General features: G+C 47.7%; 3 protein-coding genes and 1 long non-coding RNA gene across 5 annotated transcripts in view; 3 read left to right on the plus strand and 1 right to left on the minus strand.

The window, feature by feature from the left end:
- The first annotated feature begins 3,079 nt into the window (after nt 1–3,079).
- LOC310752391 lies at nt 3,080–7,958 on the plus strand. Its single transcript, XR_014542934.1, has 2 exons — nt 3,080–4,595; nt 6,569–7,958. It is a non-coding gene; the product is annotated as an uncharacterized lncRNA (long non-coding RNA).
- Nucleotides 7,419–47,109, minus strand: BCAP31 (B cell receptor associated protein 31). Its single transcript, XM_083592487.1, has 8 exons — nt 46,758–47,109; nt 43,859–44,019; nt 39,544–39,644; nt 34,138–34,285; nt 26,870–27,005; nt 17,313–17,439; nt 13,484–13,584; nt 7,419–8,124 (listed from the first exon to the last, which is right to left on the minus strand). Exons 2-8 carry the CDS (start codon nt 43,948–43,950, stop codon nt 8,086–8,088), a joined length of 744 nt encoding a protein of 247 aa, XP_083448613.1. The 5' UTR covers nt 43,951–44,019; nt 46,758–47,109; the 3' UTR covers nt 7,419–8,085.
- Nucleotides 47,110–53,887: 6,778 nt separating this feature from the next.
- Nucleotides 53,888–80,194, plus strand: ABCD1 (ATP binding cassette subfamily D member 1). Its single transcript, XM_083594249.1, has 10 exons — nt 53,888–55,051; nt 60,408–60,588; nt 63,099–63,241; nt 66,410–66,578; nt 70,523–70,617; nt 72,335–72,480; nt 73,040–73,185; nt 73,446–73,530; nt 74,047–74,172; nt 75,740–80,194. The coding sequence occupies exons 1-10, from the start codon at nt 54,113–54,115 to the stop codon at nt 75,942–75,944; spliced, it is 2,235 nt and encodes a 744-aa protein (XP_083450375.1). The 5' UTR covers nt 53,888–54,112; the 3' UTR covers nt 75,945–80,194.
- Nucleotides 80,195–90,566: 10,372 nt separating this feature from the next.
- Nucleotides 90,567–141,882, plus strand: part of PLXNB3 (plexin B3) — a 55,884-nt gene continuing 4,568 nt past the window's right edge. The window contains exons 1-31 of one of the 2 annotated variants that reach the window (XM_083592488.1): nt 90,567–90,794; nt 96,511–96,580; nt 99,672–100,769; nt 100,888–101,067; nt 110,660–110,785; nt 111,561–111,661; nt 111,759–111,891; nt 112,346–112,502; nt 114,494–114,602; nt 115,142–115,256; nt 115,621–115,749; nt 116,567–116,777; nt 117,402–117,574; nt 118,579–118,730; nt 122,755–122,860; nt 123,722–123,852; nt 123,967–124,143; nt 125,282–125,480; nt 125,572–125,811; nt 128,096–128,257; nt 130,186–130,334; nt 130,465–130,565; nt 131,350–131,567; nt 132,467–132,645; nt 133,350–133,416; nt 134,390–134,711; nt 134,877–134,980; nt 135,305–135,392; nt 136,494–136,663; nt 138,442–138,602; nt 138,775–138,922. In XM_083592488.1, the coding sequence (XP_083448614.1) occupies nt 96,545–96,580; nt 99,672–100,769; nt 100,888–101,067; nt 110,660–110,785; nt 111,561–111,661; nt 111,759–111,891; nt 112,346–112,502; nt 114,494–114,602; nt 115,142–115,256; nt 115,621–115,749; nt 116,567–116,777; nt 117,402–117,574; nt 118,579–118,730; nt 122,755–122,860; nt 123,722–123,852; nt 123,967–124,143; nt 125,282–125,480; nt 125,572–125,811; nt 128,096–128,257; nt 130,186–130,334; nt 130,465–130,565; nt 131,350–131,567; nt 132,467–132,645; nt 133,350–133,416; nt 134,390–134,711; nt 134,877–134,980; nt 135,305–135,392; nt 136,494–136,663; nt 138,442–138,602; nt 138,775–138,922 (5,442 nt within the window). In that variant the 5' untranslated portion in view covers nt 90,567–90,794; nt 96,511–96,544. Of the gene's footprint in view, nt 90,795–93,791; nt 94,048–96,510; nt 96,581–99,671; nt 100,770–100,887; nt 101,068–110,659; nt 110,786–111,560; nt 111,662–111,758; nt 111,892–112,345; nt 112,503–114,493; nt 114,603–115,141; nt 115,257–115,620; nt 115,750–116,566; nt 116,778–117,401; nt 117,575–118,578; nt 118,731–122,754; nt 122,861–123,721; nt 123,853–123,966; nt 124,144–125,281; nt 125,481–125,571; nt 125,812–128,095; nt 128,258–130,185; nt 130,335–130,464; nt 130,566–131,349; nt 131,568–132,466; nt 132,646–133,349; nt 133,417–134,389; nt 134,712–134,876; nt 134,981–135,304; nt 135,393–136,493; nt 136,664–138,441; nt 138,603–138,774; nt 138,923–141,882 lie in introns of those variants that run through there. The other variant, XM_083592489.1, reaches the window with a different exon arrangement.

Raw genomic sequence — 141,882 nt, forward strand, 5'->3', positions numbered from 1 at the left:
ATTCTGAATACCAGTTGCTGGAAACCACAGGAAGCGGGAGCGTTCTTGTACTTGGATTCTGCTAGAATTTCCCAGAGGCCTCTGGTTGGCCCCCTGGGAGAACAGGATGCTGCACTAGATGGGCTGTTGACCTAGCAGGTCTCTTCTTATGTTCTTATGACACCAGAGCCCTAGCCAAAGACATGTTTTTACTACCATCTAATCTGACAAAATGGTATAGATCACCAAAGCCAACACTGGACCAGCATAGCAGGCTCCCAACCGGTATTAAGTATAGATGAATAGTGGTTTTTGTTCTTTCAGGTTCCGATTGATTTATTGTCTTTACTGCCCCAGTACTGTTGCTGCATGGGCAGCATTCCATAGGGTTGTGTCCTGGGCCCATCATTGTTAGATGTATTTATAAACAACTTGGACAAAGAAATGGGAGGATGCTCATCAAATTCACAATGACACCAAACTAGGAGGGGTACCTAAGGCCGAAGATGACAGAATTGGGATTCAAAATGACCTTAACAAGTTGAAGAACTGGGCCAAAAGCAACAAAATGAATTTCAATAGCAATAAAGGCAAAGTTCTGCACCTAGGCAAGAAGAACCAGATGCACAAATATAAGATGGGAGACACCTAGCTTACTAGCAGTACATGTGAAAAAGATTTAGGGGTCTTGGTGGACCACAAGCCAAACATGAATCAGTGTAATGCAGCAGAAAAAAGAAATAAAAGCTAATGAAGTTCTAGGTTGCATCAACTGAAGCATGGTGTCCAGATCAAGGGAAGTAATAGTATCACTCTATTCTGCCTTGGTCAGAACACATCTGGAATACTGTGTCCAATTCTGGGTGCTTCAATTGAAGGATATTGACAAGGTGGAACATGCACAGACAAGGGTGACCAAGCCTTATGAGGAATGGTTGAGGGGGTATTTTTAGCCTGGAAAAGAGTAGACTGAGAGGAGATATGATGGCCATCTTCAAATATCTCAAGGCCTGTCACATGAAAGATGGAGCAAACTTGTTTTCTCCTGCTCTGGTGGGTAGAACTCGAACCAATGGCTTCAAATTACAAGAAAGGAGATTCTGACTAAACACCAGAAAGAACTTCCTGACAGTAAGAGCTGTTTTGACAGTGGAATGGTCTCCCTTTGAAGGTGGTGGACTCTCTTTGCTTGGAGGTTTTTAAGCAGAAGTTGGTTGGCCATCTGTCATGGATGCTTTAGTTGAGAGTCCTGCATTGCATAGGGTTGGACTAGATGGCCCTCAGGATCCCTTCCAACTCTATTACTATGATACATTCACTCATTTGTGCAAAGTGGAAGCCAAGCAAACGTAGATGTTGGCATCCCTAGCTCCTCTACCAAACATTTATTCATTCACACCTTTGTTGGATATTCTGAAACCAAGCTATATTGTTGCTTTAAGGCAGGATGGCAAACCAGCAGTACAGAACAGGCTGGCAGTCCCCATTTTCCTCCACATCACAGTGTTAAGAGGAGAGGTTTAAAACTTCTCTTCCCAGCGCAGAGCTCCAATGGGATGATTTCTGTCATTGTGCTGAGGTGTAACTTAATGATTCAGGCATTCAGGTGGGAACTGTACATCCTGTACTCTATTAGTTTCGATCATTATCTTCGGACAACGGGAGGTTACAGCAAATCAGGCCAGCCAAGGTATTTCGTTCCCTGGGGTAGAACAGTAAATGTCACCCAACTCTGAGCAGACAGCACCTATGATATTTTGGTATCCAAGTCAGAAAACTCCACAAGCACCAGACTGAGAAACATTTACTCTTCTTTTGTGGCATTCAAACATCTACCTGGGCTTCACTCTTCCTCATGGTAAGATCAGCCTTTCGTGGCAAAAATTCCATTGCAACCAAGAATTCAACATTTGCTTCAAAACTGACACCTGACACTATTATCAGAAACTGCCACTTGCCCTTGACATTGTTTTTATTCTTCTCTAGCTTACCTGCAACTTAACTTAATTTGCCCTCACTATCGGGACTATTCATCTAACCTTTTAAAACACAGCCTGCCGTACACATTATACCTTTAAAGCACATTCGAGCACATCCTTTCCCTCAAATAAATGTGGACATTGTAGTTTTCCCCTCACAGAGTTACAATTCCCAGCAACAAAGTACAGTTTGCAAAAGTCTTTGAAAGAATGTGCTTTAAAGGTATGGCATGGGCACTGCCACGGCCATTTTTTCTCTAAACTCTTCAGCTTTTTGTTGAAGAAATTAAGTTATCAGTATGCAGAAATCAGGAAGGAGAATGTTACAGGGGCTGATAAAAATTTTGGAGAGAACAAACATGTGATGGAAATGTTCCTTCTCCACCTCCTCACACTACCAGAACTCAGAAAGACCCTGTGAAGTTTATGGCATCAGGCCTAGGACCAACAAAGGCAATATTTATCCATTCCGACATATGAAACCTCACAATGTGGCAATAGGCACAAGCCCAGATTTCTTAAAAGGAAAATAAATGGTTTGGGGCAAATTCATAAAGGATAGGTGTGTCAAAGCTATTTAGTAGGGAGGGTAGTTAAATGGCGGGTCCTTAACACTGGTCTCAGTGGGACTCTTGTCTTAGCCAGCCCTGCAATTCTGATCATCTTACTTTAACATTTGATGAGGAAAGACTGTGCCAAAGGAATCCTGGTAAGGGATCATTGCAAGCGTCCTTTGCTTCTTGGAATTTTCACAGCCTGAGAAGTTCATAATGTGAACTGGACATTTCTGGTTGTTTTGGAGAGGTGGGGTGGGGAGAATAAGCACTGCTTGCCATTCAAAAAATAAATATTGTCGAAATTCCACATCAGCACACCTCTGCCTTTGCCCTCACTCTGGGCTTATTTGCACTTTTTGCCCTGCTCTCTCCAGGCACAGGTTCACGCTTCAAAGCTTCGTGTCTATTTCTGCAGTAAAGGGAGGGTTTTCATCGGGCAAAGTGCAGGGCGAAAAAAGTGTGCTCAGACACGCAGCTTTAAAGCTCAGACCTGAGCCTGGAAAGAGGCGGGGTGGGGGGGAATGGCTATGAAAGTGCCTGGAAAGCGTGGAGGAAAAGTAGGTATAGATAAGCCCTCTGACAGCCAAACTAGACATGAGGAAACCAATGGCTATGGCTGCCACCACTAGCTTTTTCAAAACTTTAAATGCACACGCCTTTTTCCTAATCCCATTATTCCAAACGGCTACCATGAACCGTTTTCTGCCTTTCCTTTCTCCAGCTTCTCCAATAGTTTCTGGGGAAACAGGGTTTCCACATAAAGACAAGACGTACTGGAGTGACAACCCACTATTTTATTTCAATACATTTATATCCCATCTTTCTTCCATCATGGAACTCACAAGTGGCCTCCGTGTGGTTCCCAGCAGGTCGCCCAATGCAGACACAGGCCAGGCCCAGGCCTGCTTAGAATTACATGCTGCCAAACCAGGCCCTGAGACTACCTTCCCGCCACCATCTCCTCTGTCTCAAAGCTATAAAACATAATAATAATAATAATAATAATAATAATAATAATAATAATAATATGAAGTAAAAGAACCCAGGATTGTAGCACAGCTGTGATTAGGCAGCAGTGCAGCCGCTCATAAACAAGAGGTAGCAGCAAAGAGAGGAATTCACGCTTTGACTCAGGTTCTGTTTCACCTCAAGAATGCAGTTTGTTTTGTACCCATTTGAAAATTGCCTTGCTAAAACCGCCGTAATTTTTCCCATGGGCTGCTGCTGAAAGAACCTCACAACAGTCCTGCAATACAGTCCACTTGTAGTACTTCAGGCTAGAGCTGAGGCCAAGGTTGGTGGGATTTCCAGTCCAAAGCCCTCAGCTTGAAACAAAGGTCAGCTCTGCTTAAAATGCCACCCTGAAATCTTGGTTGCAGTACTCAATTGTGTGCTGGCACATGTGGTCCACTGAATGACATGCAACTGCACTGTGCTTTTAAATGTTTAAATAAATATTTTAAAAAAACATTTTCCCCTGCAGAAGAGGCCCACTGAAAAACTGTGAACTCCCATCTTTACTGTCCCATTGTTAAATACAATAAAGCCCCAGATTTCCCCATTTGTTTCCACAGAAGCCCATTACTGCAGGGATAACCGGGGGCGGGGGGGAATGCCATTTGGCATTTAATATCAGCTCAGAAGCTGGACAGTGTTAAATTGCCACACCACTCCAAGTATGTTTTTCATCCTTAAGGGAGTGCAGTGTACCAGTTAAGACAGTCAGACGAAGACCTGAGAGGGAGATGTTTTAAATGTCCCCTCGGCCATGCAGCTCACTGTGAGGAGTCTCTCAGCCTGACTTACTTCACAGGATTGCTGTGAGGATAAAATGAGGGAGGGAGAAACATGTATGTTCTTCCACTCCATCTCCTTTCAGCTCTAACCAGTACGGCCATTGTCCAGATATGACAGGAGTTGTAGTCCAACATCTAGAGGACACCTTTGTTGCCCACCCTTGGCGTAGAGAAGTGGGGAGGGGGCAAAGATGTTCAGGAAGCTGAATCTTGCATCTACTATATTGGCCTTCATTCCCAGTTCAGGCAGGACTATCAGGAGACACACAGACAACAGCCTGCAGGTAGAGCAGGCCTAACTGAGGTGGGCAATAAGACCTAGGGCAAACATTTGTGCATCATGAGCAACACACCACACAAAATTCAGGTGGCGCATACATGCACACCAGGGGCGGATGTCAATAAGGGACCACATGCCACCAGGCCTTGAGCCTGCTCAAACTGGGCAACTGAAGGCCAAGGGAGCTGCCAGCACTGAGAAGTGTGATGCAGCGAACATGAGATGGGATAGAAACCTGCCCCCTTGGTGTGTTTCGGCTCCCTACACCCACCCACACCCCCAAGAACAAGCTGTTGCAAGAGGTAGGCGGGCAAATGACCCTTCTCTCAACCAGCACAATGAGGCAAGATTCAAGTAGGGGAATTTAAAATGTAGCCTGGAGGTTCAGCTTCTGGGAGCTGTGTGTGTTGTCATTCAACTACACTCCCATTTCTAGGAAAAGGGATAGGGGAGGAGAAGGAACTGAGCCAGCTGGAAGAGAAGGGCTCAAGGCTTGCTTCCTCCCTGGGATTGTCATTATGTGCTGGGCAGCAAACCACACTGAGCCTCCTTGTCAGGGGCAGCCATCAAAGAATTTGGGGGAGCTGTTGAGGCAGCTCCAAAACAGAGTTGTTCAGGGTCTGAATGTGAGAAATCAACAGAGACAAGTTGGGTTTGGGGAGGCTGGAAGCCAGCGCTCAAAACCAACTTTTTTGGGCTGGGGGTGGAGGGAAGAGTGTTTAAAAAAACCCCACTCCCCACTGTCCACAATAAATGTGTTCTTTAAAAACACACATTTTGTCAGAGAGAGGGAGGAAAAACACATCCTGCCGTTAAAAAAAGCAGGGGGACCCCTCCCTCCTGCCAAGGCTCCTGGCCAGAATCACCCTCAACAGGGAGAGAAAGAACAGGCCCTCGATTGAGAGCTCCTCTCAACTGCCCTGCCAGGAAGGCTGCCCAAGGAGCGTTTTAAAGGTTACTCCTGGCTAGGATCCGGCTTTCGCCATGATAAATCACCTGGCAGGGCCTGGGAAAACAGATCCACCAGTGCACAAACACCAACCCAAGACTAGGGGCAGGGAGGGGGATGGAGAGAAAGAGAACAAAAACTTTCCACTTTGGCTGTGTGCTTTGGAAGACTGGGCAGCTACCTGTAGCGCCGTCCACATGGCCTTTGGGCTGCTTCCCTCGTGCAAAAATGAAGTTTAACACGGTGGCCACACTGGTTTTTCAGGAGGATGTGACAGGGCAGTTTTTTGGATGATAGTTATGAGAAAAACAGGGCAAGAACAGGAGTAATGAATACATCCAAGATGCCTGACAGAAGTGATCAAAGGGAGACACACAGAAACTTTGTTCAGCACCAGCTTCATGAGACAAACTGTGTGTGTGTGTGTTTTTTGAGGGGAAGCAGTGGCATGCAGTCAGTGGACTATGGAGACTAGGCTAGTCCCCTGAATGTTCCTGGTAAATTAGAGCACAGTATAGTCATACCTCACGTTACGTTTGCTTCATGTTACGTTCTTTCATGTCACGTCCCGCAGCGACTGGGAAGTACCGGAAAGGGTTACTTCCAGGTTTTGCTGCTCACACCTGCGCAGAAGCGCTAAATCTGCACCTGCGTAGATACAGCGCTTCAGGCTGCGCTCTTTTCATGTTGCAAACGGGCCTCCGTTCGCAACCAGAGGTACCACTGTATTTAAGTATTGAAAGTCTGACGCCTCCTTCCCAAAGCCCGGGAAACTTCTGCCCGGCTTAGAGAGGTGTGATGTTCATGCAGGTGACATTTCCGCCATCACCCTCACAAGCCGGAGCCTCTGGTCCCAACTGTTTCCCTACAAGAAATTTCACCGCATGCCACCAGGGTGGGGGGAGGGAGAGGTTCCTTTCATGTCCAGCTTCTGGCTTTCCAGGAGGACCTGGCCAGCCACAGGCTCTTGATCCAGCAGGGCTTTTCGTGTTCTCTTTACACACACCCCTTCTTCACTTGTCCTACAGCACTGAAGAGGAAAGCGTCAGTCTGCAAGCCATCAAGAAAATCAAGGAGGCACACGCTCTCCCCTGCAAAAACACCTAGTGCTAGCGAGGGGTTAAGCAGGACCTCTCCTCTGACCCATTGGGGGGGGGGGAGGCCTTTAGCTTTATTGCATCTGCCTCAAGGATGACTGAGCCATCCTGCTCCTTGCATGTTTGAGGCACAAGCGCTCTGAGTCTCTTTCTGTCCCTCATCCTGAAGACCCTTGTCATCTGTGTGGCAACTCCTGACCATGCAGCTTTCTTCTCTTTCTTTCAGAACCCTTCTACTTCCTCAGCTTAATTCTTCAAACTATTCCTTTCTTCCGGGGGGGGGGGGGGACGCTTTCCCTAGCACTCCTTTATTCCATCTCCACTCGCTCCTCCCTCAAATCCTGCTCCCTCTTCACTTTTTTCCTTTTTTTTAAGTGCATTGTTCTCTTTGCCCAGGAAAACCACTTACAGACACAAGCTGCGTTCCTTCTGTGGCCATGGTTTTGGCACCAAGTGAGGCACTGGACACAGTAGCAGCTTGTTGCTCAAGTCCTTGGCAGACCTTAGGAGGCGGAAGTTGAGTGCAAAAGGACAAAGACCAGAACCTTGACCGTAACCAGGGTGGGACTCTGGAGCCAGCAGACCAGAAGGCAGGCATTTTTTGGCCACAGAAACAAGTCAACGGGGGTGGGGCTTTCGGTTTAGCCCATCAGAAGAACCCAAACATCCCCCGCTCTTCATTAATCCAGAACACAGAATTCAGGACTACAAGATCAATTTCCCCTTGCTCTGTTTTTTTTAATCCATTACCCCCATTTCACTCAGAGGCCACACTGAAAGCTTTGTTCTACCAGAGTTTTAATGAGAAGCTTTGTACAGACACCTTGTCCTTAATATATATTATAAAAAAAATACAGAGATTACGGACACGGGGAGATCTTCCCCATCACAGCCAGATGGTATCAACAGGAGCACATAAGCACCACACATAATGCTCCACTCATGCTCCCTTCAGGCTTTGGATGGAGTAAGTGAAACTACCCAGAGTCTGGGGGAGCAAGTGCAGCTAAAAGACAGCAGGACAGCCTTAGAGCACATGCTGAAATAGACCCAGCCAACCCTCGCCACCATGAAAGGCTTCTGGCCCTGGTAGCCCAGGCCCAACTGCCTCCCCAGAGAGACAGACTTTGTCTTCCTCCTCTCCTCCACCTGTGAGAAACAGTCAAGCAGCAGTATTGTTCTGGTAAGTTCACATCCAGTCTCTTTATTGGGGGGGGGGCAGGGGCACAAGGATAAAGAGAGTTAGCAGTCCACTCAAAAGCTATATCACTGAAGGGGGGTGCAGGATGGGGAAGGAGCAAATAATGGTGGATGAACAGATCACCCAAACCTATGCCCAGAAAGTGAGGGGAGGGGGCTCAGCTAGGCTGCCCCCAGCCCCATGAAAAACATGAGTGTACAGCAACCAGGTGGAGACTGGCCAGAACCACCAATATGCAGCAGGGGAATCATTCTTCTTTCTTGTCTCTTGGTCCATCGCAGGCCTCCTGGGAGAAACAAGGAGGGTGGGGGAACAACATGGCGTTATATAAGAGGAGAATTGTTTCATTCAACTGTATTTTTAAGCCACGTTTTGGACAAGCCAGTGCAAAGTGGCTTACCACAGTTAACTTCTCCATTTTACACGCTTTAGGGACAGTTGTCTTGCTTCCCCATGCTTCCCCCCCCCGCCCCGTCCCCTTTTCAGAAGCTGCAGCCGAGTAAATAACACTGAATTCTGCAAGTGGTTTGTTTTTGTGCTGGTTATGGGGAGGAGCCAGAAGTTATGCAGTGCACTAAGGGCCCCACAGCTCAAGCCACAGAACTCTCATTCCGTCATCGCCTTTGGCTTCTGAGAGGACAGCAAACACACACTTCCAGGCATGTGTTGCTGCCATTATGGCCTGGAAATCAGCTTTAAGTGAATATTCCCAGGAAACAAAATCCCTTATTGTCCTTTGCCACATGCTGCGCTTGTTACTTTTGCAGGATAAGGCAGACACATAGTTTTGGATTTGGAGTTTCACAGAACTCTGCAGACAGCAGAGCAAGGTAGCAAGTGGACACTTTGCAGCAGAAAGCGAACTACAAGTCCATTGTCATTTCAGGCAGATTGCTTATTGCAAGTCACAAGGCCTTGCATGCCCAAATGTACACAACAGATTTGACTCCCTGCTGGCCGATGACGCAATATCTCCATTCAAGCCATTGTCCTTTGTATTCTGCAAGGTCATAAGCTGCTCATTCTTAGGCACATCATTCAAGGCTGCTGCATTTGCTTTGCTTCTGTGCTGTACATGCCTAACGCTGGTCAGTGTGTGCACCAGCCACATGAAAGGCAGCTTCTGTGAATGTATTTCCACAGCAGCCAGTGGCGATTCCCTACCCTGACCAGTTAAGGATGCTCAAAAATCAAGGCTGTTTGCATGTTGAGAGAGAGGCTGCCTTGTGAATTTATGGCTCAGGTGACTTCCCCATTCATAGCTCAGTCTTAGCCCCAGGCATCTTGAGACACATACATGTCCACAAATTCCACCAGACTGAGCCACATGGCTGAAAGGATATCATCTTAGGTATAGCCCTCTTCTGCTACTCCATGCAGTAATGGCAACTTGAGGGGCAAATAGGCATTCTCAACAGTCCTTCTGAAAATACAGTTTTGCCTTAGCAGAATTGCTGCCCCCCCCCCTGCCTCCACAGATGGCCAGGGACTTCAATGCAATTCTATCCTGTGCCCAAGTGCAGAGCTCAATTGTCTAGGAGGGACAGCAGCTGCAGTAGCAACATTCTGCCTCTCTGCCAACTAGTCAGCCCTTAGCACTGCAATCCTACCCAAGGGGAGGGATCTGCTTACACAGCCCAAGGACGGGGAAGACCACCCAGCTCCCTACACGAATGCAACCTGGAGAAAGCTGCCCAGAATGGCCACGAAGGCAAATAGCTGCATGAGCAAAACAAACTAACAGTAGCTACGACCCACAACACTCCTACCAAGCTAAGCAGATGCCAGAAATCGCCAGCTAACACAGGTTCAGATACCGTCCTGGATTCTGCTGCCCATTCAGAATCCAGTCTTCCTCCTCCTCACCCTCCACCCTGCAAATTCTCCCTTTGAAGGGCTGCGGTAGTGCTCAACTTAAGTAGAGCAGAAAGGCCAATGCACCCCTAATTTTGATGTCTGGGCAAGATGCAGAGCAGTCTATCAGCACCCTGTACAGGGGACCATCATCCCTGACCTTTGGTGATGCTGGCTGGGGCTGAAGCTCAACAGTATATAGAGTGAACCATGCCAGCCCACAGTACAGGGTGCTTTGGGGTATGATGGTAGCAAAGACAAAGAGCTGTGCGTGAAATATTAGCTCAGCAGGATACCTCACTGCAGAGAGGAGTTCCCACGCACTGTTTAGCATTTGCCGCCACTTAGTTCTCCCCTCCCTTCGAAAACATGCTTCGAACAGAGTTCCCAAGACACCAGCCGAGAATGCTGCTGTTTGCACCCACACCTCCTCAACATGGCCTTCCCCATCCTGGTGCCTTCTAGAAGGCTGTGCTGGGGCTCATGGGAGGGCACCAGGTTGGGGAAGGCAGCCTTAAGGAAAGGCCAACATGAGAGCCTCCAATCACCACCCAGGAACAATGCTCAAGGGCATGTGAGTAGCTGGAAAGGTCCCTATCCTCCTCCTCCTCCTCCTCGCAGGGCAAGGACATCTCTGCTTGCCTAGGTACCCAAAGGCACACTGGCGCTTTAGAAGCAGGAGGGTGCCATTCCTCAGCAGTGCCACCCTGCAGAGCCATCAGAATAGCAGCAACACCGAGGTCCTATTTTTAAGCGGCTGGCAAGGCACACGGTTACTGAGTCTTGGCAGCCGGATCCCACCAGCTCTGGGGAGGGGAGGGGGAAAGCAGGTGGTTGCAGCACACAGGCGAAGCCAAGACAGAGCTCAGTAAGGGCTTGTGGGCTGAAGGGAGCATGGGGATGAGAAGGGATTGGAATGAGGATATTCAGAGCAACGCCCATTGCAATCCAGAAAGATGCTGCGTGGGGGGTAATGAAGCCCTGGAGGCAGCAGGCTTACTCAGCATGGGTTACAACAGAACCTTGAAACTTTCTTTTTTTTTATCATCCTAAGACTAAGAAAGAAGAGGCGGTTGCTGTCCCTGTCCAACCCACCCAAGCTCCACCATGGAGCAGAGAGCAAGCAAAACGCAGAAGACGCGGCTCATACGAACTGTCTGGAGCCCAGTCAAGCCTTCCAGAACCACCCTCCCCAACTGCAGACTTCTAGAGCGAAAGGGGCAAGCCCTCGGTCACAAGCTATGGGAGAACTGTGCAAGCGATCAGGTGCATTCCCCAAGGGAGGCTTCCTGGAATGCCCAGTGGGGACTATGGCTGTGGACACACCATACAAAGAAAGCACAGAGATCCCCTCAAAGAATCCTGGGAGCTGTAGTTTACTCCTCACAGAATTACGATTCCCAGTGCCGATGACAACCCACAGTCCCCAGGATGCTTTGGGGGAAGCCATGTGCTTTAAACGCAAGGTGTGTACGCAGCCTTGGATAACAAGAGGGGCTGGTTAAGCATGGGATTTGGGAAGGGGGCCATCACAAGATTGTGACTGAAGGGGGGGGGGATATTTTCCGAACTCCAAAGAATTGCCAGTAAGCTTCTGGAGAGGACGGTGACACACAGAGAAACCTCCTCCTAATATCTACTAGAAAATATCATTTGGTCCCAAACAATAGTTGGGAGGCAGTTCCTGAGGTTTCCCACCTCTGATAAACAGACCATAGCTGTCAACTTTCCCTATTTTTGCGGGAAATTCCCTTATTCCAGCGCCATTTCCTGCTGCTTCCCAGATTGTTAGATATCCCGTAGACTGTCCCTAGGACAGGTGAGGCTGCTGATCCCTTATTTTCAAATCTGAAAGTTGACAGCTATGAACCAGACATCACTATCCCAGTCCCAAACTGCTGTTAATGAACTTGTATATAGTCCTTCACTCCTGAGTTTAAGTCCAGCCTGGGGAAAAGAAAAGCAGCCTCCACATCTTTGCAGGCAGTGCTGCCTCAAGTCTTGTTTTAAAACCCGAGCAGTGAGGGGCCCAGCCCCTTCCGCACTTCCTTGAGTTGGTGCCAGGCCCAGCATTGTTCCTCCCCGCCCACCTGTTATTAGCTCCCAGGTGAGGCAGCGTCTTGTGACCTGCTGCTTACGTGCAGAGAGAAACGTGGAGGGTTGTTTACCGGGCAGGATTCCCAGGCGCTGCCAGGATCCTCCCCCTGGCTGGTACTCCGCGAATGGGAGAGGCTGGAGTAAAAAACCCGCAACCAAGGCTGGGCAGCTTCTCTCAGCCACTGTGTGCAGATTAGGTTACCCTGGCAACGAAAGCTGGATTATTTTTATACGTGTGTGTGTATGCTGTGTTTGTTGTGGGCTGGCCATTTAAACCTAGCCAACCAGTGACACAGGGTAGGAGAGAAGGCGGGTCTGCGGCAGAAGACAGCTGTAATCCAACAGATTCAAAGCCCTCCCTTAAGAATGCAGAAAGAACCTCCATTAATGTACCAAAGCAACTCATCAACATAATCACACACACGCACACCCAAAAAATAAAAGACCGACTACTCCTTTCTTCCTGCTACAGGGGTAGCGACTTTCGGGGGACCCTGAGAAGGGGGAGGTTCAGAAGCACCCACTGCATGCACAAATGTGAAACCGCCAGCAACACATTCAAGGACTGGAAGGATGTATGTTCTTGAAGGTAGAGACTGCCAGCAACAAGATTCCAGAACTTGTGGAAGGCTCTTGCTAACTTTTAAGGATATCTGATGCACAGTCAAAAGGTTTGGGGTGCAAGGGGTGGGGGTGGGGGAAGAGAGCACACCCCTGAGGAGGTAATCATGGGTTGTAGGACTATAAGCAGCAGGGACACAGCTCCTGCTTTCCCTGAAAGCTTGAACAACGGCAAGACACACATTTATTTTCAGTTACAGCCGAAACTTCAGAAGACTCCCCAGCTGCCCTCATCTGGAGGAAGATTTGTTCACAAAACTGGCTTTGCCCAGCAGTAGTGAGCCTGCTGGACTCACCGCCACCCACACAGCTTAAATCCAACAAGGAACAAAGCACAGGGCAAGAAAAAATGAGGTTCTACTTGGGGTGCCTCCCTCTCAACCATTGTAAGGGCCGACCGCAGCCGAAACCTTACTTCTCGAGAGTCACCCCATTCTTCCCTTATTTATGCATTCTGGTAACTGGGAAGCCACCTCTCTTTCAAGGAAGAATGTCCACAGGACACTCAAGTGAAGGCTGGAATGAGGAGCCCCCCCCCCCCCAAGCTGGGGAAAAGAGGAAGACCAAGAAGCTTCCTTCTCTTAAAACCAAGCAGATGGGCCTTCTGCAACCAGGTGTCCTCCAGATCTTCTTGGGGTCCCACCAGCCCAAACCAGCCTGGCCAATGGTTAGGGATGATGGGGACTGTAGACCAACAATATCTGAAGGACACCAGGCTGGGGAAGGCTGGCATCGACGACCCTCACATTCCCAGAGCAGCCACAGTACTCATGGGACAAACACTCTCTCTCTTTTTCTTTTTTTAAAGGATTTTTGAGCCCCAAACCCCTCATCACGCCACCACCACTGCCTTCTTCTTGCCCTGCCCTAGAACACAAACACCACTGCTCTTCCTGGAGCAAAACACCAACTCAAGCTGGAACCTGTAGAAGCCAGGGAGAGGACCGGTTTTTAGAGTTTTGGAATAGTCCAGCCAGACACAACAGCTGCCTCATGCAGGTGCCAGCCAGGCCCCTCTTGACTCCCTCCCACCTCAGAACAGATATTTGCAACCCCACTTCCCTCCCCGGCACCTGGAGCTTGGTGTGTTCATGCATCAGTCTGTCATACTCCTTGGTGAGTCCTTCAGCCTGTTTGCGCATAGCCAGGGCCTCGTTCTCTGCCTTTTCCAGGGCTGGGGGGTAAAGGGGGAAGAAAAGCACAGGTTAGAGCAATCTCCACACATCCCAACTGACCCAGATAATCAGGCAACAGCAAGCCAAGTCACATGCATGTGTCTGTGTGTAAAAAATGGATCACTGCAGATCCTGGTTTTCCATGAATAGAAAACCACAGACTTTTGGATCAGAGGAGGAGCTGTGATCTTCCACCAAGTTCATTCCTCTGACTTCCAACTCCATGAAAGGACTGAGGTGAGTAGCTTGATTTCTAGCACTTACTTAATAAAAATTGTATGCCTGCCTTGATCCAAAGATCATAGGACAGTTTACAAAATAACTTAAGGTGGCTGCAGCCATGTTCCCATCAGCTGTGGCTATCAAATGAGGATGCTATAAAGCTTAGCCACTTATTTCCCTCTTGGTCTTCAAAGTTGAGATCACTGGACAATAAGCTAGGCTGCTTCTCAATTGCCACTTTGCCCACTGCAGGGTTTGTGCTTGACCACCAGCATAGACAGAATTTTAAAAAGTAATGCTCAAAGATGGTGGTTCTAGAGTGTAATTAGTACTAGGCAAGCCTGAAATAACCGATTGGATCATGTCACTACAAGCACATTTCAACTATTCTCAATAAGCTCTTATCCAAATTTTTGTTCTGAATTAGGACTGTGCTCCCTGGTCCAAATCACCTCTAACATTCACCAGTGTTTTATTGCGGGAGCGGAGAACCAGAACCCTAACCCAAACAATTCCCTGAGTCACTTCCAGTTCTGCTTCTTAAGATTCCTACAACCTATCATGGGAGGGGAACCTCCAGCCCACATAATAAATCAGAGCCACCAGAGGCCCTAATTGGGCAGTTTCTGCCACACCTGAAGTCACCTATGACTTCAGGTGTGGTGCAGGTAAAGCCATATCTGCAAAGGAACAATTGGGAGCCTAAAGGTGAACTCTCAGTTGCTCCTTGGCAAGAGGAGCTTGCATTCAGGGCATTTTGCATGTTGGCCATCAACGGCATAGCAGAGTTTTCCAAGCAGAGCCAATCCCTGCCGAAAGTAGAGCTCGTGGTCGTGAATTTAAATTTAGTGTGCCAAGTGCAAGCCCCTCTGGGACTGGATCCATTCTGAAGCTTGCATTTGGCGCCAAATGCAAGCTGCACTTCCTGCACTTCAAGGCTCCGGATGCAGACAGTCAGAGAGCAACTGGCGCACATCCCATGATAGCATTAACATCACTGGAAGAGAGGGTCACCTAAGGCTGGTTTCTATCAGATGCAGACCTGAAAGGCTTTGAGGCTCCTTAAGGAGGACTCAGAGAAAATTTGGAAGATGCTCCTTCCTTCACTTTCCTCACTGGCTTCAAATAGCACATAGTTAAGCTATTGAATTATTTCCCCTGAGAAGTAGTGATGGCTACAATCTTGGACAGCTTTAAGAGAGGATGAGACAAGTTTGTGGAGGATCAGGCTATCAATGACCGCTAGCCATCATGGCCATTTCACTTCCATTGCCAGTTGCTGGAAATCACAATAGGGGAGAGGGCTGCTGTTGCACTCAGGCATCCCACAGGCATCTGGTTGGCCACTGAGAGAACAGGATGCTGAAATAAATGGGCCATTGGCCTGATCCAGCACATGGGACACTTCCCTTGCGGAGGACCACTGTGCTAAAGAAACAAAGGGCTTCTGGGCCAGAAGAACAAGTTGTGCCAAATTTGGCAGCTTTTCTGTGGCTTAACAATAAGACCATTTGGGTGTTAGACTGGAGAGAAGGAACAAAACGCAGCACCCCTTACAACAGCAATAAAAAAGAGGGCACATTGGAAGAAGAGACAAGAGATCAGTTCAGCCCAGGCATGCCCAGCCAAACACCCCCTGCACCCCCCAAAGAAAGAAATCTGAGCCACAAAATAATAATTCAAGAACCTTAAATAATCCAACAAACAAAGGTATATTGAGCACTTCTTGTGTGGCTGGTGTTGCACAGTACACAACCAGTTACAGTCCTGCCTGGCCACTGTGCCATTCACATGGGGAAGGGGGAGTCAAAGAGAAGCTGGGAATGTTACACAAGCCCACCAAGAACTGAGAAGGTCGGAAGGGCAATTGACACCCAAAACTTCCCAGCTCCAGGATTCCTCCAGCACTGATGTCAACCCCTCTAGTTTGCCAGCTCTGGAAATGAGCCCTGGAGAAGCTGCTCAGACTGGTTGATACTGCAACTGAGAACTGTAGCCCCCCCTCCCCGAGTGTGTGTGTGTGTTTTCAAACACATGCAGCATGAGGGGAGAGAGTATCCCATTATGTCATTGCAAGGTTTTAGAGTAATGTGCAAAGACCCTGCCCTGCTACCCTAAAAAAGCTTGCAACATTTATTTGGAGTTGGAGTTGTATTGGAGTTGGAGTTCTTTTCACAAACAGAATTGGTTTTAAATTGTTTGCGTATCTACTATACAAACAATTATAGTAGACATACAAACAATTTTCTTGGAGGACACCTGGAAAATCGTTTGTCTGCTTCCTATGCATCTGGACACTGTGAAGATGCCGTAATCCAATTTTGCATTATGGTTCTTGAGGTCAAGTAACGGGTTTTTCATCTATTGGATGCCAATCTGAATCAAGATGGCAGGCTGAATCTTACAAAACAGTGTGGATTTTAACCACTGATTTCAAAATTGCACTCAATTTGATGACGTTTCTTAGCATTCCCAATCATTGTTGGGTATGAGCTTGCCAGTATAAAATAGTTTACATACAGAATTGTTTGATTGTCTTTACTGCGAAATCAGATCAAGATATTTTATGGGAAGCAATTCATCAATTGAATCAAAGAAATAAATACATTTGACTGTGGAGGAGACACAAGGACAGGAGGGAAGGGTTTAGCAGTGGTGAAGCATGGTGCCGACAGCACCAAACAGCAGCATTCCCTTCCCACCAAGTGACTGTGCTCTCACACATCTCCCACCCATTACAGTGGGGCTTATGCAGGAGAACTTTCCACTTGACTGTGCGCCACAGCTCAGAGCAGCATCACCTACACTGCTGCCAGAATCAACCACTTCGCAGAAGGCTACCTAGGACCAATGTGAGCAAGTGGCGCTACATCAGCCTATGCTGCATGTCAACTGGGACAGGAGAGAGAGGAATGGAGAATTTGTGGTTCTGCTGGACTCCCACCATGCCTGGGCACTGGTCATCAGGCTGGGACTGCCAGTGTGTGCAGTGCCCAAACATTCAGATTTGAAGAACTGAGTGCACCAATTAGTGGTCCCCATCATCATTTCTCTTTTCAATAACTAAAGAGACCAATTCCAGAGTTGGACATTGCTTTGTAGAGCAAGGAAAAGAGCATCCTCACAACTATAGAGAACCAAAGTGTTTACAAACAAACTCTTCAGGGCTCAGTCCATCTATTCCCAAAGTCTGGTGCCAAGTGAAGTATTTTTAAGCAGGAGAGAGGAGGGGGGGACAGAATTCTGAGATTGTACATGAGGAAGGCGCATGGCTGTACAGTTCTAGAAGTATAAATAGATGGTGTATCACCCTTTCGTCGGCATCTAGCCCGGATGATCCAGCTGTACACAACTGGGATGTGGGGGGAGAGGGATAGTCCAGGGTCTCTAATAGGTCATGCCCTTTCCCTATAAGTTACTGGGCAGTGGCATCTACCACACAGGGTCATTTTACAGCCAGGACTGGAGGGGGCATGCGCTAAACATACTCCACCAAGTCTCTCACCTTTCTTTGTGGAGGCCAGCTCATCCTTCAGTTTTTTCACTTCACCCTGCAGTGCTTTACTCTCTTCTTCACCTCCAGCGCCTTTGGTGTCCAGATCTGTTATTTTCACCCCTGCTTGCTGCAGTTGCTGAATGAGAAGAAGGAGAGAAGGTTAGAGGACACAGGAGAAATCAATCCATCAATGAGAAATAGCTTGACACAAGACTTAATGTGTGTGTACAGACAAACCCCTGTCCTGTACGTGGTCAGCTGGCTTTTCTCCTGACCCTTTTCTCTAACCTACCTTGCAAAACTTCAGTGTCAACCCATTTCTAGGACAGTTGACACAGCCAAAAATACTAGATAGGCAAACCACTATTGCAGAATCCAAAGAAGCAATTTTGGGATTCCTCTTTAGCTCGGAGACCAGGGGCGGCAGCAGCGGCTCCCTGGAGGACTCCCAAGGAGAGGGAGAGGAGAGGAGGCTGAGGGAACACTCCACAAGGGAGGGTGTTTGAAAAAGGCTGAGAAACTGCCAGCACTGCAGACAAGGAGTGACATAACTGGGCTCCTGAGCCCCACAGGTGTGCCACAGAAAGAATGCAGTTGTTTAAGGGAGCCACAGGCTCAGAAAGGTTGAAAACTTCTGCTCTAAAGGGATGGTCAGCATGACATTCAGAGGTCTACAATTTCCCTTGGCATGGCAAACACACATCTGCTGAGCATGACAAGTCTCCATGTTTCCTTCCAACCTGAGAGCTAGAAACCTCGCAGAAACTGGTACCCATTTGATGCTGGGCTTCCCAAGAGGAGAAGAACTATAGTGACGATGCCCCTACCCCTCTCCTACTCTGAGGCTGAACCTTGGGCAAGGGGCAAAATCCCTGTCCTCGTGCTTTGAAGGTCAAGGACTGGGCCCTTCCTGCTGCAGTAATGCATGGCTTAGCAACCAAGTCATCAAGTATGCAGAGCCATCAAATTTGCAAACACAGATGCAGTGGTTTAGCATTGGGGGGGTCCACAAGGGCAGACACCCCGGGCACAAAATTTCAACACCAGGTGCTGCCTCATTACAGCTGCATGCTTCCATCACTGGGCTCCATTGAAAACGGCTTTTCCATGCAACTCAGGAAGTGACCTCTCCAGATAATGGAATGACTCTACATCTCTCTGTGATCTCCTGGGTGGCACGATGCCGTTAGGCAGTTGAATGCACATGCATCCGTTTCCCTCCTTCCCACCCACCCCTGTGCGTGGCCCCAGGCACTGGCAACCCCTGCTACACCACTGCACAAACAATCCTCATATGAGAATGGGGAAGCTTAAGAGTGAGGCTTGCCCAAGACCAACCAGGAATCTCATGGATGAAGCAAGATTTGATCTGGGGTCTACCTATCGGAGGACCCTGGGCAATTTCATTTTCACACAACAAATGCCCCATTTGAAATACAGTGGTACCTCAGGTTACATACGCTTCAGGTTACAGACTCCGCTAACCCAGAAATAGTGCTTCAGGTTAAGAACTTTACTTCAGGATGAGAACAGAAATCATGCTCTGGTGGCAGCAGGAGGCCCCATTGGCTAAAGTGGTGCTTCAGGTTAAGAACAGTTTCAGGTTAAGAATGGACCTCCGGAACGAATTAAGTACTTAACCCGAGGTACCACTGTACCTATATCTTGCTTTATAGCCCGGAGGTGCTCTCAAGAAGTGGCTTACGAAAGTTTTTCAACTGGGATGATTTAGGCTCTCGCCCTTTCCTATTGCCAGGCAGCAGCTCCCACCAAAATCCTTTTGCCTCCAAGGAGCAGGGAGACAGCTGCCTCTCGCGCGCAGCCTGTGGTTGGATTAGCTGAGAGACTCGCCTGCCATGTTCCACAAACTTCCCAGCCACCTCATTTCCATCCTATCACTTTCTCCCTTTTTTGATGCATATGAAAAGCCACCCTGAATCCTGTCGTTCTCCTAACATTTCTTACTTTGGAAAAAATCCCTGAAGGAAAGTATCCCATAATAACCAGTCAAACAATAGGCATACTGCCTACACACCCCTGGAAATGCCAACCGCGAGTGTATAAAACAACAGACGTTGCTTCTGGCCAGCTCAAAGGGAGCTGGATAAGCCCAGGACAGAAAAGGGGACATTTTACTAGGCAAAGAGAAACCTGAGATTTTGGAAGAGAGAAATGGCTGCTGAAGAGACAAGGCATGGGGGGTGTGAGGAGGAGAATCTTTCATCCTCAAACTGAGCCTCCGGGGGGGGGGGGCGGTTTGCATAAGCTTTCTCCAATCATGGTTCGTCTTATATGAGAAGAAGCAGTTGTGATTGCAGGCACTGGCATGACAGGCACAAAAGCGACAGCCTGACATTAGCAATGCTATGTATAGAAAAAATGTTATACAAGACCTTCAGAGCAGAGATGCCCAAGCCTGTGGCGCACGACACGATAGCAACTGAAGCTGGGTGGAAAATCAGCACAGACCAGAATGAAGCGCTTCTTCACACAGAACAGTTAAAACTGTGGAATCCGCTACCACAAGGTGCATTGACAGCCACCAACCTGGGTGGTTTTAAAAGACAAGTTCATGGAGAATGGAGCCTATCAAAGCCACAATGTCTACATTCTACCTCCACCAACAGAGGCAGTGAGCCAGGCGTCCAGAGAGACTGCTGCTGTGCTCAGGTCCTGCTTTTGGACTTCCAAAAAGCATCTGGTTGTGAGATCATCATCATTTTATTTGTATGCCACCTTTCCACAGTTAAAAACAATGCCCAGGGCGGCTTACAACATGACAAGATTTACATAATTACAAAAGTCATAAACAATAAATACAGTGGTACCTCGGGTTAAGTACTTAATTCCTTCCCAAGGTCTGTTCTTAACCTGAAACTGTTCTTAACCTAAAGCACCACTTAAGTTAATGGGGCCTCCTGCTGCTGCCACATTGTCGGAGCACGATTTCTGTTCTCATCCTGAAGCAAAGTTCTTAACCTGAAGCACTATTTCTGGGTTAGCGGAGTCTGTAACCTGAAGCATATGTAACCTGAAGCGTATGTAACCCAAGGTACCACTGTAAACCACATCAAAAATACACAACCAAATGGAAAACAATTTCCACATAAATCAAAATCTAAAACTAAGATTACAGCATTAATATCAGTTTGAAATGACATAGGTAAAAAAAACAGCAATTAAAAAAAGAAAAACGGAGCCCTCTCTGCCCAGCAGCAGCGCCAGCAGTCCTTTACGGAGCCCGTCAAGCCCCGCCGTAGGCCAGTTGGTGAGTGGCAGGACTGGGGCCCTCAGGCGCTGAGCAGGGGAGTCCTCCTGGGTAGCCGGATCCAGCAAGGCTATTCTTAATGCCCTCAAGCGTGTTTATATCCTGCGCCCTCCATTTCTGGAAACCCCTTGCTTCTCTCCACTGCTCAAGTAAAAGGGACCAAACCTTTAGTGGCGCAGGCGCTGCCCTGTGGAACTCCCTGCCAGTAGATGTTTCGCAGGAACTAGCCCAGAGGTCTTTTGAAAACCATACCATTCTAAGCCAGATCTTTGTAATATGAATTCTCTTTTTTAACAAATCAGGGTTTACTGGTGTTTTATCTGTGTTTATGCTTTCATGGACATTTTGTTGATTTTATTCTCATGTTGTATACCACATCTCTCTCTCTCTCTCTCTATATATATATATATATATATATACACAGAGAGAAACGAGATTCAAAATACACAAATATTCAACTGTGTCGCACATACAACTGCTCCATTGCCACTTCAAGGGCCACTGAATCTCCTTTCACAGAAGTTACAACATGCATGGATTCTTAAATTTAAACTGCTTTCAAAATGGCAACCTAAAAATATCCTCCCTCGTGTTCTGCAGCCGTTATATGGAGATGTAGAAAGTGTGCATCTGCTCATGCCTGTGTTTTGCAGGATGACACTATTCCGTCAACCAACTTCAAAGGCTGTGTAATTGCTTCCCACCAGCTACAACACATTATTCCAGCTCTCCTGTGACAATCTGAAAAGGTAGAAATCCTTCAATGGTAGATCACTGCACATCTGCGGTAGATCACTGGCTCCCCCCCCCAAAAAAAGAAGTTCAAAAAGTTTTGCTCCTCTAAAAAAAGCTCGACATTTTTTGCAGCCCCCCCCAAACAGGGCCCCCCTCTCTCCTCCCTTCCTATAAAAAGCTCAACAACTTTGACCTGCACCCCCCAAAAAATGGGGGTAGTCTTTAACACTATGAGTAGATCGCAGTCTCTTGGGAGTTGGCCACCCCTGCTATAGGCAATGTCCAACCTCAATCATGCTCAGAGTAACCCACTGAAATCAATGAAAGCTTATGTCATTGAATTTGTTGGCATCAGCCTTTGAGTTCACACATCAATGTGAGAGCCAGTGTGGTGCAGTGGTTAAGAGCAGTGGACTCGTAATCTGGGGAACCGGGTTCGCGTCTCCACTCCTCCACCTGCATCTGCTGGGTGAACTTGGGCCAGTCACACTTCTCTGAAGTCTCTCAGCCCCACTCACCTCACAGAGTGTTTGCTGTGGGGGAGGAAGGGAAAGGAGAATGTTAGCCGCTTTGAGACTCCTGAAGGGGAGTGATAAAGTGGGATATCAAATCCAAACTCTTCTTTTTCTACCAAGTAATTGGTGGCCAAAATGAAGGACACAGAATCTTTTGTTAAAACTCCCCTGCCTGGTTACCTTGAAGAGACTGACCTGCCACACCCAAGAAGGGGCTGTTTATAAAACTGCCTTAATCAAACAAGAATAGAAGTTCGACCAGTTCCCTTTGTCTTTAGAATACACAGTTCCCTACAACTTGGCTGGCCTTAAGCAGCCAGGAAGATGGGCCGAGTACACACTACACATTGAAAGCACATGACGTCCCCCAGAGTCCTGGGAACTGTAGCATACCCCCTCACAGAGCTACAATTCCCAACACCCGGCACCTACAGTTCCCAGTATTCTTTTTTGGGGGGGGGAATCTTCTGCATTCACTTGATCCTCTTTGCACTCCCCTCCCAAGGCATACTGCAACAGGGCCAGCATTCAAGAAAGTGATCTGCCCACCTCCCTCTAGGTTAGGGTGGGTTCCTTGTGGCCACTTCACATGCTGTTAAGCTAGTCCAAATGAAGCCTGTAAGGGATTCCCACCAGCCCCAGTCAGCACATCTAATGGCCAGGGGTGAAAGGAAAGCAAAACAAAGATGAAAAAAGAAAAAGAAAAATCACACCTACAAAGAAAACTGTATCGTCATACTAATCATTACTATTGACTTCCTTCCTTTGTTCTGAGACCTCATAGTTTTTAATCATTCTGTATTGTTGTGTCTAGTGCAGATTACCACTATCTTTATACCTCTTGCACCATTTTTCAATTTCTTTAACCCTGCAAAGCTTCATTCATTACATCCCGATATACTTACTCCAGAACAATGTTTTTTCATATATTCTTTAACACAATCCCATTCTTTTACTAATTTTTGGTCCGATTGTCCCCTTAAAAATGCTGTGAATCTTGCCAAATATATTCACAAAATTTCATTTGCCATTCTTTTATTGGTGGTATTTTTTCCCCTTTCCAATTATTTTGAAATGAGCATCCTGGCTCATTGCAGGATGCTCCAACTCTACAATTCTAAGGTTCTATGAAAATGAGTGAGAAAAGGGGAAATTTCCTCCCAAACCAGAGTGCCACATCCCTCACAAGAGATAAGTTTTAACTGGAATAGAAAAGTTCATTCCAAGCCAATCTCTAGCTGTGCCAGTCTGTAGTGCCAGAGAACAGGGGAGAGAAGAGCTCTCCAAAAACAGCTGCAAGGGACTGGGGCACTATCAAAAGCCCAAGTCATAATCACCGCCCTTGAGCAAGGTTTGCATTTTTATCTTTGCATCCTGTTTATGGTTACAGATTGAAGACACACCAAAGCCGATACGTTCAACCACCACCCTACTATCCAGAGGGTCAAGGCTGTCTTGCTAATGCACAGTCCTTATTTATTTGACTCCATAAAAATTATTGCCATATTTAAGGCAGTGCCCTCATGTCAACCCAGCGTGATGGGGCTTGCCTGCCCCATATGGCGGGTGGTGGTTTAAAACACGTAAGGTTTGAAGGCTCTTTGGTACACAGGCAAATGTGAGGCCTCTCACCCCGCTGCAAATGGAAATTCCATGAATTTCCATGCTTAGTTTTATTGGTTAGGGAAGACAGAAAGTAGGGCTGGGCCTCAGAGGAGAAAAGCTGGCAAAGGAAAGAAAGCGCATGAAAGGGAGCGGCCCCCAGGCTGGAGCCCCACCTTCCAAAGCTGAAACTTGAGAATGCAGGGGCACTTTCACCTGTTTTGTCCATCATGCAGTGGAAGGAAGTCTGCTCTTTTTTTATTTTCTTTTTAAAGTAAATCTGTATTCTGCATTAGAAGCTGCAGCTGCCGTGAATTCCCAGAAACTCCAACACGCTTGCCATGCGACAGAGCTTGCCTTTCACAGCCGCACTCTCCACGTGAGGAGGGGGTGGGGAAGACCTGGGATCTAGTTCAGGATTCTTATGAAGCAAAGCCGAGGTTCTCAGAAGTTTCAAGGCTTTGTAGCTGTAAAGATTGTGGGACTATTTAGCAAGCCTATGTTTAGGGAACTTAAAAGCTCCCAGGTACCTTTTCCTTTTGCAAGGGAGAGGGGGAAGCAGATGGAAACAAAATATTTCAGGTGTCAGGGTTTTACAGGCTTTTCAGACATTACAGTGGTACCTCTGGTTGTGAACGGGATCCGTTCCGGAGCCACGTTCGCAACCTGAAAGGAACGCAACCCGCGTCTGCGCACATGCGGGTCGTGATTCACCATTTCTGCGCATGACGTCATTTTGCATGTCTGCACATGCGGTGAAACCCGGAAGTAACACTTTCTGGTACTTCCGGGTCGCAACCTGAAAAGACATAACCCGCAGCATTCGCAACCCAAGGTATGACTGTATTTGTTCCCTCAGGGTGAGCCAGGTGTGAACAGGCCTCGGGCACCCGTGCTCGAGTAGAAGGGTGCAAAATTACTAGTGCAGACTGGTTATTACCGCTTTCATCATTTAAGTGCAAGACTACACAGCGCCCTGCTTCATCGGGGTGCCTTTTCGTTGCTGCCAGCAAATAAAAAATAAATGCACAGTGAACTCTACAATTCAAAAGCTTGCAAAAACACACACTGAAAAACACCCAGCCACCCTAAAGCAACGGTTTCTGGTCTCAATGAAAGTTTGCCATTGAGAGGTGCAGCGACTGGCCAACCAAACTACACTTTCCTCCTGTGTTACGTCTGAGTAGACATGTGCACAATTGTACTGCAGTGAATTCTTATCTCCCACACAGAAAGAGAGCTGGCGCAGCCTGTTGCAAAGTTCTAACCTTTGCCTTCGGTGGGGAGGAGGGATTCCATAGCATGCACCCACACTCACTGTGTAGTATTATTTGCAGAAAATGATTCCTAGGGACTACCCTGATCTCATAAAAACTGATCACAGGAAAAATGCATCCTGGTTGCTGGGGAAAAGGAATGGAAACTACAGGAATTCCAAGGACCTGGAAAGAAGTCTGAAGCAGAAAAAGAACACAGAAGAGGAAGGGGAAACAGCAACTCTTTAGACCACAGGAATAACTGGTGTCCAAACAACTCATTGGCTAAAATGGTTGGAGCAGTCAGTCCAGCTTGTTTCACAGAAATTTCTTAGATGGGGTACCTGCATATTTTGCTTCCTATTTCTCTGTCTAGAAGGGCAAGAGACTTGCCTCTTTAGAAAAAGGAAAGCTCAGAGTCCGGACCCCCTGCCCAAAGGCACCAATGAAAGCCTCTCCAGGTGCCACCTTGCTTGTGGGTGCTGAGTTGGTGACCCCCACCATGTAATATTTCTCCTGGCAGAGCACAATGTCCTATACCAGGGATGGAGAACCTGCCACCCTCCAGATATTTCTGGGGGGAAACTCCCATCAGCCTCAGCTAGCATGGCCCGCAGTCAAGCATGGTGGGGGCTGTAGTTCAACACCAGTTCAGAGGGCCGCAGTTATAGTTTCCCTTTGCAAGATTGTCACAAGCACCATGCATGATGCTGAAAGGTTTGGGAGTTTGTTTTTAAAAGAACCAAGCAAGAAGATTTCCAGTGGTGAGAAGGTAAGGCTTCAGGGGAGCTTAGCTCCTTCATTAGATCATCCCAGTGTTCTCAAGGCAAAAAATCAGCAAAGCTATTTGCCATCCAGGAGATGGGGCGGGTCAAGGCCCTGGCACACAATCTTGGAGGGGAGCAAACCAGCATCTCTGTCGCGCCCTGCCTGGCTCCGGCAGTGAGGACTGGGTGAGTGCCAAGGGCAAAGAGCACCCTCTATGCCCCTACCCTGCCCGGCGCATGAGCACCTGCCTGGCAGCGTTCAGCAGCAAGAGCTGGGCGAATGCGCTCCACTCCCACTGGTGAGCATTTGCGCCACCCCTGGTTCTGGCAAATGGCACTATACCCCTGCCCAGAAGAGTTTGGCCTACAACACCTCTGCGCTCTCGCTGGAGGGAGGCAATTCCAGGAAATGCAGAAGAAGCGTTTTGGATTTGATATCCCACCTTTCACTCCCCTTCAGGAGTCTCAAAGCGGCTAACATTCTCCTTTACCTTCCTCGCCCACAACAAACACTCTGTGAGGTAAGTGGGGCTGAGAGACTTCAAAGAAGTGTGACTGGCCCAAGGTCACCCAGCAGCTGCATGTGGAGGAACGGAGACGCGAACCTGGTTCCCCAGATTACGAGTCTACCGCTCTTAACCACTACACCACACTGGCTTGGAGGGGTCACCTGCTCTGCATGCAGAAGGTCCCAGGTCCAATTCCAGATGTCTCCTGGTGCCAAGAAAGGGCCCCCAAGCCCCAGGAGACACCTGCTGGTCACAGGTAGGCCACAGTGGGCTACATCTTCCTCCCCACACCTTCACTGAAGAAAAATGTGGTGGACGGAACAAAGCCTGCCTCACATGTAAATTCAGAAAGTGTGCCTTGGCTACTGGAGGGTTAGCCAACACCATCTTGAACCCATTTTGAGGTATACTCCATATTTAGGTGCCAGCAAGCCTCTCACCAACACCAGGCTATCGAGGGAGCGGGTTGCAATGCCAGCTGCTTCGAATGCTTGGCATTTGCTAGTGCAGCAATCTTGTAGGTCAAAGTCACCCACCAAGTATTCCTGAAAAAACAAGGCACCAGTGGGCGATTAACCCCTTGGGTAAGGTTACTGCCATAAAAGGGGACTGGGTATATAGCGTGACAGACAGTCCCAGAGCCTTATAGGATTACAGACACCAACCAATACACCCATAAATCAGACCTCTGAAGTCTGAGGATGCATGGAAGTGTGCAAACTACTGCCCAGAGGGGCCACTGCACCTGTGTTTCCTCAAGAGCAGAGGGACTAGAATCCAGCAGGGCCATCCGCTGCTAAAACTGAGGGGAGCCTCAAAACTCATGTTTGTAACAACACTGCAGCAATCTGCCAAAGTCAAAACTGCCCCACGGCAGCTTTCCCTGTGCCTCTGGCCCAGGCAGGAGCCCATACCTTCTTTAGCTTGTCGTTCTCCTCCATGTACTTCTTGGCCGCATCGCTAGCTCCTTCTGCCTGCTTCTTGAAGGCTTCGTTCGAAGCCAGGACGGTGGCGTGCTGGGAGATGAGGGTGACCAGGCGTCTCAGCAGGCTGCAAGGACAGAGGTAGAAGGTGGCTCAAAAGAGGGCATCGCAAACCAAGTCAACAAGAGAGTTAAGACACACACAGAGAGGTCTTTAGATCTGGGTCTGCTGTAAAGGGCACTGGAGTGACCTAGTTGATAAAGCACCGGGTTCAATTTCCAGGTCAGTCACAGGCTTCCCAACTGGCCTTGGAAATGAGGATTTTGTACTGGAAACTGGGAGTGACAGTAGCTTTCTTACCCACCAAAGCTGTCTCTGAATACTGGGGAAAGCAAGCAAGGAACACAACTTGGCCTTGCCCAAGGCTAACCAGGTGGGACTTGAATCTGAACCCAGTAGTGCTTTATCAGCTGGATCACTGAAGCCCCCACCTCCAGTCATAAAACGACTGAGCCATACATACCCGTTGGGGAAAACAGAACAGCGAGGCCTAACAATGTCTCTGACCAGAGAAGACTGGTAAGAAAATGGAAGGCCGGTCTTGCCATCAACAGGATCATGGGTTTAACTGCAGTAGAGAAGACTGTGCTTCACCTCAAAAGTTCAAGGATGGGGACCTGTGCCTTTCTGGATATTGCTGGACCACCATCTCCCACCATCCGTGGCCACAGGCCGTGCTGGCTGGGGCTGACACAACCTGGAGTCCAACATTATCCATAGAGCTACTTGAGATCCCCAATCCTGCTTCATGTCAAGGTTCCGCAAACCTTTGATAAAAGAAGCTGCCTTATACGAGTCAGGACATTGGTCCATCAAGCCCACTATCATCTGTACCCTGACCAGCAGAGATTCTGCAGCACAGCAGTTCTCTCCCCACACCAAGACAGAGGAGAGCAAAAGGCAGAAGGATCCGTGGAGCGCTTGGCCAAAGCCTTTGCTGCCTCCCAAGTCAGGAAGTGGTTGTGGCCCCTGCCAATGCAGGCACAGCTCCACACTGAGAACCCATTCTGCCAGCCCTTCTGCAATTGTTTATATCAAAATATGGCCTCTCTTACGAGGTTGTTGCTCACCAGGGCTCTCAGCTTAGAGACAGCTTCTTCTCCACCCTCCACCTGCTATCACCACTGCTTCCCTCCATCTTAGCCTTATCACTTCTTGCCCCATCCCCACCAGAGGAGCAAGAACAATGAGGCAACGCTTCCAGGACTTGAAAGAAGCCACTGCACATTGCCCTTTCAAGGAGCAGCTCCTTTTCAGCTTAGAAGAAGAGAAGAGGAGTTTGGAATTGATATCCCGCTTTATCACTACCCTAAGGAGTCTCAAAGCGACTAACATTCTCCGTTTCCCCTCTTCCCCCACAACAAACACTCTGTGAGGCTGAGAGACTTCAGAGAAGGGTGACTAGCCCAAGGTCACCCAGCAGCTGCGTGTGGAGGAGCAGGGAAGCGAATGCGGTTCACCAGATTACGAGACTACCACTCTTAACCACTACACCACACTGGCACCACAGGAGGCAGACTAACGTATAGGGAACCATGCAGAGCCAGCCCCCAGAGCCGCACAAGTCAGGCGCTACATTGCAAGGCTTAGGCAAGCCCTTCCGGCAGCTTGGATTGGCCCAGGAGAAGGAAGGCTGCCCCATCCAGGAGCCACCAAGCAGATCAACCGTGACAAGGGAGTGCCAGGACACAGGCCAAGAGTGCCACCCACAAAGCTCAGCCTTGGCCAGATGTCAAACAGGCTTTTGCCACCCCCAGATGACCACTGTCTGTTAGAAGCCACAGACCGAAATGCTGGTCAGAGAAGGGAGTGAGGTGGCAATAAACCCAGCGCAAGGCAGAGATGGCCCTCAGCACAGATTCCTCTGGCTGCAAGAGCTGCCATGCAAGGCCACAAAGCGGAACGAGAGAACGCTGGCAGTCCCTTCGAGTGCTTCAATGCCAACTGAAGCCCAGCGCAGGGTGGCTTGCAGCTCTCGCCTGGAGAAAATGCTCCATCCCGTTTTTAGAAAAGCTTCTCTCGATAGCGAGGACACAAGAGAGGGAAGGGCAGGCTTTTTACCTTTCTGAATAACCGCCTTGCAAGTCAACGTGCTTTGAAGGGCAAGGGAAGGGCAAAGCCACCTTGGACAAGCGTTAGGGGAGTGAGATCTGGCCCAGGACTCCCAGTTCCCTCTGTATAGCCATTCTGAGCACGGACAACAAACGCATTTTGCAACAATGAAAGGGAAAGTGAGCTGAGAAGCTGCAGCCCGAAGGCCAAGGGCTGAGCTCACAAGACCAGAACATCCTGCCTCCTGGCCAGACACTCACACACAGCAAAGATATGGAAGCCGACAGCTGCCCCCCCCATCCCTACTTCCAGCCCCAGCTGCACAGTCAAGCACATTCCCTTTGTATGCAACTCTGCACCCAGGCTGCTGATTTATGGCCCACAGGCATTGTTCACACCCTTCGCCAGCTGTCTTGTGCGGCCAAAAGCGGCTGCTCATCAAACCAGAGAGCTGGCTGGACAGGCACCGTAATGGACACAACAGAGACCCTGCAGCCTGCTCAGTGCCAGGAAGGACATGAGCCCTGGTTCAGCCGGCCTCTGTGAGCAGCTGCTGCCAACAGCAAGGACCACAGGCAACGGGGGAGGGGTGGAGCAGGAGGCCCCAGGTTCAATCTCCAAGTGGCATCTCCAGGTAGGGCTAGAAATGCCCCCTGCCCACCTGAACCCCTGGAGGCCGTGGCTGCCAATCAGCGTGGCAAAATCTAGATCAGCCTTTCTCAACCTGTGGGTCCCCAGATGTTGTTGAACTACAACTCCCATCACCCCTAGCTAGCAAGGGCCAAGCTCAGGGATGATGGGAGTTGTAGTCCAACAACATCTGGGGACCCACAGGTTGAGAACCGCTGATCTAGATGGACAGCTGCTCTAACTCAGCATGAGGCCATCTTCCTCCACTGGGGGAAGGGCCACATCTCGGTGGTAGAGCGTCTGCTCTGCATGCAGATGGTCCCAGGGTCAGTCCTCAGCACCTCCAGGTAAGGCTAGGAACACCCTCTGGCTGAACCCTGTACAGCCTCTGCCAGCCTGTGCAGACAATGCTGGGCTAGATGGAAGAATGGTCTGACTCTCAACAGGTTGCAAAATGAATAGCAAACATAAAAACCCATTATGTGGGCAGGAGAAGAGAGAATAACTTTAGGAATCGGAATTTCACCTCTTTTAGGCTTCTTACTGTTAATCTCAGAAGCTTCTAAAGAAAAAGTTGGCACGAAGGGCCAAGGGCTGCCTGGCCCTCACTACAGTCCAAGTGCCCAGAAGTGGTGGTTCTGTCCAGAGAAAGCATTCAGCATGTGCTCATTAGGGCATCACTTTGTGGCTTAATCCCCAACTCTAAGAGTCTACTCTACTGGCTTGTAGACTCAGCTGCTGTCCTCATCCTCAGGAATTTTCAGTAAGAAGTAAGAAATTATGCACCCCTGCCACCTTGTGGCCAAAGAGAGCACAGCAGGCTGCTTCAGCCTCTACAACTACAGTGGTACCTCGGGTTAAGTACTTCATTAATTCCAGAGGTCCGTTCTTAACCTGAAACTGTTCTTAACTTGAAGCACCACTTTAGCTAATGGGGCCTCCTGCTGCTGCCGTGCCACTGGAGCACGATTTCTGTTCTTATCCTGAAGCAAAGTTCTTAACCCGAGGTACTATTTCTGGGTTAGCGGAGTCTGTAACCTGAAGCATCTGTAACCCGAGGTACCACTGTACTTGACTCTAGTCTAAACAGCAGCAAACAGACTACACTGGTACTCGGGTTACATATGCGTCAGGTTACATACACTTCAGGTTACAGACTCCACTAACATAGCAATAGTACCTCGGGTTAAGAACTTTGCTTCAGGATGAGAACAGAAATTGTGCGGTGGCAGCAGCAGCAGCAGGAGGCCCCATTAGCTAAAGTGGTACCTCAGGTTAAGAACAGTTTCAAGTTAAGAATGGACCTCTGGAACAAATTACCGTAAGTTCTTATCCAGAGGTACCACTGTATGCAACAGGGGTTAGAAACAGGATGTCTTTGGTCAACTACCACCTGGTCCTCACAGTCAGGTGGAGGCAAGAGGGAGCAAGCAGTGCATGCCCAGCTACTGCATAGTCCCATTATTTATTATTATTTGTATACTGCCCTTCATCTGAAGATCTCAAGGCAGTTCACAGCATAAAATTACGTAATAAAAACACAAAATACATAATAAAAAGAACTATCTGTGGAGTCCAACAGCATCCAGACGGAATCTTAGGAATCTCTTAGGAATCTTAGCAAGTCTTGGATAGTAAGCGGGAATACAGAAGGCACTGGGAATAAGGCACTGAGATGAGCAGTTGCATCAGTCGCAGCCAGATTGCATCACCCTTAGCACCCACTGCTTGCCAGTAAGGCCAAATTGTCAGTAAGGCCCTTGACATAGTTCTTGCAGATCGTGTTGCTGTATAGAAATTTTGACACCCTGCCTCCTCCAAGAGGCCTTCCAAAAGAGCTAGGCTGCTGTGCCAGACTGATGCTGAAAACAGGAGTCCTGCTCTGAAGATTAACAGGTTTTTTACAGCATAAGCTTTTGATGGGATGAAAGTCACCCAGACAGACGAGAGAAAAGAAGCAGAGAGATAGCACCCAATGAGACTCTAAACAGCCTAGGACCCTCGTACCTCTGGGACCACCTCTCCCGGTATGCCCCACGGAGAGCCTCAAGGTCCATAAATAGGAACACCCTAGTGGTCCTGGGCCCCAAGGAAGTCAGATTAGCCTCAACCAGAGCCAGGGCCTTTTCAACACTGGCTCCGGCCTGGTGGAACGCTCTGCCTCATGAGACCAGGGCCCTGCAGGATCTGATTTCTTTCCGCAGGGCCTGTAAGACAGAGTTGTTCCGCCTGGCCTTTGGCTTGGGATCAACTTGATCCCCTCCCCCTCTTTAATTTTTATTTTCCTTTCTCCTCCTGCGATGAGGCTACATTTTAATATTTTAATGTTTCAATATTTTAATGTTGTATTTTAATCTTGTTTTTAAGTTGTATTCATTCAACTTGTTTTTATTATTGCTTGTTAGCCGCCCTGAGCCCGGCCTTGGCTGGGGAGGGTGGGGTATAAATAAAAATTATTATTATTATTATTATTATTATTATTATTATTATTATTATTATAAACCAGGAACAGGAAACCAGTGTGGCCCTCTTGATCAGGCATCCCCAAACTCGGTCCTCCAGCTGTTTTGGGACTACAACTCCCATCATCCCTAGCTAACACGACCAGTGGTCAGGGATGATGGGAGTTGTAGTCCCAAAACAGCTGGAGGGCAGAGTTTGGGGATGCCAGCTCTAGATGCTGTTCTCCAGCCCTGACCTAAACAGAGCAACGCAAATGAAAGCAGGGAGAAGAGGTAAGCCCCTCTGCAGCTCACATCACGCTCGTTGTCAAAGCTTCCAGAAGGGAGAGCAGGGAAATGTGATGAAAACCGTGCCTCTTTTTGTACAGCAGTGGTTTTCAAATCTATCTTCAGGGAGTAATTTTTAGTACTGCTTTGTCTGCCAATCTGCATATCTCACAGTTGTTGAGACAGCCTGGGCATGCACCGTGCGAACAACACTGCAGAAGGTTAACTGCATTGCTTATGCAAGGGTGGGGAGACTTTTTCGTCCACCATGTGGGCCAACCTTGACAGGTGAGTGGTGCAATCCATCCCAGAGGCGAAACAAGGCTTTATTTAACTTGGGTCAGAGACCCTTTTGGGTACCCAATCCCCCAATGCACATTTGCACATATACACACACACAGCCTGGGAGCCTCAATGGTGCCCCTCTGGAGCAAAAACCCTGACTAGCCCCCACCTCCTATAGCTACAGCTCTGAAGCAGACAACACCAGAGGATTGGCAAGTGGGTTGTCCCACCCACCCCTCCAAATTCATTGTGCAGGGTTCCCAAACTTGGCACCACAGCGCAGGAGGCATTGCCAGCCCTGTGCTTTCCATGTTCTGTAGGTTGAAAGGAGAAGCACAGGCAGCTTCAAAGAGCAGTTGTAAAAAGGGAGAAGCAGCTTCTACTGAATAGAAACCACATGCCCACCTCAAGCAAGGTGCGTTCCTAGTGCCCATCATTTGATGCCATGACTGGGAGCATACCTTGCTCCAGCAAAAGAACAGTCAGGAATCCACTTTAAGCTCCTGGTTGTTCCTTTGAAACCCCACCCTTACCTGTCCCACACCTGCTATCATGTATGTGGGGCGGTGGGCCTTGATTCACAAAAAAGCCTTGTAGGCCAAGTGGGCAGGCCTGGCTAGCCATGTTTGGCCCGTGGGCCAGAGGCTCCCCACCTCTAGCTTTGCCATCCTCTCGGGTGGCGCTGTGGGTTAAACCACAGAGCCTAGGACTTGCCGATCAGAAGGTCGGCGGTTCGAATCCCCGCAACAGGGTGAGCTCCTGTTGCTCAGTCCCTGCTCCTGCCAACCTAGCAGTTCGAAAGCACATCAAAGTGCAAGTAGATAAATAGGTACCACTCCAGCGGGAAGGTAAACGGTGTTTCCGTGCGCTGCTCTGGTTCGCCAGGGTCCTGCTGGCCACATGACCCGGAAGCTGTGCGCCAGCTCCCTCGGCCAATAAAGCGAGATGAGCGCCGCAACCCCAGAGTCGGCCACGACTGGACCTAATGGTCAGGGGTCCCGTTACCTTTTATGCAGCTCTGCAGCCAACACCTACGGTGCAAGAGAACCAGGCAAAGCGTCATTAAGGGGAGATGTCAAAGCCTGCCTAGAAGCTTTTCTCTGCAAAGGAGAATATATGGAGGCCACCCTTGAAAGGGGGAGAGGGATGCTCCCAAGAGAACTCTTTGCTACTATGTGCAAGAACTATGTCAGGGGCCACAAATTTGGTTCTTACTGGCAAGAAGTGGGTGCTAAGGGTGATGCAATCTGGCTGCAGCTGATGCTCCCCTCAATGCCTTATTTCCATTGCCTCCTGAATTCAAACCTAGTATCCAAGCCTTACCCAGATTCCCAAGCATCTGGCCCAGGGATTGGGAAATGGTGGCCCTCTAGATGCTGTTAAGACTCCAGTTTCCATCAGGCTCCAGGCAGCATGGCTAATAGTCAGGGGTGATGAGTCTGGCCGGCCACACAGCTTGCCCGCCACCTGATCTGGCCTCAGCAGTGCCCCTGAGGTACTCACAAGGACATCAGCAGCGAGAAGCCAGCAATGTAGAGGTTCCGCTGGGCTCGAAAGAGCTTCATGTGGTAATGCTCCACAGCCCCAGGGTTGGTCTGCAGGTTCACTTTCTCGGTCACATCGTCATATTTCCGGATCTCACGAATGGCATCTGAAAGTCACAAATTTATACACGAGTCAGAGCTCCACAGACTGACTTGCTTGAACTTAAGCTCTGGTTGGTTTCTGGAGATTTCGTCCCAGGCCCAGCCCATTGCCATGAATCCAGCTGCAGTCTTTGACAAGACTCCACCCAAAGCCATCATGCCACAACAGCATGTGTTCCAGACAGAAGTATAAAATGGAGGTAGGTTTTGGTCATGCCAACTTGAGAATGCTTGTCCCACTGACCAACGGTAGGGTCCCCAAAGCAGGTCTTAGACTGATGGGAACATAAACAAGCTTTTCAGCTGCCCCCACACAATGCAACACAATGCTACCCTCCTACCATGAGGAGCCTCTGGGTAATTTCCACTGGTCCAGAATATAGTACCATAATTTCTATCTAGAACTAACCTCCAGGAGCGTATCTCACCTTTCAGAGCAGGGCTGGGGACCTGTGGCTCTCTAGCTATTTATGGATTCCAGCTTCCATCAGCCCCAGCCAACATGGCCAATGATTGGAGATGATAAGAGCGGTAGTTCAACAACTACTTGGGGGGGGGGGTCACACGCTCCCCAGCCCAGTCTCTGAGGAGAGCGCCATTAGCTGCCAGCTTGTTTTCAGGCCCAGTTTAGGATGTTGGCTTCCAATCTTTAAAGCCCTCAGTGGCCTTGATCTAGGAAGCCACTTAATGAGCTTTCTCCTATACTTGCCACCCACCACATTAATTAAGATTGACACATGAGACATTACTTCATGCAATCACGATCATCTGAGGCAAGATCAGCTGTCACCAGGAATAGGATATATTCAGCATGGTGCCCAAGTTTAATTCTCTCCTGAGAGAAATCTGTCACTTCCACTCCATTGTCATATATTTCAGGGCTTTTTTTTTTGGTTAAAAGAATAATGATAATGAGGTGCCGGTTCTAGGATCTGTACCAAAGTGCTGTGGGTGCCAGCACAAAATGGCTGCCATGAGCATCAAAGAAACAGAGGTCCTATTAGAAGGGGGCGGAAGCGCCCTGCTTCTCATGCTTGAGAATTAAGCCAATGTTAGCTGAAAGGTCTGTGTAGATGCAAGACAATGTCACCCCTCCTTCATTCCGTTCCAGTCTGAGACAGTACGAATGCTCTTTGGGTATTAACATTACAAGCCATTTTGACAGCCTAAGTCATGGCAATACATGATTGCAAAATAAAGTTTTGACTCCTCACTGACTGTGCTAAAGGTGAAACATATTCAGCCGCGCCAAGTATTCTAAAAGCAGCGGACTTCCAGTACCAGGCGATACGTTGGTCACATGATTGTGCTGCCCAGGCTTCTTTTTCTTTTAGCAACAGAAATTGCTGGGGTGCAATTCAGATGGGGATCACAGTGCATGGACCGGTGTGTGTGTGGTGGTGACCTACTCCACAGCCTTTTTCTCACTAGAAATCCACTCTTCTGCTTATTGCCCCTAAAGGTGTGATTTGCCACAAGCAGCTTGGGAGGCAATTTTGAGGGGGGAAATGTGTGGAGAGAAGGGACAATTCTCTCACCCCACAAATCCTACCCAAAGTCAAACCCCCACAGCTGATATTTCCAGAAGGAAAATCAAGCTCAAGTCACATGGCAAACATATCATCCAGTCTGGGTCAAATATGATAGTCAGGTTTCAAGAATATATGGGGTTAGCAGGATAAAGGTAACTAAAGTTTGAAGTGACTGAGAACTAAAGCACTGAATGTCTTCTCCTCCTAGGCCAGGTAGGGGATCCCGAGGCCCAGAGGCCAGGTGCACACCCATCTACCCCCAAGACCTCTCTATCTGGCCCACATGACTCTCTCCAGGACACACCCCACACTAGCACCTGCCCCACTTTCTCCTTGAGGGCTTTTGCCTGACTGAACTGAGAATAGAGAAGTCTGCATAGGAATCTCTGGATTTTACATGACTTGAATGGAGCCTGCTATATGAAAGCAAGTCATGTCTGGGGTTCTACCCATTTTTTTGCCTCTGGCCGTGCCCATTTTGTGGCCCCCAGGAGGAAAAAGCGCCCTTTCCCTGCCCTGTGCAACAACTTCTTCTGCTAGCACAATGGGGCTTGCCCCTCCAGTTGGCTCTGGGGGTCAGGAGAACCACTGGGACAGCAGGCAGGTGGAGGAGAAGGCAGCTCATTTCATCAGGAAAGCAGAAAGGAGTGAGCCGACAGAGCGATCTGCTTGGCTCTATGTTGAATACATTCCCTAAAACAGGACGGCTGACTGATGACCCACGGGCTGGACTTGCCTTCTTGTGGTGCCATGTGAACATGGCTCATTTTGGTTCTATAATAAGTGTCTGCATTTGTGTGGACACAAGTCCATCAGCTCCATCCCTAGGGAGCCCCGACAGCCAGACGGCACAAACTGATGGGATGGTGCTCTACTCATTCATAAGACAAATGCTTCAGTGGAGATTCCCGCATTGCAGTGGGTTGGGCTAGATGACCCTCAGGGTTTCCTTCCAACTCTACAATGCTGAGTCCATGAAAGGGGTTTGTACGGAAAAGTGCACTTCTCACCCTCACTGTCCCACTGAAAACTCCAGGGGGCAGCAGAAGCCAACTTCTTGCATATGTTGCAAGCTCCATCTCTGTATGAACTGCAGCTTGCCTGTGCCATTTTAACACTCTTGCTCTGCAGAGTCTCTCTTGCCAAAGGAGCCAGAAGCAGAGAAACCTGCTGAAGAACAGCCAGGAATGTTTCACAGGGAAGACCCTACCTGTCACTTGGCATGTGCTGCTGGCTGGAACTCTGGATTTTGGGCCATCACCGCAGGTGACTTTAGAGGCAGTGACGAAGAACATGGTGCCCTCCAGATGCTGGCGTACTGCAACTCCTCAGCCAGCATGACCAATGGTCAGGGTTGATGGGAGTTGTAGTTCAGGGGCAGCTGAAGGGCGCCATGTTGACCATCCTTGCTTTAGGGGAAATTGAGCATCTCTAAGACAACAGCCCAGCCACGGCATCTATCTTAACGGAGGGGGAGGTAAGAATGTGCCCAACTTCGGATCCAATTTATTTCTAAGCCGTTTCTCCATCTCAAAGGCCTTCAAAGTGCCGGCAACCTTATATTTTAAAAATATAGAATTCTGCACCATAAAACTGGATCAGGAGCAACACGCACACAATCCAGGGGAGAGCTTGTCCACAAAGGCACTACATAAAGGCTGGGCCAAGTGTCGAAATGCTAGCATGGAGAGGGGGCCAAGTGAGCCCTTCAGGGCATGGAGTTCCATAATCTGGGAGAAACAACCCAAAAGGCTCTGCCCCATGTAGAGGGTAGACTGCATCTCTAACAGTGGCAGAGCAGGGAATCTGCTGAGGACCTCAAAAGGCAGACAAGTATCACATGAAGGAGGCTGTTTCCTGAAATGCCCTGATGCAAGGGGCTTAAAACAAATTGGCTTGCTTTATGTGGAACTGGTGTAGTGGAGGTAGGGGTCAAAAGAGCAGCCTCATTTCACAAGGCTTCCAGGGTGTCTCCCCCACCCCCCATCTGAATAGAATACATTGCCATAACCCACACAAAAGATATTTGGCATCCTAGCCCAACTGCTGATGATATTTTTTATTATTATTATTATTATTATTATTATTATTATTATTATTATTATTATTATTTTATTTGTACCCTGCCCATCTGGCTGGGTTTCCCCAGCCACTCTGGGCAGCTTCCAACAAAGATTAAAAATACATCAAAATGGATGCAAAGCAGTTGTCTACTCAACTGTCCTGAGCAGTTAAGTGCAATGGTGAAGTAGAAAGAAGGTACCGTATTTTTCGCACCATAACACTCACTTTTTTCCTCCTAGAAAGTAAGGGGAAATGTCTGTGCGTGTTATGGAGCGAATGCCTACGGATGGTGGGGGGATCTGCTGCAGTCGTGAGCAGAGGATCCATGGTTCCCCTTCCTTCCCTCCTCTGTGGCTTGCTTTGAAACAGCAAAGCGGGAGAAGAGCCGCTGAGTGAGGAGGAGGAGAGAGACAGAGAGCCTGCTTGCTTTAAAGGAGCAAAGCGGGAGAGGAGAGGAGCCGCTTACATGAGTGTAAGCGGCTCCTGTCCGGTTGGCTCCTCAATAAATATCTTTTTAAAAATAAATAAATAAATAAATAAAGCAAGCAGGCTCTCTGTCTCTCTCTCCTCCCCACTCGCTAAATAGCAGCAACGTTTTTTCAAGCAGGCTTTCTGTCTCTCTCTCTCCTCCCCACTCCTCTTATAAGAGCCTTCTCCTTTTATACCCCTCTTCTGCATTATTAACAGCATCCTTCTCCACCCACCCCACGCGTGTTCCCTGTCCCTTGAGTGCTTTTCCTTCCCTCCCCACTTAAAACATGGTTACAAAGCACAGATCCACACGGATCCTCAGGATTTTTGCACTGGGTCACCCCAAATTCACAATCAGATCACATAGCATGTCCATGGCTACAGCTTGCACCAAAAAAATCACGCACCCACTGTTGCCTGGGGCCGCAGTGGTGCAAAAACGTGGTTACAAAGCACAGATCCACATGGATCCTCAGGATTTTTGCATTGGGCTACCCCAAACTCACCGTCAGATCACATGTCTGTGGCCACAGCATGAACCACAAAAATCATACATCCACTGTTTCGTTTAGAATATTTTTTTTCTTGTTTTCTTCCTCTAAAAACTATGTGCGTGTTATGGTTGGGAGCGTGTTATAGAGCGAAAAATACGGGTACCTATAAAGCAGAGGTCTGTCATCTCCACCACTTTTGCACCCGCAACCCCCAATATTTTGACACCAGCTTTCCCCCTCTGATTTATCTTCAACTCTTACTCTTCTAGTATTTTCCAGAGCACAGAAATGCTTCTGGTTGCCTTTTAGATTTCACAGCCACCCTGTGAGGAAGACCCCAAGAAAATTCATGGCTGGGCAGGATTTGAACCTCAATCCTTCACAGCCAAACCCAGCACAGCACTCTGGGCAAAGCCCTACCCCAGCTACATGGAGGGAGATGAAAGGGTGGTTCTCCTGAATCACTGGCCAAAATAAAGTTGAGTGGGTGTGGAGAAAGGCCCTGAACCACAGCCACGTTCCTGTCCCGTTTTTGTCACAGTGCCGGGCTATGAGCAGCTCAGCGAGCACAGGAGGAAGAAGTGGCCCAAGGCCCTGGGGACCTGGCCAGCACCTGGCAGGCACAGGCAGAGAAGCAAACGCTCCCCTGAGCGGGTGAGGCGAGAACACCCACCCCAAGCACACTGGCTTCCTTCCACTCACCAAGAAACAACAAGACCAGGATGACTATGAGCACAACAAAGAAGGTATTCCCATAGGCCAACATTATCTTCACCAAGCGGGACTTGAAGATTTTCTGCCATCTGTGGAAGAAGGTTGGAGGTTAGGATCAATGCTTTGCAGGAAACATACACAAACACACTTGACCGCAACACAGGCAGCAGCTTGTTCTGCTATGGGTGGGGAAGCAAAATGGAGACAGGACCCAGTTTTTCCTCTCTTGGGCTATTTAGGAGGCATTGGACAAGCGACGACCAAGACCGGGATGGTAAACCTCCAGACGCAATTGGCCTATAACATTCCCATCATCCCAGAGTATTAGTCATGCTGGCTGGGCTGATGGGAGTCTCAGCAACATCTGGAAGGCTCTAGGTTCCCCCTTCCCCACCTCCAGGGATTTCCCACCTCCCCGGTTACCTCTGCCTAACCTGACGCCATGGAGGCACTTTCAGGCAAAAGGCATTTTGGGGCTACATCAATGCCTTGGAGGGAATGTAACTCCTGGAAGAAATCAGGAGACAACTCGGTAATTGCCAAGCAACATCCCCAGACAACCTTCCGTCTGGGTTAAACAGCAGCAGAAGAGGACTTCCGGAGGCGGCGCGACCGGTAATGGCTGCCTTCTCCGAGTAAGGAGAAGGGAGCTCCGCTGTAAACGGGTCGTCCGCTACGGCGAAGCGGAGACCCATTCAGAAAAACCACAGGTGGCAGAAGCCTGTGGTCTCGGGACCCGGCGGGCGCCAGAAGCAGCCCCCAAAACGTTGAAGGGACCCCGTAAGGGGCTCCGGATCGCGGAGGGGGTAGCGGCGCTGTGGGTCGTTGCGCAAACAGCGAAGTGAAGCCGCATTGCTGTTGCCGGTCAGCGCTGTCCTTTCTTCCTGCAACTTTTCTGAACTTTGGAAACTACAACCCGTGAGTAAATTTGGACATTGAAAACTTTCTGAAACTTTTGTCAACTTTCTGAAACTTTTTGAGAACTTTATGAAACTTTTAAAACTTTTTTAAAAAAGTTGAAATCTGGCTGAAAACGGAGTGAGGATAAGCAGGAAGCCCATCTCCCGCTACACTGAACCTTAAGCAAAGAGCAGGAGGAGTGGAGACAAAAAGTTATGCGTTAACTAAATGCTGGCACCCTGTTAAAGCAGTTTTCTGAGTGAAAGACTTTGAGCTATTGACTTTTGCTGGTCATATTCGGGGTGCACTGATATCCTTCTTCTGTGGTACCAGTGGATTATAAAATAAATAAGAATCTCTGGTGCTGGAGCTGCCTGGATGAGCACCAGTTTGCAACTTTGGATACATTGAATTCAGGTTTTGAAAAATTCTGAGTTGGAACTGGATACTTTGACACTATGCTCAGATTAAAGAAGTGTTTAAAAATGACAAAAAGCTAGGATTCCAAGTGGAAAAGTCAAAGTTAGAAACTGAACTGTTAGAACCTAAGACTAAGGTACTTTCAAGAATGTATAACTTGCTGCTGAAATGGAACACACATGACGAAATGGTAAAATCAACAATGATAAAATGGGCGCAGGATATTGGGTATAATATTATGTTTGAAGATTGGGAAAGGTTGTGGACCTCTGGGCTGAACTTCACTGCATGTAATGCGTTGAAGGAAAATGTGATGAAAATGATGTATAGATGGTACATGACCCCTGTTAAACTGGCTAAAATATACCATTCGTCTGATAGCAAATGTTGGAAATGTAAGGAAAATGAAGGAACATTTTTTCACCTCTGGTGGACCTGCCCTAGAGTGAAGGCCTTTTGGGAGAAGATATATAATGAATTAAAAAAGGTGTTTAAATACACCTTTACTAAGAAATCAGAGGCCTTTCTCCTGGGTATTGTCGGCCAGAGTGTGTTAAAAGAGGACAGAACATTCTTTTTGTACGCAACAACAGCAGCAAGAATATTAATTGCCAAGAATTGGAAAACTCAGGAGTTACCCACTGTGGAAGAATGGCAGATGCAACTGATGGACTATATGCAATTAGCCGAGATGACCGGCAGAATTCGAGACCAGGGAGAAGAAAGGATGGAAGAAGACTGGAGGAAATTTAAGATTTATTTACAAAAATATTGTAATTTGGCTGAGTGCTGAATTGGATGCCAGTGCAGACAATTGTCTACCATTAAATTAGATTTAAGGCTGAATTATATGTCAAACCAAATTAAGATTATTAATTAAGATGAGTTAAATGATAATTTGTTTGAAATTAATTTAATAATGATGTAAGTGTATGCGGGAGGTGTGGGGGAGTCCCATGTAACAATTGAGAGATGTTAAATGGACAATGATAAGTGCTTATCTAATATATGCTTTATTTGAAAACTTTAATAAATATATTATAAAAAAAAAAAATAAACAGCAGCAGAAGAGATGCCAGAAGGAGATGGGAGGAAGGAATGGGTGAAGGGGGGATGTGTATGCCATGATTCTAAAGAAGTGCAGGTTGGGAAGAGAATTCAGCTTCCTGAGAGTCTTGCATATATGTATTTTTTTAAAGAAAACTAAGGTTCTAGGCCTCATAGCTGGGAAGGCATGTTTGTAAGGTGAGCAGTGCCTGCGAAAGACTCAAAAGCCAGAGCAGCAGCCAAGGAAGGCTTCCAGGAGCTAGAAACAGAAATGAAGTGTCCCAGGCAGCTCTTTGCTTCTCCCAAAAAGTTAAAACTGGAACGTGTCCAGAGGAGGGCAACCAAAATGGTCAAAGGCCTGGAAACGATGCCTTATGAGGAACGGCTAAGGGAGCTGGGCATGTTTAGCCTGGAGAAGAGGAGGTTAAGGGGTGATATGATAGCCATGTTCAAATATATAAAAGGATGTCACATAGAGGAGGGAGAAAGGTTGTTTTCTGCTGCTCCAGAGAAGCGGACACGGAGCAATGGATCCAAACTACAAGAAAGAAGATTCCACCTAAACATTAGGAAGAACTTCCTGACAGTAAGAGCTGTTCGACAGTGGAATTTGCTGCCAAGGAGTGTGGTGGAGTCTCCTTCTTTGGAGGTCTTTAAGCAGAGGCTTGACAACCATATGTCAGGAGTGCTCTGATGGTGTTTCCTGCTTGGCAGGGGGTTGGACTCGATGGCCCTTGTGGTCTCTTCCAACTCTATGATTCTATGATTCTATGAAATTAGCAGAACTATGCAGGGTTTAAGTAGGTCATTTTAAGGATTGTGACACATGGCACCAAACACAAAAATATTTTTTAAGCAATTGCCTCTCATTTTCCAATCATCTCACACAAAAGATTCCATCAACAATCGGATTTCATTAACTGAATTATGCAAACTAAGTTTACGAGCAGTGTTAGAAACTCAGATATAGATCGCCAAATGGCACCTTAAACCAAGGCTGCGGTCACCCCAATGGCACCATTCCCCTCCCACCCCCATGGGATGATGACAATTATTATTATTTCTGTTTCTATACTGCTTTATATTTTAAAGAACAAATCTCTGTGTTTTACAACACATTAAAACATCAAATAAAACAATTCAGAATAAATCTAATTCAGGCTTCAAGGAAAGTATTTCAGATTCTTCTCGAAGTGGCATTTTGTTTTCCTCAATCGCCAGCCTGGCATCCAGAGATCTCCATGTGGTCACAACTGGACCCGCACCAGTCGCAACTGGCTAATTCCAAACACCGTTTACAAGTTTATGTAGCAAAACATGGCTTTTCTTGCTGCAGAATCTGCAAAATTTGGACTTAGCAGGTTACAGAATTTTATTTCTTAGTGCATCAGAATACAAACAGCCCTGACAGTGAGCTTTACTATCAACCTTTGTAATAGTAATAAAAAATTACTTAGCCGCCCTTCTATAAAGTCCCAGGGTTGCAGCACTTTTTAATAGGTATTTCAATCAGCTTAAAATAAATTAGTGTCGTAGAATAGGGTGGTTCCTAAGAACACTGTCCAAGAACTATGTCCTACATAAGGGCTGTTGCACCATTTCCTAACCACAACCCCCCTCTGAGCTACTTAGCAGATGTTTAACAATAAGGGACTTGGCTAAATAAATGGGAGTGACTTTTCATCCACCTCCTTGTCTCCTCTCACAGATTCCAGTGAGAACCAGATATTAAAAATAATTTCCCATCGGTCTGCAAGAGCTAATCACTCTCACCCAGCTCAACCCACTGTTTCGTTGACAGGCATCCGCCTCCTGCAACATCCTAGAAACCAAGGCCGAGAGAGGGTGTGATTGCGTCCTTAATTGTGTTACACAATAGCTGTGGCCTGGAAAGGCTCCTAGGTTCACCCGCAATCCCATCCCCACCTCTGCTCACCTTGTTGCTGAGATAAAGGGTATGCACAGGAGGAAAACGAGGAGGACTTCTGCATACAGGAAGGTGGCCACAGCCGCCCACTGGAGACTCATTGTGAGAAGCTTGGAAGGGACTCTACGTTGGAGAGACTGAAGACTTCACGGCTAGGATGCAATTCTTAGCTGGGAGAGAGAAGACACTTGAATATGAAATTTGCTTGGCAAAATCCCCTATGTTGTACCCTCGCAGCAACAACCGCTCAACTCCAAAGCTAAGGTTTAACCTGTATGGCACACTGAAGGAGGGAGAAGCCACAGCTATTGGTTCCCCCTTATCTATTTAGGCAGCGCTGGGTAACTTATGGCCCTCCAGATGGCAATGGACTCCAAATCCCATCACCTCCAACTAGCATGGTCAATGGTCAGGGATGACCACTGGGAGTTGTACAACATCATCTAGAGGACCACAGGTTCTTCCCCTCTGCTTTCAAGACTGGCTAAGCTTATATACCATGCGAGTTCACTGCCATCTCAGAGGACAGCCTTTGAGTAAGCTCAGGCAGGGTCTGCCTGCAGGATCAGAGGCAGTGTATCTTGCTGGGGTTCCACAAGTGGGGCAAGTGCTGTTGCCTTTGCTATGGGCTTCCCAGAGGAATCTGGTTTGACCATTATGAGAACAGGATGCTAGACTAGATGGACGTCTGGACCAATCCAGCAGGGCTCCGATGTACTTAAAGTCTGTAATGTTCATGAAACCCACATCAACACCCCCCCCAAATGTATTTGGCACAATGGTCAGAACATGTCGTTAAGCTGCTCAAGAACTGGAACAAGTTTGTTCTTTTTCCTTAGGTAATTAGGTTCATCCTCACATTTTAGCATTTATTCTTTTGTACCTTGTGAGCTGCCCAAAATACATGTTATATAAATAGTTTGTTTTATGATAATTTTGATTGTTCCTATTTTGTACAGTTTATCATCATCATCATCATCATTATTATTTTAATTCAGTACCCACCTTTCACCCTAAGGTTGCAAGGTGAGTCACAACAATTAAAAAGCTTACAGCTGAACAAGACAATCACAAAAAATAGGGAGGGTCCTAGTCGGTAATTTTATGTACACCACTTAAAAACGTTAATGGCTTAAATAAATACATATATTCTTTATATTAAATAAATATATTCTCAACACAGCTTGCTCCATGGGAGATTTCTCTGTTTGCAATCCAGACAGAGATGGATGCATTAAGTGCCCTATGATAATCTTCTGCTGTCTCTTTAGATCAAGGCCTCTTTCTCCTCCCCGTCTCCATTTTGATTTTACCTTCAGATTAGGGTTGGGGGAATCTGTGACCCTTCAGATGTTACTGGACTGCAGCTCCTTCCCATCAGCCCAGCCAATGACCGGTGGCCAGGCTTGTAGCTCAAGGGCCACAGGTTTCCCCATGCCTGCTTTAGGCACAGTCTAATGCAAATAAGCAGGGGTCTTGGGGCAGGGCCTGACACCCCAAGAAAAACTCTTTTAGGGAAAGAAACAGAAGCAGCGCTTTCTGCTCAGTGCCATCTTTCCTGCGCAAACATTTAGGGAGTGATGCTGCCATGGACACCAGGATAGTGCCCCACCTAACAGGCAGTTCATTCAGTAACAACTTGTAGGCCTCCAGCCCCACAGCAAGCATCAGTGTTTAGAAGCGAGCAATATTTCACCCTTTGCTACCTTTACAACCTTTGCACAGACCCAGTGGAGGAGTTGCATTTGAGACTAGAAAGCTCTTCTCCAATATTTCAGCATATTACTTGAAAAAGTGCAGGCATGGAGGCAACCCTGGAACAGGCCCATAACCGCCAGAACGGCAGAGGGGTTGCCACAGCCTATTCACTTCCTTTTATCTGAGCGTTTGGTGCAGAAATAGCCCACCAGGGGCTTAAACAGACACTTGCAGCAAACAGGGGTTTCGTTTACCACTCCCTGCCTCACTTCCACGCCCAGAGAAAGCACCAGAAAAAGTTCCATCCGCCTCCCCCAGTGTTACACCATCAGCCACATTCAGAGAACACGTGGGCAGGGCAAGGAAAATCATTCCCTGTGCAGCATGTACTGGGAACACAGCTATCAAGGCAAGGTGCAAAGCAAGTTTTTGGTTTGCTATGGAAACCTAAGGCCTTAAAAAGGCGGCGGAGGCAGTTCTTTCTAACTCTAAAGGTTGCTTCTAGGTTGTTAAAACTTTAGAAATGTCCGAGCAACAAGGCAGAGCCGTAGCTACGAGGGGGGCGGGGGCTAGCCGGGTTTTTTGCCCCCGGTGACGCCTCCGGGGGCACCAGCCTGTGTGCCTTCGCAAATGCATGGGTTTTCTTTTGCCAGACTGGGTCTTTCACCCGGGTGAAATAAAGCCTAGTTTCGCCCCTGCAATAAGGCAATGCGCTTTCTCCCACGCTTTATAGCCAGCAGAACCAGCCGCAGGATCCAAGCGGGCTCCTGCGAACCACCGAGGAGGCAGGATTGTTGCAGAACCGGTCTGTGCGCGCCTCTTCCCACACAAACGCCCAGCAGGAGCAGCAAACGGAGAAACCTGCGCGCTGACGGGTTTCGTCCGCTGCCTCCGAGGAGCCTCACCCGCAGCGCTCGCAAGGCGGGCAGACACGCAGCCCGAGAGGAACGTGGGGAAGCGTTGACTGCGCCTGGGAATGGGGATTCGGGGAGCTGCAAGTGGAGCCCGGGCGGCGCGCGCCTCTTGCTTGCCGCCCCCGCGAGATTTCAGCGGGGCAAGAGGGGGAAAGAGGAGCCTGCCTGGGGCGGGGGCGGGGAGGCAGCGAGAACCCACGCCGGAGCCCCTCTCTCCCGGGAAGGCCTCGGCTGCGCGCCCCTGCCCGCTCCCGCGCGCTGCCCCCGGGGCCAAGGCCGGGCGGCGCCCCACTTACCAGGCCCTCCAGCAGAGCCCAGCTGCGGCCGAAGTCGGAACTAGAAGGCTGGCAGGCCCCGCCTCTCCCGGCGGTGGGCGCGGCATCCCCGGGTCTCGTCGGCCGGGAGGAAGAGGGCGGCCGAGCCGGGCGGAGACGCCGCGCGCAGTGCATGCCCGCCCTTGCTGCTGCCTCTTCATTCTTAGTTGCTTATTTGGTGTGGTTTCTTCTCATGCAAAGGGAGGGACTCCGCAGGGAGCGCAAGCCCTGGCAAAGGAAGCGGGCGTAGCAAAAGAGCAGAAAAGTTGTTTTCTTGGGACTCTCGAAAGGGCTGGAGTTGCGCACATGCGCGCCTCCAAGGGACCTCCATTTTAGGTTGGGTGCTTGCAGTGTGGGGCCGCCCTATTGAGCCGATGAGTCGGCTTTACGGCTATAAAAAAATGAAGATGCATACAGATAGCGGGCACACGCTCCGCAGAAAAATGGGAAGCGGGGATTCTTGCAACAGAAAAATACAGATCGGCCTTGCTTTCCTCAGCTGGTTCCTGCCTCCACTCATTCTTCTCTGACCAATAACTAGCAGCGTATCCTGGGTCCCTTGGTGGGAAATTGGGACTTTTAAAAGTCAACCCCAGTTTTTTATTATAATATTACTTAACATTCCACTTTGGCATGATAAGCTGCGCCCAAAAAGCAGCCCACAGCAAACGTTGCAAAGCCTTGAAAAGACAGACGTGCAAGATGCAGAGTGTGCCAGTAAATTTTTTAAAAAGCAATTTAGCAGACGCAGAATAAATTGAGTATTACCCCCCCACACACACACATACAAACAACCCACCCAACACCAATCTAGGCTTAAGTACATAAATACAAAGCAAAAAGGAAAGTTAACCCACAATAAAGTTTTGGTACTGGTCTTGCTACACCCAAAGGAGCCTGGCTCAGTGGGGTTTGCTTCTGGACAGCTTGCATAGGAGTGAACTGCAAGACCACAGGGTGATGGCATTCTCTGGGCAGTGAGCCTGCGGTGGGCACTGTAGTTGACCCCTCACAGAGTTACAATCCCCAGCAACCCCAGGGTACCAGTGCCCTCAAATATTTTCAGGGGCAAGAATGTGCTTCAAAATAGGCTTTAAAGGAGTAGCATGTAGAAAAGCTGGCTACAGAATAGCCAGACCTGCCTTATACCTAGACAGATTGTCAGCCCATCTTCCCCAGTATATTCTATTATTAACAGCTAGCATCCCTCACAAAGGTGTCTTCCCCATCATAAGCAACTTGAGATCCTTTAAACTAACAAATAAAAAAGACATAACTGAATCTGGGACTTCGCACATGCAAAGCAAGTGGGCTTTCACTGAGCAGTGGAGTGTACACTTTCTGCCTGGTCTTGCTGGCTAGGCAAACACTGCAGTCTCCAGCCACCCCTTCCAAGGAAAATGCCACCCCTCGTTCCCTGCCCGCCCCACTGCCTATTGTGGGGAGAGTGGCCTGCTGGGCATGGCAGCTTGAAAGCAACACAAGTTCCTTGAACCACCAATATTCAACACACCACCTTTCCGAAAGGAAGGGCAGGTGGCCACACAACTGCCAAACACTCCTAAGCTTACCTCCCAGTCTGGGAGCTGGTGAAGTGGCAGGGATCAAAAGCTCACTCTGCGGAAATTTGCAGCATGGGTTTTTCGTGGGCTGCCATTTTTCTGTGCAACAGCATCCCTGTGAGATGACATGCTGCAGTTTGTACTGTTAAAAAGTTGGGTACCACCCCCACTCTGCCAAGTGGTAGGAAGATTTCAGGGGGTTCCAGGCGCTCCCTTGGAGACGCAGTGGAGACTGTTGTAGCTTTAAGAAATATGATTTACAGTGGTACCTCAGGTTAAGTACTTAATTCGTTCCGGAGGTCCGTTCTTAACCTGAAACTGTTCTTAACCTGAAGCACCACTTTAACTAAGGGGGCCTCCTGCTGCTGCCGCACTGCCAAAGCACGATTTCTGTTCTTATCCTGAAGCAAAGTTCTTAACCCGAGGTACTATTTCTGGGTTAGCAGAGTGTGTAACCTGAAGCATATGTAACCTGAAGCGTATGTAACCCGAGGTACCACTGTATTCACATATTTACACCTTCAGACTGCATGGAAGGAGTCCAGATCTTACAGCATGGTCATGTCAAGCAGAGCTTGTTCCGCACAGTAGTGCAGCCATGGAGTCTTAAGGCATCTCTCCCAGCCAGCCTGCCCAAGATGGCTCTCTCTCTCTTCTCTCCTCCTTCCCAGCACATCTTGCAAAAGATGTTCTTTATCTTTCAACTCACACCCAGTTACCCTGGCAACCTTCTATCTATCCAGGCCCAAGATTCCTCTTAAATGAGCCATCAACACCTTTTTGTCATACTAATGCCTCTATCCCAGGTGAGGTTCCATCTTGGAAAGAAAGCTTGGCCTGTATTTTTCCGCTGGCCTGCAATCTTCCCTTCAATACTCCAAATAAAATCCTACCATTTATTAATTTCTAGGGTTTAGGGAGGTCCCCCCCAAACTCACAACAGTATTTTTCAGAGACAATTGAATACTTTTTTTTATTTCAACAAGCTTTTGCAACTGAAAGAACAACTTGGGTGCTCATCTTGTATTGTTGTAAACCAATATTTAGCTATTTTTTTCCTGTTTAACAATATGTGTTAGCTGTTTTATGGTATGTTTGTAAATCATTTTGACATGCATTTGGAAGGCAAAAAATTAATATGAGTGAATAAACAATACAGCTTCAAAGTAGCTTTAGGAATTGGTGGTGTGTGCATAGGGTCGCAGCCTCAGCTCCCTCCACAAACCTGGGGCTAATAAAATTGGACTATATTGCGGACGAAGCCCCTTCCTCAGGCTCCCTCCCCAAATCTGCAGTATGGGGATAATAATTGTGTCTACATCTGCAGCACATTTTTTTAAAAAAGTAAAGATAAATTCACAGCAAAAAGAACATTGTTATGCTATATATTCCTATAGTTATTTTAATTATATTTCCTTTTATTTTTGTAATATTGAATATGTTCTGTTTGCCAAATTGTTGACTTTTGTCATTTTTGAATTTATTACCATGTTCTGTATTTTGCATATTTGTATTTCCAATGCTCTTTATTTTGATGTTTTGGAATGTTTCCTGTAACCTACTTTGGGTGCAGCTCATGGTGGAAAAGTGACATGTAAGTAAATTAATCAAATCAATCAGTCTCAAAGACTACAAACTCCCATTTCTTTTGCTTCCCTGTTTTTGACTGAGGAGTTTGTGGAGCTGCCAGATAACAGCTGTCCTAAATAGCTAGGTTTTTCTGCTTTCTCCTGACAGCTGTTTTCATTTCTGCCCCACTAAACTGGAGGGTGATTGAGAGGGGTGGAGGAATAGTGTCAAAAGTTAACTGAGAAAGACTAGTCTGTAAAATGGACAAGTCTGGTCTGATCCAGGGAGAAGGAAACAATACTATAAAATGAGAACTGTCTGGGGCACCACCATGAGCAAAGTAAGGTGCCAGCCTCAGGCGGCAGAATCCACAGACAGATCTTCTCTCACCCCTTCTTCCCTGGCAGGGAGAGGGTACCATTTTGTGGTTTGCCTCAGGTGCCAAAATGTATTGAGCTGGCCCTGCTCATCATGCTTGGGGCAGCTCCCCATATTCCATATTGGGCTCTTGACCCCCATAGGGCAATGTTCAAAGTGGAACTGGAAGCAAGGTCCACAAAGTGGAATTCTTAAACTCAAACTCATTTGTATCTCTGTGGTTCCTGCTTTCTTCAGAACCTCAGTGCCAAATTTAATTATTTTTATTTTTTAATTATGTGATAAAAAGTGGAAAGGTGGCATGGCGACCAGGAACAGATGGAGGGGATGCAGTTCTAGACAGGTTTCTGTTTCTGGTACTTGAAAAAGAACAGGGCTTTTATTGGTACTCATCTCATTAAACTGAATTGGCTGCTACTGTTTAATTACCAAAAGGAATTTTCACCTCTCACCCACTGGCAGCTGTCAATTTAATTTCATACTTTTAGTTTAGATGGTGTGTTACTCTACATTTTCTTATCTCTGTAGGAACAAATAGAGCAACTGTCATGACACTACAGGAAACCTCGGTTGCCACGGCAATGCCAAAGGGTAGTGGCCTTAGTGATTTCCAGGCTAATGAGACTTCAGGTTCCCATTCGCAGGCGATAGGCTCCTCCGTGCAAAGATAGAGACGTGGAAATGCAGTAGCCAACAGTCTAAACTCCACATCCCCAGGTTCTTTTTAATCTTCTGGCTCCTCCAGGCCAGCCAAACACTGCTGTGCTGGGTGGAAGGCATGTTTATGTCAAAGCACTGCAGTGAAAAGGAGATTCTAGTTCTGCCTTTTTTTTTTACTTTATTGTCTTTCCAAGAACCGGTTTCCAATTCTTGCTGTGGAGAGGATTCCAATAGGAGCTGGAACTGGGTTCTGGCAGAGAAGCAGGTGCATGCCCATGCTTAGTTCATTGCACTCAATTGAGCGTTGCCACAATACCTGCCCCTTTTCTACCTCTGCCATATTAACAACCAGCCACTTTGCATATGTGAACACTTGAACACTTGCTGTGTGTGCAGCACCTTGGGTTAATTGGAACAAATACTAATCATAGTTACAGCAGAGTACCCAGTCGTTGAGGACCTGGCTTCTGCAGCAGTGATGCAGCTATGCATGTATGGTCAAACCGACTTTGCAAGCATCACGGCCAAAGGAGCAGACTGATCACCAAGCACATACCAACTCTCCTCCAGTCACCATGGCTAGCTCAGTTTAGCAGCAAGCCTGAAAGGAATGTTTTATTGGATCCTAATGTGGCTGTTACTGTGAAACTTGTGATGGGGTCTATGCTCATAGCAGCATTCTTGCTTCCTAGCCTTTGGTTATATAAGGATGCGATGTAAGCATGACATCAACAAATAACTGCTTTGTGAAATTTATACATGCCATGAAGTCAAGGAAACCCTTTGAGTTATTGTGAAATCCCAGGCAGTTGTTTTGTAAAGAATGCAAACTGAAAGATCTTGAGGCCTAATCACAAACCTTGGGATGGGTTTCACCCATGGGCATCCTGCATGCAGCTGGTGGGAAAACTTCAGGACTTTGCTGACATTGGGGTTTTGAGGACTTCAGCTCCTTCCTCTTAAAGAACTATGACCTTTAGCTCCTTCAGATTAAAAAGACATTTGAGGGCTAAATTAAAGAACCCGCAGTGATAACAATCAGGACAGAGTCTAATTTTTATCTCTATGGTGCCAGCTCTGAACTTTGTACACCTACTCACACTAGCAGTTTTTTAAGCTTTTGGATTGTCTATTTCTTATAGAAACTCTAACATACTGAGCAGAGTATAGTTTAAAGATAAAGGTAAAGGACCTCTCTGACAGTTAAGTCCGGTTGCAAACAACTATGGGGTTGCGGCGCTCATCTCGTTTTACTGGCCAAGGGAGCTGACGTTTGTCTGTAGACAGTTTTTCCGGGTCATGTGGCCAGCATAACTAAGCTGCTTCTGGCGAAACTGGAGCAGCGCACAGAAACGCTGATTACCTTCCCGTCGGAGCGGTACCTATTTATCTACTTGCACTTTGACGTGCTTTCAAACTGCTAGGTTGGCAGGAGGTGGGACCGAGCAACAGGAGCTCACCCCGTCGTGGGGATTCGAACCGCCAACCTTCTGATCGGCAAGCCCTAGGCTCAATGGTTTAGACCACAGCGCCACCTCAGCGTATAGTTTAGGAACTCACAAAGACATAAAGTATTGGTGTGTTCAAACTTGAATAGGGGTGGATTACTGAGCTAGCAAAGTAATCTAATCCTCTCCTCATACACAAGCATACTCACCATGTCCATTATCTCTTGAGCTCACGAAACCATTGATGCTGCCAAAACATTTCCCCTCAATATGCACCCATAACTGTGCATCTTCTAGGGCATGAAAGGAAGTGAAATTCCATTTTGTTGGAAGCTGCTCCCTGCGCTTGAAATGGTACCCCAGTAACTGCCTAGAACAGTCTGCCCAAACTGGTGCTTTCCATATATTTTAGACTACAACTCCAAAACACTGGAACTTGGTTGAGCTATGACCACAGACGATGGGAGCTGGTGGTCTGGAGGGTTGCCACAGGTTGCCCATCCCTGCTCTATATGGTCTTGGACTACAAGTCTCATTATCTCTTACCATTGGCCATGCTGGCTGGGGCTGATGGAAATTAAAAGTCCAACAACATCTGGAACCCACAACAGAAAGCCTTTTTGATATGATCTAACAACCCTACGCGATGCAATTTCCATTCTCCCACACACCATGATGGCTGTGCTCTGCCTCAATGCTGGAGGCGCAATGCTTGAGTACCAATTGCTGAAAAGTGGTGGAGAGGTGAGTGCTCCAGGCATCTGGTTGGCCAACAGTGAGAACGAGATGCCAGACTAGATGGGCCATTGGTCCTGAACCAGGAGGGCTCGTGTCTCTTTCATACACACGCCCCACCCCCAACAGGACACAGAATTTGCTTAAAAAAATATTCTATATATGTTATTGGTTTTTCAAAATAACAAAACCGTCATCCAACAGTACCCCCTTCTCACCCACCCCCTACCTTCCAAACAGAGATTCCTGATGGCAAAAATATTTTCTTAAGCTCGTGTGTTACGTCAGGTTTTATTGTCAAACCTTTAAAGTCATCTACATTCATGTACTTATTATTAATTAAGCACGCAGTAACTGTGTTCTCTCGGGGAGTTGCAAGCAGTAAACATGCTCCTCCTCGGCGTCTTCTAATTAGAAAATAAATCATCCGTTGTTTTTTTAGAAGCCACAGCTCCATTGCTTGCAATGATGGATGCGTCAGATCAACCTCAAAATAATGGGTTAAAAAAACCAAAATCGCCTGGATTTAAGACGAACGCCTGGACACATACTGTATTGACTATCGGGGTGAGTGCAATTGGTGCAGTGGACTCTAGCGGGGTCTAAAACCTCCGAATTCGAGCGATTTAAAGGCAGAGCAAAAGCCAGCGAGCGAGCGAAAGAGCTAAACGCGCGCGATTCTTCCAGGCGCCACCTCGCGGCTGCCTTGAGGAGCGCCCGTCTGTCGCCGTCCTCTCTATGGTGCCCCGAGGCTTTCTCTATGGTTCTAAGGGATGGCCATGGCTCAGTCCCCTCCCACCTAGTCAGGCTGAGGGTTGGGCATTGTGGGGTGAGAGCGGACTCTGGCTGAACAGCCAGCCCTGCCACAGCCGGGCAGAGAGCAGAGCACCCGAGCTGGAGGAGGAGGAGGAGAAGGAGTGGTGGGGGGGCAGAGAGGAAGCCAGGACCAAGGGGCAGTGCCCCCCACCCCACCCTAAGGGACACCATGCCAGTTGCCACAGCCAAAGTGGCAGCCAGGTTGGCCCAGGGGGTCACGGCGAAAAGAGCGGCGGTGGCACTCCTGGTGGCGGCGTATGGAGCCAAGAAGTTGTACCCAGTCCTGCGGCGACAGTGGGCTTCCTCTGACCACCAAGTGAATGCCAACTCAGCAGGGCACCACAGTGCTGAAGAGCCAGCCTCCAAGTGGGGGGCAGCCGATGAGGTGGCAGCATCGCCACCCGGGGTGAACAGGGTGTTTTTCTTCCGCCTGCTGCGCCTGCTGAGGTTGCTGTTCCCTGGGCCACTGTGCCGTGAAACGGGGCTCCTGGCCTTGCACTCGGCCGCCCTAGCCAGCCGCACCTTCCTCTCGGTCTACGTGGCCCAGCTGGACGGGCGCTTGGCCCGCTGCATCGTCCGCAAGAACCCGCATGACTTTACGTGGCAGCTTCTTCAGTGGCTGCTCATTGCCCTGCCTGCCACATTTGTCAACAGTGCCATTCGATACCTAGAAGGGCAGCTGAGCCTGGCCTTCCGCGGACGTTTAGCGGACCATGCCTATCGGCTCTACTTTGAGGGCCAGACCTACTACCGCGTCAGCAACATGGACGGACGCCTGCGCAACCCGGACCAGTCTCTCACAGAAGATCTGGTGGCCTTCGCCAACTCCGTGGCTCACCTCTACTCAAACCTGACCAAGCCGGTGCTGGATGTGATTGTCACTTCCTATACCCTGCTCAGCTCAGCCAGATCGAAAGGAGCCGACACAGCCTGGCCCTCGGTCATCGCCGGCCTGGTGGTCTGCGTCACTGCTAAGGTGCTGCGTGCCTGTTCGCCAAAGTTTGGCCAGCTGGTGGCTGAAGAGGCACGTCGGAAAGGGGAGCTGCGCTACATGCATTCCCGGGTGGTCGCCAACTCGGAAGAGATTGCTTTCTATGGGGGCCATAAGGTAAAGCAAGTGGGCAACGTGCCATGGTTCTCTGGGAGGAAAGCAGGGATCAGCTGATAGGAGGATTACTGGAAGCCAGGACTCCTGGGTTTCCGGACAGGGAATTATAGTGTAATAGAACTGGAGAAACGGAGAAGGGTAGTTTATCCCCACCCTCTTTTGTTATATGTCTTTCCACTTTCTCTTCTTCCCCTGAGCTCCGAAACGGAGGCAGCTGACCCTGCCAGGCCCTGGGCCGGTGGAAGTGAAGTTGGCTTTATAGAGAGACAAGCTAGAGCCGAAACCAGCACCCTTGTTTACTTCCTTTTCTTTGTAGTCTTCTTCCTTGAATTTGTCCGAGGGCAAGGCTGAGGCCCTGACCTGAATTTATCCAGCTTCAAATCTGTCCATGTTCAGTAATCCTCCACCAGTCTAAATTTCCATAGAAACCTTTCTTGGTTTCTATTGCTCATGCTTGACTTCTGCCTCAACCGTCAAAACAGCCCCAGGCGTTTCCAAGTGTGGCACTTAAGGATTCCTGCACTGCCTAGCGGAGGCGATTGGACGGCAGTTGCAGTGTGTTTATCAGACACCATTTCTGATCCCCAGATTTGGAAAAGCAATGGATCAGATAACATATAACAGTAACAGATGAGAGCTGGGAATCAGGGGATCTGGGCTCTTCCTGTTTTCTGAATCATCGTGGGGGGGCGGGGGGGGGAAATGCTCTTATATTGAGGGCGATGGTGACTGAAGTTAATTGCCATTTTTATCACATGTCCACTGTAGTCGCCCCTCTCCATTCCAGCCCAGCTGTGTCAGGAACATTCCAAGGCCGAAAACTCTCCTGCCTTTGGCATCCTGCCCAAATTAAGGGTAATTGTAGGTCACATTCGCACACAGAAATACAGCAATGGGGCCAGCCTTTGTGCTTAAACATTTATTAGAACCATGCAGATTTGTGCACACATGCACACACCTCAGACAAAAAGTCTATAGCAGCAGTTGCCCTTTAGGAAAAAGGAGTATGACCAGTATTAGTCATGATGACATTTGAATTGTGTCACCACTTGTGATGTTTAAGACAATCATCTCTGAATGTTCAGGGTTTTCTTAGGGCTATTGGATGCATTTGTGCTGTGCCTCCAGCTGCCCCCGCCTCCACTGGTCTACCTACCTGTGGCTCTTCAGCATTAGATGGCCTTCCACCAGTCCTGCACAGCAGATTGGAAGGGTGGGGGACACAGCATAGGACAAAAATACTACTCCCATATGAAAGCCATTGTCAGAATAGCAGGACTGTGGCTCAAATACAGTAGCCACCCCATCCCCATCTCTTTGAGACAAGATCTGTTAGTTGTCTCCTCAATGGCTTTAGTAAGTGGAGAACAGGAAATGCTGATCTCCCTGCCTTGGTACTCATTAACTTTGCCCTCCCTATTAAAGTCGTGGTATTGGTGCAGGATTATCTCATACCCCTTTGCACCTCCTGTATTTTTTCAGGGTGTTATTAATTATTATTACCATTATTTATTAAATTTGTATATTGCCCTAGATCTGCAGATCTAATAGAATTACAACATAAAAAACAAAAGATATATAGTAAAAATAAGAACAAGCCAATAATCCCCCCTCCCACAACACATTTAAAAGAGCATCAGATGTCAATCAGCGAAAGGCTTGGTGGAAGGGGAATGTTTTCGCGTGGCACCTAAAGGTGTATAATGGAGGTGCAAGGCAAACCTTCCTGGGGAGAGCATTCCACAATTTGGGAATCACAGGTAGATTTGGTTTGGTGCAATCCAGGCTCCCTGTCCCAGTGCGGCTGAACTAGCACTTTTGTAGATTTAACACCAGGCGAATTGCTGTTGTGAGGCTAACATGGCTTGTACCACAGAGACGAAGGGACAGAGCAATTTCCCAATTTCAATTGCAGAGAACTAAGGAGAAGACTAGGTATTAGCACCACACCCTGACCTTCCAGTAGTTAATTAAAAGCTGCCATTGGCCATTGGCCAGTGGTGTAGCGTGGGTTGCTGGTGCCTGGAACCAAGCGGGGCTGTGTTGTGCTGCCTCCTGTGCAGGCGCTGGCTGACATGACCCTTGGTGGGCAAAACCCCTCAATGCCTGCAGAGAGGAGCGCTGGGTCGGGCTTCCCTGGGGTCACCCTCGCTCCATCTGCGTCCACTCACTGTGGACCTGGGCTGCTCTTGCTCCCGTCCAGGGAGCTTGGCACACTGAGCGAGGAATGAGCAAGCACTGGCCGGGCAGCCATTCAGCGAGGCCTTGGCATGGCATGGCTTGGAGAATGAAGGGTGGCATGGCCTCAGGAACGTGGCCTCAGGAATGCGAGGAAGGTGGACGGAGCCTCTGCCGTTGCCAGCCGTTGCCAGGGACATAGTGGCAAGGCCAGTTTGGGCCCCAGGGTGGCAGGCAGGCAGGCAGGCAAGGACGGGGAGCCTGGGACGGGGCCTTCCAGGATGTGCCTGGGTGGCAGTGGTGCCACCCCCTGACAGGCTGCTTTGCTGCCTTTGCCAGGATAGGGATCCCCGCGGAAGCTGGTGGCTGTATGGAGGCGCCTGGCTGCACCCCCTCAGAATTTTGTGCCCAGAGCGATAGCCCCCCTGGCCATTGGCTGTTACTCTATGAATGCAAATACAGTGGTACCTCGGATTAAGTACTTAATTCGTTCCGGAGGTCCGTTCTTAACCTGAAACTGTTCTTAATCTGAAGCACCACTTTAGCTAATGGGGCCTCCTGCTGCCGTCGCACCGCCAGAACACGATTTCTGTTCCCATCCTTAAGCAAAGTTCTTAACCTGAGGTACTATTTCTGGGTTAGCGGAGTCTGTAACCTGAAGCAAATGTAACCTGAAGCGTATGTAACCCGAGGTACCACTGTATTGTATTGCTGCATCCCTGCATCTATGTGATGAAAACCCTGACAAACCATTTAGCACCAGTGAAGTGCTAGTAAAGTCTGGTTTTGGAACTGGGACTCCTTATTCAAAATGTGGCTTTTCAGTTTGTAACCCAAAGTTCAGGGTGTGTGCTGCTATAGTACTTTTCTTATTTCTGTGGGCACACAGATAGTGGAAGCCGCACTTACTGGGAAGCAAGCCCCATTGCAACCACTGGAGCTTACTTCTGAGTAAATAGGCATAGGATTGTGCTATTAGAACAACTGAATTTTAGAAATCTTCCCCCTACTTTTTATCCTTGGGGTTACTTTACACCTCTTATCTCCTCCCTTTCAGAAAGGGAGGGACAATCTTAGCCCCAGTTCACATATTCAGGTACATCACTTGAGTACTTATCACTTGACAGTTACCAGTGACCCAACTCTTTTTTCTTTTTTCCCTGCTGCTGTGTCTTTAACAGCACATTGATTGGGCAAATATATGTTGATGAGGCTTCTCTTGTCATGGGGGTGGAGACTGCTGCCGTAGCTGCTGTTAAGGACACAAGAAACAGGGCTGGTTAAAATCTTAAGAGTTAAAATCTCTAAGAGTTCTGTCTATGACAGCAGAGAATTGCAATGGTTCATTCACATATGTCAGTCGTCCCTTAATTCTGTAGTCCTGAAAAAGGACACACATGTAATGAACCAAACTGTCTTTCTGCCTCTTTCTTGTGGAAATTGCTCAAGTGCCTTTTAAGAGCTGGCTGGTGGTCAGTAAAGAAGGAAACTTTTCCTGACATGGAGATAAAGGAATGAGCAAAGCATCACCTGCCTTATTTATGCAGGTCAGTCTGCTGCTAAAAGCACTGAACCTGGTGGGAGTGGCTACTTTTGAACCATTGAACCTTTTCAGCACATGTGCACAGATGAAGCAGATTCTCTAACAAAGAGGTAATGCTACCTCTGGCCTCCAGGGAGCGTACAAAGAAAGTTTGCAGCATTTGAAACTTTATAGTTTCTAGCAGTTCGAAAGCACGTCAAGTGCAAGTAGATAAATAGGTACCGCTCCTGCGGAAAGGTAAATGGCGTTTCCGAGCGCTGCTCTGGTTCGCCAGAAGTGGCTTAGTCATGCTGGCCGCATGACCCGGAAGCTGCCTGTGGACAAACGCCGGCTCCCTCGGCCTATAGAGGGAGATGAGCGCTGCAACCCGAGTCGTCCACGACTGGACCTAATGGTCAGGGGTCCCTTTACCTTTTTTAAAGGTGACTAAGAGGTGGTAAAGGTAAAGGGACCCCTGACCATTAGGTCCAGTCGTGGACGACTCTGGGGTTGCGGTGCTCATCTCCCTCTATAGGCCGAGGGAGCCGGCGTACAGCTTCCGGGTCATGCGGCCAGCATGACTAAGCCGCTTCTTGTGAACCAGAGCAGTGCATGGAAACACCGTTTACCTTCCTGCCGGAGTGGTGCCTATTTATCTACTTGTACTTTGACGTGCTTTCGAACTGCTAGGTTGGCAGGAGCAGGGACCGAGCAACGGGAGCTCACCCCGTCATGGGGATTCGAACCGCCGACCTTCTGATCGGCAAGTCCTAGGCTCTGTGGTTTAACCCACAGTGCCACCCACGTCCCTTTTTAAGAGGTGGTATGATAGAAGTTCATAAAATTATGTATATCATGAGAAAAGTGGAGCTGTTGTGATCCTCTGTCTGTCTTGAGACAATGGAGTGTGCCTCTGGGGGTGAAATCAAACCAGTATGTTAGCACCACCAAAGTGACCTCCCCAGGCCGGCACAAGCCTGGGCAGTATGTCTGGGGGTCCTGGGCTGCCTAGATGACAAGAGGTCATAGGCATCCAATGAAACTGAATGTCGGAAGATTCAGAACAGATAAAAGAAATTACTCATTCACAGAGCTCTTAGTTAAACTATAGTACTTTCTTCCACAGGAAGCAGTGCTGGCCACCAATGTAGATGGCTTTCAAAGAGGGTTAAACAAATTCATGGAGGAGAGGGCTATCCATGGCTACTAGCGATCAAGCTCTGCTGTGCCTCCACAATAGGAGGCAGTACTGCTTCTGAATACCAGTTGCTGGGAATTTCAGGTTCTCTTGTGCTCATGCCAGCCTGCAGGCATCTGGTTGGCCACTGTGAGGATGCAGGACTAGGTGGCCATTGGCCTGATCCAGCAGGATTCTTCTTTGGTTCTTAATTAAACTCCAAACATGGAAGTAAAGCAGCAGTGCTTCTGAAATTAGAGCCACATGGAAATGCCCTCCATCTCAGCAGCTGCGTTAAGGCCAAGTCTAAGGGCGTGGGATTTCAGCTGCCTGACTGAAGCTAAGCAGGTCGCAGTCTGGTCGCAGTCTGGATGGGAGACCTGGGAACCTCATAGGGGATACACCTGTATACAAATGATAAATAATAAACATCTCATCACCCTGCCCAATGCCATAATGTCTCCTGGCCTCCCCTCCAGGTGGAGTTGTCCCTTCTGCGGCACTCTTATCGTGAGCTGGCCTCCCAGATCAATGTGCTGCTCCTAGAAAGGCTCTGGTATGTCATGTTGGAGCAGTTCCTCATGAAGTACGTGTGGAGTGCCGCCGGGCTGGTCATGGTAGCTGTGCCAATCATCACCGCCACTGGCTATTCTGAGACAGGTGAGTGGAGGCAGTTTTTGTAATTAGAATGGAACAACAGGGTGATGGGAGCGTGTTGGGTGTCACTTATTGATATAGTAATAAAGTAGATAATTGTTTGTTGGCAGGCGATACTTGAGAATGCTTTCAAGATGCCAGATGAAGTGCCCGATACCAGCTTGCTTAAGAGGCTTAGGCAGGGCATCAGGCTAGGCATTGCTGCAGATTCTCCTTGGCCCTCTGCTTGCCAGTTTTGCCACAGTGAAGTACATATAACCACAAAATTGCAGAGAGGGAAGAAAACAGGATAGATGTGACATGGCAGCCCCTGTCTCAGCCACATCTTTCCAGTCCCGCTCCCCTTGCAGGAACAGATTGTCTGAGCAGTGAAGATGTGGAAGTGGCTGTAATCTTTGGGTTGAATTACACATTTGGCAGAGTCTGGGGTCAGGACATTCAAAACAGCTTCAAAGTGACAGGAAGACTGTGTGATTTAGAGAAGAAGCTTAGGGTAGGGGAAGAAAATTTAAGCTGTTTTCCTGAAGAACACAGTAAATGAATGTGCAGAATCTTAGATTGAACTGGGGCAGGAGATGATAACAAGGTGATTGAAGGTTGAAAGTAGCAGGTAAGGAAAGGGTTAAGCCCTGCACATCCACTGCTTTAGTTTGGAGCTGCACCCTTTGCTTGCTGTTTTGGACCTCTTTGGAAGATACTTGCATTCCTAGTCCTTGGTCTTTGCTTTTAAAGGCCCACAACCATTCTTCACTCTCCCTGAGGTCAGTTGTTTTTGTGTGTACAGAACTGGAAACCTTCACTGCGCATGAAAATCGCTAGCTATGGCACTGAACACAGATGTTGGTTTTGAAAAACGGCTGTAGCTGGGGAGATGTGAAGAGGAGACCCTGTTTTTCCTCCTTAGTTTTATAGGCAACAGGTGTCCTTGTGTTAATTGCAAGAGCTCCACTTATGGTGGAAGTGAGAGGAGCGGTAGCAGATTATACAGACAGCTCACAGTGAAACTTTACATGGGATGGAGTATTTAGAATGTTTAGAAGATTTTAGAATGTTGTATTATTTTATTGTTGTTAGCTGCCCTGAGCCCGGCTTCGGCTGGGGACGGCGGGATATAGATAAATTTTTATTATTATTATTATTAATTCACCCTGTGTGTGTGATCCTGATTTCGTCAATGATAACTTGCTGGGCAGGTCGGCAGCTCACCTGTTCCATATATCTTCTTGAGTAATGATACCTAGAATGACATGAAGGGTGTTGTCAGACTGATAATCTTATAATGTCTAGGCCTAAGCCTAGAGCCCTGCTGCCTTATGCAACAATTTTCTTTCTGGAAGGTATTTTTCTCTCCTGTTGCTCAAAGTTCTGGTGAAATGACCCATCAGGATCAGCAGTAGGTGATCAGGTTCCTCTTCCTGAGTTCAAATCTAATTATGCAGATATTTGATGATTAAATGTAAAGGTATTACAGAAACCGAAAGGCTGATCATCCCAGGAAGATTTGTTGCCTTCTTTGTTGTTTTCGCTGTGGGTGTCTGAGCTGTCCCTGCCCTCGCCAACGCCTCAAGTCTGAAGAGGATCTTTGTTAGCTTAGTCTCTGGGACCTGCCCAGTTAGAGTAGGAACTGAAGGTCCAGTGATCCAGTACAGGCTGTTCAGGGATTTCCTAATCTGGTTGCAGCTGTAGCATCTGCTACCAAGGGCCCCTCTGCTACCTAGATATTGTCTTAGCTGCTTTCTCCCATGTTAGCCAAGAGACAGACCAATGGCTATTTAAGCTACTCCTTCCTCCAGCATCCACATCTACAACAGGGAAGGCTCGCTCTGTCACCATATGTTCCTGACATTAGGCCCTGTATGCAGCACCACTGCCCTGCAAAATTCAAGGGGTGGCAGAACAAGAGAGGTGTTGCAACATCTTCCCCTCCGACATGTGTCTGGAGGTGGAGGTTAAAGATGGAATAACCGTTTCCCCCATGCTGTGTTGCTGCAGCTGTTTTGCCATTGTTAAGCTAATGCTATGGTTTTCAAGTATGGTTTTAACTGGAGTTTTAGCTAATTTGTTTTATTGATTTTGGAATGCACCTTGCCCTGGGACATATGGTGAAGGGCAGGTAATAAGTATTCCAAATAAATAAATCTGGCAAACAAAGGAAATATTTAAGGGAATAACTCTGTTAAAACATCTTTGCTAACCACAAGGGTGCAAGAGAGAATTAAAGAGCCTTTTCCTGTGCCTAGAAGCAAATGCCTCAAATGCCTACGGGAGAGGTTTCACCAATGCCAGTGATGCTGGCAGGAGGGAGTTTCAGAGGCCTCTGCTTATGTTTTCATTCATGCAGGAAGTAATCAGTAGGCAAGTGTTCCTGGCCAGAGGGAAAGGATTCCAGGTGAGAGCATGGGATTTCCAGGCAAGCTCGGGTCCTAAAAACAGCTGTGGAGCTAGAAAATGGAGGGTAGAGATGTTGTCCTTGGAGTTTCTGCTGACCATGTCGGTTTCCCCTCCCATGCCAGACCCTGAGGCAGTGAAGCAAGCTGCGCTGGACATGGAGGAGAATGAGCTGGTGAGCCTGAGAACCGAAGCCTTCACCACAGCACGGAGTCTACTGAATGCAGCAGCTGATGCGACAGAGAGAGTCATCTCTTCTTACAAAGAGGTACGGATGCAGCTTGGCTGCTTGGGTTGACCCAGAAGGAACTGGGTTGGTTTGATTATCAATTGAAGGAAGGGAATAAGCCACGTCGTTTCTGTTTTCCTCTGAGGGGAAATCCTAAAATTGCACTTCTCTGCAAGGCACAGCCCACACCCAGAAGGTTGGAAGACCTGGGAGCACAATGTCCTGGCATCAGTTCCCAGTTGCACATCAGCGTCCTAGATTCTGCCTTACACGATCATGTTTTCCAACACCCACATGCATGATCTTTGTTTTTGTTTTTTTAAAAATAATATTTATTACTTTTCCAACAATTTAAACACTATAAAAAAGAACAATACAAAAAGAAAAAAGAACCATACAATACAATACAATACAATACAAAAACACTACATAACACTAACACATTAAACTAACAAAACAAAACAAAAACAGTTTAAAACACACCACATGCATGATCTTTGACCTAGTGCAGTGCTCTAATACTTCGTGGGATTGGTTTTGATCTGTAACAGACCAAATGGTTCAAAGCAGACATCTAATTTTGCCCTCCTATGTACACACTCTTGGGAATAATTCCCTTTGAACTTGGTGAGACTTATGTATAGGATCTGTCTAGAACATGGGTCGGCAAACTTAAGGGCCGCAGGCTGGATCAGGCCCAATTGCCCTCTGGATCCGGCCTGCGGACAATCCTGGAATCACCACTTGGATCAGTGTGATCGTTTGGACTGCGCCTTTTTTTGCATTTTTTTCAGGCGCCATTTCCTCCCCCCCCCCCAACACACAATGGTGGTGCCTCCTCCTGGCTTCTCCCTGCCCTGCGGAGGACGGGAGCTGTGCTATGATTGGTGCCAGCCATCCAAAGCCTCGCCACCCACCTCTCCGTCCATGGCCGCGCTGTGGGCATCGTGATAGGTGCGTCACGGGGCTTTGGCTGAAGCTTGGCATGCCTGCTGGCCCCGCCACCTGGCTCCCGGGAAAGCTGGCCCAGAAAGGAGAGGCAGCGCCAGCGTTGGCTCCCAACCGCAGGCAGAGCGGAGGAGGAGGTAGGAAAGCAAGGGGAGGGGAGGGGCTGGGGGAGAGAGATAATACCCCCTCTGTTCCGTGTGTGTGTGCGCGTGTGCAGTCTGGCCCACCTCTAGGTCTGAGGGGCAGTGAACTGATCCCCTCCTAAAAAAGTTTGCTGACCCCTGGTCTAGAATAGGAATGAGCATAAGGTGGATCTGGAACTAGTGTGGTATTTGTGCAGGGATTTGAGACTCCCAATTGTTTAATAATTGCAGCAACAAAATGACATATCTTGCTTCCCAACCAGACTTCTAAAATGAAGAAACAAGGAGTAGATTTTTTACATGGAAGAACTGTGAACTCAGTTCAGTTCTGATAACTCAACACAATTCCCTGGGTTCAGTAGCTGCTCAAAGGCACCATGTTCTTTAATTCTTAGCACCTGTATTCCAAACCAGGCTCCAATTGGTGGAGCTTGAGGGTTCTAGGGAAATGCAAAGTCTATTCCACAAATCTGCCCTTTCCTGGACCAGAACATACTGTATTTCCTTTATTTCATCACACACTCTAAGGGAATCTCCACATGACTGGTCTTTAAACCTGATTGAAACTCTGGTTCTTTACACACTATGCCTTTAAAGAACATTAGGAACTTATTCTCCTCCCAAAAATCCTGGGCACTGTAGTTTATCCCTCACAGAGTTACATTTCCCAGCAACCCTTAACAGACTAGAGTGCCCAGAATTTTTTGAGAGAAAGAATGTGCTTTAAAGGTATAGTGTATGCATAAGCTTTGATTGAAACGGGCCAATGAAACTCCAGGTTAGACATCTGGGACCCTCAGTTAAAGAGATTTGAAACTTATTTAAATGTGTTTCGTCTCACACACACGCGCACACACACACACACACACACACACACCGCCCTGCCATCTAATGGCATCCTCCTAACAATGCCAACTATGTGCCCCAGGTAGAGAGAAACTGCCAGTGGTTACTCACAGGAACTTCCTAGGGAACTCTGCCTTTGGAAACGTTTCCTTCTGGGAAGGTTGCTGAAGCAACCTCCTGCAACTTTGGGAAAGGACCTTGGCTCAGTGGTCAATCAGATGCTTTGCATCCGGAAGGTTTCAGGTTCAATTCCTGGCATTGCCAGTTAAAAGGATCAGATGATGGGAAAGACTGAGATTTAAGACTCTTGCAGAGCTGCAAGCCCAACAATAATGGGCTACATATATGAGACCAAGAGTCTGACCTGGTATGTGGCAGCTCTCTCTACTCATTAGTGGGATGCAGTTCTGTGTGTGCTTGGGAAAAAGGAGCATTGAGCTATATGGGAATTCTGAGTAATTAGGCATATTAAAACTTGACAGACTGAGCTGGTTTCAGGAGTCTGGAGCGAAGCCAGAAGGTCTGTAATATTAGTGATTGTTGTGGGGTTGTTGTTTTTACCTGTATGCTTGGAGTGATTTCCCAATGCTGGATACTCTGGGTAACACTCATTGACATCAATGGGTTTACTCTATGAGTTAATGGATATCAGTGGACTTAATGGGATCTACTCTCAGTGAGACTGTTGTTGTTTAGTCATTTAGTCATGTCCGACTCTTCGTGACCCCCTAGACCAGACTCCTGTCTTCCACTGCCTCCCGCAGTTTGGTCAAACTCATGCTGGTAGCTTCGAGAACACTGTCCAACCATCTCGTCCTCTGTCGGCCCCTTCTCCTTGTGCCCTCCATCTTTCCCAACATCAGGGTCTTTTCCAGGGAGTCTTCTCTTCTCATGAGGTGGCCAAAGTATTGGAGCCCCTTCTTCAGGATCTGTCCTTCCAGTGAGCACTCAGTGCTGATTTCCTTAAGAATGGATAGTTTTGATCTTCTTGCAGTCCATGGGACTCTCAAGAGTCTCCTCCAGCACCGTAATTCAGAAGCATCAATTCTGCGGTGATCAGCCTTCTTTATGGTCCAGCTCTCACTTCCATACATCACTACTGGGAAAACCATAGCTTTAAGTATACAGACCTTTGTTGGCAAGGTGATGCCAACATTAGTCTCAGTGAGACTAATGTTGGCTATTACCAAGAATATCCCAACTCTATCCCTAAAAGCTTTGTGTTTCCCTTCTGGTGCTAAGGTATGTTACTTGCTGCTTCCTAATTCAGGTGACTGAGCTGGCTGGGTACACTGCTCGCGTACATGAGATGTTCCAAGTGTTTGAAGAGGTGAAAGCCTGCAACTTCCGGCGCCCTGGAGAGCTTGAGGAGGGTCAGGCTCATGCTGGAAGAGTGATGAAGCATGGCGTACGGGTAGAAGGGCCACTCAAAATCCAAGGTAAGGCCTTCAGCTCCAGACTATATTGGGCTGACATGGCACACCTGCACTGCTGCTGGCCTGGTAACTGCGAGATGCATCCTGCTAGATCAAGAGATGATGTTCATGTGGTGGCAAGGATCAAACCAAGATGGTTATCTTATTTACAATTACTCAGAAGTCCCATAAAACCCAATGGGACTTTCGGCCAAGTAAACATGCATAGGTATCAGGGTACAGGAACCCAGAGACAGCTGCATAGCTTCCGTCAGATCTAGTTCTCAGTGAGCTGGTAAACCTGGGCCTGGGCTATAGCACTTCGAATTGCAGGTAGGGGCTCCCGTGACTGAAGGCACTTCTTTACAAAACAAACCATGTAGGAGCCACCTTGCCAGGGGTTCTCTCAGCTGTGTTCCTGCTTTTTCTTACTACAACTTGCAGGGGAGTTACTTGCGAGTGCTTTATTTTAGTTACTTTTTTTTTGTACAGTCCAAAAGAAAGAAAGGCAGCATGTCAGGAGGAAGGCTTCTCCCAGATAACAAGGGGGGGGGGGAGGGTTGTGTGGAGGTTTAAAAAACATGTTTCATATGGAGGGGACTTTTCAAGGGAGCTCTTGCACCAACAATCTAAAGTGGTACATTCCGGGTGCATGTTTTACCACCTCGGTGAGAACTAGACCTTTCTGCCAGCAAGTCAGGATTGTCTCCTGCCTGCTTGACTGTGCATCTACTTTATTTCCCCTCCTTTCCTGAGTAATGCACATAGCCCTTAGTAACTGCTAAGGAGAGGCAGACTGGCAGTTGCTCTATAGCACAATAGATGCTTGAGCAACATCCTGTACATACAAATAGTGATTTCAATTCTCGGAGTGCCAGTCCTTATGTAGCCAATATAGTATCACCCGTGTACAAGAGGGAGGCATCGGCAGACTCGGGGGAACCCTGCCATTTGAACTACAAAAGAAAAAGACATGCGAAAACACTGAGCATTCTCAGTGGGCACATAACGCTGACTGTCTCTTGGAAGGTAAAAATAGAAAGATGGAGCGGCGGGAATCCTGAATAGGGAGCACTGCACTGCAACATTTTGTTCCAGGTCCAAGGTATGGGGAACCTTTGCTCCCCCCCATGCCACTGCCATCTGCCTCAACTGGCATGACCAATGGCCAGGGACAGTGGGAGGGTTAGCTCAGCAACATCTGGAGGACCAAGGGTTCCCCACACCTGCTTTATGCTATGGACAACTAACCTATAAAGCATGGGTAAATGAAAAGACAAAGGAAACAAAACCCCAAACTACTTTTGATAAGTTGATGGCTGTGTCAGTTGCCCATCTCTAGTTGGGGAGTGGGCAGTCTGTGAATCCAGAGTCTGTGCCTGTAAGTTTTGTTTCTCTGCTCTCTGTGTCCGCTCTTACTTCTTTTTTTGGTGTCCTGCTTCTCTTCTTGTTCTCTCTCTTCCACCAAACCCTTCTCTTTCTCCAGCATCATCTCCATCTGTCCCAAAGCAAGTTCACCTCCTCTTGTCTTTGCCCTCACATTTTACACCTCTCTCTCCATCTCTTCACCCTGCAGCCCATCACATCATGGGAGCAGGCATTGTACCTGCTCCTTGCTCTCTGTTGACAACAGCTTCCCTGGCTATTATTAAAATGTATAGTTCTAGGCCAGAGTCTGTGCTGGTAATTCTGTTTTGTGCGTGTTTGTTAGATTTTTATCTTGCCTTTCTATCAAAAGAAATGGCTCAAGTGACTTACAGAGTTGAAATTTGCAAGTCGACAAGGCTAGGGCTGTGGGTATTCTGTTCATTTTTTATTTTTTTAAAACCTGCTTAAATTGAGTTTAAATTCAGTGCCCTGGATGAATTATGCAAATTAAGTATATTTCCCTGATATGTTTTGCATAATCTATTGACAACATTGCACAATATGTCCTGTTTCTGTTAGTCGTGGGGGGTGGGATATGCTGGCAATGGAGCCGCCTGCAGAGAGCAGTGTTGAACCCTCCACTCTTCAGCTGGAGAATGGAGACGTCAGTCCTGCTGGGTCCTGCAGACTCCTCCACCCACCTTGCACCTGATGATTGGCAGATGGGTGGCCCCACACACTTGTCAAAGCTGGCTCGTGGGGTTGGGGAAATAAAGATCTTAGCCCACTGGGCCAAAAAGACTCCCCACTCCTGCACTACAAAACTGTTGCCTCAATGGCATTGTTAGTTTGGGGAAAGGTGCAGAAAAGGGCATCCAGAGTGATCAGTGGGTGGAGCAACTTGCCCAGGAGGAAACGTTACAGCTCTGGGGGATTTTCAGTTCAGGAAAAAAGTGAATAAGGTAGGACATGACTAAGGTTCACAAAATGCTGCATGACATGGAGAAAGACACATTTTCCTCCCTTCATCCTAACTCTAGAACTCGGAGTCATCCTGTGAAGCTAGTTGACAGGACATTCAGGACAGAAGTGCTTCTTCCCCAAGCACATAAGCAGTGAAATTCACTTGCTCAGGATGTGTGGACAGCCACCTTCTTTAAAGGTGGATAAGGGAGGATTAGGCTGCTGCTGGCTGCAAGGCATGATGCCTGTATCTGACCTCCAGGGTCAGCGTCTCTCCATGCCAGTTGCTGAGAGTAGGCCATTTCCCTCATGTCCTCTTTGTGGGCTTCTCAGGGGCATCTGGCTGCTCACTGGGGAAATGGGATGGTGTGTTGGGTTGAAATAACGACAGACAGGTAGCGAGTGTCATCTGGGAGGCATCTCCCAAGCAAGTCTCAGGGAGTCCCTTTTATTGAATATTACAGCATTGCCACGTATGTGCTTATTGCTGATTGGTTAACACAAGTACAAAGCAAAGGTTGCATATAGGCATTAATCACCAATAGATTAAAGGCTGGGAAAGGGAGCACAGAACTAGACAGGCATGAAAACCTCCTAATTAAACTTTTACTAGTGATTGATATAGCATTCATCCGTAGATGTGGTCAACTATGCATTAAGAACAGGTCAGAGTACGAACTCAATGTGAACTGAACATTCTAGGAATGTTTCAGCTTAGAATGGTTTGCGCAGCATCATATGCAGAAGCAAAGCTTTCCTTCAATGGTGGACTAGACAGACCTTGGTCTGATCCATCAGGGCTGTTTGCATGTCCATTGGTTATCACTGGATCCTCTAAGCAATGGGACAGCTATGGCAATCCTACCAGCTAATGACTCATCCTAATACACTTCCTCGCCTGTTATCCTGGCTTCATCCTATAAACAAATACCAGCTGAACCTCCTCTGACCTGACCGCAAGGTGACTTCCAGTTGGGTCAGAAAACATGACCGCAGTGGAAGGATAACTATTTGTCTCCTGTGCCTTGAAGGCTGAGGAGGAGTTTTGGCAGGTACAGTGTTCCCCACTTTGTATGAAGTGGCACCTGTCAAAGTTATGTCTTCCATTTGGTTTGCAGTAGTACAGCAGTCTTCCTTTCCATCCCATCATTCTCTCTGGCCTGACTGGATTAGACCAGCAGGGCTTTGCGTCCTGGAGCCTCTTCTGAAAGCCATGCTTTGTTCCCAGAAACATATAACATAAAGTCATGTGCATGTTAATACCAAATGGAGGAGTGCACATGAGCATGTGCAGACTGCCTTAATCTAACCAGTGAGCCATAGCCATTCCCTGCAGATCCAGTGTCAGAGAGGGGCCTGTCGCAAACCATCCTGAGGACTGAGATGGACAAAGTTTAGCAGATATAGGGGCCCCACCTTGCATTCTTTCTCCACTCCCAGGCAAAGTCTAAATTTGGGCTTGAGCAAGAGAGGAGACAGGAGGATTGTGAGAGGGTGTGCTGCCCCCTTCTGGCTGAGCCTGTGTTCACTCTCGCAAGGGTTGGAACACTGTCTTTCATTGTGGATTTGATATCCAGTCTCTTCCTTCCTTCCCCCCGCATCCCATCCCATCCCACCCCACCCCATTTTGCTTACAGGACGTGTGGTTGATGTTGACAATGGAATTGTCTGTGAAAACATACCCATCATCACCCCCACTGGAGACGTCGTGGTCACCAGTCTCAATATTCGGGTAAGTAGTAAAAAACAAAGTTTGAAAGCGGGGAGCAGGAGCCGGGAGACTCTGGCTGAGTTGGCTGTGCCTTTAACAGTTGCCTGGTATCCAGGAATTTGCATGTGATAACATTGATCCTTATATTCCAATGCCATGAGAAGTTTCATTTGCACATTTCTGCAGATCAACTTGCTCATGAAGGCACAGGAGCAGAGCAGACCCCATTTCCATTTTTGCTACTGGTTGCTAAGCCTGTTGTGTATTATTGCTTGGAATTCTGTTCTGTATTGTTGCTTGAAAGATATATCCTAGGGCAGAGTTCTAACATTGAGAGGTTTCTAATGCTGAAGGCCTGGAAGAACCTTCTTCAGATTCAGCAGGGTTGTTAAAAGAAAGATGGAGAGAAGTCTGGGCTAAGATTGCAAGCTTTTTTTGTCGGTAGGAGATATGAAGCAGCAAAGTTGAGGGAAGGGGGGGGGGACAGAGAGTCCCTGCCAGTGCTGCTGACTTTGCAAGGTCAGGTAGGAGGAGCAGGGGGTGTGGTGTTGGGGGGGCTGATAAGACCTTGATCACTGCCTTCTCTTTATTATATTTTGCAAGACCATAGAAAGAGCTGGAAAATCGGCCAGAGTACAGGAGTGGGGCGAGAGAGAGAGAGCCTGACGTGGCTCAGAGATAGTTGCCAGGGCACCATAGGGGTAATGTCACTTGGCAGGTGGCCTAAAGCGGCTGGCAGATCACAGATTTCTTACGTTCTGGGCCATTTGGGGTGAGAGTGGGGCCAGGTTCCCAAGGCAGGGGAGTTGAATCTATCCTCCAAAGGCCGAGGAGAGATGGGGCAGGGGAGTCTGGCCTTTACAGGTCCAAGGCAACCAAAAGTGACTTACAGCCCACCAACCAAACTAACAACAACAAAAACATAGATACATTAAAACTGGGGGGGGGGGGAGGGAAACAGTGCATTAAAAGCATCCCACCCACTTCTAAAAGACCACAGATAGTGAAAAGCCAAAGGCTTGGCTATAGAGAAAAGTTTTTGCCTAGCACTTAAAGATTTATAATGATGGTGCCAGACGAGCCTCCCTGGGGAGCCACCACAGAAAAGGCCTCTTCTCATGTTGCCGCCTTCCAGACCTCTCATGGAGGAGGCACACGAAGAAGGGCCTCCCATCATGATCACAGGGTTCAATTCAGTTCATATGAGGAGAGGTGGTCCTTGAGCTATTGCAGTCCTGAGCTGCTTTACAGGTCCAAGCTAGTGTATTCCTTCCTACAAACCTGCCTGGGCTCTGAGATCTTCTGGGGAGGCCCTTCTCTCGGTCTTGCCACCCTCACAGGCACACTTGGAGGGGGTGCAGGGAGGGCCTTCTCAGTGGCTGCTCCCAGGCAACTTTGGAACTCCTTCCCTAGAGAAGCTAGACTGGCTGCTTCCCTGCTGTCTTTCTGCTGTAGGTGAAGACGTTCTTGTTCCAGTGAGTTTTGGGGAACTGACTGCTGTTCCCAGTGCTGTTTTTGTTTTGATGTGATTGTATTTTTTAAAAATACACATATATACATATAGTTTTAATTCTGTTAATGTTTAATTGTTTTTCAGTGATTTTTACCTCTCTATGTTTTTAGCTGTTCTTTTTTTATCTGTAAGGCACCTTGAGTCCCTGTCAGAAAAAAAGGTGGGTGATAAATAATAAAACAATAACAATAATCAGACACACTGCTCTCTGATGCCTTCTTGCAGGTGGACGAGGGCATGCACCTGCTTATCACTGGCCCAAATGGCTGCGGGAAGAGCTCACTATTCCGGATCCTGGGGGGACTCTGGCCAACATATGAAGGCATCCTCTACAAGCCACCCCCACATCGTATGTTCTACATTCCACAGAGGTACAAAGGACCAGTATTCAGATGTCTGCGGGGAAGGGAAAGGCTGGTGATACAATGGAACAAAAAAGAGAGAACCTAAGACTCCTGGTTGCTCTTCATGGGGCTGAATGTGTTAAAATTAGGAAATAGAATCATAGAATTGTAAGGGAGTTGGAAGGGATCCCAAGGGTCATCTAGTCCAACCCCCTGCAATGCAGGAATCTCAGCTGAAGCATCCTTGACAGATGACCATCCTCTGCTTTAAAACCTCCAAGGAAGAGTCCACAACCTCCCGAGGGAGAGCCTTCCAATGTGGAATAGCTCTTGCCTTCAGAAAGTTCTTTTCTGATGTTTAGTTTGAATCTCCTTTCTTGTAACTTGAAGCCATTGGTTTGAGTCCTGCCCTCCAGAGCAGGAGAAAACAAGCTTGCTCCATCTTCCACATTGTTTTAGCATTTGCGTGTTTGCCGTCCTGGCTTCCTTGGGAGGAATGGTGGGATATAAATTGTTGTTGTTGTCATATTAATATATTTGCACACCAAGGAATGTTATGACTTGTCTGCTTGGTATCTCATGGTAGGCCATACATGTCTGTGGGAACCCTGCGAGACCAAGTGATCTACCCAGACACTGCAGAGGACATGGCACGGAAAGGGAAGACGGACGCTGACTTGGAGCGGATCCTGGGCATTGTCAACTTGAACTACATTGTGCAGCGTGAGGGAGGTGGGTGCAACCAGGAGAGGTGGGATGAGCATGAGAGAGAGAGAGAGAGAGAGAGAGAGAGAGAGAGAGAGAGAGAGGGAACACACAAACCTTTAATTCATGGGAGACAAATGGGGAGGGAAATTGTCATTTCTGCTTCCTTTGCCTCTGGCTGTGTGGAGCAGAAAGTGAATGGGCAAGCAGGGCGAATGGGAGGGTCTGCTGCACCATCTGCATTGACCAATGAAATCTCTTACCTTTCCATCCATGGGCGGGGCCAGGCTGGGAAGCAGTCAGCGACTGGAAGGATGTGCTGTCTGGTGGCGAGAAGCAGCGCATGGGGATGGCCCGCATGTTCTACCACAGGTTAGTGCCTACAAGTGCAGTGAGAGGCCTGATTATTGGCCGCTGCTGCTATTCTGTGCATGGGATTCAGTTGCATTCCAGCAAATTCACATAGAGTAATTAAAGTGGCTTTGGCAGTCTTGTGCAACAAACCTACTTCTTTAAAAAGGGGGGGGGGTTTCAGTAAGGAAAGTGACAGGAAAAAGCACTGGGAAGCAGGAGAGAAGAATCGCTTGACGCAATGTTTGTATAACCTCTTGGCAAATAAATCGGGGTGAGTGCTATTTAAGCAGCAGATATTGCATAACCTTCCCACAAACTTTGTGCAAAGAAATGAGGCAGTTTGTCTGGAATCAACCATAATCCCTCTAGCAGAGGACTAGCCACAGTGTTGCGCTTTCCAGACCTTGTGTACTACAACTTCCATCAGTCCTAGCCAGCATGGCCAACGCAGTGTAGGTGTGGCCGTGTACAGACTGGCTTAGCCAAAGAGCCACTTTGGGGTCTCTCATTTGGGCTGCTGCTCTTCCTCCCTAGGCCAAAGTACGCTCTCCTGGATGAATGCACCAGTGCCGTCAGCATTGATGTAGAAGGCAAGATCTTTCAAGCTGCAAAGGATGCTGGGATAGCATTGCTCTCGATCACCCACCGACCTTCACTCTGGTATGTTTTGTGCTCTACCTACAGTCTTCTGCCTGGCATGTTTCTTTTGGCCTTTCTTCCTTTGGAGCCCCTTGATCCAAGGACTTTATATACATCTATCTCACTCTTCCATGGGGCTCCCAATGGTCTTCCCTCCGAGTCAGTGGTCTTCCCGCTTCCCTGTAATGATTCTACAGTACTGGGTGCTCTTGGATCACTCGCCTGTCCTGCTCAGGGAGCTTCCTGTCTACAAGACCAGGACATCCAGGCTAGTTAGTTGGAGTCATTTGGACACATGTTTTCTCCCTTCTTGCCCATCAGCTGTTTGTGGAGTCAGCTGTGCCACACACTGGCCCATGACTGGGGCTTTTGAGAGAGCAGGGAAGGCTGGGGAGATCCCTGCAGCAGTGTGCCTCCTCAGGCCCTCAGTCTCCATGGTGGTACACCTCTGCCACAAATGGAGCAGTTTCTCCACATACCTGATTTACCAGGCAGGAGTCCCTGTGGGCCACCCCTTATTCTCTGCCTCTCTTTCTCATACAGGGGACAGGGAATTGGAGAAGGAGGATGGGGAACCATCTGAGCATTAGATGAGAAGTGGACTGGCAGGCTTATAATGCCTCCAGGAGTCTGTCCACACTTCTACATCCATTTACTCTGCTTCTACCTATCCCTGTGATTGTGCATGCTTTTATATCCCCCCCTTTCTCCCCAAGAAGCTGGAATGCCAGACCACCCCACCTGCCAGACCCCTCCCTCCCAGTATCAGAGTCAGTATCTCCCCATCCCAGCTTTCATCATACCCCCAAACCTCAGTTGCCACTGCATGAACCCCCTTCCTCCTCTGGTTCACACTTGGCACTGCCACCCAGACAGGGTAGGAAAGGGTTGTGTCATTAGTGAGCCTGGAGGCAGGCCCTGTCATTTCCTCTGTGACCAGTAGAGGCTGCCATAGAGTGGATCACCTGTCTGGTGCCCCTTTGCTCGACCCGGACAGGGAAAGAGGGGTTTTGGAGGAGGACCTAGAATAACCCACCGACTCCAAAAGTCCTGTGTCTTTAATAAACTGAAGCTTTATGACAGCAGAGGATGCACCTGCTAAAATCTTCCTTTCTGCACACATTATGAAAGGGACAGGAGACTGTTTTTGCATAGAGTCTGGCTGCGCCTGGGCCTGCCCACCTTGTCCTTTCCTGCCCCCAGAAGACTTCCTATCCTCCCCGCATCTCTCCATGTTTCCACCGCCCCTCCAGTCCCTGGCTGTCTCCCAAGCAGGGAGTCACGTCCCCAGCAGGAAGCCGTGTGGGCGGAGGGGGGCATCAGAGTCTCATCCCTGGAGACTGAGAGCCGCTTTGTTCCTGACTCCCCCAGAGACAGCTCAGCGGAAAGATCCCTCCCCAGGAGCAGGCAGGGATGCCAACCCCACCCACGCACAGGGCGCTCACTGGACTCCGAGGAATGAGGGGCAGCAGCGAGAGCTCCAGGCCAAGCGCACAGGGGTGTGGGGTGTGGAAAGATTGCTGGGAGGCCCGGAGCAAAGCGTAGCACAGACCAGCATCTCAAGCAGCCCTTCCCTCTTCACTTTCAGGAAGTACCACACCCACCTCCTGCAGTTTGACGGGGAGGGGGGCTGGCGTTTTGAGAAGCTGGACCCTGCAGCCCGTCTCTCCCTGCGAGAGGAGAAGCAGCGCCTGCAGCAGCAGCTGGCCGGAGTCCCCGAAATGCAGCAGCGTCTCAGTGAACTTTGCCAAATCTTGGGTGAAGATACGGCCTCTCCAGCGGGACACATCTGAGAGAGCCAGGCACCCTGAAGCATCCCCTCGCCATTCCTGCCCCGGCCCACTCGGCTGAGTGCTCAGTAAGAGGATCCCGGCTGCTTTCCTTTCCTCTTAGGAGCTGCAGAAGAAGGCCGGCTGTTGCCCAGGCTGCTGAAGGAAGAGTCACGTTTTCTCTGCTGGGGCATCGCTTATTTCTGGCACCTGTTGACTGTGCCCTTTGCCACCTTCTCTCACTTAGCCTGCCTCGTTCTAGGACTGGAGGGAGGGAATGGGTCACCCCGTCCTGAGAAGTGACTCTGAAGTTTTCTCTCTCTCCCACACACACACCTCACACACACAGTGCCTGAATATCCCAAGATAGTAACGCCAAAGCGTGGGTTTTGTTGCCCCACTGCCATTCTCTGCCCTCTGCATCTGTGGATGTTTTGGAGTGAGCTTCCAGCATCATCCACACCTTAGAGGCCTGGAAGGTTCAGCAGGACCGGTCTCCGCCTTTCTCCACACAAAACAGCCGCACAACATTTGATACGAATCCAAGCCATGAATGTAGCTCTTGCACCTTTCTCCCTGGTGGCCTCCTTTTCGCCACAACTGGGCTGTAGAAGCTGGTTGCAAAGGGCAGCACCCCCTTCAACCTTCACCCGCTGAGCTCCTCTTGAGGAAGGCCAGCCTCCTTACCTGGACACCATGTGGGTGACATGGCAGCCAAGGGAGCAAGTTAGGAAATCCACGTTGCTCTAGATCAGTAATTTTCAACAGTTTTCTCTGAAACCTTGCTGTTCCTCAGAACTTACAGAGAGCTTCCCAGTGAGAAGATGGGTAAGTTATGCAAGGCAAGCGGTCAAAAAACCTCACCACGACATCTTTGACCGACCTTCCACAACTGTTTCAGAATGTGGGGTTTGTTCATTTTTCTGGGGCAACACTTTAGGTCTGCCTCATGCCCTTACAAATGGAGTGTGTGGCCTAAGATGCCTCTCACACTGCAGGGGTCCCAGACACAAATTGGGTCCTCAGCAGATAAGCCAATATGGAGTCCCCTGAGGTGGGAAGCCTTGAAAGCCACGGTCCTGGGCTGTCTTGGGCCCCTCTTGTGCAACTCTGTAGAACATAAAGCCCTTCCTGAGGCTTTGTCCTCGTGGCTTCTAATACTTTAGTCCCTTAATTTTGAGGGACTGGTCTTCCCTGTGAAGGCCAGCTGAAGGCCCCGTGCCATTTGCTTAGGGCACTTTCTATGGGAACTTGCTGAGACTTGATTTCCATACAGCTATCCTTTAGGACTTGTTCTCCTTGAAATAGCAGGAATTCTCCTGGGGTCATTTCCCCTCGTTTTCTAAAGCAGGGTGGAGGTGGAGGTAGAGAAAGAGATGTTTTTGTATACAGACAACAAGGCCTCAGCCAGTGAAGCTGCATTAGTTCAACTGCACAGCATATATCCACATTAGGAGGAGTGCAGCAATTTGGGTCTTGCCTCTTGCCATGTGCGTGATGCGATGGAGAGAGGGAGTGTGTGGCAAAGGAACTAGGATTGCTGGTTGTCCCCTATTTCACTTATGCCAGTGTTAGTCTGCACAGATGTGTCTATTCTTAAAAACTGAGCCGCCTTTTAATTAGTCATGAAGGTGATTGCTGCTGTTGTTGTTACTGTTGTTGTTGTTATTGTTAGAAGACTCACTGCCAGTTGTGTTTTCCACGTGAAATAACAGACCAGCAAGCTATTAATGATGTGTGCTCCCATGTCCTTTAAATGCACATTTAGCTACAGCCATCATGCCGTTATTTGTTTTAAATATTTCAGCCGTTGGCTTTGATGGCGGGACATCAGGGTTTGCCTCATGCACTAGGTTCTCTCCCCTCTGCCCTTTTGCACGGGTATTTCCTCCTCTCCCCGCTTGCCTCCCTTTCCCAGTCCTGCTGCTTCCAAGCACACCTCATCTTCCTAAGAAAGCAAAGAAGATGCATGGTTGCTTAGGGGAAATGAACCCTCGGCTCTCCCTTCCTGAAACATCTTGCACTGGCCTGCAGTCATGTGGCCTGCCATGCTTGGCCCTTGAACTTAACTGGCAGCATCAGAGTCTGGCAAACCACCCATTGTGTTAACTTTCCCACAGTGCTCCAGAGTGCCTGACGTAGCAACACTTTGCATGGTGTGCAGCAACTCAGGCCCAGCGGCTGCTGACACATAAGGCCTTAGCCAGAGGGGAGGGGGCTCTTCCGGGGGAGGGGGCTCAGAGCTATACCAGCCCTGCAACCTGCATTGACTAAATCTCTGTTCTTGCAAAAAACAGAGCAGAAGGCATTATTTGACAATGAGGCTGGTAGGCTGCATTAAGCTGGGTGGCAAGCCTGATTCCACAGCTCTGTGCCCAGGGACACCTGGCAACTGGCCCTCTGGCACCCCCCCAGGACTGGCACCTGGAACCCTGCTTGTCCTATGGGGGAGCCATCCCGGATTGGGATAGACACATTGCTCTCAAATGGCATGTTGCTTCTGGAGGAGTAAAACCACAGCTTGGCAGCCCACAGCCTGCAGGTTTCATTCAACCTTCCTAAGGCTCCCTGTGCCCCATGAAATTGCCACTTCCAAATTTTGACATGTCATTGTGGTGGGGGAGGACATTGTGCAGGGCGGATCATCTTGAGATGCTAACAAGGGAAGCAAGTTCATACAGTGTTTTGCAGGCTCTGCTGCCTAGTCCAGCCATGTTCACAGAGAGGCCACCTCAGTCAGAGTGTGCTCACATCTTCAGAGAACCAGATAAATTCTTAACGTAATTTCAGTCAACTAGTCCAATGAGTTTTCCTTTCCCCAAGGGCAATTGCTGACATTTTACAAAGCACAAGGCCCGTGTCGCCAGCCAATTTGGGCACTGGGGAGGTCATTTCATGTCCCACACATCACCACCATCCCCGGCGTCTTTTAAGTACCACACTGGAGTTATTAAATATTTTTTTAAATCTGTATTCTGCTTTTTTACAAAAGTAAATTCAAAGTTGCTTACAACAATCAAATATACAGACAAGAAAACCAAATCCACAAAAATGCATCAAACCCCATAAAATACCAGCATCACAAAAACAAATGGATCTGCACCTGTCAAGGAAAGAGATGGTAACAACCTGACAGAGTAAAAGTGCACTCCTTTAGTTTGCTGGCAGTCATCTCCTTAAATATATAAACACACATATGCTTTCCTGTGAATTTTTTTAAGCAAACAGCAGAGCAAAGAGAAAGCTGAAAGAAACTTTCTCCATGTTGTGTTAGTTTTATACTTGCCGGGAGCTTGTGTACGTGTGACCATCAAAAGAGAGTGCCCCCACCAGAAGTTAGAAGTAGTACAGCCCACTCTGCCACATTCTTCTGCATATGTGTGTGTTGCCATTGGTTTCTCCTGTATCTGCTTCTGATTTGCTCTCTATGTTTGCAAGTCTCGTCATTGCTGCAGCTTCCTGCAAGCCTTGAAAAGAGAGCCTGGAAGTTCAGGGCTGTTGTGTTTTCTGTCTCTCTCTCGCTCTCATGAGCAGCTCCTTGTATTGGCCGCCATTGCCTAGGGGAGCAGCGGCAACACAGGTTCTTCTTTTGTTCCTGATCACAGACCTGCCTGGCTTAGCTACTCCAGCCAAATTTTAAGGCAAGCCATTTGCAAGTGTGTGCATAGCAACACCACAATCCTATTGGAGAGAAAATAAAATCTCTGCATTGTTCATTCTGGAACAGCTCTGAAACCCTATAAATACATGCGAAGAGACGGGACTTCCCAAGTGGGTCCCAGGTGTTTGGAGTGAGGAGTTTCAACTTTTTCTTCCTCTCCTCTACTTGATTGTATAAATTGCTGATTTATTTAATTGTAGTATGTCTGTGTGTTTTGTAAGATGTTTTTAAAACTTATTTCTGAATTGTCTTCGGACCATCTTTTTATTTTTATTTTTAGCCTGCCATCCACTTCGTGCCCTTCCCAGTATGAAAGCCCCACAAGTAAACAATGTGATACTATTGCCTGGCAAGGGGCGGGGGAGAGCCAGAGTGTGTGCCATGGAGGGCTGAGCATGTGTCAAAATTCTCAGTGGAATGAGGCTGTTCCCATCTGCTGGCTCTGATGTCAGAATTTTACAAAACTATGCAACAAAGACTTTCTTTCTCTGCTGTTATGTACGTGCAAAACTGCCATCCCACTCCCCCTTTCTCCTACCCTCACAGTGCCTTTTATGCTGGCAGAAGCCAGGTTTATTCAGATGCTGATAATAAAAATATTATAGATCACAAACATCTGTCCGTGTGATTCTGGATTCTGGGATGGGATTCTGCATGGCCACTGCCAAGAATGGTAGCAATTGGTATTGGTATTAGGAGAGCCAGCCCTAGCACTGAGTTGGTGGTCCTCAGTGGGGTCCAAGGGGTGGTAGAAGGCATTGTGCCAGAGGATACTTTTGGCACAGCCTCCTTTCCCCCAGTATTCATCAACTGCTCTGTCCCAGGCCCCTCTATCACCTTTAAATATGAACTAAAATAAATTTCTCCCTCAACCCTATCCACAGGTCTCTGCACCTTGTCATTTAATTTTTTAAATTTATTTAATTTGAGGGAGACCCTTTTGATTCAACTAGAAATTCAAACAGAAACGTTGAAGGGTGAAAACCAATGATAGGGGCTTATTGTGAGTCAAAGTGAGATAAAAGTAATGTTTTAGTTACTGAGTTTAAACAACCTTAACTAACAGTGTGATGTTTTAATTACATTTTTATTTTATTTTTTTAAAAGGACATTGTTTACATGAAATTAATTCAGTACATCACATTGGAAAAGTGCCCGAATACTGGTCAGCTCAGCCTGGTGATTTTTTTGTGTTCATTAGCTAGGCAGACAGGAGCAGGTTGACTTCTTGATGAGCAAGTTGGTGAAATAATGCAATTTGCATTTAAAACAAAAACACAGAGAAGATGTAAGTAGTGACTGCCCTTTTTGTTTAACTTGGAACACTGAAGGCGACCCGGCTGGCAATCAGATCTTCCTTCAACCGTGCCAGTGGGGCAATGTCTTCTGCCACACCTGAGGGCAATGTGCTAGCTCAGGGACTGCATCTCTCCACTCTTCTCCCTGGGCCCACTCCCAAGAACCTGCCTCCTGAGGCACCCACCTCACTCTGCCTGATACTATTGCTGGCCAGCCTTGCTCTGGTGAGGGGGGAGTTCTAGGCATAATGGGGAGCAGGAGGTAATGGGTGAAGCTGTTTTCAGAGAACTCATTTTCTACTTGGATGTCCCAAATTTGAGTGAGCATAGAAAAGTGCTTGCTTCACAACTGAAGCTCTGTACAAACATAGCCATAAAGAACTGCCTGTCTGGGATTCAGTGTATGCTGTCTGACTTCAGCTTCCATCATCCCTAATCATGGGATGATGCTGGCTGGGTCTGATGGGATTTGGAGTCCCACAACATCCAGAGGGCGCCATATTGACTGAATTCCAGTCTGAAACCTGCTAGTAGCTGGCTCTGGCACCGGCCACAAACCATCTCAACTCAACCACAGTGTTTAGCTATCAAGACTCCCATGACAGTGTCCCTAAACAGATTCACAATCTGGCAACATGGTGCCTTGTACAGTATGTTTACTCAAAAGAATATGCAGTTAAGTTCAATGGGACTTGAAGTTCAAGATTCACATTGCAAGTGCAAAGCAATGTGCAGTCTGATACTGTAAACCACCTAAGAGAAGTATTGCAGTTTGCTGTTGGAAGACAATATTTGGATGAAATCTCCAAGTAGAGACATCTGTCTGAAAGCCTGTAGAGCCACTGCCAGTTGGCATTCAATCTAGACAGTACAAAGGTAGATGAGGTGGTGGTCTGACTCAGTATAAGGAAACTCCCCTTGTTCCTAAGTAAACTCTGTTGCATTCAAGAGTGCCTCCATTGCCACCTGCAAACCTATGCACCCTTACTTAGAGGAAAGCTCCACTGAACTCTGTGGGAATTCCTTCTGAGTCAGCATGCAAAGGACCTGACTGCATTGTTTTCTAAAAATCTTGGAGATATATAGCTTCAGGGAGTTGGATTCTTCAGAGTTGCAATGCCACATCTCTCTGAAAGCTGACTGCAGCTAAATATTGTATGATTACACATTTTGCAATAAATCATGAGGTTGCGCTGGAATCAGCAAGCAAGCATCTGTTAACTACGCTGAACTTGTTAGTTCCTTCTTCACGTGCCAAATGCTTAATGGAATGGAAGTGACTGCTGTTCTCATTACACCTTCTTGTCTAAAGAGAGTATTAATAAAATACAGTTGGTAGACATTTAATCGTATGCTAATCTGATAGTTCAGGCATTGCTGATTGAAGTTTGGAAGGGATTTTGTTCAGGTTTCTCCCTTTTTTATGCTTCCTTCTGAAGTTTCAGAGAAAGACTCCCAACAGCAGAAAGTTCACAAGAGGCTGAACATAGACAAGTGCTGATGTTCTAATCTATACATTTATCTTAAATCTACATGAGACCCAAATCAATGTAATAAATTATTTATTTGTTTTTATGTTATTAGTACGCAGTTTATTTATCACTGTAAATCAGAAATCTGTTGGGCACTATACTAAATATGTGCTGAATGAGGAATTGTATAGGATATAGCAGAAGCTGGCATAAGCCAACAAGAGAGATTCACGAGCACATCTGCTCAGATACACCAGCTGAACACACCTCTAGAGGAACAGCCACGGTGAGGCAGAGACATGGGCAATACAAAGAAGCAGCACTTTCTTCAGATCCTATGCTCCCCCAGACTATCTCTATCAATAGCACAATTTTATAATGACAACAGAACCAGTGCAAAGCATTTCCCTCCCACTGAACTCATCCCTCCTGGCCTCCCTGCCTATGTCATAAAAGCACAGTAGGGATGGCAAATCTTCTCAGCCCCAGCTGATAAGGAGGGTGGAAGATGTATTCCAGCAACAGCTGGAGGGCCACTGCTTCCCTATCCCGGAAGGCTTAGCCAATCACAGCACACCAGCATCTATATGTAAGTGCCATAACTTAGATGATATGGTGTGAAACATGGTTCTCTCTCTCTGGCTGGATGTTGTGCACACTTAGAGCACACAAGGGAGAACTCTGGCAATGGAAACTATGGAACAAAGGCACTTTGCAGGAAAGGGGAGCCTAATACACAAGGTAGCCAATCTCCTTCCAGAACACTTTAGGCACATGCTAACATGTACCTAAAATGTCCCTTCCTAGAACCCAAACAGGTAGCTCACCTGGGGATTCTAGACTAGGGGTAGGTGAATATATCAGTCTTGGGTTCTCTCAGCTTCTCATTTCCCCAGGCTTAAATTAAGTTCTCCACATTTCCACATCAGTTTACATGAAAATTCATCAGTGTTTTAACAAAAAATTCTCTTAATATACTCATTTTTTGTCACAATTTCGCCTAATATACACTTTTCAACAAAGCAGTTTCCCCTCATATAATGCTTTTTTAAAAAATTCACTAATATAATGTATTTTCATGCACACTTAATATCAATATATGCATGTTTATGACATATTACTTGGCTGGAGAACTGCATTGCAAAATTCAGAGAAAGATGAATTTTGACAGGTGGCTGTGTTTAGGTTTGCATCTTGTTTCAGAATATGTGAATTACATAGGTTTGTCTTTAAAGGCAAACTGAAGTGCATTCCTTACCTGTCCCTGCTCTAGACACAAGCGCACAAGGGCAGAGCACTCCACCCAAGGAAGCAAGGGAAGTGGGAGTCATCCTGCGAAGCACAAGGGCCTCCCCCTCCTTGCAATATGTGATGTGACCTTCTCTGCCACTCACAGCAGTGAAGAGAGTTGTCTCCCGTACAGAGAAAACACTTGCCCCCACATACTGCAAGCTCTATTTTATCAGCAAAGGCTAAGCACTGCACTCAAACCACTGGGGCCAGACACTCAGGAAAACTTTTGCCTTGCAGGATCACAGCCCAGACACATGCAACAGAACAGCTGCCCTTGCACTCTTAGTAGTGCCCCGCCTGCCTGGGTGGGAAGTAGAGTCCCAGTCACAACAGTCGCTCCTTGAACCCTTCTCTCAAGGAGGGCTGGGTGCTCTTTCTGCAGACCTCCTGCCACAGAAGCTGTGCGAGTGTGGTGCTGTGTGCTTGCTCGTTCCTCCCTTTGCGTGAAGTGCAAAGTGCTTCGCTATGGTTTCCTAATGCCCCCTGCCCAAATGCTTGGCTTCAAAATTTGTTCTAAGCCAGCCTTTCTCAACCTGTGGGTCCCCAGATGTTGTTGAACTACAACTCCCATCACCCCTAGCTAGCAAGGCCAGAGCTCAGGGATGATGGGAGTTGCGTGGTGAGTTCCCGCCGCCCCCAGTGGAAATAATGACACATGACACAATTATTAAGGTTAATGGGCTAAATAAGGCCACAACTTTATTGGTTACAGGTGATGAGCGGTATTGGCTTAGGCATTGGTCCTAACCGACTATATCCGACTTCAGCCCGTCCGCTTGAAGTCCAGGATGAGTTAGCCACCATTGGGTGAGTCCTGCTGATGCACATCAACTAGGAACTCTCCCGGGGTCACTGATAGGGGGCGTGCCTTAGGCCCTCACCTCCCTAGGCTTCGGACAGGGCCACGCCCTCCGGAATCCTTTATCGGACTACCCTTCAATATGCGGGGCAGGTGATGGAGCTACCTCCCCTCTTTCATCTACAGAACAATACCAATGCTTAACTGCCACTCAAGTTGTAGTCCAACAACATCTGGGGACCCACAGTTTGAGAACCGCTGTGACTAAGCCAAAGGAAGGGAATCTGTATCAGCCCACAAGCTGTATTCCGTTTGGAGCAAACTTCCATGCCAGTGGTGGGCAGGGGCAAAAATGGGTGGGGCAGCAAATGTAAAGATTATTGTTGCACAGTTGGCCAGTTTCTATGTACACCCCTCCATCCAGACCAGTGAGAGCATTACCAGAATTAAATGACACTTCCCAGCTGGGCAAAAATAGCTGGTGCTAAGTAGAGCTGGTGGGACCTGTGGCTCAGGAATGTTCTGAGAGCCAGAGAGGCTTGGAGGGCCTCATTTGGGGCCCAGGCTGAGGTTCCCCACGATGCCCTAGACCACCCCCACCACCAGTTTTCTTTCTTTTGAGTTCTGCTTAGGGTGGTTGTGTGTCTTACATTAGAGAGGGCAGTCCTTTGTTTGAAAGTGACCTCCCCTCAAAGGTCTGTCTGGGTCAAGTCCAGATTAATGGTAAGGAACCCTAGGAAGGGAGAGCAAAGGGGGGCCCTGAAGCTGCCTGTCAACACTACCTGGATAGCAGCCTAAGCAGGTACACAGGTCACCTCGTCAGAGTCATCCCCTTCATGGGATTTAGATTTAGATTTCAGAAATTATTTTGAAATGCACATCTATATGTTAGTGTGGTGTGTTATGCACTGAAAGAAAAGGCGGCACCAATTTGCACAAAATGGGCATATTGTAATTTATAGTTAGGTCCAAATTTAGACATAACTACTATAGCTTAAATAGAAACACAGGACATCCTGCCATAGCGAGGAAGACAGCAGGTGGCTTGTGCACCTGCTCACTCTGCTGACCAGGTGTCGCAGTTGCTGATGGGCAACTCCAAGGCCCCTTCATCTGGCTCCTTATATTTACAGCTGACCTGGCTTGGGCAGCCCTCAAAAGAGAGGACACCTTCAAAGAGAGGACTGTCCTCTGGAGCCGCCCTCCAGAATAGAGTACATCCTCCGCAAAATAGGATACATGGCCACTCTTAGGGTTGCCATATTTTGAAGAGGACACCATGAAGGCCATTCAAAGCAAATGAATGCAATTTGTCTCACAGTTTACCCCTGAAAAAGAAGGTGTGTCCTGGAAAAAGAGGACACATGGCAACCCTGGCACCCTGCATATATATTAGCAGATGTGAATATTATACAGATCAAGGACTTAGTTTGTCGTCTTCTTGTTGGTGATGCATTTTTAGCAGAGCATAAGCAGCCACCCTAGTCCTGCTCATAGAATCACTCATGACCCTTTCTGTGGGGCTTCATGAGCTCCCTCTAATGCTCAGGATGGTCAAGACTGACTCCCCACCCTCCCATTTCATTCTGAGATAGCAACCCACACCATTCCCTATGCCAATGCTGATGGGACTGGCAACTAACAGAATCCTCCCTCCAGTGCAGCTGAGGGCAGCAGGCTGGGCAGATCTGTCCTCCAACCCTTTGTGGCTGCATCACTCTGCCTAATGGTAGGGCTGGTCCTGGGAATGGATAGGACAAGCCCAGAGTTCAGCAGCATGTGCCAGAAGACTTGCCCAGCACTAGCAGGAAGCAACACGCAAAGATCTTGTTTAAGAATTCCCTGGTCAGCAACATAGCAGGTAAACAAGGCTGCCACCCCAGTGCCAACTTGTCTGCTGGATTCCCCCCCCCCCATCCCATCATCTATAATTAGTATGCACATAAACTGCTTTGTTTTACATTTATATATTTATGCATTATGTTTCAATAGCTATAATGCATGTACATATCTGCATGCAATAAGCATTAATTCCCATTGAACTTGCTGATTTTTCCTGTTGCTTTATTTCTGATTACATTGCAGATCCACCGTTACCTGAAAATCCAGAAGGCTTCTTCCTAACCTCCTTCCCCAGGGTGAGTGAGAACATGCTGGTATTTGCTTGTTTTAATGGCATTTCTTCAGGACCCTCTCTTTGATCTGGTCTAGGACGTTCATAGATTCCATGGCTTGCAGTTGCATTGACACACAATTGATCTGTTTGTTTCTTTGTTTGTTTGTTTGTTTGTTTGTTTATGAAAAACAAGTGAGCATGGGGTAAATGGTGTCTCCACCTAATCCATAAACTAGTTCAGTTGGAGTGCTTGGATGTAGCCCAAACTGTTTCATAACCAAGTGCTCTAGCCTCATTGATTTGAAAATCTCGGTCATTGTCTCATATGAATAGTCACATTTAGGGCTTAATCATTTATACTCAACAGGGCATGTTTTAAATTGTTAAAAGATTGCGGCCTTAAAACTGACATCAGTCATAAACATGGACAACTGTTTGTCAAATAACACTACAGTCCACCAAGAGGTTCTCCTGTGTAAGAATCAAGGGCCTAAATCCATCATAGAGCTGGGTCTATCAATGGGCTTGTTTGGTAGTCTGAGTCGGGTTTAGGCTGAGAAAGGGAAACCTGTGGTACTCCAGATGATGTAATGGAACTCCACTTGCCATTAGCCCCAGCCTATAGTCAGGGATGATGGGAGCTCTGGTCCAATAACACCTGGAGAGCAACTATGGATTTAGGTCAATAGTTTAGGCCTGCTCATGCAGCAAGTTTCCCACTTGTGTAACAGAACTCCCTCCTCCTCCGTAGCACCTCTCACGCCCTCCAAATCTGCTCCAGAGAGTCAGTGGATGCTCTGGTGCAGATTTTGGGGAGCACACAGGAGAAGAGTAGAAAGGGAAGTCCCCACAGCACAAGTAGTCAAGAGCGGCCAAGCCTGTTTCGCTCCCTAAGGTGAGACGGAATGATGCTGCCACTCCATCGCTGAAACCTCACTAACTGGGTCGCACAGCTACGACTTCTGGGTCCTGGTGAGATATTACATAAGGTCCCATCAGATATTGCCAGAACCTGGAAGCCACAGATGCATCTCTAGCAGCAGTGATGGTGGGCAGCAGGGAGGGCACCCACCCACCCACCGACCACGGGAGAAGCAGTGGCAGCAGCAAGATCTAACTGGAAGCCTCCATCGCTTCTCCAGTGGGGGGGGGCACACATGGGGTGCCGTCCCTTGGGATTCTGCCACCTGAGGCAGCTGCCTCAGTCTGCCTCATGGGTGGGCCGGTCCTGCGAGTAGTACAATAACACCCATGAGAGGATATTCCCAAGATGCATCTGCGCCATTATAAAAGCTGATCAAAGGCCTTTATGTTATAACAGGGCGTAAAATACCGCTGTGCACACTAATCAAGCACTATGCTTGGCTCGTTCTCAGTGTTGTCCTCCTCACCAGACTAGACTAGACTTGTTAGAAGTGCATTAAGCACTAGATGGTATGTTGAGAGTGGCTTCTAGTCAGTCACATGGTTGTTTTCAAATCCAACCAAAGTAGAAGTGGCCAAAGACAGAAATGCAGAGGGGTTCTAACCTGTGTGAGGGATCTGACGTTTGCCCCAGCAGTGTCAACTATTATTTTTGTTTTATTTACCAAAGAAATAAAATGGTTTGTGCTTTCCTCAGGCTGAGCCGGCAGGAAAATGTCCACAAGGCTGTTGTCCAAGTATTTGCCAATCCCAATAGATCAGTTTTTCTCTAGGCTTGATAAGGATGTGGTGATGTGTGCATTCCTCTTCTCTAGTGGTCCTTTCTCTGGTATCTGGAGATTAGTTTAATGCTTGAAAACAACATTTCAGGCATTTTTTTACTAAGCAGAGTCCAGTGAACTGAACAGTAAATTTTAATGCAGGGATCCAAACTACAAGAAAGAAGATTCCACCTAAACATTAGGAAGAACTTCCTGACAGTAAGAGCTGTTCGACAGTGGAATTTGCTGCCAAGGAGTGTGGTGGAGTCTCCTTCTTTGGAGGTCTTTAAGCAGAGGCTTGACAACCATATGTCAGGAGTGCTCTGATGGTGTTTCCTGCTTGGCAGGGGGTTGGACTCGATGGCCCTTGTGGTCTCTTCCAACTCTATGATTCTATGATTCTATGAGGGACTTCACCTTCTCAGTCAATCCAATTTCCAACCTTTTCTTGCATACTTGACTGTCTCTGTGCTTTGTAGCCAGGTTGCTTAATCGCTATGGAGGGTGTCTGCATGTGGCAAGGGATGAAAAAGTAGCTGCTGCAGATCAAGCACAATCAGCTGGATGTTTCTGATGACATGGGCCCTTTTGCTTTCACATGGCTGTCCAACTGTGTGTGTGTGTGTGTGTGTCCGTGTCCAGGGCTGATTATCAAGCAACACACAATTCCTTATGGGTCATGTTGCATTTTTCTGGTTAGAGACAAACTCCAGTAGACTGTCATTGGGGGAAATTCCACATTCAGAATTCTTTCTGCAACTGTTTTAAAGTTATAACAAGTCAGGTGATCCAGTCACTGACCTTCTGCATCACATGTGGCTCACCCCCCAGCCTATCACTGAAAGCAGGGAACTTTCTTTAACAGATACAGGGGAGTTTCCATAATTTAGGTGCTGAGTACAGGATATTGGATAGATGACAGTAAAGCTGACACATAGGCAAAATAGTTAGTAAACGTTTTCTGTTGTGGGTGAAATGCTGATATTGTCTCAATTCCTCTTTTGTCTCAATTCCTATTTTTTGTGTGAGAAACACCATTTTTGTTTTGAACCTTGCTGTCCCTGCTCCTTGTGATCAGAGCAGGCAGGACTTCAAGTGTGTTATCAAACCCTATGCTTTGTGTCTACGTTTTTCAAAAATCAGCGATGGGGCTGGGGGGGCACTCGATCTGCCCTGTGACCCAACAACACAGGGGATTAACCTTCCTTTACCCTGCACTGAAAATTCATCCCTACACCCGGCGCATCTCTTGATTGCCCCAAGTTTTAAAAATGAAGTGATTGCTGGGAACCAAAGGTATGCCTGGTGTAGATATATCTTAATTTACCGTATCACTGAAATAAGGTGTCAGGACAGAATTCTGAGCTGCAGTACTGCCTCAAATGCATTTCTTTGGTTCAGACATGAAGATGGGTGTTCTTGGCGATATGATGGGAGCATGTGGCTGCCTTTGCACATTGCCAATCCCATCCCGTGTCAAGATGCCACTATTTAAGCACTCACCTCCCCGTCCACCGCAATCTTCATCCAAATCACTAGCTGGGGGCGACCCTCTCTTAGGATCCTGCCTTTGGCACTGGGGCAGTCTGTTCCATTTCACCGCCTGAGGCAAAGCAGGAAGATGCCATGTGACACCCCACACTTGTGGCCGCCATCACCAAAGCCTTGCTTCTCAGAGTTGTGCAGTCGCAGAGTCTGGAGAAAGCCCCACAAGATCTCCCAGAGGCCTCCATGCAATTTTGTGGCGCTCTCACAGCAGGGGTGCCAACGTGAATAAAATATTGGAGGGGCCCTGTAGAAAGATATGTAGCACAACCAAGAGTAAAACGTAACCCATGGCGGGAGGTGTGGGGAAGCCAAATCATGTAGAAGGATAATGAAGAATATTGTGAAATGGATGTACCAATTTACTGCAAAAGCATAAATTAAATGAATAAATTAAAAACTGAAGGGGACCAGATAAGTCCTGTCTCACATAACTGATCACATGAGGTGGTGTGCACACACTCTTTGAATGGCAATGCCCATCAACTGTGGAGGGCCCGGTCCCCTACATCTTTTATTGGGGGCCCGAAGCCCCCGAAGCCCCTAGGAGTTGGCTCCTATGTCTTGTAGGACTCTGAAGAGAGATCTCGCAGGAACCCAGAAACCTCTTCTCTGGTGGCCGCCCCTTGGCTTCTTCTGCCGCCTGAGGAGCATCTGCCCCGTCCGCCCCGCTTGGCCCCTCTCTCTCTCTCCGCTTTCTGGCAGGCTCGCCTTGCTCGCCAGAGCCACTCCTGCGCGCCGGGAAGGAAGGAGGGAGGCGCGCCCGGCTTCTCCAGCGGCGGCTGCCTTCGGGCGGCAGGGGGCGCCTGCGGGCCTCGGCGCTGGCCCGCCGCGGGGCTTTGGGAAGGGGCGGGCAGGCTGGGCGCCGCGAGCGGCTCGGAGAAAGGGAGCCGCTCCGGAGTTGGCAGCGGTGCATTGTGGGGAGTGGACAAGCCCTGCCGCCGGGAGCGGCTCTGGGTGGCAGCGGCGACCGCCTGCAAGTTCTTCTCGGCGCGGGCTGGCCAGGTAAGGCGCACGGGCGGCGCGCTGGGCAGGGTCTCTCCGCCGGGCTCCGAGGCTGCGCGACACCCCCTCTCCCTGCTCCCTCGGGGTCGCCGGCCAGTTGCGGCTCCTTGCCTGCCGCGGAGCATCCCCGGGCGCCCTTCTCCTGCGTCCCTTCGCCCCTCCGGGATGCCGCCCCCTTCTGCCTCCTGGCCGACCCCCTTCCCCGCAGCGCCGGGGCGAAACTTGCCTCTCCTTCGCTTGCTGAACCCGCAGCCGCTCCCCCCGCCGGAGACCTCTCCCTTTCTCCCCGCACTTTCCCGTTCCTCCCCCATCGGGGTCCCGATCCCCGCCCCTTCGGCGAGCGGAGGCGTTGCTGGGAAGAGGGAAGCGGCGGCTGGGAGTTGCCGGGGGGTTTCGGGCGGCTGGCCGGGCTGCAAAGCCCTTTCTCCCGCGGCGCCCCTTGCGCAAGCCGGCTGCTTTGTGTGCCTGCCTTGCCCGCCTCCCTGCCCGCCCGAACTGTCGCGCTGGAAGATTCCCAGGCCGGGCGGCGAAACAGGTGCTTTTGGCCGGGACTCTTGGGGAGTTGGCGGAGGGTCTGGGCGCGCCGCCTGAAGCCGCGCCAGGAGTGGGAGCCGGGGGTGAGGCCGTGTGGGGCTTGCATGGGGCAGCAGCCCGGAGGTGGGGAGCCGCTCGCCTTTCGGAGAACCAGCTTTGGTTCAGCGTGGCGCGTTTTTGGCGGAGGTGTGCAGTCGGAAAGGCGGCTTGTTTTCCGTGCCTGGGTGGATTTCCATAGTTTGTTTCTGCTTGCATCACACCTTCTCCGGTAGCTTCAAAGAGGTGACAGGTGGGAAGGGCATCGTTTGCCTCTCCCTAAATGCCAGAGTTAGTAGGGGCTGTTTCTCCGTCCCTGCGAGCACGCCCCATTCATTTGCAATGAGGCTGCTCGATTTGTGCCAGAGCTCAGCTCTGACCTCTTTTCAGTGCCAGAATATTTAAAGTAAGAGAAGATTGCCAGGCCCTGAGAAGGTGCAGAGTGCGTTTTCCGTACACTGGGCAACTGCAGAGACACCGCACACATTGGGAATTAGGAGGAACGGCTGGCAGATCAGAGATTGGTGTTTCCAGGCAGACTTGCGTTTTGTCACCATGTTGCATGATGTATTTTTAATAGGCAACAAGCGCTGCTCCTTTTTCACATGTCCACATCACAGATAGATATGATGGATTTTCTTTCAGTTTTCCCCATTTAAAAGTTCTGCAGCTGAGCTGGCCAAGAGTAGGGTTACTTAACACCATGATTTCAGGATAGATTAAGAAAGAATGATTGCAGCTTGGAAAGTGATGTACAGTCTAAGATGAGTTGGGCTGCCTTGGGGATGGGCAGTAGCTCAGTGGCAGAGCACACATTGACCTGTCGAAGGTCCCAGATTCAGTTCTCGTCATCTCCAGGTAGGCCTGCAAAAGACTCCTCTCAGGAACTGAGCAAAGCTGCTCCCCATCAGGGGGACCAGAGACTGGAAACCAGACCATTGGCTGTGCTGACTGGGGCTGATGAGAAATGGAGTCCCACAAGACCTGGAGGGCCACAGCTGCCCCACCCCTGGTGTAGACAGTACTGAGCTTGATGGACCAATGGTCTGACTTGGGATAAGGCAGCTGAGCTTCGGTGGGGGGGGGGGGGGCTAAGTGTTCTCATTTTGCACAAAGAGGCAATACTGTTGCATGGTTTGCAAGTACAGTAAAGTACAATTAAACTAGCTGGAATGATGCTTTCACCCCAAAATAAATGGGTCCCCCAGCCTCCTTGCACCTTAACATGATCCCACCTATGCTGAAAGCTGATTTCTCATTGAGCCCACTAAATTCCTTTTTATTAAATTAAGCAGATATTTGCAAACAGAAATTATAACTTAAAATACTAATAATTATACATAGCAAGGAAAGGCACACAAACGATATGTATCTATGTATAATTATCAGCATTTTAAGTTATAATTTCTGAGTGTGTTTGTCCCCAACTCCACCACACCCCTCAAAAACCTAAAACGTAGAATACTCCTAAGGATATATAACAAGGAAAGGCAAGTGGTAGGCTAGCTGTCAGCAAACTGGAAAAAAGGACCACACCCCCCACCATTTGCTGAATTTATGGAGCAGACTTGCTAGCAGTCCCATGCCGACTTGTTTTCTCTCCTCACACAGAGGTGGGATTCTCTCTCCTCCTTGTGATTTGAAGCTAGGACAGCCAAATGGATATGTTAAATGTGAAACTCCCTGCTGGGGTTACAAAGGAGTGAGGGGAGGAATGCTTAAAGAAACCAGATGTGAAGGTGTTAGTCTTCAGGGGAAGGTTTGCAGGGCAAGCTGCCACGTGTAGGTGAGGGTGGGAGTCTGTCTCTCCTGCCTGCCCCCTTTGCTGTAGACTGCAGGGCAAGTCCCAGCAGGCCTGACTGCTGCCAGTCACACAGTTATTAAACTCACAATGGGTGTTTGTTGGTTTGTCTCATCTTTCTAAAGTGGTGTGTATTTATCGGGGTGAGGCAGAAGGCAGGGAAAGACCACCTTCCCCCCAGAGACTTCAGCCAGTGCACGGTTAAGCAGTGGCCAGTGGGTTGGGTTGGGGAGAGGAATGGATTTGCCAAGAACTCAGAATCACATGATTCTAATCCTGTCGTTGTCTGACTCTTCCCCCTCCTCCCCTCACACAGCAGGGGGTGGGGGAAGGATTAGTGCCTGTCTTCCTTTAATGGGACGGTTTACCATAGACTGGCAAATAGTGCTTAATGTTTGCCTGGATTATATAACAAACATAGTGATTATCCTCCCCTTGTTTTCCTCCTCCTTTATACATACTTGGGAATGTGGGGGCACTGGGATGGCTGTGGTCAAGTCTGGGATCCCCTCCTGGACCCCAGCTCAGGTCTTGGACCCAGTTACGGCCCCTCTCTCCCCACCCACCCCAGTGGCCGGGGTGTGTGGGTGTGTAGACGCTTCTCGGTCCTCACCCATATACCTGCCACACATGCTGACACTTGCTGCACAGGCTCTTCGGCTGTGCTTGTTTTTAGATCCTTTTCTCCAGCAGAGGGGGGCTGCTGTGGTTCCCAGCCCCACTTGCTGCTGCTGCGTGAGGGATTACTGAGGCCGCCCACGGTTTGCTCTTGCGGGCACCAGCACCAGCAATGCGTGTTGCCCAGCATAGGAACCTGTGCGAAAGGCAGCAGTGCCAGGCACTTCCCAGGAGGAGGAAGAACCTGCTTTCCCGCTGGAACAGGTGTGCGCAGGGAGCCTGAGGCCGCGTAAGGAAGAAATCCGCAGGGGATGGTACCTCCGATAGCCCTGGGCAGGGTGATGGTCGATTGTGAGTGGTGTGTTTGTGTGTGTGAAGGTGCCTGTTGCTGGAAAATAGCAAGTGCATAGATATGCTGAGGTCTGTCTGAGGGGACGTGATGTGCTGCCGTGCTTGGTGGGGCAATGCTAGTGAGAAGGGTGTGCATCTGAAGCCTCAGCGTTGAGGAAACGAAGAGAGGTTCATGACGAGGTCCCAGCCCCCCCTCTTGGCTGTGGTCCCTTCACGTCTGCCCCACATTTTCTCCTCTTGTCTTTTTCCCCTTCACGCTCTGACTTGCTTTGACGCCCTCTTTCAGCCTTCCGCGCGCTTTGCTGCCCCAGAGCTTGTTACCCTGGGAGGCACTCAAAAGCCCCATTGATTTCCTCCCACACCACTGTCTGTGTCCGTAGGAGTCTTACCCGCCATGCCTGCGCATAAGTGTGTGGCTGGTTATACACCATGCATTTAAAGCACACACTGCCCCCAGATAATCCTGGGAACTGTAGTTTGTTAAGGATACTAGGAATTGTAGTTCTGAGATGGGCAAGTTACACCCCCAGGATTGCTCAGGCAAGATGTGCTTTAAATGCACAGTGTGCATGCAGGCGGGGGGGGGGGGATGTTGGCACAGAGGGAGAGATGTCAGGTTATTGTACCTGCAATTTCCCCCTCCTTTCCCCACTTTTCTGGTGGGCTTTGGCACTTGTAGGGTTAAACACGCTGGTTCTGAACTCCCTGCGCCAGAGTCTCTCATTATTCCCTGGACTGTTATCAGGGGTGGCTCTGTTCCTGCCCCCCTACCCCGAGCCAGACAAAGGGGGCATTCAGCAGCCCCTGGACTGGCATGGCTCTCCCCACGCCTGCTTCCCGCTGTGGGGGCGGCTGCGCTGGGCGCTCGCCAGGGAACTGCAGCTTCTTGCTGACCCCGACACCTTCTCAGCCGAGGCCTCTGCTGACTCCAGGGCGCCACAGGAGGTGGCATTGTGGGGAGTGGCAAAGGCACCAAGGGTGGGGCGGGCCAGAGCCCAGAGCAAGAGTGTGTTGTGTTGCCCCAAACCAAACTCTGCAGGGGAACAGAATAATCAGGACCCATTGTGACCGGGCCTGGGTACCTGGGGAAGGCCTAGTGGAAGCAACACACTCCTGACACTTTGGCTGTTTGTACTTTGTGTACACTTTTTCTCTCTCTCTCTTGTTCCCTGTCCTTCCCCTTCTGCTGCTTCTCCCCACCCACCCCCTGCTGGCCGTAACCTTAATCTTGCACCCACTCCCTTGTGGGGAATGTCCTGCCCCTCCCCGCTCAGGCCAAATGTCCCCGATTCTGCAGCTCCAGCTGGAGCCGGCAAAGGGGGATCGATGATTCAATGAGGCTCTAATGGAATTGCTATTATGCTATAGCGTGGGGTGGGCACAATAATTGCTTGGGAAAGCCAGGGGAGGGGTGCTGCTTTGAGAGATTGAGGCTGAAATGGGCTGGACCTGACTGAGCTGGATTCTAAGCTCATAGCACCAAAGCTACACATTAAGGCTTCTGCCAGGTGCCTCATGGTGGCAGCTGCCTCCATGAGGAGAGTGGGAGACAGGCAAAGTCCTGATCTGTGGGACCCCTTGAGAAGTTTTGCACCAGCTCTGCTGAAATGAACAGCTTTGGTCAGTCTTGTGTGCAGGAGACCTTCCCAGTTGATTAGGCCCCCATATTAATTAGGGGGTGTTAACTGACTTCTTCTCCCACCTCCTTAGGCATTAGGAAGCCCTGTAGCAAAATGATCAGAAAGGTTTGGGAATGAGTTTATCAGACAATATTCCTTGACTGGTTTTGCCTTTCTTAAGCTTTTCATTTAAATGGTTTGGGTCAGCCTTGTACTGCTTTATGACCTGTCCCCACCCCAAAATTAAAAAGGGCCCCCTCAGGTCCCAGCAAACCAGGCACAGCCATCCCCCTCTCCCTGCCCCTTCCAGTTAATCAATAACTTCATGCAAATAAATCACAAGGGATTCCTCTGTTCCCCACCCAAGGGCCAGACACAAGCCCGACCTGTCCGTCTCTTGCAATCTCAGGACCCCCCCTCCCAGCCTGCAATAGCTGCCTTCTCCTCTCTCTGGCAATGCCCTTCATTTTGCACCCACAGCCCCTCTCCCCTCCGCCCTGTTTCATTCTCTCTGGGGTGCCAGTGCTATGTGTATAAGTTGTGAGAGCTCTGTTTCTAGGGGATAATGGGCCCCTTTAGCCCCCGTGTGGCTCTGTGATGGCACAGCCGAGATGGGAACAGTGGGGGCTTTGATTGGGGAAGGTTATCACAGCAGCCATTGATGCAGCCTTGAATTGCCATCTAACCTCTCCCCCTCTCCGTCCCCCGGCACCCATGTCAACTCACCCGCTGTCTTATCTCATTCTTCCACCCATAGGGATGCCTGCTGAATCCTCCTGCTCGACGCCACCATGCGGGAGCTGAAATGCCCCCAGCGCAGCCAAACGGTAAGCCTTGGAAGTGTAGGAAGGGGAAATTGCAGAGGAGGAAAATGGGATTTAACAGGGGAGACGCAACTGTGCTGGAGTGCCATAGCTCCTGGGCAGAGTGGAATGTGCATGTGTGCACATGTCATGAGCTGAAGCAGGTGCTGGAAAACCTTAGTTTGGTGTGTGACACATTTCTGATACTACCCTGTGATATGCTTTGATGACAGACTTGGGTTGCTATTCCGTGCTAAGAAGCGGCGACCAGGATTCCTGAAAGTGTGTGTGTGTGTGTGGTTCCTTTTGTCTCCTTTGCAGCCCCACCCCTGTGCCATTGTCTGCCTGTGTGTCTCTCTCTCACCTTCCCCAGGGATTTTGTGTGTGTGTTGGTGGTGGTGTTTCTACATGCGCTGCCTCTGCTCCCTTCCAGCTGTTGCCAGGAGGGAAGGGGTGGGGGTTACTGTAAGCTCTCGTCTCTGTGCTTCCTGCCTGCCCACCCCCACCTGAGACTGGGTGTAGGGGGAGATGGAGGGATGAGACAGAAGGTTTGGTTTCCAGCCAAGATGTTGAATATCTAGGTTCTGCACCATCCCCTCCTCTAGCAGGCAGATGGGCCCATGTGCTGGGCAATGAGATAATATGGAAGGGTGGTGTTTGTGTGTGCTTTGCTGGGTTGGGAATTCCACTGGGGAGAAGGGAGTGGGACAAAGCACCTTCACATCTGTGTGTTTAGGCAACAGCTGGGTCAGGGGAATTGGAGCAGAAGGGGGAGAGGTCCCCCCCCGCCTTAGGTGCCATCTTCCTGATGGCATCTGTCTGGGGCCTGCGAGGGGGTGTGCGTGTGAAGAGGAGGCTATGCAGTTTCCTTGTTTTGAATTACATTTTTTGCACACTCGTTTGCTTCCTGTAGAATATCCCACTCGTCTCCCTATCAGTGCATTATTGCTTTTTAAAAACAAACAAACAAACAAACAAACAACCACAACAACCTGTTAATTAAAAAGTAGTTCCATTTCTCTCTCTCCTCGTCCTGCACTTGTGAGCACACATTGTGCCTTGAGTGTCTTGAATGTTTTTGTAGGCATTGCCTTTGCAGGCCATTTGAAGAATGGCAAACAGAAGCAAAGGCCAGAGTGAGGGGCTGGGCAGTGATGAAGCCGAGAGCATCCTTGCGCTGTTCATGCCCCCATTGGCCACTGTCTCCTGCCTGTGTTGCTGTCTGAGCTGTGACCTCGCTTGAGGGAGGGGATTAATTCCGATGGGATGTGGCTTAATCGCCTTCCCTGGGCTGCTAAATCCTAGTTGGTGTTGGAAAGGAGGGGGAGGACACTCATTTCCAAGGTGAAAGCGGACTGGATCCCCCCTCCACTCCTTCCACTTCCTCTTGGGGGTAATTTGTGCGGCTTCTTGCAGCACCATAGGGGGAGACGAAGGCAGGAGTTGGTGTCTGAATGATGCGCTTGACTCTTTAAAGTATTGGCCTTCGGGAGGGGAGGGAGAATTCGGGCTGCTTCAGGTAGCAAAATGTCTTGAGTCTGAAAGGGCAAAGTGTGGGATCCTGGGCTCACTGTGGGAAGGAGGAACTGGAGTCACCATTCTGCAGCATCCATTGTGGTGGGCAGAGCGGGGGAGAGGAATAATGTGCGGGGAAAGGGGCACTGAAACTGGACGTTGAGAAGCATCCTAAGTCAGGGAGGTAGAAGAAGTGTGCCAGGACTCCTGGGCAGGGCTGTACGAAAGGGGGCGGGGGGGGGCGGTCTGCCCCAGGTGCCATCATGGGGGGGGGGAGTGACAAATTATCAAGGAACAATTACTGCTCTACTAGGGCGGTTCATAAAACCTTTTTTAAAAAAATGCCTGCTCCAGACGTCTGATCCTACTACACTAGGGATTATATAGCTACATATGAAATTTCGTGCATATCAGTTAATATCTTGACCCTCCTCCACGAAAATAGCTGTTTACTTGGCCTTTTTCCTATGTCGTGAAAGCTGAAATTTCAACAAAGCACATGCCTTTGCTAGATTCTTTTTGGGCACCTGCTAAAAGCATTCTTCTTTAGGCAAGCGTAACTAGATGCTTAGGAAGTTGAAGTAATTTTAACCTTAATATCTTAGCATTTGTATGTTTTAAAGTAGGGTTGTTAATTTTTCTTGATTTTACTGCTGTGGTGTTTTTTGTTTCGGTAAACCTCTTTGCAGGTTTTTAAAAATAAATTTTGTTAAATAAATAAACAATAAATATAAATAAAATAACGCAAGCCAAAACACAATCCATCCTGTAGATTTAAGTATCTGTCCATAGTCGCCTACTTATTATCAGAGGCTCAGAATCCACATTCCTTTGTAAGAAAATATGAAATAATGTAAAACCATTTTTGCAGGCAAAAGAAAAAAGAAAAAAAGAATCAATGTGGGTGGGGAATGACAGGAAATTTCTGCACGAGGTACCACCTTACCTTCCTACGCCTCTGCTCCTGGGTTCTTGGTGCTGCCTTAAAAGTGTGGTGCACAGAGGATGCAAGATTGCACCTCTTTACTACAGACCAGTCTAGACAGTCCCTATCTTGTATTCAGAAACGGTGATCAGGATTCTAACTTCACTTGTAAGTATATAATTGGTGGAGTGGAAAGAGATCTTCTTTTGCCTCCTCATTAACCCACCCTGACAAGAGAAACCAGACAAAACATCATCAAATTGGCATCGCATCTCTCTGTTTTGCACAAGTTAGTCTGGTTTTACTAGCCCTGGGGAGCAGTGAGGAGAGAGTGTCTGCCCAGACTTTTTGCCGAATGTTGATGGGTGCATTCCACTTCTCAGTGTCAAAATCCAGCAGCGGAGCCTTGATCAGCAGCTCCCCTTGGAATGTGGTACAGATCCTATCCAAGGAAAAAGATCTGGTGCAGAAACCAGACTATATCTCCAGCATGGTGATTCCCACACAGCATGCTATGCCACAGTTCTGTGCTGCATGAGAGTGGCTAATGAGTCACGAGACTTATTTGAATAAGTTAATTAAATGACTCCTTTGAGCCTGGAGTCTCCACACGAAAGAGGCTGCCTGCTGTGTCTCTGGGTGCTAATCATGCCTTCTCTTTCTCCTTCCGTCCAGGATTGGGCCATGTTCCTAGGCCACTTGCTGCTGCCCTCGGTGGTTGCCCTGACACTCCTTCTGCCATCATACCCAGCTGCTCGGCCCCCTTCCTACCCATCCTTCTTGGCCCCCAACACGACTTTCAACCACCTGGCCCGAGCCCGGGACACAGGGGCACTGTATGTGGGTGCCGTCAATGCCTTGTACCAGCTGAGCCCCGAGCTGAGGCTGGCAGGGCGTGTGCGAACGGGGCCCGCGCAAGACAGCCCCGAGTGTCTTCCTTTCCGCGACGCACGCGACTGCCCCCAGGCCCGGCTCACGGACAACTCCAACAAGCTGCTGTTGGCCAATGAGCGGGCCGGGGAGCTGGTGGTCTGTGGGCAGCTCTTCCAGGGAGTGTGCGAGAAGAGAGCCCTAGCGGACATCAACAAAGTGCTATACCGTCCCGAGGATCCCGGTGACAACCAGTTTGTGGCAGCTAACGAGCCGCGGGTTTCGACCGTGGGCTTGGTGGGGCAACACGATGGCCGTGACCTGCTCTTTGTGGGTCGTGGGCTGACCGCAAAGCTCTCCGGGGGCATCCCGCCATTCACGATCCGGCAGCTGGAAGGACCCCAGGCGTTCTCCAACGAAGGGATGGGCAAGCTGGTGGTGGGGGACTTCTCGGACTACAACAACAGCTACGTGGCGGCCTTTGCCTCTGGGGGCTATGTCTACTTCCTGTTCTCTCGGCGTGGAGCAAAGGCACAAATGGAGTATCGCCCCTACCTATCGCGGAGCTGCGTGGACGACACTAACCTCTACTCCTACGTCGAGCTGCCCCTCGAGTGCCGGGACACAAAAGGGCATGTTTACAATCTGGCTCAGGCTGGGCACTTGGCATCCGGCTTCCCTGGGGACGAGGCAACCCTCTTTGTCGTTTCAGCCGCTGGGCAGGGCTCCACTTCCTCCCCGACAGCGCAGACAGCTTTGTGCTCCTACAGCTTGGGCGAAGTGAACGCAGCCATGGAGCAGACACGGCGGCTGTGTTACACTTCGGCTGGAATGGGTGCCACAAATGAGCAGGAGGCCGCCATTGAATATGGGGTGACCTCTCGCTGCAATTATTTGCCTAAGGTGAGAGAGAGAGGATGGAAGTGATTGCCTTCTCTCCATGGGGGAAGAGGCAGTGGGCAGTGGAGAGGCTTCCCTAACCCAGAGGTGGCTGCATTCCAACCTTTCTGTTGATTTCCAGGAGTCGCCAGAGTCTTACCCTTGTGGGGATGAGCACACACCTAGTCCCATTGCTAGCCGGAAGCCACTGGTGGCCGAGGCTCTTCTAACTACCATGCCAAGACTGACAGCCGTGGCGGCCATGATAGAAGCAGGTCATACCATCGCCTTCCTTGGAGATGGTGTTGGGCAGCTGCATAAGGTAACGGGCGACGCAGTGACAATATCTGAGCGGTGTGCTGTATTCCTGCTGTGCTGCTGATAGCTTCCACCCAGGTGTGCACCTGCTAAATGGGTGTTTGTGTTACTGTTTTCCTCCTCCCTCCTTATATATTTGTTTAAATTTATACCCATATTTCTGCCTAGGTGGTTTTGTTTTTATTTTGGGTTCATCCTGTGTGTGGCAGGATCCGTAGGATGATTTGGAGTGGAGAAGCAGCAGCAGCAGTGGGGAGCAAGAGTACCTGCAGCTGCTTCTGTGCTCCAAATCACTGCTTCCCAAAGCTGTTCTTCAAGGAGAATTAAAAAGGGAACTCGTGTGCTTGTGTTCACATGTTTTCATTCATGTTTGACTTATTGGTCACTCACTTCAATGTAGGCAACTGCCTTATGCAGTCGGCCCTTTGGTCTGTCTGGATCCATGTTCTCTACATTGACTGGCCTTGATCTTGAGGAGTTCAGGCAAGGTTGTCTCCCAGCCCCAGCTGGAGATGCTGAGGATTTAACCTGGGGCTCTGCATGCAAAGCAGTTGCTATACTACTGACCTATGTCCCTAAGTCTGTACGCGAATCAAGAGTTAGACCCCAAAGTGTGTGTGCCTTTTGATCTTACTTTAACTTCTTCAATATCCTAGAAGGGTGAGGTATAGGGGAAGGCAACTCCATACCAGAAGTAGATACATTTCTGCAGTTTGGAGTTTTCAGACCTCTAATTATGCATATGATCCACGTGTGTGCAGAGCTTGGTATGATTTCTACAAAGTCTGGACCTCTTTTTCTCCAAAGTGCTCCGAGTTTGAGACACTGAATAAATTAGCATCTATGTGTATTAGTCCCACGGTATAATTTATTTGCATAGGCTTGTGAGATACCTGCTACATGTGTGAGATAAAACGTGGAACCGCTTGTGCTGTTTGCAAGCCACAGAATTTGGTATTGGTCACTAATTCAACATCCTGAGAATCTCCTCCTCTCTCCCTCTCTTCAGAGCAAGTCTCTAGCTATATTGGTGCAGAAATAATTGTTTAAGTAGGTGGTTGATGCCTAGTGATGCTTCTGAAACCAGAGACAAAACTAGTGCAAGGATTGGTCACTGCTCTTTCCCATGAGTAATAGAAGCAAATTGTAAACCTGTACAGGCAAATGAAGCACATGCAGATCGGCTTAAGTTTTGTAATTCCTTTCAGATTATGGAGTATAGCTGTTTGGAGTGCAGAATTAGTCCACCCTGGAGCAGAAATGTAGCTTTTAAAAAATGCAAGGTGTGTCTGGCATATTTCCTTCTCCTCCTGAGTCTGAGATTCCATTTTCCCACAAATTAAAGACCAAAAGAGTATTCTACAGAGAGGGCTGATTTGGCACATCCTGCCTGTGGGTAGGACTGGGTTTGATTTTGATTTTTAATTGCATGTTTCAAGCCATTTAAAATTGCATGTTTCATGTGTGCAGCGCCAGCACCTGCAGCCAAGCAGGCTGTCCCTCCCTCCCTCTTAGTCTATACTGGAGACATACTACACTGCACAGAGTGCAGGCTGTTGTGTTGCTTATGCTGGAAGCATATTGTAAATTTTCTTGCATCAGGATGATTGCTGCTTCTCTTTTGCCATATGGCGAGGAAGAGCTAAGAGTGGAGGATTTTTAAAAATTAAATTAAGTGTATAATAAGCAGTTTCTCCAAATGCGTCACAGAGCAGGAAGCTCCATAAAAATTCTCCTCTCACTAAGAAGGAAAGTGAGAGGAGATCCTTTCGTGGCATAAAGTACTTACTGCAACTCTTTCAGCTCTGGAAAAATTGGTCTTGATTCCTGGAACTGAGGTGAGGAGAATCTGGAGACTTAAGAAGGCTTGTCGGCCTTTTAGAGTTTTTGCTGTCTATGGCTTTGCCATACTGTATTTTGTCATGTGGTTTCCCCTTTGGATTGGCCACTTACTAAATAATGTTTAGTTGATTGATCTGCCTTTTAACCAATTTTCTGATTTCAACTATTACCTAAGTTTGTAAGCTAAAAAAAACCCCAGTAAACATATTGGGGGGCAGGATATTGAAGGAAATGTTAGACAGAACATTACACTTTAGTAAACAAAGGCAGCCATTTAGTCCTCCTTGCTCCGCTCTTTTCTCAGGGAAAACCCACTGTTAGCTCTAAATCAGAAGAAATGTCAATCCGGATTCTGGAGGAAACCCACATTGCTGTTTGTTCTGATTGAACACTGAAGAGGAAGTGAGGACAAACCCTTTCAGTAACAGTCCAGGACCAGCATAACCTAAAAACATGAGCATGCTTTACTCTCAGCCCCACTGTTCTAATATTGCTGATTTAACTAATTAATTAACTGTGGTTACTAATTCTGCTCACTATAAGGGCCTAGGGCGGTGATCGATCCACTCTTCATACCAGTTGAGGCTTGTAGTCCAAGGTTCCCATTCTCTTCCTCTCTAGTAGAACCTCTCCTCGTATCCCAAAACACACACACATGTGCCTTCAACCTAGAATCAGTGGTGCCCAGTGTGCTAGTGTTTTCCGTCCAGGTGAGAAACTGTATCAGTAAATGGGTTAGTTTTCCCACATAGTTCCTCAGGAGCTGCAGCCTCGCACTGCAGTTTATTCAGGTTTAGGCTAGAGTGCATAACTTTGCACTGCCCAGGGACAGACTTTGGCAAAATTGAGTATCCTCAAAACCTCAACTTTCATTTGTTAAAGCAGGTTTCTAGGTTGGAGCAGACCTGTATCTTAGGGGAAGACCTCCCTGCATTTTGGGGGCTCAATCCTCTGTCGCACTTGAGTGGCAAATGCTAGGACAGTCTTCTGACCTGAGGTCCTGACCGTTAGAATAGCCACTACTAGATGGACCAGTAAATAAGGCAGCAGCAGCATGTGTTCAGCTGTGGAAGTAGCCATCCACATCGTTACAAATTTATCTGGTGAAGGTCTCCAAAGCCAGCCTGGCGCCGAGTAGGATTTCCAGAATCCTGTCAGTCATGCTTTGCCCTCCCTGCCCTGCCCTGTGGAGTGGTTTCAGACTGTTCTTTTTTTGTACTAAGGTTGGGTCCTGTGAAAACTCATGGCTGGGAGAAGAGAATTGGCCTGTGTGCTAAGCAGCAAAGGAGCAGTCCTTCTTGTCGTACCAAGGGTCCGGGGTGGGTGGGTGCGCCTCAAGAACAGGGCACAGATCGTGCATGTTCGCCATATCCATTTCCCCAGTAAAGAGTCAGCCATTGGCTACTCTCCACCACCCTGTCCTAGCTGGTCTGGGGCGTAGCACCCACACAACTTTCGCTATTGCTGGGCATATTCTCCAGGAATATGAGGGTCCTACACATGAGCAGCCTGCTGCCAGTTTGGGGTGAGGATGATGCCAAGGGGTAGTGGGTGCCCAATATTTCCTGCTGTCCCATTTGTTCCTTCAGCTTTCATTCATGCTATTTCATGGTCCCATGTAGTATGGATGAAGTTCTCGCTCCTCTGTCACCCCTTTGTTCTCCCATATAAGTTTTTCTGGAGTAGTTTAGGGTTGAAGTGTGTGGGAGGGAAAGGGATATGTGCAAGGGTGGTCTCTGTCTTTGAGTAGAGGCCCTCTCCTACTCTCTGCTACCTGCTATGTAGGCTCCCAGGACATCTGCCCCAGGCACTCTGCTTGACTACCAAGTACGGATACAGGGCAGGTTCCCTTCTTTCCAGAAGAGATCCCCAAGGCTCTTGGCTGCTGGGCCCTCTTCTCTTTATCTCTTTCTCTTTCGCCTGTTAGCTCAGAAGATGAAAAGCAGAGGTGACTATCTCTGCCTTTTGTTGGGTTTCAGCCTCTCTGATTGTCTTGTTGCTATTTGTGATTGTGTTTTATAATTTTGTTAAAATTAATTGCTTGAAGCTCAGGGGTTGTGCTGTAGTTTTTTCCTTTTTTATTTACTCTGGGTAGTGCTTCTGTGCTTTAACTTGGGAGTAGGGAACCTGGGGCCCTCCAGATATTGCTGCGTTACAACTCCCATCATCCTGGACCATTGGAAGGCTGTCCAGCAACAATGGGCGGGGGGGGGGCACAGGTTCTCCTCCCCACTCTTTTCACTTTTTTCTTCTTTTGTTGGAGCCACTGCAAATACTTTGATGAGAAACTTTCTCATCAGCATCCCTCTCGGAAGCTTGAGCTGCAGGAGAAGGTAGTGGCAAGGGATTGTTGCTACGGTTCTTCCATGGTTCTCAGGCGCTAAAGCAGAGCTTTCCAAACTTTTCATGTCAGTGACACACTTTTTGGACATGCATCATTTCACGACACAGTAATACAGTTTTACTAGAAAACCAGAGGTTAAACTAACCCCTTTCCAGCCCTGGGTGGAACGTTTGTGTGACACCCTTACACACTGCAGCCGCCACACTAATGTGTCGCAACACACAGTTTGGAAAGCTCTGCACTAAAGGCTCTTCCAGACGTCCTTTTTGTAGTGCATTCATGTTAGTTTGTGCTTGTGCTGCTATTGGGGCAATTATACATGATCCTGCTGTCAATATTGTTTACGCTGGTAAAAGTTTCAGTTTCCTGCTGAAATCCTGTAACTCATCCCACAAATGTTTCAGAGGTTTTCTCCCAACGTAATTGTGCTGCAGTGTAAGACTGCCTTTCTAGATGGCAATAATGTGATAATACTGAGGAGGCTTGACTGAAAAACTAATAAAGCAGGATGGTATGTGGATGGTCCAGTACAGGTATCAGGTTCTGGGGTCCATGTGTAAATGTAAAATTTCAGGAAGCCAAGGAGCCATTGTCCCCCTGCAGGGTGGAGGGCTGCTTCCTGGGCTCTGGGAAGGGCAGTTGCCAGCGCCTTCCCATGACCTTCTTGGAAGTCTTGGTTATCAGGCTTTGGGTAGGAGCCTTGAGGGGAATCTAGGCTGCTGCCAGGGCCCTCACACTGCCTTCCCAAAGTCTGGTAAGCAAGGAAAACCTGCTGGGTGCCTGGGTTGGGGAAAAATAAATACATGGAGGGTGGGGAATGGTGGGCTTACTCTGCTCTCCATTTATTTACTTACTTTTCCTCTACCTGCGCGAAGCTGAAATCATGTAAGTGAAAGCAGAGTACAGTGCTTGTTACCTGCACACGATCCGTCACTAATGCACTGTTCTGAATGTTGTGGAATAGACCCACCAAATATCTCAAGGGACCCTAAGAATGTGTCCGGTGTCTTTTTCTGTTGTGAACAACCCTGGGATCTTTGAATGAAGGGCGGTGTACAAATTTACTAAATCTTCTTCTTCTTCTTCTTCTTCTTCTTCTTCTTCATTTCCCCTTCCTTCAAGGATCTCCTGTTTTTTCGTTGCAATGAAACCAATGGGGTACAGTTAGCTGAGAGACCATAGTAACAGACCCAAGGTTACCCAGTGAACGTCATAGCTGACAGGGAATTTGAACCCAGGTCTCCCCATCACTCACTACACCGCACTGGCTGTCCAGGGTAGCATGATGTCAGCCAAGACCCTCCCAGACAAGATCTCTCCCACTTGAGGGCAGAAAGAGGTTTCTGGCAGGCAGAGCGTTTGGATGGCTACCCAAGTTTCTCCAAAGTCTGGACTCATGCTTCTTAATAGTGCTGCCCTTTGTTTTCTCTCCCTCTGCCCACAACAACCACATTTGTCTATTCTCTTACACTTTCTTGGCTTGATGACTAATCCTCATCTCTCTGTTTTGCCTTTTTTCTGGTTTCATCCTCTCTCTCCCCCCTTCCTTCCCCTTATTCTCAGTTCTGGCACCCCTTCCTCCCCCCCACCCCATACTCCTTCTCATTATCTGTTTTGCCCTTGTTTCTCCTTTTTTACATCCCCCTCTTCACCGGCTTCTGTTTCCTCAATGGATCAGTTTGAATGTGGCATTCAGTTTTTTCTTTTTTATAAAAGCTTGGCTCTTTCTTATCTACTTTCCCTCTCCTTATTTGCCCCTTAATTGTCTTTGCTCTACAGATCTGGGCTACTTGTTTTTACTTCATGCTGGTGTCCTTTTCTCCCTCTTTCCAGCCCCCTTTTTCTGGAACTCCCTGTGCCCCCCTCCTTGCAAGTGTCTGAAAACTGATCTCCTCTGCTGAGCCTTTAATCCAGCCTTGCAAATAAGCCCATAAAAATTACTAGCCTGCCAAGCGACTGGCAGATGAGGGATGGAGAACTCTGTTCTCTCCAGCAGCTTGCTGCATTTCTAGGCTTGGTGTGCTGGGAAGGGCAGCCCCCTTTACTTCTGTGCTGTGCTCCATCCCCTCCTCTGCCAGCCTGCTCACTCAGCTGCATGGCATTCCATGTGCTCATCTGCATGCAGTTCCTTGTCACCAGTGCTACCAGCTATTGCTTAAATGCAACCCATCTTTAACCTCTGATCTCTGCCTCTTCTCAGTCTTCTTTGGTGTTCTTTTCTTTATAGTTCTGTTTTTGTGTTTGGTTTGAGATTGTAAGCCCAGGGGCCTGGCTTTGTTCTCTTAACCTTCATTATTCTACAGTGCCTTCTGTTTATAATTATCACCATAAACATTATTGTTTTATGCCAACAGGCCAATGCAATTGTTTAAAATCTATCTTGAGTAGCCAGTCAACGATTGTATTGTATTTTGTATGTTGCTGATGTTTTGTGAGAGAGTAGTATAGAAATCCTTTTATTTAAATAAATACATTATTCTCCATAAATGAAAGGAGTAGGGCAGGTTTTGCAAAGTAAAGAAATAATAATACAGTAAAGATTTATTTCAGTACCTGACTAATGTTTCTTAGTGCCAATCTTGGAGGTTATTTTATCTTTTTAGTACAAGAATATGCATAATTCTGCTGTAGCCTGAATCAGGCTTGTGTGGAATCTAACCCAAGTTGCCCTTCATTTTGCTAAATTACTCTAAAGTGTCTTAAAATTATTTTATTGCATTTTTATTTCACCTGCCCTCCAAGGAGCTATCCCATAACGACCCTATGAAGTCAGTTAGGTGGAGAAAGGTTGACCTGAAGGGACACCATGATCTTCATTGGGAACTGGAGCCCAGAGTCTAACTTTGTAGCCACCACACTGTGCTTAGTTAGCTAACACATAAAGATTAATGTCCCACATAGTATTTATTTTAAAAACTATAATTTTGCTGGGATCTCTCAGTATGTTAGTCTTTAAAATATCAATACTGGATATGACTTGACTTGGGGTGCCTACATTTGTGGCTCCGTAGGCATTCCTGAGCTCTTGCCTGCGTAGTTTTCTACACAATGGCCGTCTTGCGTAACCATGGCCCACATCTCTGCTAATCTGTTTGCCTTCTGCAAGAAAAACCCTCTTCGGGTAAGATTACTATCACTTGGAAGCTGAGTGGGAGGAGAAGGTAGTAGTTGACATTCACCATTTTACACCCCAGAAGGACACTTCCTTCAAAGAACTGCATTAACAGGGAGTATCAGTGCTTTCAGAAACTATTGCATCCTCTGTGAAATAAGCCATTACTCTGCAATTGTATCTCTTGCTACACACCTTTTTAGCATTCTTTTGCAATCAAAGGGAAACACCTACCATGCTTAACAACCTGGAAATCTATGGTCAGGAATGTGTGTGGGCACCCAGAGCTGAGTAATAGCCAACATTTGCCTACCACTGCAGCTTCAGCCTGTATTTATGGCCACCATAGACTTGTTCCCTGTATCTTGCAGTGTCTGTAGATCAGAATCTTGGATGATTAGCCCTATAACTCGGCAGCAGGTAAATCTAAATTTGTCAGACTAACTTCAGAATTGGGGAACCTGTGTTCCTTCAGATTGTTGGTGTACTAATGCAAGTTCCATAATCCCTGATCAAGAGTCACACTGGCTGAGTGATGGGGTTGGACAACAACATCTGGAGGGCCACACAGGTTCCCCATTCCTACACCATAGCAAGGCTGCAGCCAGATGAAAACAGAAAATGTTTGAAGGACTGCAGCTCCATAGTAGAGCTGAACCCAGGGATTTATGCATAGAAATCACTTGTATGCTTACGTTCCTGTGTTCAGTCCTTGCTGTCACCAGTTAAAAGGATCCCGGACTGAAGGACTTAGAAAGTCATTTCCAGTGGAAATGGGTTTCCACTCAAAAGATGGATAATAATTGCTGTTTTTGTAGAAATTTGCAAAGAACTAGTGCCTGAATATGCTTTTTCCTCCTCCCTCCTCCTCCCCTTTTCTTTTGTGTCGTGTCTCTTAGATTGTGAGTCAGAGGGCAGGGTCTCTTTTGTTAGCAGTCTTATGTAAACAACTCTGGGAGCCTTTTCAGCTGAAGAGTGAGAAGTGCTTTAAATAAATAAATGACATTTCCATGGTGTTCCTATCTAGTATTTGTTTAGTGGTCAATCCTATGCAAGTTTACCCAGAAGTAAGTCAACTGTGTTCAATGGGCATTATTCCTAGGTAAGTGTATTTAAGATTACAGCTTTTAAATGTTCTTTTGTTGGTTATTAGATGTTATCCAGCAAGTGCTCCCTCTTTTTCTGTTAAGAGTACTGGATTCTAGGTATCACTTTTACCTTTCTCTTTAAAAGCCTGCAGGCAGAGACAACATGTTTTCTTCCTTTCTTTCTGGGTGGCGGTGGAGCTTTTTGTCTTTTTCATGCTACCAGAAGGGCTGGTCTTCCCACTAAGCCGGGGTGAGGCAGCTGCCTCAGGCATTAGATGTTGGGGTGCCATTAAAGGGAAACAAACTTTTATTTAGTTTATAGGTGTTGTTACCATGGGACAGGGCAAGGGAATCAGCTGGATTTTCTATTTTGTTCATATGTGCCTACCAGTTCCTTTCTAAAGTGCCCTTCTACCATTTCCCTACGGCATCTAAGTTATGCACACACACACAAACACAGAAGCAGGTACTGGCTGCAAAACAAGCCTTGAAGACAAAGTCAATGAATGCAAAAGAGCTACCTGTGCATAAATAGATTTGCATAAGTAACTTTTTGGATAGGCATTGGGACATTTTTGCCTTAAATGGCTTTTATTTTAAGGGTTTATTGTCCCATTTCCTCAGAGCATCTCAGTCCCAGAGAACAGGATAAAATTTCTTCTTCCAGTTAACCATACTTATCAAAATGCCCTTAACTTGGCATATGGAATCGGGACCAATAGAAGAAAAAAAGCAAAGCCCCACAGAACCCAAGGCAGAGCTACGTAGGATAAGCAGCACGGTGCTGCCCTTCCCCTCTTCTCCAGCCATAAAAGGCCCAGAGCCTCTACCTGGGACTTTACCTGTTTTCAGTGATAACCCCATGTTGCTTATAACATGCTGCTTTGGGGAACCCCTGGCCCTCCAGATGTTGCTGAATTCCCAATTCCCTAATTGCCTAATAGTTGGAGTGGTGGGAGTTGCAGTCCAGTGATACCTGGAGGACACCCCAAAGTGTGAACAGGGTTGATCCTAAACAGGATCCTTTTTTACTGACTGTGGTCAGCGGTGGAACTTGAGGAGGAAGAATATGTAAGTACAAGGACCTACATAGGGTGCTAACCTATGTAGACTATTTCCAGAGGTGCTTAGCCTCAGAGGCCTCCTTGTTGTCATGCGCTTCCTAAACAACTTTTTAATAGGCACTGATAGCCCTTACTCATTTGTCAAGGTTTACCTGAATGGCACCGTGGCAGAAGTCTACAGCACCGTTCCCACTGGCCAGCGATCCCCAGTCAATCCAGACCTGCTACTGGATGGCAGTGGGGCCCACCTGTATGTGATGACGGCCTCCCAGGTGTGTGAGTAGTCATGGGGCACAACCCCCTTTTCCTTTTACTTCTACAGCACTGCTGTTTGTCATCGTCAGTTTGGATGCAGGAAAGTTCTGCACTGTGTCTGCTTTTGTTGAGTTTTCATAGGACTCCCCATAAGTTCTTTTCATGTTGAAAACTTACAGCATTGCTGTGCTGCCTTGTGCAAAAAAACTTCGTTATGCGCTCAGAAGTAATCTAAGCCCTGTTACTAGATTATGAAATGGTACAGTGTTTATAACAATCTCCTTTATTGGCATAGAAAAAGTGCATGGATCAGAGCACAACACAGTTAAAGAAACATAGTAGGAGATACGTTAGGATAAAACTATCCAGACATTGTGAGGTGCGAAAATGGCTTTTAGGACCTATGATGACATACTCTGGTTTCTCTTCAGATCGTATGGTACAAAGTTGAGTGCTACTCTGAAAGAAATTTTAACTTACAAGATATTTCTTTTCCTGTATCATATTTAGCTTAGATCGTTGGTGTTGTCTGGAGTAGTAGGATAAGACAGTAAGGGTGACCTTTAGTGCCAAACGTCCTGCCCCCTCAAACTCCACTCCTGTTTTAACCATCCTTTTCCTTATCGATACGTTTTCTCTGCCACCCCTTGCCCTTGGCCTAAAACTATTCCCTTCTGAATATATCTGAAATTAGTGGAGGCCGATGCAAAAATGGATGCAAAGTAGCCTAGATTCTACTGATGGTGGTGGTTTTTGAGTATATAGTGTATGACTTGCCTTTTTCCAACCCAGCTCTCCAAGGTCCCCGTCTCTGAATGCCCTCACTTCCAGGACTGTGCCTCCTGCCTGCGCGCCCAAGACCCCTTCTGTGGTTGGTGTGTTCTGCAGAGTAGGTGGGTCTCAGATGAGAACTAGCAGAGTGTGCTTTATTTCAAATTAAAAGACACACCTTCTTTTTCTCTGTCTCTAATATAATTGGCTGATTGGCAGGTGTACCCGGAAGTTGGAGTGTGAGCGCCATGAGATGGCCAATCACTGGCTTTGGAGCTATGGAACTGAGAGCCAATGTTTGAGAGTGGAACAGATGTCACCAGCCAATCAGAGCCGAGAAGAACAAACAGAGGTGAATGTGGAGGGTCAAAGGCTGAAACCTGGGTTGATTGTGATTTGGATCAGGTGGTTATTCACATGTTACCCTCTTAATAAGCACGTGTGTGGAATGAAGCATCTCGGCGTCACCTAAGTTTTCCTCTAACACACATTGCTCATAGCAAGTATATTGACATTGATGCCTGGAAATTCCTTTCCTTGTGTTCATCAAGTTCTGGCAAAGTTTGATCCCTAGCTGCTCCCACACTCGCCCTGTGCCTGAGAGGGATCACCAAACGTTGGCTCACCAAACATTAATTTACTTAAGATCAGTGATCTGCTTTTATTTTCAAAGCTGCTCATACAGTCCTCCTAAAAATAACTTAAGGAAAATATAATATTAAGACCATAAAAAATTATACCACAAAAAGTGCCCCAGGCAATTAAGCTACATTCCTATAAAACGATGTGTCTCCTGCTCTGCCCAGGTCTCCATGTTGGTCCCACGTCTCCCTGCACTGGCAGAGGGAGAGCAATACCACTGTGCCTTCGGGAGCCAAGACAGCCAAGCACACCTGCAAGACTCCTGGGTTCGCTGCCTCTCACCTGTTCCCCAGCAGGTGCCACCCACCCAAGAGGGCAAAGGTGAGCCAGGAAAGTATGCCTGACTTCTAACCTTACAATACAGTGGTATCTCTGGTTACGTACTTAATTCGTTCCGGAGGTCCGTTCTTAACCTGAAACCATTCTTAACCTGAGGTACCACTTTAGCTAATGGGGCCTCCTGCTGCTGCACCGCCAGCGTGCGATTTCTGTTCTCATCCTGAGGTAAAGTTCTTAACCCAACGTACTACCTGGTTAGCGGAGTCTGTAACCCGAAGTGTTTGTAACCCAAGGTACCACTGTATTGTACCCTTTACATCTATTGTTTCCCCCAGAAGAGGGATGGTTTTCAGTGGGACAGCATCTTCGGATGAAGGGCGGTATATGAATTTAATGAATAATAATAATAATATCGCGATACAGATAAGGAGCATGCCTTGATCAGTGTGGCTATTCTTCCTTTGATAATAAAATTGACCCAATATGTAGCTTGTCCCTGATTTCTCCAGAACAGCTATCTCTAGGGTTGTCAACTTTTAAAGCAATCTCTGCTTCTGTGCCTGTAAAACAGCAGCTTGATCTTCAGCAACTAGCAGGTGCAGCTTTTTGAAGTATGTAGATAAACTTGCTGAATGTCTGCTGATCAAGTTCCTCTTAAAACACAGCAGTAGCCCCCACTTGAAATGTTGGCAATCTGTTTATCGTTTGCTGCTTTCACTTTGGCTTAGTGCTGACAATCATTAAAGTAGAGTAGAATTATGAAGTTACATACATTTGTAAAACTGAGAAAGAAATTGCTTGATAGCCCTCCTTTTTAAAAAGAAAAAGGATCTTCATATGCAAAAAAAAAGGGTGTGTGCGCTAAAATATCTTAAGTAATTAATCTATGTGGACTGACCTTGAGCATGTGCTCTAGGTGCCATAGTAGGATTACTGTGGGGAATTATATCCTGGTGCTATTCTGTTTTCCAGCAGGCAGTGGGGGAGCAGCGCTTTTGCAAAGTATCAAGCCCAACTGTTGATTCTTCTGGCAAGGCCTTAATAAACCTCTGGGAGTTCATGCCCAAAGGCATGTGGAGGCTTTGCTATGAGTGCCATGCTTCAAAGCCAGTCCTGTTCCTTTTGCCAGGGGGTTGTAGGGAGGAGGTGCATCTCCCCTTGTGTGAATGTATTTACGGTGCCCCACATTCTAGGCCAGGTATCCCCAAACTCGGCCCTCCAGCGGTTTTGGGACTACAGTTCCCATCATCCCTGACCACTGGTCCTGTTAGCTAGGGATGATGGGAGTTGTAGTCCCAAAAATAGCTGGAGGGCCGAGTTTGGGGATGCCTGTTCTAGGCCATCCATGGACTCACATGGAGGCTTATAAACCAATCCAATAGGTATTAACTATCCTGCCCAAAAAAGTTTTAGATGCTTAAAACAATCCCAAAAACCTTTTGGCAAATGTGGGGCTAGTTCTTATGCCTAGACCAAGGCCTAGTTCTCACATGAGGGGGTCACCTTGTGCCTGGATCTACCACTTCAGGCTACGGGCTGGAGCAAAAGAAGCTCGGGGGCAAGTGTGCTAATCCCTGGCATTCTAGTTTTTTCTGCGGAGGTTTTTTTTCTACGGAATCTCAACTTGCTGACTGAAGTGGTGCAGCCCAGACACAGGTTTGCCACCTTGATAAGAACTCTGACCTGGTCATATTTTCATCACTCTAGTGGAAGGCAGTGACAGCCACATGTCCTTTGAGTCTTTTTTAGCTTCGGGCATCGTGGCCTTCCTTCAGTTGCCTTTGGCTATTCTCAAAACTATAAAGCCATCTGAGAAAATGCTTATCCCAGCAACCGTGAAATGCTTCTGGCCTAGACCAAGAGATAATCTCCGAAGGGTCTCCACCAGAATCGCCTAAATGGTGGGAAAAGTCAAGAGGCCATTGGTGTGCATGCAGGCTGATGCTGTTCAGAGGGTGTGTGGAGGTAGCCATTCACCTTGCATTATGTGTAAATGCGAGGAAAGTTTCTTACTGTGCTTTTCCCCTCCTCAGATCATGTGACTGTGGCGTTGGCCTTGATGTTCCAGGATGTAGTGGTGGCGTCCGTGGGATTTTCCTTCTATGACTGTAATGCTGTGAGCCAACTTGCTGATGCCACCCCGTGAGCGAATGTTGAGTGGGGATGAGGGCATTGGGAGGGGGGAGGGGGCTGCAGGTTGGATATTGAGAAGCATCTGTAAGATTTTTTTGTGAGGGTGGGAGGTTGGAGGGGGTATAGTAGAACTTGCCCTAGCTAGCAAGAAGCTTTTATGTTGAAAACAAAACTGTGTTCACTCTTTGTACTAAAAGGCTGAAATTCTGCACTAAGGAAAACTGAATTCTGGAACTTTCCTATGAATTATGCAAATTAAGCACATGCATATAATTGCTTGTTTTACATGAATGGTATTTTGTTTCTGAGCAAGGGCAAAGCAGAGATCTAATGCCCCATTCTCTGTTGAAAACAGTCTCACTGAATGTCCCCTGTAGCTTTGAAGATCTCACCTGACACTTCAAAGCACGTTCTTGCTGCCTTAAGCTAGAATCTTGCTCGTTTGTTTTTAAAAAAAGTATGTTTCACCTCCCTTTCTGAACTTGCTGTCCACATACAGTCCTGGTTAAAGGTCCTTTTCCTTTGAACCCGCCCCCCTTCTCGCATAGGTGTGGGACATGTGTGGACAGCCCCTGGATGTGTCATTGGTGCCCATCTAGTCACCGCTGTGTCCCTGGAGGGCCCTGCCCAGATGGAGGAGAGGGGCTTGTGTACAATCAAAAGGTGAGTAACTGTATAGCATAGGGGTCAGCAACCTTTTTCAGCCGTGGGCCGGTCCACCGTTCCTCAGACCATGTGGTGGGCTGGACTATATTTTGGGGGGGAAATGAACGAATTCCTATGCCCCACAAATAACCCAGAGATGCATTTTAAATAAAAGGGCGCATCCTGCTCATGAAAAAACACGCTGATTCCTGGACCGTCCGTGGGCCGGATTGAGAAGGTGATTGGGCCACATCTGGCCCACGGGCCTTAGGTTGCCTACCCCTGTTATAGCAGGTCCCTCCTTACTTTCCAGAATAAATTACGTTCGTGGGGGGAAGAATGGGAGAAATGTTTCTGCATCTAAGCCCTCTGTGTCTCCTAGTTAACTTCTGAAGAGCCCCGTGGTGCAGCTGCCTGCCCCAGTGTGGGGGGCATTGGTGAGACCCACCTGATTCCTGTTGGTGTAAAAATGCCACTGAACCTGGTAGCCTGGAATCTGCACTTGTTGATGGTAGGTGACAAGATTAAAAGTCCTAGAAGCTACTGGTGTGTCTCTGCGTGAAAGAATATAGGGCTTGACAAGACCTCTTGGGACACAAGGGGCTCTTCATTTCAAAGTTAAAATGCACTTGAGTCTGCCACATCTAAGTACCCAAGAAGCTGTCATTTTTGTATGCATGTTCATAACTTTTAAGGGAATCCGTACCCCAGGGATGAGGAACTGGTGGCCTTCTAGATGTTGTTCCACTACAATTCCCATCAGCTGCAGCCATCACAGACAATAGTCAGACATGATGGGAGCTGCAGTCCAGCCACATCGGGAGGCTCACTTGTTCCCCCAGCTCCTCTGCAGAAAGTTATTCCCAAGATTTTGTGGGAAACTGTGGAAGTTTGAACATGTTTCAGATCGGTCTTGCAAATGAGCTAGGAATTTGAAGACGTGTGCTTGAGTTCTATTTTAATATTTTAAGCCTGGCCTGTCTCACAGGGTTGTCGTGGGGATTAAATGGGGAGGGGGAGACCCCTGTATGCCACCTTAAGCTCCTTAAAGGGAAAATGTGGGATATAAATGCAAGAAATAAAAAAATAAAAGTAGCTGCAGCATCATACATACCAGTTATTTCTATGCAAGTCGTGCCTTTGCTGTCCTCTGAGGGGCTTCAGCTTGCGATGACAGATGTGGTTGGCATTGCCCCTCTGTGTTAGGACTGGCAAACGAAAGGGCAGGGAGAGCAGGACTGAGAGTGAGCAGACTTTGTGGCAGGACTGGGGAAGGAGGGGGCAGGTGTGGCGTGCAGGGCCCTGTCTCACCCTGTCCTCATCCTCAGGCCCCAGTGACACTCTCCTGTGTACTGGAAGTGGAGGGAACCCCAGTTGTGGTTCCAGCATCCCTGGAAGAAGGGGACAGGGGAACATCCCGTCGCGTGCAGTGCCTGCCCCAGGCGTATAACTACACACAGCCTGCCCCTGAGCTACACGTCCCTCTCTACATCATGATAGGGGAAGACCGGCGCCTTGACAGCCATGGAGACCTGCATGGTAAGGGATGGTGACCTGTGGAGGTTGGATTTTATATGTATGTGTATATATATATAATGCTGTGGTTATGCCTTTGTGTGTGCCACAATTCAACAGGGAGTGCAGAATGTGGTAGTAGGTGCAGGATTCAGTTTCATGAAATCCCCCTTTTTTAAATTTCAAAAGGAAGAATGCAGGCTTCTAACCCTGACAGCTGCAGAAAGATGCTTAACCAATTATGCACAGAGCCTTGAAAGCTTGACCTGGGTGTGATAAGATTTTCAGTGGTTGGAGATGCACCTTCAGTGCCCTGTGCAACCCACCATAACAAAACCAGAAGAAATCAGGCAAAATAGTAAACCCTGTGTAAATGATTATGCAGAACAAGCAAATAAATTGCATTGTTGATGCAGGCTGCGTAATTCAGGTTTTCTTGGTGCAATTTCTTTTTAGAAAATCAGCACAGGGTATACTAAAACCTGGATATGTCCCACCACTACCCTTGAGTTGCTCAAGGCCCTGCAGCCTTGCACTTTCCTGCCTTCCCTGGGTTAGGAATGAACTGTTGTTGGTCTGGAAAAGGCAGTATTAACAGTATGACTTGAATCTGATATTCAATGCCTACCTTCTTGCCTCCTTCTCCAGTGACTTTGTACAACTGTTCTGCTGGCCGTTCTGACTGCAGCCGCTGCAAGGCTGCTCCCCAGCATTTCCGCTGCATTTGGTGCCAGCTAGGAGAGGTGGCCAGCTGCATTTATGAGGATCTGTGCCCATCCAAAACTGACGTGGCTGCTTGCCCATCACCCGTCATCCACTCGGTGAGAATCAGCACAGTTAGGTCTGCTGCTCTGGTTAATTGCTGGTCCATTTCTTGGGAAGTTTTTGTATAGAACTTGAGCTAGGAAGCTGACTAGGACCCACTTCTGCTAACTTGGACAAAAAACTGAGACCATTTTGTAAATGACTTTGAGGTTTTTGTTTTTCCACAATCAAGCCGTATATAAAATTTATGAAATAAACAGTACCAGTGCTTGTTCTGTTCAGATTGCTGATAGTGCACACCACTGAAAGCTTCTCCATAGAAAAAGTTTTTCTAAATGTAGAAAACTGACATGTCAGGGAGACGGGTTCTGGTATAGCTTTTATCCTGACATCCAGTTTTCTGTGAGCAAGAGAGTGTGTGCTGTGAGTATTCAGATATGTGACCCTTGGCCTGCAGTCTGAAGTTGTCCACTTAATACCAGCTCAATGGAAACTAGGCCTCAGCTTGTATTTTGTGTGTGTACGTCTACTTCCTTCCCAGTCTGTCATATATCTGGTAGACTAGGTTATTGCCTGAGAGAACTCTTGCAGTAAACCAATTAGTCTCTGGTCTGCTGCCAGTGCTTTTTGTATCTTTTAGTCCAATCTGGAGCAGGGAGGACTTGGTTTGGTGCTCTAACGCCCAGTCTGGGTGCTACTGGGTGCTGCTACTAAATGAGGTGTAATGGGTGACCACTGGGAAAAGGGGCCTTCTCAGAATGCCCTCCCCACACAGGCTTGCCAGGCCTTGTGATCTTTTTGGTGAAGACTTTCCCATAGCCTCCACCCCAGGCTTTTCAGTTGTAAGTTGCTGAATCCACTGAATTTTAGGTCAGTTGTATACTTATAATGAAGCTGTGTTTTTCTTTATGTTGTTTTTTTAGATGTTTTTATGCTGAATTGTAAAAAAACTGGAATCTGTTGGTTGTTTTTTATCCTCATGATTTTTATTATTTTTATAAGCTGCCCAGGGAACTGGGCAATACATAAATGCTGCTAATAAAATATTCCTGTCTTCTAGATTCACCCCATCACTGCACCCTTGGAGGGGGGCCTGACTCTCACAGTGACGGGATCCAACCTCGGCCGTCGCTTTGAGGATGTGGCCAAAACTGTGACTGTGGCTGGACTGCCATGCATCCCTGATCGAGCTCAGTATCTGGTTTCTACCAGGTAAGGAGGCCTGGGAGAAGGGCATGGCTCTCCAGTGCAAAGTGTTGAAAACCAGCTTTTTATTAAGGGCTACAGAGAGCAACTAATTCCAACCAAGAAAGTTGTGGCTGAGGAAACTATTTTGTTTCACTGATTTGCATATCAGTTTTAGTAAAGCTATATCAGTTGCATGTGTTGTTGAATGTTTACTGTGTAGCATTCTACTGATTTTCATTAAATGTGAGGAGTCTGAGCCAGTAGCCTGCTTTATCTATTTAAAATATTTCTTAGCCTCTTTTCCTTATTCAGGATAGTGTACAAAAGTGAATCAAGCCAACTTACACATCATAATTCACCACAAGGTCTAGCATCTTGTTTCTTCCTGCAGCAGCCAGGAGGGCGTGGAGGCAGTAGCCCTTTCCCTAGCAACTGACACATGGTGGTTTGATACTTTTGGATCGGGAGCTTCCAAACAGAGGCCTTTATTCATCTATCCTCCTATGGTTTTTTTTCTAACCTTCTTGTAATGCCTACCAAGGTAGTGCCATTCAATGCATCTTGTGGCAGCAAATGCCATAAATTAATTTACATGTTGTTGCCTGTCCTGAACTTGTTGCCTGTCACTTTTATTGGAAGGCACTGAATTCTAGCGTTACAAGGGAGCTGGAGAAAATTTATCTGCTCACTTTCCTTACCTAATCCATATCTTTTTAAGCCTTCACATTATCTGTCTTTAATCATTTCTCCTCCCTAAACCAAAAAGCCCCTACGTTTTATAGCAGTTTCTCTAGCTTATCTGAATGCTTAGGTTTTTGAATAGCATTCCTTCTTGCCAGCCTCGAGAAAGAGGCTAGTCATGACTCCCACTTTTCATTTTTTTTTTAAATGAATATTTATTGAATTTTCCAATTTTATATAAAGACAAAAAGAAAAAGAAAAAGAAAAAAAATTAAAAACAATTCAGTTTCAATAACAGTTTTCAGTCACATGTTTCTTTGACTTCCTCATACCTCCCCTTCTTGTTCTCTAGTTCAATTTGTTAATTCAGCAAATCCTAATCTCTTAACATTCCTTTTAAAATATCGCCTTATTTTCCACTCAACTTTTTTAAATTTAGTAACAAAAACAATTATAATCCCCATTATCTTTATCATAACAGCTGGAGACCACCAAAGTTCAAACCAACATCTTTTCAAAGTTCATTAATTTTATAATATTTCTGTAGATATTCCTTAAATTTCTTCCAATCTTCTTCTGCTGACTTTTCTCCCTGGTCGCGGATTCTGCCGGTCATTTCTGCCAGTCCCATACAGTCAATCAACTTCATCTGCCATTCTTCCAGAGTGGGTAAATCTTGAGTCTTCCAGTGCTTTGCTATAAGTATTCTTGCTGCCGTTGTAGCATACATAAAAAAGATTCTGTCCTTCTTTGGCACCAAATGGCCGACTATACCCAAGAGAAAAGCCTCTGGTTTTTTCAGGAAAGTATACTTAAATATCTTTTTCATTTCATTATAAATCATTTCCCAAAAGGCCTTGATCTTTGGGCACGTCCACCATAGGTGAAAAAATGTACCTTCCACTTCCTTACATTTCCAGCATTTATTATCGGGCAAGTGATATATTTTTGCGAGCTTGACTGGGGTTATGTACCACCTGTATATCATTTTCATAATATTCTCTCTTAAGGCATTACATGCCGTGAATTTCATACCTGTGGTCCATAACTGTTCCCAATCAGCAAACATAATGTTATGTCCAAGATCTTGTGCCCATTTAATCATAGCTGACTTAACCGTTTCATGCTGTGTATTCCATTTCAGCAGCAAGTTATACATTTTTGACATGATTTTAGTTTTAGGTTCTAGCACTTCTGTTTCTAATTTAGATTTTTCCACCTGGAAGCCAATTTTCCTGTCCAAATTGTATGCCTCCCTTATCTGAAAGTAATGTAACCAGTCTCGGACTTTGTTTTTTAATTTCTCAAAACTCTGCAATTTCAGTCTATCTCCTTCTTGCTCCAAAATTTCCCAATATTTTGGCCAACTGGCCTCCATATTGAGTTTTTTCTGAGCTTTCGCTTCCATTGGTGACAACCACCTTGGGGTTTTGTTTTCCAGTAAATCCTTATATCTAGTCCAAACATTAAACAAAGATCTCCTAACAATATGATTCTTAAACGCTTTATGAGCTTTAACCTTGTCGTACCACAAATATGCATGCCATCCAAACACATTGTTAAAACCTTCTAAATCCAAAATGTCTGTGTTTTCCAGAAGCAGCCAGTCTTTCAACCAGCAGAATGCTGCTGACTCATGATAGAGTCTGAGGTCTGGCAGGGCGAAGCCACCCCTTTCTTTTGCATCAGTCAAAATCTTATATTTTATCCTAGGCTTCTTGCCCTGCCAGACAAATTTAGAAATATCTTTCTGCCACTTCTTAAAACATTCCATCTTGTCCACAATTTGTAATGTTTGAAACAAAAACAACATTTTAGGCAATACATTCATCTTTATAGCTGCTATTCGACCCATCAAGGAAAGCTTCAAATTTGACCATGTTTCGAGATCTTTTTTCACTTCTGACCAGCATTTCTCATAATTATTTTTAAATAAGTTCCCATTTTTAGATGTCATATTAATCCCCAGATATTTCACCTTCCTCACCACAGACAGACCTGTTTCATTCTGAAATTTCTCTTTTTCAAACAATGTCATATTTTTCTCTAAAACCTTAGTTTTGGTCTTATTCAATTTAAATCCTGCCACCTGACCAAATTCTTGAATTAGTTCTAAAACTCTTTTAGTACTAGATTCTGGCTCCTGTAACGTCAAAACTAGATCATCTGCAAAAGCTCTCAGTTTATACTGTTTGGCTCCGACCTGTATACCTTTAACCAACCGGTCCCTTCTAATCATATTCAGCAAAACCTCCAGGACCGATATAAAAAGTAAAGGGGAAATTGGGCATCCTTGTCGTGTCCCTTTTTCAATCTTAAATTGTTCCGTAACCACATTATTTACAATTAATTTGGCCTTTTGTTCAGAGTATATTGCACCTATACCGTTTTCAAAACCTTGGCCTACCCCCATACCCTGTAGATTCTTCTTCATAAAACTCCAAGAAATGTTGTCGAAGGCTTTCTCCGCGTCCACAAATATCAGAACAGCTTTGGTATTTATATCCACATCTAGCTTTTCCAAAATGTCAATTACATTCCTCAAATTGTCAGATATGTGTCTTCCCGGCAGAAAGCCCGCTTGGTCCTTATGTATCTCTTCAATCAATACTCTTTTCAGTCTCTTGGCTAAAATGTCAGCAAAGATTTTGTAATCCACATTTAATAAGGATATGGGACGGTAGTTTTTAAGTTGAGTCTTTTCAGTCTCTGTTTTCGGTATAAGTGTAATGTAGGCCTCTTTCCACGATTCTGGTGCCTTTTTCCCTTCCAAAATCTCATTGCAGACTTCCTTCAGAGGTTGTACTATCCAATCCTTCAAGGATCTATAGTATCTGGAAGTCAGTCCACATGACTCCCACTTTTCAGACATGGAGGGCTGAGGACAAAATAGAAAGCTTGGCCTAGCACCACTCACTGGATCTGTGACTGAGCTAAATTTGAACTCTGGCCTCTCATGTTCAAGTAAACGCTAGGCACAGAAACTGAAACACATAATGGGTAGTATTCAACTAAGCTTTACTCAGAGTAGACTTGTTCAGTCAGTTTCAACTACCTGGTTCTGTTGCCAGAAGCCAGTACAAGGACTCTAGCTAGCGCAGTGGGGCTTCTCCCACACCTCCCCCAAATTCGCTCTGCAGGGTCGGGAGAACCCCCCAGAACATCACATAGGGGAGAAAAGGGGAGATCATTCCATCAGGCAAGCAGAAATGGTTGAGTTTATGGGATGATCTCCTTAGTGCTGTGTTTTGCTTCTTCTTCCTCTTCTGGCCCACCGGCTCTATCACTTTTGTCCTTGCTCTTCAAATGTCTGCCGTGGACTTTGGCAGGCTCCTTCATGACAGGGCCTTTCTGCTGTTCTCTACAGGATTGTGTGTCATGTTTCTCCTGGAAAGCGAGGCTTATCTGGCCCTGTCCAGGTCACTGTAGGAGACCGTCCGCCAGGGGTTTCTGAGACTTACTTCACTTATCAGGTCAGTATATTACAGAGGACTGGCGGATGCCCAAGGGGTGGGTCTAAGGAAATACTCTAGCTTGGAACTGGGGGACCAGGGCAGAGATAAGCGTATTTACTCCTAGTGGTTCCCATACACTGTAAACTTCCTCCATGTCACTAACTACTTGGGAGGGAAATGGGAGGGAGAAGTCAGATGTTGGGAACACACACAAGCATGTCCCATTTAAGCCATGGTTTAGCAAGATGTACATGAGCATGAAGGAGCCCCTGCGAGCCTCGAGCTCAGGTGCTTCTCTCCCACTTCCCTTTCTCCCCTTGCAGCTGGAAGGCGGATTATGGCAGCTCCCCCCCCCCCCATTTTCACTGAATCTCGACTTGTCATGTTGCCCAAACTCAGGACTCTGGTTCATAGGAACCGGCGCCTAGGGGCCCTAGGTCCCTTCGCCACCCCCAATAAAATATTTGAGGGAGCCAGGCCCCCACAAAGTGGATGGGCATTGCCATGCAAATGGTGTGCATGCACCATCTCTTGTGATTGATTATGCGAGGTGGGGCTTACCTGCCCCCCATATTTTATTCAAGCTGGCACCAGACTCTGGTTAGTTTTATTAAGCCAGCTTCAGAAATCACAACTGGGGGTTTGCTTGTTTTGAAACTGACAAGAGCTGGTCATAAGCCACAACCCCTTGTTCAGGCAACAAGACAAGGCCTTGGAAGAGCAAAACTGAAAGCTGCTGAAGTCTTCCTCCAGGTCACTTGGGGGGGAACGGTGAAGGGGAGGCTTGTGGCCACAACTTCTTGCCTGTACGCATAAAGTTAAGTATAATATGCGAACCTAACCCCTGTCCCCAGGCCTAATGGGTGCTTCTTTCCTCAGGACCCCACCCTTCTTGATCTGCACCCCCAGCTCGGCCCCATGGCTGGGGGCACTCGAGTCACCATCACTGGGGAGGAACTTCTGACAGGCACTGAGATTGCTGCCTACGTAGGGGCGCTGCCCTGTATTCTGTAAGTGGTGTGGCTTTTTTCATCGCCCCCTGACTTTGACCCTCCTCCTCCTCTTGCTAGTCCTCTACTAGTCTTGCCTCAAGCCTTCACTTAACGTCTTTGCTCTCTCAACAGCGAGGAGCCTGTGCAACCAGGAGCCATCGTTTGTCGTACCAGTGCTAGCCTCAAGCCACAAGAGGTGTCTGTCTGGGTCCAGTATGAAGGGGCTGAGCGCCAGCTGCAGGGCAAGACCTTCCATTACACACCCAACCCCCAACTCACTGCGGCTTCCCCACTCACCAGCTTCCATGGGTAAAAAGAATATAGGGGAGCGGGAATGATCAGGGCTGTCACCCAGTTAAATAAAATATTGATTCATCAGTCAATTAAATCTACATGAGTTTGCTGCAGTTAAAAACTGTAGTTCTGCAAAAAGACCAAGCTTACTTTGTTTTTAAATGATGTATGCATATACCACAATGCGTATATCTGTGTTTTTCTTTAAGTCTTCCCCTGCTACAAGGAGAAATGGGTGACTGGCCTTGCCATCTTCATTTTTATAACCAAATGTATTGAATTGGGATGGGGGGGAGAGACATTACAGTCCTAGTCCAAATCAATATGCATGCATGCATGAATGAATGTGCTGGCTATTTTTTATTTGTAATCAGCTCAGCAAAGGCTAAAATGTGAATGATCTTCCGTCTGGTTTGGTGCTTAATTCTGAAAGAGGTGCAGGGGTTTCAGGCTGAATGTTTGCAGATGGGTAACTGGGCTTCCTTTAACTTGAGGGGAATCAGTAAAGGAATAACTCAAAGTTTTGAAGGGAGTGAAATTTGGATGTGAGTAGATGTCTTGGGAGGGACATAATTATCATACCATCATTCTACCCGGACACTGAGATCCAGCATTGAGGGCCTTCTGGCGGTTCCCTCACTGTGAGAAGCCAAGTTACAGGGAACCAGGCAGAGGGCCTTCTGGGTGGTGGCGCCCGCCCTGTGGAACGCCCTCCCATCAGATGTCAAAGAGATAAACAACTACCTGAAGTTTAAAAGACACCTGAAGGCAGCCCTGTTTAGGGAAGTTTTTAATGTTTTAATGTATTTTTAATCTCTGTTGGAAGCCACCCAAAGTGGCTGGGTACAAATAAATTATTATTATTATTATTATTATTATTATTATTATTATGCATAAGGAGCAGCAGGGGGAAAGACAGAGATGTTTAAGGGAATCGGGCACCTGAGGAGGAAATGGAGGCAAAGCAAAAGTAGGGTCACACGTGGACCCCTGCAGCTGTGAAATTCCCATGGGAATCTGTTTGGACCTCTGGTCTGAACCAGCAGGGCCACTCTTATGTTCTTATGTGTCTGTGCCTGTGTCAAACTCATGGGTGACATGCCCTTCACTGCTTCAGCCACTTCTCACTTTCCTGGATGCTGTGTTTCTCCAGGGGCGGACGGATCATCTATGTGAAAGGGACTAATTTGGATGTGGTGCAGCAGCCACTCATCAAAGCCATCCTGGAGCCGGAGGAGATGGCAAGTGGAAGCAGCCGGGAGAAAAGAGCCTGCGACTCCTTGCAGGGCCCCCACATCCCACTGACCCCAGCTCCACCCCACCCCTGTGCTGAGGTGGGAGACATGTTGGAGGTGAGTGCAGGGAGGAAAGGAATGCTTTGGCTTGTGGATTACAATTCAGGGGTCTCTCACTCCCTCCCTCTCCCTTCTTGCATCTCCACAGTGCTGGGAGCCTTGCTGCGCCAATTCGTCCACCCTTCTCCTCTGCCCATCGCCTGCTGTGCCACCCAATGCCCGCTTCCGACATCTTCGTTTTGAGCTGGATGGACTCCATGTCCCCTTCAGCAATGCCAGTGGGGGCCAGAATTTCTCCTATAAGCCTAATCCCCACCTGCGCTGGCCTGGGCGGGATTCCACTGGACGTCCTTTCAGTCTTAAACCTGGCAATGTCTTGGACATAGAGGTGAGTGGCCATATTAAGGTGGGGGGAGGCCTTGGAAGTGGGGAGTGGAGTCCCTAGGATGCAATAATCACTCCTTTGCCTCCTAGCACAGTGATACTGAGTGGGGCGTTTACCCTAAAACTCACTCGGCTGCCCTTTTATGCTGCTGCCAAGGCCTGCAAATCCTCATCAATGCCCTGTATGTGGATTTATTGAACACACCATTGCAGTGAAGTGGTCTTGATTTGAAGCAGTCTTGCATTGACTGCATGCCAGAAGAGAGATCTGAACTGCACCTTGGAAAAGCTAAGCCACCGTCTGCAAATATCAAGGCCCACTCAAGGTGTTTTGCTACCTGAGGCAGAGAAGCAAGTGGTGACCCTGCCCCCAAGTCAATGGTCATTGTACCCAAGGGCACTTGAGGCCGAAGATCGCACAAGGACTTCTCCCCCTCACTGGCAGCAAAAATACAATACAGTGGTACCTCTGGTTACGAACGCTTCTGGTTATGAACGCTTCAAGTTACGAATTCCGCTAACCCGGAAGTAGCCGTTCCTGGTTGCGAACTTTGCCCCAGGATGCGAACGGAAATCGCGCACCAGAGGCCCCATTAGCGAAAGTGCGCCTCAGGATAAGAACAGTTTCAGCTTAAGAACAGACCTCCGAAATGAATTATGTTCGTAACCAGAGGTACCACTGTATAGTAAGTTAGCAATCAATATGCTGCCCTACAATCCTCAACCTCCAGCTGACTAGAAAATCAGGATGCCAGGAGGCAGTAGTACATTAATAGGGCTGTTCTGCTGCTTCAATGAAGGTGGGGGGTTATTGGGTTTTTTTGTTACTAGGTTATAGGGTTGCCATACGTCTGCAATTTCCCAGACATCGCCGAGATTTGCTCGTTGGAAACAGCGTTAGGACGTAAATTGCTCAAATGTCTGGGAAAATCCGGACACGTGATTTTAAAAAGTTCAAAAACTTCACTTTTGTACCTGATTTTGCAAAAAAAGGCTCAACAACCTTGGGCAAAACATTAAAAAACCCCAGCTTTTTGAAATATAGCAACTCTATATGTTATGTATATTTGTGTTTTTAAATTGTAAACCACAATGTGATCCTCAGATGAAGGGTATTTTAGAAATTTAATAAATAAAATAATAATTGCTACAGGACCTGTTCAAGAAATATATGTATGTGTGTATGTACAGTATGTTTGTGTATGTACATGTTTGTGTGTATATACACGTGCACACACACACACACATATATGGATAGGTAAAGGTAAAGGGACCCCTGACCATTAGGTCCAGTCGCGAACGACTCTGGGGTTATGGCGCTCATCTTGCTTTACTGGCTGTGGGAGCTGACGTACAGCTTCTGGGTCATGTGGCCAGCATGATAAAGCCGCTTCTGGCGAACCAGAGCAGCACACGGAAACGCCGTTTTCCTTCCCACTGGAGCGATACCTATTTATCTACTTGCACTTTGACGTGCTTTCGAACTGCTAGGTTGGCAGGAGCAGGGACCAAGCAACGGGAACTCACCGCGTCGTGGGGATTCAAACCGCCAACCTTCCGACTGGCAAGCCCTAGGCTCAGTGGTTTAGACCACAGCGTCACCCGCGTCCCCATATATGGATAATATCTATTTTTAATAATAATTAATACTAGTAGACTGCAGGTTGTGAATGCATTAATTGCAGTAACGTTTTCTAAACTTTTGATACCTGGGGCACAATTATTTTCTGAATTAGTATAAATATAGTATAAATAAGTATTACTTACACTAATTCAGAAAATAATTGTGCCCTAGGTATCAAAAGTTTAGAAAATGTTACTGCAATTCATGCATTCACAACTTTCAGCCTACGTATTGAGCACAGCCCAACAGCCCTATCTTGGCGGCCAGCTGTCCACTCAGCCCCCCTCCTTTTGATGGTGTTTGTGTGGAGAGGGTGGCCAGTCTTATGCAGGCAGCAAAACGGGTAGATTTATGGCGTCACTGGATGGCTGCATTTGGCTTGATGGGTCACAAATTGTGAATGCCTGGTGTCGTTTCTTTAGCTATTAGCACGTGAAGTTATTGCCTTGTTTTCTCCTGCTCTTGATGAGCTCTTGGGCAATTGGGTGGGTCTGTCTTTATGCCATTAATGGTGAGATCAGAAGGTATTGGGCTTGTATTACAGTGTCCACCTTGGAAGCAAAGGGGATATGGGTTTATGCTGGCCCGCAGCACTGCTTCAACTTGTGTGTACATACAGGGAAATTCACCTTTTGACTCTTTCTCTCTTTCTGCTGCCCTGCAGGGAGAAGGCTTGACCCTTGGCATCAGCAAGAACGAAGTGAGGGTCATCATTGGCAACAGCATCTGCACCGTCAAGACCCTAACACTGACCCATTTGTACTGTGAACCTCCACTGCAGCCCCCACAGCCACTTAATGCTTCCTCTGTGCTCCCAGAGTTCATTGTGAGTAGGTTGCAGGGAAGGGAGAGATAGGCTGCATGCAGGAATTAACCTCTTTGGGATTCCCCTTGTAATGGGGAAAGTTCTTCCTCTCTTGAAACTTTGGAAAGACCTCCTGTGTGGCCTAGATTTTATCAGGCAACCCTCTCTCTCTTACTGAGAAGGTAACTTGTTTAAAGTGCATATATAAGCTCACACCCTTGTAGTTTGCATAATGACAAATTAGTAGCTACCAGAGTCAAGTTTCCCACTCCACCCATAGAGTGTGTACAGGAATCAAAGGTCTGCACAGTAATGCTATATTGGTTTTATGCCTGTGTTAATTGCCGTTGCCATGGCTTTTTCCTGGTAGGTTGTTGTTGGAGATCCATACCCCTTAACAAACAATTCCCCGAGGAGAGGGAGTGGCTTAAACTGGTTTATGTAGTGTAAATATGTACTTAGTGATCAAATTTAGAATCCTTTATGTGGCCTTACTGTGTGTGCAAAGGTATTAAGGAGATAATGAATGGAGTTGTGAGGTCCTGCTTATGTGTCCTTCCTTTTCCTGCTCCAACCAAAAGTCACTTGGTTGATGACTGGGATCAGAATTGCTAACCCCTGACCCAGAGGTGGTGGCTGCTTTCGCACACTTGCAGGCCACGCCCTGTGTGGGATCAGTGCTCAGAAATGCATTTTTTACCTGTTTCTGTCCATTTTTTATGTGCATGTAACATACCTTCAGTTTTTTCCCCCTTTGGCTGGTTTAAAACTTCAAGGAACGAAACAGTTTTGTTGCTATAAAAAAGGTCATAGAATCCTTTTATTTTTGGCTCTCCTATATCTTCAAAAATGTTAACATGCTGATGTAAAGCAGATACAAAAAACAGCTAGGAATTGTTTTAGTGTAACATCATATACTGTTTTTGTAGCTCTTTACCTTTCCTTGTTCAGATTACAAAATAGAGTATATATTTCAATTTTATTTTAGATGTAAGGCTTTTGGCTGACATATGGGATTTTAAATGTCCATTTTCTCAACATCCCAGTGTCACAGAAGGTTGGTTTGCACACCAAAATGTGCCTTGTTTAATGTCCTACAATTGGTTTCATATCATATTTTGTAAATAGTTTTGGTGTTGCCCAAAATAATTTTTTAAGTGGCTGCCATTTTGTGATTCCACCCCCTCCCCAACTTAGGTATCTAAAAAACTTTGTGTTAGTTATTAGGCTTGCCTTCAAAATGTCATAAAAACAGGTTAAGCAGTGTGGCAGCAACAGCAAGAGTTGGTGTCTACACTCTTTGTGGCTACCCTGGGCAGAGAGTAAAATGCATTGGTCAGATACAGACATATTTAGATTCAGCCGGTCAAAACACACTGAAGCAAACACATTCCCCTTAAGTAAGCTAAAAGCTTGTGGAAACTTGCTGGCTATCATGCCCCAATTTTATGCTTCACTGTGCCTCTGGATTAAATGGTAGGTCAGAATTTTTCAGTAGATTGTGGGAGACTTGTCAGGAAACAAAGAAGAGAGAACTACCAGTGCAGGCTGAGGTTTCCTCACAGTAGTAGGAGCCACTGTTTTAGGGTTAGGTTTTGTCTTTGAAAAGTATGGAATCAGATCTGCAGGCTTGGAATGGCCCTTCTTTATATATTGTTGGACTCCCAACTCCCATCAGCCCAGTCAGCATGCCCAGTGGTCACAGATGATGGGGAGGGAGTATTAAGCACATCTGGCAGGAGGGTGAACAGGGCAAAGGGGATGGGAGTCTTCAAATTCTATAATGATTTCAGGTGATCATTTGACCTGGACTTCGATTCACAAAGACTTATGCCCCAGTATATTTGTAAGTTTTTAAGGCTCCACAAGACTTTGCTGTTTTGTTGCTACAGACAAATCCGGCCACCTCTCTGGAGTCATCTTTCTGTGTTGTCGTTGTCACTTTACAGGTGCAGATGGGAAACTTGCGCCTGGATCTTGGCCGAGTTCGCTATGACACTGAGCCACCCTCCCGTTTCCCGCCGGAAGCCCAAATTGGGCTGGGGGTGGGGGCAGCCGTGCTGGCTTTTGTAGTTCTGCTGCTCATCCTCATGTACAGGTATCAACATTACGATGTTTCAGGGGGAGGGGTGTGCAAGGGGGGTGAAAAGTTGCTTTTTCCCCTTCAACCCCCCCCCCCAATCCTTGCTTCTGTAAAAACTGTGTTGCTCCTCCCCTCATCCTGGCAGGCGAAAGAGCAAGCAAGCCCTACGAGACTACAAGAAAGTGCTGGTGCAGCTTGAGAACATGGAGATCAGCGTTGGGGACCAGTGCCGCAAGGAATTCACTGGTATGGGATGGGGGGGCAAGTATGGAGGAGGGAGGAGGTGAGTTTGAGCCACAGGCAGGAGAGCAGCGGCATGAAATAGACGAAGGAACAGCTTGAGGAGGGTGGGGGAAGTGAAACTATGCTTTTCTGAATAATACCTGAATGACACGGAGGGCTAGGAATAAGGTTGTGTTATCACTCCCTCTACCCACTTCTAATAACCCTACTCGTAATTATAAGCAGCAGTCTGGGGCACAGAAATTAAGCAGGTGACATGGAGGGAGGTGGTGAGACAAATTTCACTTGCCTAATTTCTGAGTGCTGGGCTGTTCAAAGCCAGGAGTGGGGAGCCAGTAGCCCTTCAGATGTTGCTGAACTTCATCTCCCTTCATCTCTGACCCGTTGGTTGTGTTGGCTGGGACTGGTGTGCTTTGGAGACCAACAACACCCCAAAAGCCACAGGTTCCCCATTCCTAGTTTAAACGTGCAGGATTTAATGAGTCTGTGGCTGCATAAGGATTGATTGATGATGATGCACAAGAACAGAGTTCGAAGGGTATTTCCTGAAGGGATACATTTCCAGAATTTCATAAAGGAAGCTGTTTTGAGATGAATTGCAGAAGGATGTTTGCTGAGAATCGCTAACAGCTATGTATTTGGGTAAAGAATTCCTTCAAACGGGGATCTTTTCTCCTAATGTAATGGTTGCGTGTTGCTCACTCTTTTCTTTTGCTTTTCTTCTCCACCCCTCTCTTCATTCTTGCCTTCCCACCCGTCTCCCAACACAACCCCCTGCTTGCTTCAGACCTGATGACGGAAATGACTGACCTGAGCGGGGAGCTGGAGGGTTCAGGGATCCCATTCCTGGACTACAACACCTACACCCAGCGCGTCTTCTTCCCGGCTCAGGGGGACGTGCCATTGCGGCGTGTGCTGGATCTGCCCGAGGGGCGCCGTGCCACAGTGGAGCAGGGCCTGGGGCAGCTCTCCAATCTGCTGAACAGCAAAGTCTTCCTGCTGACGGTGGGTGATCTGGGGGGATAAGGGGGAAGGGTCCAGAAAGTGGTTGAGCTAGAGGGTCAGTCCGATGCCATACAGTGGTACCTCGGGTTAAGTACTTAATTCGTTCCGGAGGTCCGTTCTTAACCTGAAACTGTTCTTAACCTGAAGCACCACTTTAGCTAATGGGGCTTCCTGCTGCCACCGCGCCGCAGGAGCACAATTTCTGTTCTCATCCTGAAGCAAAGTTCTTAACCCGAGGTACTATTTCAGAGTTAGCGGAGTCTGTAACCTGAAGCATATGTAACCCGAGGTACCACTGTACTTGGATAGGGAGTGGAGGGAGAGGTTGTCTTGCAAGTGGAGTTTTTTGGGGGATTTTGTATGTGAGAATGCATATGAATGCGAGGTTATTGCATGGGAGATCAGCAGTACCTTTTTAAATTTCCAGATGAGAGAGAGAGAGCCTTAAGGAGCACAATTCTAGTTGTACTGAACAGTAGGTGGAGATACAGTATGGAGAGACTTCAGTTCGAGAGCAGCTGCTTCTGAAAGTCTCCTCCTGCATTTAGACCATGTAAAGTGTGTGCTGATAACCTCTGGGGGTTGCAGTCTGGCACCTCCTTGTTCAGGCACTCTCCAAGTTGTGCTAGATTCCAAGTCCCATCATCCACAGCCAGCATGGGAGCTGTAGTCCAGCAGCACCTGGAGATAGTCCAGCAGCACCATCAGGGTGTGTTTGTGTGTGTGTGTGTGTGTGCACTTTAGAGGTTTTGTTCTGCTGTATGAATGGATGAAGGCGGCACACAACATCTGCCCCGAGTTCTGTTTCCTGCTCTGGAGAAGGAGTAGGACTGAACTGGATGTACCGTAGTGTGAGGATTCTGGCAGAGGTGACGAGAGTCTTCCCTTGCTGTTCCCAGTTAATCCGAACTCTGGAGGCCCAGCCTACCTTCTCCCAGCGGGATCGATGTCATGCAGCATCACTGCTCTCTCTGGCTCTTCATGGGCGCCTGGAGTATCTTACGGACATCATGCAGACTCTGCTGAGTGATCTTGCTGCCCACTGCGTCACCCGCAATGCCAAGCTCATGCTTCGCAGGTAGGCCCTGTGTTCAGGATGGGGCGTTGTGGAGGTGGTGAAAGATGTCCTTGTTCCGAGAAGTCCCCATAGGTGCCTTCTCCCACTCCTTCCCCTGGGGGGTAGATGCTTTCACAGTTGGTGAGGGCTGCCAACTGGCAAGAATTTTATTTGCCTGGCCAGAATTAATCCCCCTGGCTTGCTGCCAGAACTGAAGAATGCAATGCCCTGCCCCCCCCAAAAAAAACCCCGTTATATTTTGCTGGTGTTGTGTGCCCACAAGGTAATTAATGCTTAAACTGGAATGCCTCAAACCACAAACATGCTGAAATAAATTAGAGATGAGGAACATTTTAAAAACTCTAATTTTGCTGCTTTATATTAAAACAGCAAGTTTTTTATACTTATAAACAGAAAGCAGTTCCTTGAACTAGGTTTAAGCATTCTGTATATGTTGAGAGACTGCCCTGACGTTCTTATAAACAGCAACACTTAAACTTAAGTACCTGTTTTTTTAAAAGTATTCAAATTAAGGTACCACAAGTTTTTATTTCAAAACCACTCTACTTAACCCTACATTTGTTCTGCAGAACAGAGTTTTGAATTTAAAACTGTGGGCCAAGGATTGCTGTCATCATCTTGTGCTGCAGCTGGTAGCCTACCTTGGCATGGGGGGGGGAGGGGGGACGCTAGCAACTCTACTTAGCTCCTCAACTGTCCTGCAGGACAGAGACCATGGTAGAGAAACTGCTGACCAACTGGATGTCCATCTGCCTCTACTCCTATCTCAGGGTAAGTTGTAAAGCCTGTCTGGATGATGCTTCTGCGTCTAAGGTGGGACTTTGCACTTTTAAACTTAAAATCCATTGTTGTATATTGTTTTAAATGTTTGTTTTGCTATTAGGATTGTAGTTCCATTTGTGTTTCTCAAGCTGGTCTCTGACAGTAATAAATTTCATGTTTCATGTCTAAGGTGGGAGGTGCAGCCAGGAGGAGGAGACCTGGTTGAAGGTGGGGGAACAAAACTTGCCCCACATTTTTCCGCAAGTGCTCACTCTCCTGCTTACTGTTCTTGCCTAGTCCTGTGGCTTGTTGAGGCTTCATAGGGGTAAACATTTTATCACGCTCTCTCGTCCCACAGCTAGTTCAGGGCATGCCTAAGACATTTTGATGCTGGAGGCAGAACAGTCCAGAGTACCCTATCCAAACATACTTCAATTCAGAGTGGAGTACAATCCACCTTGTGCGAGTGATTATATTCATTTATTTATTGCATTTTTATGCTGCTTGAAGAGGCACATGTGGTTTCCCTGCCCCCTTTTATCTTCTCAGCAGCCCTGTGAGGGAGGTTGGGCTGAGCAAGAGAGTGACTGGCCCAAGGCCAGTCTGTAAATGCTCGTGGATAAATAGGAATCTGGGTCTTATTAAATCTTGTGTGACACTTTAGCCATGACGCTACATCAGCTTTCATAGGAAATGTATGTAGGAACGTCTCAGTGGATTGGATCTTTCTCTCAAGCTTCACCTGAGAACTGAATTAAGTGACCAGCACCACCAGCTGTGCTTTTTTGGCACTTTGCTTGGCATTTCCAAAAACGTACACTGCCCTGATGGTGGGTCCGGTAGAAAGATGTATGATTTTGAGGCTCCTACTTCTAGCTGTGCAGGTGTGGGGTTGTTAAGTGCAGTGCAGGGACTGTAGTGACTCTGGAGCCCAGGCGTCCTTCTCATTCCTTCCCCTCCTCCTCTGTGTTTTCCAATGAAGGAGGTGGCTGGTGAGCCCCTGTACATGCTCTTCCGTGCCATTAAGTACCAGGTGGACAAGGGCCCAGTGGATGCTGTGACAGGCAAGGCCAAACGGACACTGAACGATGGGCGGCTGCTGAGAGAAGACGTGGAGTATCGGCCCCTCAACCTGACTGTCCTGGTGCGGGGGGGCGGCCCAGGTGGTGCGGGTGAGACTCAGCGCATCCCAGCCCGTGTCCTTGATACAGACACCATCACTCAAGTGAAGGAGAAAATCTTGGACCAGGTCTACAAAGGCGTCCCTTTCTCCCAGCGCCCCTCGGTGCACTCCCTTGACTTGGGTAAGGAATCTCCTCCATTCTCCACTCCCCACCCCCAAAACCTGTTGAGGATGTTTAGTTAATTTTGAGAGAGGCCCACATGAAGTTGTCCTGGGCTTGCTGTGGAGATTTAGGGGCAGGGGGTGGAAGTAGGAGACCCTCACCTGCCACTCTTCCTTTCCTCAGAGTGGCGCTCAGGCGTTGCTGGCCACCTGACGCTTTCTGATGAGGATCTGACTTCCATCACACAGAACCAATGGAAGAGACTCAACACTCTACAACATTACAAGGTATGGGGTTGGGTGGGATGCAGCTGAATGGTAGAAGCTGGGAGGGAGGGAGTATGCAGTCGGGTAGCCAACGTGGTGCCCTCCAGACTCCAGTTCCCATTAGCACCAGACAGAATGGCAAGTGGTCAGGGTTGATGGGAGTTGTAGTCCAGCAGCATCTGGAGGGCATCACATTGGCTACCCTGACCGTGTCTGCAATGCTGGGCTTCCACATTTTGCTTCTGGCAGGAGAATCATGGAGCTGGGAACCCGTCTCTCACCTGAACAATTTCTCACCTTTTTGTAGGTGTTTCACTTGTTTACTGTCCTTCCTCTTTTCCCCAGGTTCCAGATGGGGCCACAGTTGGCCTCATTCCCCGCCTTCACAATGACGTCTCCCAAGGCACCAGCCAGAACTTCTTCTCTGGAGAAAGTGAGTCTGCTTGTCTCTCTCTTCCTTGAGCCATTGCTCTCCCATGCAGTAGGGCAACCTCCTTTTCCCCTCCTCTCTGCAACTGGCAGAAACTGGTACACTGCAAAGAGATGTGGTTTTAACTATGGGCACAAATGGTGAGCAGTGCAGCTCAGTTGCAGTGTGTGTGTGTCATAGGGTGGGTGGGGGAGTCTCTTGCCTGTTCATGGGGTGGGGGGAAGCACCTTAGCCCTTTTTTTGTAATGTGTGTGAAGAGTTCCTTAATTTTCTAGCCTGAAAAAGTAATGGAAAAGCTCTAGACCAGGAGACTCTAAATAATGCCTGTAGATGTTTCTTCCTTCTCCTTTTGTACATAATGGTAATTCAAGTTATTACATGGGAATAAGCCTGTTTTATTTCTGTATCTATAGAGGCCTTTTGTTTTGCACACAAGGGAGTCAAGTTTTTTCTAGTCTTCTTTTAGTCTCGGAAAGAAGAGCACAGATTGACATTTGTTATAAATGCTCTGGGAGTGGCAACAAGAGGTGCACAGGGCCAGAGGCAGACAAACTGGAAACTTTTTAGGGAGGTACTGGAATTAGGAGAATGAGGTGCCACATTGGTTGGGGAGAGGCCTGTGTGTGTTGCTTTTGTAGACCTTTAACAGAAACTCTAAACATTTTTTTAGATTTTTCTTTGTCACCTGGAGGATTAGATACTTCTTTGGCTCCCTTTTACACCCCCACCCAAAAAAACCTTCAAATAATAGCATAGTTTATGTGGGAGCCATTTAGATTCTGCATTACAGAAGAATATTCTGCACCTGGCCATGATAAAAAGTTCCCAAACTTCTGCGCTGCTTCCTTTATTCCTTGGGGGTGTGGGTGTGCGGGCCATGTCAGTCCCACCAAGCCTCCCACTGGGCCCGTGTCTCCTCCTTCCTTCTTGCAGGCATCATCATTTATCTCACACCTTTGTTTGCTGTTGCTGCTGGTAGCCAGGACTGGGGCCCTCGCAGTTGCCTCAGCTGTCCACAGGACAGGCAGGTGCCCTGAGGGCTGCCTAGTGAGTGGTGGACTGCCCCATTTCCCATTGTAATGAGTCCTATTGCACCCTTTGCAGACACCCCAATGCTAGAGGATGGTGAGGATGGGGGGCTACGCCTCTGGCACCTGGTAAAGCCATCTGAAGAGCCTGAACTCACAAAACAGCAGCAAGAGCGGCGCAGCAGCCTTCGGGAGCGCGCCAAGGCGATTCCTGAGATCTACCTCACCCGCTTGCTTTCCATGAAGGTAAGAGGGAAAGCATTCCCCCCCCCCCCCCCGCCAGCCATTCTCCAATTATACCAGCCCTTTTAGAGCAGTGGGATTCTTCGGAGCCTGATCAGGATTTCCTCAGTGAGTAGATCAATAATGACAGACACATTTCCCTGCCTGAACGTGACCAGGTGCGCTTGAACAGGGCTTCCCAAACCATGGTCCATGGACTACCAGTGGTCTCTGAGCTTCATTTGGGTGGTCCGTGCTGTGTCCACATTCAATATTGTATTGATTTTTCATATTGATTCTGTGGAGTTCAAGTTGTAATACAATTGGAGAAGCAAAAGAAGAAATAAAAACACAGCTGAAAATCATATAGCGTCTAGCCCAGTGCATTACAATTGCTTACAACAGTCAGGAAAGCAATTGTTGTCCACCAAGGCCCTCAGACATTTTCAAGTGGCCCAGGAATGGGATGAGTGGAGTTCGAGAGCCACTGCCCTAGAGTATTTCCTGGGTTCCTTGACATGGTAAATCTGAAAAGGTGGGATTCAGTGTTGGCTGCCACATCTAGAAAGCACAAGGGCCTTGTCTCCCAGCCTGCAGGTAGTGCAGATGCAAAGTTTTGTGTATCTGTCATAGGCAGTGCTTTTTTACTAGAAAAATAGGTGCTGGTACTCACCAAGAAGTATCACACTTTTTAACAACAACAAAAAGAGGCTCCGGTACCATAAAGTTGTTACAGTAAGTGCCACACTTTTTAACAACAAGAACAAAGAGGTGCTGGTACTTGAACCCTCCCCCCCCCCGAAAAAAAGCACTGGTTATAGGCATACAGTATTTTGCAGATCCTGTAGACTAGACTTTCCCTGCAGATGCTGTTGGACTCCAAATCCCATCACCTCAACTATTGGCACTGCTGGCTGGAGCCGATGGGAGTTGGAGTCCAACAATATCTGGAGGGAATCTGTTTGAGGAAGGCTGCTGTAGACACTGTTCTTGGAAGTACCCCAAGATTAATACTTAATACAAAATAGAATAGAACCTTTTTCTGGTTGTGCTTCCTGTTGTTGTTGCTTCTGCTTCTGCTGCTGCCGCTTTGTTTCTTACTTGCGTTTCACCATGAGGTCCCAGGTCTGGTTACCAACAATTTAAATTAAGAGGTTAGAATAGGGTTAAGTGGACAGCTGTATATTGACTACTCTAGGAATTTTTTTGTCACATATGCAACACATCAACAGTTGAACGGATTAAATCTTGTTTGTTTGGGGTGTGATGATTCTTAGCCTAAGGCAGTTGCCAAAGATACTTCGTACAGCCCTCTAAACAGAAGGATAAACAACCAGTTCAATTTATTTGACAATTTTAAAACTAGTATGGTGGCAGATAGGTTTATTTTGTCCTTGGTCAAGTCAAACTTTTCCACCCATATTAAATTTGGGGCTATAATACAGAGGTACAGAAATGTTGGAAATGTATTTAAGACTAGATGCTCCTGAGAGCATGACAGTTGTTGTTTTGAGAATGGAATGGGCTGGAGGGGTCTGCAGGAGATGAGATCCCAAATCTATAGGCTTAGCTATTGGTTTAAAGTTCTTTCAAGGGAGGAAAAAGGGACTCCCCGTGTTATGCTTTCAGGAGCAGTTTCTGACAGGCTGTACAAAAAAAAAGGTATTTGAACACCAGGTTGCTCTGTTGCCAATGCAGGACGCTGTAGAAACATGCTGTTATTTATGTGGCTGATTCCTGGCTGCCTCAGCAGTGCACCTATGAGTCTCTAATCCCCTCTTTCTTCCCTTTATTCTCCAAAGGGGACGCTACAGAAGTTTGTGGATGATGTGTTCCAGGCTGTCCTGAGTGTGAACCGCCCAGTACCAATTGCTGTCAAGTATCTGTTTGACCTGCTGGATGAGCTAGCAGCGCGGCACGGGGTCACTGAGCCAGAGACGTTGCACATCTGGAAAACAAACAGGTGGGGTGGACACGGGGTTGCTGAGGCAGCATTGGCTGGGAATGGATGGTGGCCGTAGGAGCTGAGACTAGGAGAGTGGGTTGCGGAGACTGAACATTTTCAACCAGAAGGGCTAAAGATAGACAGTCAGCCAGTTGCTAACTTGGTTTCTGCTTTTCCCCCTCCTCCTTAGTTTGTTGCTGCGCTTCTGGGTGAACACACTCAAGAACCCACAGTTCATTTTTGATGTGCGTGTCTCTGACAATGTGGACGCCAACTTGACTGTCATTGCTCAGACATTCATTGATGCCTGCACAACTGCTGAGCACAAAGTTGGCAGGGTAAGTTTATATATCTGCACATGTCTAAAGGTCACACCCGTATCAGACCAGGATCAAAAGAGGACAGGTAGTGCTTGATCCTGATGAAGTCAGGCCTGCCCTCTGTTCTGAAACAGGATACTCCAGGCATTTAACTTGAATATGAATCCCATTGCCACTGACAGAGGTAGCCAGTTGCGCTGGGTAAAGGGGGGGAGGGGGCTTCATTTCCCCCAGTATTTTTGGGCAGGGGGCAGTGCCACCCCAGTACTGAGGGGGCCGCTGTCCCCACAGCTGTCAGTCACCCTCCAAGTGCCCCAGCCTCAGCCTCTACACGGCAGCCCAGAAGCCAGGCAGTGGCTGTGACAAGTGTGGGCAGTCTTTGCTTCTCTCATCCCAGCTGCAGCCTGGCAGCCCAGAAGCCGGGTGGGGGGGGCTGGGACGAGCAAGCGTGGAGATCGCCCTCCACATTTTTCACTCCCGCCTGGTGGCATCATGTGACATGTCATGTGACATGTCGCATGACTGTGCCCCCTCAATCTGGGGGGACAAGTCAGTGCTACTGGAGGTAGCCCTGCTGTTCAACTATGGATTTTAGATGCCATTTCGGCAGCAGATTTGGAGACTGAGAGAGAGAGCCTATGTGCGAGACAGTCCACTGGGCAAGTACCCTTGGAACTCTCCTATTCATTTTCATGTGGAAGATTCCCAGGGGATTCCCATGTTAATTAGCCATTTGGATTTCCTGCTTGAGGCACCAAAATCTCTTGTCCTACGCCTTATAATCGCCATGATTTTAACCCTCACAGTTAGCATACTGCCATAAACAGAACAGGAACAAAATGGATGGCACACACCAGAGGGACCTTGATCAGACTGTTTGTTTGAAGAGCAGCTGAATGAAACACTCCATATTGGCCCAAGGAATGGAAACAAGTGACACTTTGTGGAAAACAAATCCTCCATGAAACCAGGCTTTCATGGGAGCAAAGGTGTCTGTCTAACTAGCAGAAGCCACCTTGTCCCATCTCTACTGAGGACCATTTCTGATGTCCCAGAGGAAGTGGAGAGCAAACTTCAAGATATTAGACAAAGGGGGAGCAAATTTTCCCCCAGCATCACAAATCACTGGTTGCAAGTATGAGCATGACTGTTCATGTCTTCTTGCATATAAAGGTATTCCTTAATGCAATAATCTTGACATAAGACCAAAAGTCCCATTCTTAGTTCAGTGATATCTTATAATCCACCAGACTATCATCTTGATTCCAGTATGTCTGTTGTGGTTTTGGCCTGTTTCAAACACTTGCACAGAAGTACTGATTTCAAGATGCTTATTGCTGATTGTGTGAGAATGACTTTTCTCCCATCCAGGCCATTTAACAGTCAAACCTTGTTAATTACGTTGCATCACTCCACTTAACATTCTGTATTGCAAAACATATCATTTCCCGCACCTTAACATTTTATCCGTCTGGGTACATATATTATTACATGTTCAAAATTGTGGTTACAAGCAATCCCAAATCCAGGCATGTCAGCATACACTTAGGTTGCCAGTCAGAACTGTGGGGGCTGCACCTGGCCCCCCAGTTTTTCTGGGCTCCCCTCTACTTCCTCAACTTGAGCTATTTTCTTTGGGGATGTGCAAGGAGCTATGTAGAGCATTGAAATACTGCCCTCTTAAACTGGAAATCATTCTCAGCTGTTTAATGCCCTCTGATAATTCACCCAGTGTTGCCCACACAATCAAGCCTTCAGGTGTTTTAAAATGAAATCTGAGACTGCAAGGATGTTTGTGTGAAATGTAAAGGGAGCCTTGACTTATAGAGCCTTTTTGATCTAAAAGTCTTATTTCTGCCCTCATCATAGAAATGTTGGAGTTTTCCCCGTTTGTTTGTACAACAGTGCATGTGTGATGCTCTGCCATGCTTAGTCACACCCACCCACACCCACAAAGACACACCCACACACACACAGAGAGAGAGAGAGAGAGAGAGAGAGAGAGAGAGAGAGAGAGAGAGAGAGAGATTTAGACACATCACCATATGTTCTAGGCCTGAACTTTGGCTCAAATATAAGCCCCAATTTATGGCCCCAAGTGCCTTTCCCACATTCTGGTCACTCTCTGGAAACATATGGGTTGAGGGTCTCAGCTTTGTTTTCCAGAATTTCTGAAAACAATTTTCAGGGGGTTTTTTGTAGATCCCTGAGAGAAGGTTTGCTGTGCCTGAAACATGTTGCATATTAAATCGTGTCTTAGATATATTGGGGCACGTTTTTCTTCTCTTTAAAAATAAAATACAGGTACAGCTTATTTTTGTCATTTCCACGCAAAACCCAGCAATTCTAGAAGATGAGGGTGGGGGCAGGGAGAACACCCTGTAGTACTGGGGACAAGAAGGATTGTTTCTGCATGTACTGTAGAAGTTGATCTCTCTCAGTCTCTCGTAACAGCCTGTCAAACTGGTCAGACCTGACTGGGACCTGCTTTTGCCACCTCTCAGGCATCATTCCCAAGGACTGGTGGTTCTCTCAGATCTTTTTCTTCCATGACCAAGCGCTCACTTGATTATGTTTTTAAAATGTAGGCATTTCCATTTTTAATTTGGGGTTTAGTTCAGCCACCTGACTCAGCAGCTCATCATGCCCCTATAGTGTTTTGCCAGGAGGCCCTTTCAGAAATGCCCAGCTCTGAGGTTTTGTTTGGAATTCTAGATTTGCTAAAGAAAGAGGGTTGTGAGATCAGGTGGGAGGTCCCTCTTGGGGGAAGGGAAGCCATGATGTTTAAAGCAGCACAATAGGTAGGGTGGTTGGTGCTTTTCACCCTTAAGCCACGTTCAGAAGTAACAAATCATTATTTATGTTTGGATGCAAAAATATCTTGGCATAGAAAGTATGCTGGGATTTAGAATTAGCACTTCTGTGTTTTCTATTCTGCATTAATGATGCTGGCTGGCTGGATCAAGCCAAGGTCCATT

This window comes from Podarcis filfolensis (genome assembly GCF_964270895.1).
Source record: "Podarcis filfolensis genome assembly, chromosome: 17".
NCBI classification, from domain to species: Eukaryota; Metazoa; Chordata; class Lepidosauria; order Squamata; family Lacertidae; genus Podarcis; species Podarcis filfolensis.

Coding starts and splice junctions, on each gene's coding strand:
- ABCD1 (XM_083594249.1), top strand. CDS start 54,113: ATGCCAGTTGCCACAGCCAAAGTGGCAGCCAGGTTGGCCCAGGGGGTC. Junction 60,589..63,098: donor CACTGGCTATTCTGAGACAG/GTGAGTGGAGGC, acceptor CTCCCATGCCAG/ACCCTGAGGCAGTGAAGCAA. Junction 66,579..70,522: donor AGGGCCACTCAAAATCCAAG/GTAAGGCCTTCA, acceptor TTTTGCTTACAG/GACGTGTGGTTGATGTTGAC.
- BCAP31 (XM_083592487.1), bottom strand. CDS start 43,950: ATGAGTCTCCAGTGGGCGGCTGTGGCCACCTTCCTGTATGCAGAAGTC. Junction 39,645..43,858: donor CCCTTTATCTCAGCAACAAG/GTGAGCAGAGGT, acceptor CTTCTTCCACAG/ATGGCAGAAAATCTTCAAGT. Junction 27,006..34,137: donor TTCTCGCTGCTGATGTCCTT/GTGAGTACCTCA, acceptor CTGTCCTTGCAG/CCTGCTGAGACGCCTGGTCA.